This window comes from Tauraco erythrolophus, chromosome 15 (assembly GCF_009769465.1).
Source record: "Tauraco erythrolophus isolate bTauEry1 chromosome 15, bTauEry1.pri, whole genome shotgun sequence".
NCBI lineage: Eukaryota > Metazoa > Chordata > Aves > Musophagiformes > Musophagidae > Tauraco > Tauraco erythrolophus.
In genome coordinates this window covers 8265458-8409636 of record NC_141479.1, presented here as the reverse complement: position 1 = coordinate 8409636, position 144179 = coordinate 8265458, and the positions used below count along the sequence as shown (strand labels likewise).

The window sequence follows — 144179 nt, the reverse complement described above, 5'->3', positions numbered from 1 at the left end:
CTTTTGTTTTTTCTCCTAAACAATTCCTTTGGTTGTAAGAAGGAAAGGGAAGAAGAGGCAGGTACTCTGGTTGATTTGCTTGCCTGATGACCTAATTTAAAGTGTTCTCAGTGCATTTTGAGGTGAAAATGTGACGTCTGAATGGATCAAGTACACTGGTAGAAGGATAAAGGAGAGTTTGAGATCGCTGGGCAGAATAGCAGTAGGCTTTTTTTGTTAAATTAAAAAAAAAAAAAAAAAGTTAGTTATTGACCTACTCGTCAGTTTTGAAATTTACCTATCTCAAAGTGAAAATGCAGCTCTACTATTGGCAAAGTGAAAAAGAACAGAATAGGAAAGTAGCTCTTTTCCCTTCTATAAATAACTGCTCTACTCCCGATGCTAGCTTTAGTTTTTTTCTAGCTGTGGTGTACTCCTAGTGGATTTTTCCTGATAAATTGTAGGTGTGATTTCTTATGTCAGAATAAAGGATGTATGTTCATCTGTTAGACTACCTTTCCTTCTCTCTTACTCTTTTAAAGGTTATTGATATAAACCTAATTTTTCAGTCCCATGATAACGAATCAGGCATGTCCTATTCCAGCCTAAAGCGAACTGTTAAGAAGTCAGTGTGTGTGAGAGGGGGTACTAATTAAAAGAGCAAACACTGTGTAGGTAACCTTATTTTGAACTGAATTATTTTATCCAATGTAGTCTGCTTCTGCAAAAGCTCTTTTCTGATGAAGACAATCCCTAAAATAGAAAACATTCCATATTAACGGGTCTGCTTGTTATTAAGAATCTAGGGGAGTTTTGTTGTAGGTTGAAGTAGAATTAAGGCTAGATAGACTTCGGAGAATATAAACCTATTCTGGTTTAACTGCAGACCTAACCATGATGTATTATGTTAATTGAAATGTATGTGTACATGATATTTGAAAGCAGATGCTGGTTGCTCTGTCTGCCTTTCAAGCTATCCAGGTGCAAATTGAAAGTATGCAGCCATGCTTAAGCTGGTCCTGAGTATTACAGGAAGCCTTGCCGAGCTGGGACTTAGGACTTGGCTAAACTGGAAACGCCATTTCTAGCTGGTGCGGCACCTGGGTGAAAGTGCTGCATTCTGTTCTCTTACTCTAATCTACTGTCACTGTAGTGTAGGCTTGAGTATTAATCGAATGAGGTCCGCCTCCTGTGTTTCGACTCATTAGTTTTCTTGTGAATTATAAACAGTTACCAGTTTTGTTCTCAGTGCATACATGTTGGACCTATTCATGCTCATTTGAGAGTCATTCTTCTCCTATTTATGTGCCTTGTATCTGAAGCAGTTCATTGTCACAAAGACAAAACATATTTTTAAGTGCCATATAAAATTTTCTTGTTTGCTTTCAATTTTGTTCTGATTCAAATGTGATTGACTTGGCTTTCATGGAGCTCTTGTTCTCTGAACATGAACAGAAGCATATGGATTGAGTGGGGTTTTTTTGTTTGGATTTTTTTTTTTAATTGTGACTTGTTCATTGCATTTAAAATTATTGTGACTGAAAAACTGGCAGAATATTGTCCTGTAATTCCAGTGTTTTATTCAAATAGGTGTTATTTCTGGTTGGGTCTTAAAATGACACAACTCATTGTGAAAAATCTTAGCCCCAAAACTTACCTGCAATCTAAATTGAGGGATATTATTGTGTATTTTATAAGGTAAAATCAAATGCAGTTGGTGTTGCATAAATTTCCATTATTGGCTACATTTAAAAATATTGCTGATAGCTGAAAAAGCATTTGCTAGTTTTTAATCTTTTTGTTGCTTGTGAAATGTGTGGTTTCCTCTCAGACTACTCTGCTTTATTGCGAAGTAATTTATGCATACTCTGAGTTTTTATTGGATCTCAGCTACTCTGATGGGAAAATCACAGCTTTTGAGACTTCAGCATTTTGTGTGTTCATTGGTTATTCTGTAGCACTCTCTCCAGCTTGAGAATGGCTTCAAAAGCTGCAAAAAGATGTTGCTAGGTAGCAGGATTTCACTAGGTAATAAATTTTCACTTAGTATCTTACTATTTCACTTATCTTTATCAGTATCTTACCTCAATATCTTGTTTAGAATCTCTGATTTCACACTAAATATTAGTCTTGCACTTAGAAAAATATTAGATATGTCCTGCCATGCAAAATCATATCAAATCAAGTATTCTTGTTTGATTTACTTAATCAAAGAATGGAATCATAGAATGGTTTGGATGGGTTGGAAGGGGTCTTTAAAGATGATCTATTTCCTACACCTCTGTAGGGGTGGACAAGGACATATTCAGTCCCATCATGAAGGAAAGAAAAAGATCAAAGCTTCTAGTAAAAGCCATTGTTAAGAATATATAAAAATGAGAAATGTACATGTGAGGCTGTTTATTGCAAGGGGTTCCAAATTTGCAAATTTTTCTGATGTATCCTCTTTCATTTCTATAAAGGTAAGTAAAAGTGAAGCTTTTAAAATGAGAAATCTTAAGAAATAGTAGAGATCTTTAAGAAATAAGTCTCATTCACAAAATTCTTGTTTTAAACATGTCTACTAGTCAAACGCAAAAGTTTTATGGTAAAATCCTCCTCTTCAAAAGATGTGTGAGTATACTTTGCACTTTTAGAAATCAGAGTTTTTAAGCTCTAAAAGGGATTAAATTATCCTCAACGTTGCTTAGAATGTTATCCTTTCTACTGTAAAAGAATCATATAGATTCTTTTTTTATTATTATTTGTTTTGTCTGTCTATATTAAGACATATGCACAGTATTTTTTTCCTTTTTCTGTTACAAGAGATAGGCCAAAATATAATTAATCTTGTAGACAGCGATAGTGTTAACACACTGGACTACCACATAGGAGTTGTGGATATTATGAGAAGGGGTTGATAAACTGAAATGAGATGAAGGAAAATAACGGGACTAAACGAAGAGATGAGGAGTAGATGGAGAGGAAAGAGTATAAATGGTACATGCTGAAAAACACTACGAGATGCAAAAAAAGGGAAATAAAAATTGAAATAAAGAGCAGTATGGGCAAAAATACAAGTAATGATACGAATTTTGAGTTGAGATCTTTCTATAACCATTGAGTTGATGTTTGATGTCAGACATTTCAATTAAAGAGTAAGAAACCGTATGCAATTTCTTTGCTGCTATTAAATTGGAAGCTTTAGGAAAAAGAACTCTGTAATGGTACTTCTGAATTTTAGATCACACTCACTCTTAAAGCTGAATCTTACTTCTGTAACGTGTTTTCCAGTTCCAACCTTGGTACCTTAATTCCTACAAGACACTTAGAAATGTCAGTTTTGCACGATTGGAAGTTGGGAATGACTGGTTCTGTTGATGCAGTCAGTAAAGCTTGTGTCATGTATTTTCCAGAAGCGTTTGCTTCAGTGACTGTTTCAATTGAGCGAATATATTTTTCTTAATTTAAGAAGGACAACTGATTTCATTTAACAGAAGAATAGCTACACTAAGTATTTCAGACTTTCCTTGAAAAGAAAGACTTAGTTCATTCTTTCAGCTGATTATGTGGTAGCTGATATCTGAACTGATACTACTGTCCTAGTAAAAGTTTTTATTAAATTATTGCATCAGTTAAGAAAATAATTTAGCTACAAGTTTGTCAATAATACTATAATGTTTTGCATCCTTTGGATAGATTTTTTTTGTTGTAAGAATAAATGAAAATGAAGGGACTCTAGTAATATTCTGTAGAATTCCACTGCTGTTTTTCACATGCCAGCAAAATGAGGACAATCACTTTCTGCTTTGATATTGTGGGGCTGAGTTTGTCAAGAGAATGATTCTGTTTACCTGTTTTTAATTTACTTTTCATAATTTATTTGTGTTTAAATTAAAAAAAAAAAAAAAGTTAAAAATGCCAAGTAGCATATATAGAGAATAAGCATCTCATCCTTTTAGGAAAGATACCATCCCATCTAACATGTTTATATTCCCAAATCCTGGTTTTGTTTCAAGTTTAGCTTTTGGATGTGTTCAGTGAAGGACTCCTGCATTACTTGCACATAACTTTCTTGCAGCAAAAGTCAGTATGATTTGAGAATGTAGGAGGAGTGCCAAGGTAAGTTTGTCCCTCTGCTGCTGGTGGGTGTTAAATGTAAGTTGTGGGATATTGCAATTACTTTTTAAGAGCTAGGTGGTGAACTCCAGTCCTCCTCATGTGCAGCAGACTGTTGACATTTCCATTTAATTGCCGCTCGTTCTCCAGCAACAGAGGCAGTTTTGAAATAGAAGAATTGGGAATGATACTAAAGAAGTTAACCTCTTTATCAATGACTTTTTAGTAATTCTAATGAAAAATGAAAGAATCCAGATCATAAATAAATTCTTCACTCTCATCCATTGTTAGTGAACTACTTTGAGAACTTATCTGAAAATTATTTTTTTCTTCTTTATGCTTTTGAAAGGGCTTTGTTTAAGCTAACTTTTTTTTTTATAATTCATCCTTAAGCTTTTCAGAAATACGATCGAACACAATATTATGACTCCATCTACTTTTCCCTTCATCTTCTTCAATATTTCTAAAAAGTTGTTGCTTTTAAAAGTCCATTTCCTGGAACTGCATTTTTAAATCAAATTGTATTGGCCCTCCCTGTTAACTTTTAGTTTATACTGTCTTTGCAGTGGGTATGTAGAGATAATCGTTAATGGTTTCATTGCTTTCGTGTCTCTCCTTTTCAAGAACACAGGAAAAAACTGTTTCTGGATCTGTGGCTGTCACTGTAGGTTCCTGTTTCATGATTGTGATTCATTCTTTCCCTTCTCCTTTTTTTTCTTGTGGCAAATACATCTTATTTTCAGAGAATGTCTGTCATTCTTCTTTTTGAACACAGAATTGAAGAAATAATTATATATTAGGCAATGTGGTAAAATACATATATGCAGACATAGCAAGAATTTACTGCAGATGAAGACAAAATCCAGTCTGGCGTTTGATTTGCAAACCAACTTGAATTCAATTTTATCCTTTACAGCTTTCAGCTTCACACAAGTAACATTTTGTGTGTCATCCCCCATCCCTCTCTGCCCCACCAGAATTATATTTAAAAGTTAAGATTAATGGGAAAGGGCCATGTTTTCTTTGTAAACTGTGTATATGCCTAGAATCCTTTCGGAACCAAATTGCTGTGTTTGTCCTTTATCTGACCAGCTCTTTGCATTTTTTAAATTGTCCAGCCTTTTTCTATGGCTTGAACAGACTGTACAGTTTTCAGAGCAATGGACCATTTAGTTTCCTGTGCCTTGTATGTTTGTGTTGCTACGAAAGGGATATATACTGTTACGACTAGCTATCTTGCTGGAGAACAAGATGGGGATAGAAATTTCTGGTACAGCATCTAACATTTAAGGTGGTGAAGATGAAAGATGCACAGTTTACTCCAGGCTCTCTATTTTCAGAGCTATAGAAGGCTCCTCCTTATACTATGATGTGTCTAAATGCAAAGATCTCTGTCTCAGATTTTTTTCCTTCACTCTCTAGAATCTCTGTGTGCAGGTACAAGGATGGTTGACGTAGTGCTGTTGGTGTGGGATTTTTGTTTGCTCTATCCTATGTAGTGACTCTGGATTAGAAAGGGCACACCATCAATGGTAGTGATCAGTGCTGTCCTCTGACTGATATCTCTGTGATTCTACCGATTACTCAAGACGATACTTCAGTGATGTAAAAGGGAATATGAGTTCTTAATTATTGTTTCTCTTGCTGACGCTATTTTTAGTGCAGTGACTGGGTTATTCACGAAGAAAGTTGAATCCCAGTATACAATGGATTTTCTTCAGGGTGTGCTGTTTATGAACAGAAGACAATAATGTTTGTGTATGTTTTGAAGGTGCCTAGATATTTTACAGAAATATATATAAAAGGCTGTTAAATTCTCAAGATTATTAATTATTGCCTGATATCTTTGTTAGATGTGGGTTGTTTCTGCCTGCTTGCATTGAACACTTAATGACTTTATGGGAATTATGTGCATGCACTTGAAGGTAAAATCTGGACCTGTTACGTTTTTCTCATTTCTTCAGTACATTTCATGAATCTTGCCAATGAATGTTCTGGGAGTATGCTTGTATTTTTACCTCATGCATTTGTGTTCCCAAAAGACTAAAGAAAGCTGTTAAAGTAGTGTATGAATTATGTAAACGACAGCCTGTTGCAAATTAAAGCCAATAAGTATTTATAATGTATTCTAGGAGACTGTTTCTGCTAGATAGTTGCTTTTATGATTACGTCTAATTTGGGATCTGTATTGGAGAGAGCTAAGCCACTTTTTTTGTTCTACAGATTCTGGATTCTGGTACTACACACCAGTCTAGCTACTGAAGGATGCAGATTTTTAGTGGTGGATAGTGAATTCAGCTGGCTGTTGCACATGTCAGAAATTTCTGTAGCTACAGGTTAGTACAGCTACACTTGCAGGCAGCTTGTAGGGGTATCATTAGTTGTACTTTTATACTTCATGTGAATCTCTGTGCTAGGCTGGGACAATCTGCATAAATAATCCTGGGAAAAAATACTTTTTTCCTTTATTGTTTTGCTTTGCCTGTTGTAGTTGTAAATCCAGCAGGAAGCCAATTCAATACGGTAAGATTATTGCTCAGTAAAGTGTTTTGAATATTTTTTTAGTGATGCTATATTTTAAGCTATAAAGTAACATCAGGAAAAATAGAAATACAAATATTTTTCCCTTTAGTTCTGTGAAAGGATCATTCACTGTGTCTCAAAGAGCAGCAGAAAATAACATTCAGCAATGTTGATACAGTCTTTCAGCATGTCCGTTTCTGGTGGTCAAAAGGTTAATGTGTGGAGGACTCAGTTGTTTTAAAACAGTGCTCTTTATAGGCAAAACTCTATGCCCTTGACAGAATTTTACAGAGTGGAGAAATTAATTTGATGGCATGTGTTCTAGCTGAAGCTTACAACATTTCAGAAGTTAATAATTTCTGTTTTAAAAGGTGGATTTTTCTTCATTCTTTTCACACACTAAACTCTTGGCTGATCTAGTCAGGTTTCTATATACTGTTTACACATATGTAAATGTTTTTTGCCTACAAATTTCCATTTACAAATGGGAATTTTATTCCTGCTTTACCCATCTCAGCCTCTTAAAATGCATGAGAACTTGAACATATATACAAGCAACTGTTGTACCTAGCATAGACTGAGAATCTTATTGCAGTCATCGTGCTTTGAAAAAAAAAAAAAAACCAAAAACAAAGAAACAAACAAACCAAAACTCTTGAGGAAGGAAATGCCTCTTATTTGTTATAGTTTACCATCCTAGAAATGTAATGTTGGAGGAGATCTTACATGATCATTTGCTTTGAGACAGTTTGTGTATGTCCATACTATTCCTTGACAGATGTTTGATCAAGGTAATCTTTAACAATCCAACAGTGAAGAGGACAGAGGAAGCTTTGAACAAATCGGTGCTTTAATTTCTCCATCTGCAGTCATCTGCCTGTCTATGTATTTAATAAATTATTAAAGTGAATGTAGTAATGCTTGAAAAGATGAGTTGTTGTACAGGATCCCAGACAGTGGTCTCACATTCTACTTCATGGAGGAAAGTCTTTTATAACAACTAGATCATATTGCTGCATTTTTCTTTCAAATCATAGGGAGCCACAGTGAATTGTGCTGTTTCTAACCAAAATGTGTCTTTGGAACCTTTTGCTCTTTCTGTCATCTTTCATTCTGCTACCACTCCACACAGTTGTAATGGATTTATGGCTTCTTCCAACTCAACAGGTGTACTACAGCCGATCTCCAGCATTGACACTGTTGGCCCTAATCATTTGTGGATACAGTTCAAAAATTATACTACTTGTGATTGGAACTGTGTTGTTTATTCCAGTCCAATTACAGATTCCTTCGCTTACTCTTTCTGTAATTCTCTCTGAGCTTTCTCTCCTAGTCTGTCACTACATCCTCCTCATGTGTGCCTATCATTTCCCAACTGTATTGTAAAAAGGAAGGAATGCAAGCTTTTATATGCCTCTATCACAATATCCTCACCTTCTCGAATGTCTAATCTGAAAACTTATGCTGTAGGATCATGACTCGTTGCAAGGAAATTCTTAAAATTCAGTCTTATTTGTTTATTTTGGAGTATGCTTCTGTCTGATACTTTGGACATATCACATAGCCGTACTCTCTACTTGTTTGTAAAATGTTTACTATTTACCTAGCTCAGAAGGATATAGAATGGCTCGTTATGTCTCATTACTTTGCGATAGCTTCTTTAAAACTGAAGTGCTATGTAGTTTGAGTTATCACAAACTAGATTCTGCTAAACATCCTACCGCTAAGCAGAACTTTACCTTCCAAATAATCACATAAATAGACTTCTTGTAATATGGCTTGGCATATAGACTAAGGACAAGAGATTCAGGAACAGATTGTAAAGCTCAAGATCTAGCTTGACTATTCCTAATATCCAAGCACCTGACTTTTAAATTGAATTCTCCAGTAGTATTTTAATATGATGTTTTCAACATTACATAGAATTTAAAAAATGGATTGTTTAGTTACATCCAAAAATGTAATGAGCTCTGTGTTAGGTAAAAGATTTTTCTTCGGGTAGGGCTGACTGTTGAGGAAAGTCTAGGAGGTCTTGAATTTTCTTGGTGTGGTTAAAAACAGTAACCAAGGAATTCCGTTGGCAATAGTGATGTGGGACACATCACTTGAAACTAACCTCAGGCTGTTACTTATTGGATCTTTTCAACAGAAAATGGGAAATTAGGGGAAACAGCTCCTTTTAAATTGCTTACCTTTTTTTACAGTTTCTACCTTTTCCAAACAATCCTCTTGCTACTGCCTCCAGCTCGGCAGCTTCCTGAGATGTGCACTGACTTTATGGAGGTCAAAATAATTTAAAAGGGAGAAATAGTTTTAACAAGAGAGCTGGCTCCAAGTATGTAATTTAACTTGAAGTAAAAACGGCGTTCTGGAGCGCAGAAGAATTGGCCCTTCCTATCTGAAGTGAACAGCATTGGGGTTGACAGGATGTTTTGAGTTATCTCCTTACATCATTAATGCAATTGGAATGTGCTGTGGTTCGTTGACGTAACAGTGATCATAATAAATTCATCTAGTAATAATGTGCAGGGCACCGAGATTCTCATATCCACAGATACCCCCGTCTCACCGCCCCAAACGTGAGGTACTAGCTGCTTAAACAAAGTTCAACTGCTGACAATCTGCATTTTATATATATTCTTTTACCTAAGGGTAATAAACATGAGTTCGTATTCCGTTGATGTGCTTGTCATCTGTGAGGAAGAAATGTAAAAACAGCTTTCTGCCTCTGTGCCTGACCTTTTCTTTTGCCAGTGGAGTGCAAGAAAACCACCTTTTTATGTTTCTCGGAGTGTTACAGACACAATGTTACTGAAGGACTTAATACTACATTTAATGGATATAAAATGAATGCCCGAAGCCCTAATTGTTTCCTAGTTCTTGTAATTTGCGCAATTTTGATTATCTGATCAAAAAGCAGAGAGTAAAACTTTTCTGAAATTGTAGGATTTGTGGATCTTAGGTGTACAAATGTTAATTTGTTAGATTATCAATTAGGAAGTCTTTATATTAGTAAATAACTTTTAATTTGAAAATCTGAGCCATCTAGAGTAGGATGAAATTACTTGCCTCGTGTCTTATGAATGGTGTCACTGTTTAAAAAAAAAAAAAGAAATAAGGTCTTCACCTATGTCTCTTCCATGCTCTCTTCCATGCTTTTTTGGTGTGCTCATCACAGGCTTGAAAGTAAATGTTGGAAATGTGGATAGATGAGGTGAAAATCTTGAGTTACAAGTTGCAATCAGGAGTTGCAAATGACTTCCAGTGATGATTCTAGGCTTTCCTATTTGTTAATGAGCCTTTGAAGAGTCTCCAGTTAGTTTCTGAATCAGCTCATTGTTGCTTCATTTTCTTCATCGTGTTCTTGCACTCAAAAGCAAACAAAAACCCCCTTTAAAATCAAAACAAACCTTATTTTTTAAAAAAGCTCATGAACCTCGGGTGATAGTACATGGTGACTGGGAAATACAATCCATTTTGATTGTGAGCACCAGTGAAGTCAGTAAAATGGATGAGGCCGGTCATGAGAAAAGCTCCATTTTGTAGGTGTAATTTTTATTATTTTATATAAGGGGATCCTGGAAGCAGCAAATGATTCTTTCAAAGATTCAGAATGGAATGAACTGCTTCAAACAAGACAGGTACAGGGACTTGAGGGTAGAGTACAGGAGATAAGTAAGGAGGCCATCCTTCTTTTGATAGAATATAGCTCCTAGGTGTAGCATTACTATTTGCCCTCCTTTATAAAAATGAAATGTCGGTCTCCATTTTGGAAGATACTGTGCATTTCAAGTCATTAAATGAAATACCTTTGGTTGGTTTCTGCACTGTGTTCTCCTTACTTCTGTGAAGTAGCAAGGATGGTACTGAATTACACCATGTCCTCCTTTAATACTGGTCCTGTTGCTGTTACTTCTACTTACTCCTGATGCTTGGCTGTTATATTCTGACATTTTCTTCTTCTGAGCCCAAAATGCAGTCTTAAAATAAACTGGTGACATGCGTAAGCTCTTGTGGAGCCAACAAACCATAACATCATTTTAGACTGAGTAACAGTGGACAAAGTTACTGTATGTACAACTCTATTGCCCTGGAATATTACAATGGGGTTATATTTAGGTAATATACAAAATATCTGGATTTTAACTCCCGTGAAAATGCAAGGTGAGGCAATAGCAGATGAAAAAGTACTGAAATAATACATGACAAATAGTTTGGTTGCTAATCTGTAAGGTGATTTTTTGACCAGTTACTTCACCTCTATATTTTCTTTGATCTCTTGCCTTTTATCTGTGTTGGTTTTAGAGTGTAGTTCTTTGGGCAAGAAAAAGTCCCTTTTTTAATGCCAAGTCCTGCCGTGTTGCATCACCTCAGTCAAGAACTAGATTCTTCCATTTTGTACGAATTAGAGTAGATTTAGAGGAGCTAGCACAGACTAGAGATGATTCTGGGTTCAGAGTACTATTAACCAAATATTAATAGGAATTTTATCATTTTTATGGTGTATTTTGTTTTGGTTTTCCTCACAGTGAAGGCATACATAGGAAGATACAGTCTGAGCCCCAAGGAATATTTATTCTAAATGCAGAGACTGTGCAATTCTAATTCGTTATTTTATTTCGTATACCTGATATTTCTATTCTGATACATATGATCTAGCTATATATACATGCACACATTATTGTATGCATCTATGTATATAGAGAGACAGACAGACATGTACATACTGGTGCATCCCCATTTGGGTCTCAGATTTAAGTTATAGCGAGTAATTTAAAACTGTAATGATAGAACTTACTTTTGTATGTAAACAGAAGTCTCTCAAATCCGGGGAAACAGAGAGCTATGGTATTATGAGTGTTCATAAACAAAGCAGAAATAATGTATTTTGGTTCCAGGACAGAGTCCCAAGTTTATTTTACATGTTTTACTTTACTAAAATATTTTATTTTTTTCTTTATGGAGAGGTAAATACTTTCTCTGAGGTGATTATTGGGACAAGTGATTTTGTTCTCAGTGCTAAACATGGAGCTTGAGTTTTGAGATACAGATGCTGATTACTGCATATGGGGGAAAAAAAAATCACTTTTCTAGCTTTTTACTGTACAATTTGGATGGGACAAGTGTGTGAAGGCTCTCCTTCCAAAGAGAGAATTCATTCCTGTTTGACCATATTGGGAAGACAGTAGGAGACATTTGTCTGCTCCTTTTTTTAACCGTGTGGTGGCTTTATCCCAGAAGAAAATGTTGCATTACCTACACTCTTTGTCAGCTATTAAATCTTTCATATTTCTGTAGATTCCTTAAGCCTTCTGATTAAGCAATGAAATGATTTTTTTTTTAAATGTACGCTGAATTCTAAGAGGCAAGATTTTGTGATAAAATGAAAGCTGGAATGACATTACAGGACTTCTGGTGAATTTACATGAAAATTGAAACTGGCAAGAGATAAGAAACTGCTTTATGCTACTTTTTAAAATAAAGTTATATAGCCTCTGAAAATGTTGATCAGGTAAATTTTTTTTTGCTTAAAAACTCAGAGGATGCAAAGTTGCTAGGTCCTTTAAAACGTGGGAATTCAATATAAAAATAAAGATTTTTCGGCATAGTTTTACACGTTGTAATGCAAGCAAGCAAGAAAGTGTTAGAGCACAATCAGGTTTCATGTCGTCCTTCTGAGCATCTTATGAAAGAGCTGTCACAGCCCAGACTAAACGAAACCATTGGAAACAATCTTTGTGCTAAACCTGGGGTAAAGTTTGAAAAGAAGCTGTTTTACAAAGGAAATAGCAGGGCAGATAGTAAATACTGGAACTCCACGTCAGGTCGTGACATGGTCACGGAGTTTTCTTTGTGATGGTTTTGGCTGTTCGTTTCCCTGTCGAGAGCGGCACCTAGTGGCTGGAGGTTACTGCCTCTGGAAACAGCAGGGTCCTGGTGTTTGGCAAGAGAGAGAGAGACTTTCTGATCACGCATGGAATAATTCCATAGCAATGACTGTACGATTGCTAGGGTTCAGTTAGATGCTACAGTAATTTACATAATATTTTCTGCTGAAGTATCTTAAATGTTTTTGATTGCAAATACCAAATTAAGTCTCATAGAATCTTCAGCTCAAAATCTCAAAACATGTTTGGACAAACCCCGTGCAGCTGATAATCACTATGAAGTCAGTGATATTTTTTTTTTAAATATTAATTGCAGATGCTCAACATGTTTTAGGATTTATATCTATTCTGTGGTGGTTTGTTTTGTTTAAAAAAAGGTATTATTTCACATTTGTATGCTTCCTTTGACCTTGGTGAAAAATATGCAACTATATTTGTAGTTTAAAACTAGTATTCACTTTGATCCTGGAATACCCTCCTTCTCTCATTCAGTTAAGATGACATTAAAATCCAGTTGCTTATCTGTTTATCTAGATATCGTATGTGTTTACATTAAAGAGAAACATTTTGTAAATTGTTATGCACGTTCGTTACGTTGTTTTGTTCTGGGATGCAGTTGCACAAACTCAGGTGGTTATACTGGGGGGAGAGTCAGAAAACATCATTCATATCCTGTTATTTTGTGTCTTTTGTCTCCTACTGGCTTCATCTGCTTGAGGTTGTAGACAGTCCTGCAGACTTCAGCATTGACAACTTACAAGAGAAAAGCAAGACCATTTCAGTCTGTTTTTATCTTGGAAGCTGCTAGCACTTTAGCAAGATAGAGGGCTAAGAATGGATCATTTTCAAAAGAACTCAGAAGAATCGTATTCTGAACTCTTGAAAACATGGCATTGACTGTCATAATGGAAGCTACTGAGTTAGTTAGGAAAGTTTTAACTTCATTTAAATATTGAAGTTGGAACTGAGGGTTTTTCCTCTCTTAATTGATTCCAGTTATGTGTATATATGTGTCTGATTTTGAAAATCTGGCCACATGTGAAAAAAAAAAAACTAGAATCAAGACAGGATTCAGGGGCTGCATTAGATTGCTTTTTGAAATTAATTTGCTAATGAAGTGTAGTCTACCATATTGACTATTAATAAGGAAAAAATGAGCGTATCCATATTTATTTCCTTCTTCAGCCAACTGTGTTTTGTTAAAGGCTCTTTGACATTGCCTCTTTGATTCTGAAGGTTTGCCCAATTACAGTTCTTTGCAGTGTAAAGCAGTAACCACTTATTTACAATTCTTTTTGAGAGGAAATTTACATTTTGAGTAGTGGAATGATAGCTCTTGATCTACACTTAATTAACACTGACATAGTTCACATTTATTCAAATAGACCTAAACACAGAGATATGTAATTTTAATGCCAATTAGTCTGGTCAAGTGAGGTTAGCTAATGAAAGACTATTTAACTCCTAAAGGAATTGAGTATTTGTTTATTTGGGGCGGGGGGGGGGGAAGTTTCATACTATTCCAGCCCTGTGCGTCATTGGAGAGTATATGATTACAAATATAAGAAGGCGCTAAACAGTCGTGAAGTTTTACCTATCTGGAATCTTAAGGGAAATAGGGATAAAGCAACAAACCTGCTTTATAAATTAATGGGAGCAGGTCTTTTTAATGGCTAGAGGCTAGCCAGCTCTGTGTTACTTTTGGCGAGGAGAGGCGTGGTAATCTCTTCAAAAGCCTGAGAATATGGAGTAGGTGTAGTTGTCAATTTTGGTTGTAAGCAGAGGGAAACTAAAGAACAGTGTCCGCTTGCTGTAACAGTGGGAGAGGCTTGAATTGTCAGAGTGGCTGAACACATGTTCAGAGTGTTTTGTCATGGGATGTTGCCTCAAATTTGGCTTTTGAGAATCTCTGCCCACAGGAATTGTGTAGAAAAACTGAAGTGTGGAGAATGATTCTCCATGGGAAAGTAAAGGACTCAGTATTCTGGATATTTGAGGTTGAAGTTAACTAAATTTGGTCTGTGCTATTTGTCAAATTCTAGACATGCAAAAACTAAGGTGGAGAACTGATGTGATACATGCAACAAGTTTCTGGCGTTTATGCTCACCTTTTTGAGGGGTTGGTTTGTAATTGAGGAATGCTCATTTTGTTGGATTTTTCCTTTCATAGCCCCAAATGGATTGACGAAGTAAATTATTGTTACATGCAGCTTATCTTTCAGATGATTAATATGAATAGAAAACCAAAAATAGAACTAGTGTTAAAACAATACTGCTGACTTCTGAGATTTAAAAGATACATTGTATATCTAAAAAGGCTGCCTTCATGGTCTTATTACACTTCACAGACAAAATTAGAAAAGGATATATCTTAAAAAAAAAAAATAATGAAATTCTTATGCCTTGGACACCACCTCCTGCGTAGCATCCAGCAACAGAAATTTGCTTCAACGGTATCTGTACCAGACTCGAAATGGTGCTGCTTTAATGAACATATGAGTCATCTGTTGTTTCCTGGAGATGGTTGTGCTGTACACTGTTCGCCAGCCAACCCCACAGGGAAAAGCCATGCTCTGTTTCAGACTGAAGTACTACATGTCAGGGGAGGATTTCAGATTTTCAGTGGATAGGGCCTCCCTGTTCTGAAGCAGACTGTTCCAGCTATGTCTGCTGAGGCTCAACACTTGAAAAGGGCCTGAGTAGCCCTGAGGGAGGATAAGAAAAAATCAGAAGAAGAAAGGTAATAATGGTTCTGTTTGCGTGGAGTTTACAGACTGCGCAACTGCATGAAGGGAATACAGTTGGAGGCTTTGCTGGTCTGTGTGTGTCAGTTTGGTTGAACAAATGTCCTGTAAATAAACGAGAAACCCTAGAGAGCCTTTGCTAAATCTGGTCCTCCTGTGAGCTCTCTTGCTAGCTGCTCAGAGCGTGACTATTACTGTCTGTGCAGCTGACGGAGGCTTGGCTGGTAATCCATGTATCCCTACCATAAAGGAAATGGGGCAAATATTGGCATCTGGAAGCATTAAGTGGATTTGGAGCAATCAGCAGTTAATTTCAGTTTGATTAAACAATTTCACATCACTTTTTTTTTTCCTTGCCCCTTAAGCTAACTTGTTTAGAATTGTCTTAGGATGTCATTTTGTAGCCCTGCAATGTGTGCGGATCTTTATAGTATAAAAATAATAATTTACAGATTCTTCTACTTAGAAATGTACATTTTTGAGAAATATACCATTAGGTGGCACAAGAAAAAGCATATCCAACAGAAAATAAGGCATCTTATCAACATGTGTTCTTTAAATTCAATTTTTAGGTCTGTGAGAACCATAGAACTGTTTTCTCTGTGTTTCATTTGATAATCTTCAAATATTAATCTTTAAATATAATTTCTCCTTGACTCAGCCAGCCTTTAGGAGATTTCAGTGACTCAGTGTTTTGAGGTCTCAGGAATACACCTCAGAAATGGGAGGGAGTATAGTATTTAATGCATATACAGTGTCTTTCATAACGCTAGTGGTTTCTTAGTGGAATTTAAAATATATGTATAAACTGTAGTCTTGCTGCCATGTTTACAGGTAGGTCTTACCAAGGCATACTCCGTTACCTCTTAAACTGAAATCAGTTTTGAGTCTGTCTCGGTTCCTGTTCTCACACACATCTTGAAGTCCATGTAGCTATAATTTAACCACAACAAAAACTCTGATATAATTATTATAAAATCACCTTTTGTTCATTTTTGTCTGTAATAGCTCTGTTGAGGAAAGAATAGTGACTAATCAAAGTAAAAGGCTGCTTAAGAATGAAGCAATATAAAAGCTCATCAACAACAGAAATAAGTGATAGGCCCCGAGGCAATTTCGAAGCTATTAAAACTGCCTGTGGAGACTGCCAAGCTGCAGTAGCTAGAAAAATATCTTTCACAGTTTGATGTGAAGTCCTGTGTTTTTCTAGCCTCTCTTCTTACTTTTAGGCGATATTGCGTAGTTAATAAAATGCAATAAACAGTATATTTAGTATGTAATTTTAACTAAATGTATATATTACAACAATCAAGTAGTAATGCTACTATGATGTGTTTATTTCTCTATGCTAATTTTTAGTAGATGTTTGAATTTTAAATATAAAAGTAAGACTGAAGTGAAAAAAAGCTGAGATGGAAAAAATACTTATTGCATATCAGGATTTTATTATGATTTGAACTATTTACAGACTGAAAAGTTATTTTTTAAAAAAAAGCGCCCAACTGAAGCATTAACCTGAGATTGTACAATGATGATGTTTAAAACAAAAATAACACACTTCTGTTTATTATGAAGGAAGCAATTCTAATTCCTTTTATGCAATGAAGCAAACTGAGATTTGATTTTTCTTATGTATTCAGAAAAACCTGAGTTATGTTTACATATTCTAAACATCCATGTTTGGAACAGTTACTTCTGTTTTTTATTTAACGGTACACAAAGTAAGTAATCAGATTTGAGGCATACTGTACTGCATGTGACAGAGATACTAAAAGAAAATACAGCCTCTGCTTTGCCCTCCAGTCTCATTTTGAAAAGATGTTACAGGTGAGTTTAACGAGCTATAGAAGGGCATCAATGTGAAACGAAATACATATTCAGTAACAATGGCATACAGATTATCTACATGTGTAACTTGGTGTCGTACAAGAGCTCTTTCCAAAGTACGGACATTTTACTACTCTTTTTTTTTTTTTGCTGTTTCTTCACATGCCTGCAAAATGCTGTCTGAGTGCAAGTAGGATAGAATGTGGCCCAAGAGAATTTAAGTCTTCAACTGTGTGGTATAAACAGTGACTAGAATAAGAAAATTACATGTAACAACATAATTTAACAACAAAGTAAACCTGTGAATAATTTCTTTTATCTGGATGATGTAAGCTAATGTCAAATATTTTGATGCTGCACTTAGGAAAGGAGAGCTGAAAACAAATAATGCCACATTCAAAGTCACAATGCTCACGAGGATTTGTGTTCTAACTGAAAACCACAATAATGCACAGCTGAGTAACAGTATACGTTTGACATTTTCATTAGGTAACTTTTAAAACTTGAAAGTAAAAATGAACATTCTGTTTTATATAAAACAGTTTTTAACGTAAGTGGAAGTTTAATATCAAATGTTGAAGTGCTGATTTTTAAACATAAACTTTATGAATGTCTTCACTTAAAATACTGTACAAGTGCCATTTACTGAAGAATCAGTTTAGATTGCCACATTTTTTTTAATGGAAGTACTAAATTCTGAAGAGAATCCGGCAGGTCAGACGTTCTTACTGCTACGCTCCTGTAAGATGACGATACTTGGATTGATATCTGCCGCTTGGGGAATATATTTTCTAAAAGATGCTCTGTGTTTCCAGCTAAGCCCTCTCAGTTTGAGAAGCATTCTTCTTGGGCATACTTGATCTTTTCTGTTCTTGCTGAATGTAAATGCACATGTGAAAGGACTAATATTTAATATGGTAATAAATCTGTTGTATACTAAGTCTGACAGATTGATGGTTAAACTTTACTTCAGTACACATTGAACGATGAGTTCTGTGCAAGTGTGGAAATTGGAGCTAAAGTCTGTTCAAATGCAGGAAGGAGAATTATGTAACTTATTTCTGTCTCTATATACAGATTAGACAAGAGGTTAGCAGAGTAACTCAGGAGACTGTAAGTTTGAAAAGATCCTGATAGGTATCTATAAATTTCACTTATTGACAAAAGCACATGGGATATCTTCACAGCATTTGTGTAGAATCCACAGTCCTCAAAGGGGTGAAATATGTACAGATTTGAGACTTTACAAGTATAAAGGGACTACAACTAATGTAATCATGCAGTTTAGGGCCCTTTTATTGTTCCTGAGAATCAGGATGCATGGATGTGAACTATCCTATTTCACATTTCTGTCGAGCAATGAGAGTGTCTCTGGTCTGCACAGCATACCTTGACTTTATTGATATCTCACTGTTTAGAATCCTGTTAGATCAGTAGGTTTTGATTAGCCTAATGGATCACTGGTTACCAGTTTAAACAAATGCCATGCAATGCACTCTCTGCTCTCTTATATGCTGGGTTCTGGACAAACTTTCTTACTCTTTTGGAGACAGCTTCCCTGAGGCTACATATAGCAATATCTGTTGCTTTAAGAGCCCACTACTGAGAGTCATTAAATGTTATCCTCCCTTAAAAGGGTTCTAGAAATGGTGTAAAACTCAAACTGGATATGGACTGTGTTTAAAAATTCAGAATTAAAATTAAAAACTCGATATGGACTGTGTTTAAAAATTCAGAATTAAAATTAAAAACTCGATATGGACTGTGTTTAAAAATTCAGAATTAAAATTAAAAACTCAATATGGACTGTGTTTAAAAATTGGCAGAGTGAGATTGGATGTAATGGTGTTTGTTAAATTCTTTTGAGGGTCTGTAGCAGAAACTTGTAACATTCCTGTGGCTGCTCATTTTTTAAATATAAAAAACTATGGGATATTTGCTGCTTGTCTAGCATGGTAACTTCAATGGAAACATTCTTTTATCATTCTGTCAAGGTTTCATCGAAGTCAGTGGGGATATCAGCCTGCAGAATCCACAATCAAATGAATTTAAAGGCATGTTACCTATCTAAATTAGAGCAAAAATGAAACAAGGAATGTCCAACTGCATTTGCCTTAACTGGGTTGATAGAGTAATCTTTTCTATTATAAGTGTGAATTACACTGAGACCTTGCACAGAGGAGGCTGTATGAGACAACAGTGGTGATCTGCTGATGTTGTTCATTCTTTTTAGTTCTTGAATAGTTCTCAGAAAAAATCCGTGACACAATAGAAACACAATGTACTAATTCCGTGTGCTAGTAAAATCAGCTGTGGTTAACACCCAGGAATAATTTTGTAATGATACTGCCCCATGCCAGTGATTCGAATTGAAACTTTGCAATGTGTGTACAGTGACAGCCCTTAGATGATTTATGCTGTATAATTTTGCCTGTATGTCCCAAGAATGCAGAACACTCTACGTTCTTCCAGCCTCTGCTTTACTTATCAGCTGAATTCTGCTTTCAATTTAGATAAAATTGAGACTATGGCCTTATCTGTTACTTTCAACTTCTAAAATATTTTGCACCCTCAGAAACCTACAAGAAAGTAATCTCTGTATTTCCTGAGCAGAGTGGCAGCAATTTTATCTAGGTTTGGCATAGTACTAGAAAGTTAGGACAGCCTTCTGGCCTGCAGTTGCAACAAATACTCATTTTAGAAGTCTAGCTTAAAACGCCTTTAAAAGCCTATTGGAGGGAGTAGCTACCAGTATTTGAATTGGTTATCTCAGGTCACTAGTAAGTTAAAAGCCCTGGCCACACTTGCTATTTCTGTACTTACTCCTCAGGTCCTCCCTGAAGGTTTTGGTGTAGAAAAATGTTACTAATACATTTTTCGTGTTCAGAGTCTCCTGTCATGTTGCAGTACGCATAATGCATTAGTAAGAAAATAACGCAAGATGTCTGATGTCATTTTGTGTCCTTGCATTAGTGATGTATTATGAATATTGAAGCGTGACGAAACAAACAAGAAAAACCATGAAAATGCTTTAATTTATATTGTCAGAAGGGGAGAGAAGATTGAAGAATAGCAACATATCTAATCAAGCATATGCCTTTCATAAAAAAGGCATGGGGTCTCTGGAGTGGTGGTTGAATGTGAGAAAGCGTCTTTGCATTTTCTAAATTCTTGCGTTGCTGGATACTCTCTATCAAGTGCTACAGTAGTGAATTTCCAGCCACTTCAGTTTGCCATTCCTGTTAACCTGGCCTATTTCTGGATCTTTGTTGCTCGCTATAGGACTCTGGGTGAGCAGCCACTAGTGGTTGTCATGTACCTCTGTAATCGCACACTGCGCACGTGAGGACACTTAGCTACATTCGGAAAAAAATGTTTTAACCAAAGCCTGAATGCAGCCCTTTATACAGAAAGCAGGGAATAATTGACAGCTTGCCGTGCTGGATGTGCTTGTTATTTAAGATACTTGGTTCTACAGTTCTCAGTTCATGATAAGCCTTTACAAAACAATCTGCAGAATCGAAGTTTAAGAACAAAATACAAAAGTATACACTGTAGATTTCTGTAGGTCAAACAAGAAGGATAATTCAAATCACTTAAAATATCTTGAAGGCATAGTACATCAACTTACTTAAAAAGAAAAAAAAATTAAAAATAGCTATGATAGCAACTGCAATTAGCCAAAAAGGAAAAACAAGAACTATTTTGACTAGAATAAAGAAGACTTGAAACTGCTGCAAAAAATTCTCAGCATGAAATGGAAGGCTCACATCAAATTCATCCATATTATTAGAAAAAAGGTTCATTAGCCTGCCAGTGGGAGTTGTATCAAAGAAACTCATTGGACTCTAAGATCTGTGGATAAAGGGAAAGAGCAGAATCAGATGGCAGTCTTGGTCTCTTACTGTAGTTAGAGTTTATGTAGTGATGCATACAATAGCTTTAATCTTGGCTAAGATTAAAATTATAGGAGTAGCAAACAATTTTATTACAGCTTTTACAACATCAGCATTTATAAAGCAGCTTTTGGAAGTAATGCTTTTGTAAGTAAAATAAATTTCTTCAAGTCTTTAAGTATTTCTGTTGTTTTCATAAGTAAAGCAAAAAAAACAATACGTACATGAAGGTCAGGATATAAAGGATTTGATGATTTCATAGCAAAACCTACTACCTCTACTTAGCTCTGTGACTCATATACGAATAATAGCGACTTAAAGCAGATTAAAGGTGCTGTTTATAGATTTAGGTTACACAGAATGATAGTTTTTTACGTAGAGATCTTATCAGAGATAAGATTTTATTAGAGATTTTACAAAGATTAACTGATAAAAGGTTTTTATAGATAATGCGTTTTGTAATATAATACAAAACCTGATGCCAAAGACTAAGATGCAGGTTATCTGCTTCAGGTAGCTATAATGTAGGCGTCTGCATTCAAGCCTGTTATCTAAGCTCTCTTTGCAGTCAGTGGAAATAAGTACACACTTGTGGACACTGTTTATCTGATGTGTTTCAGGCATTTTATCTCGGGACAGGATGAATCTCACTGAAGTTGCTGGTTTTCTCTTTCAATTGTTAAGGGAGTATAGATGAATATTAAATAAATGTTCTTTACTAACTGTAAAGAACTAGGTAGTTGCTTTACCTTATAAATTAAATTATCAGGTAACATAGAAGGAGCCTTTAATTTGCTTTTGTAAAAAATAAACCCTTTAATGATACTTAGTGTGATCATGGTCACCATGCTGATTCCGTAGACTAATAGGTGAAAGTGTATTCTAGGGTTGTCAGAGATACTTTCCAGCACAGCAGTCTTTGTGTTGTTATCCAAAATGTACTAGTTCTCCTTTAAAAAATACAGAGAGAGAACCATGTTCTTCACTGATACAGTGATAGCCAGGAGTGGACAAAGACAGGGCAGCTGAAATAGAAGGCACCTTTTCTGTGCTGCTTTATGTTGGGGGTTTTTTCCTCCCTTTCTGTTCTTTTTTTTAAATTGAAAAATGGGTCTGAGGAAGACTGATGTTGTATAAAGCAGTTTTAAGACAGACAGGGATATTTAGCTGAAACAAAGAAAAACTCAGTTTGATACTCTGCACCTTTGTTTTGAATGAAAGGAGAACTCCTTTTTCTTCTTGAACAAGTTGTTTTATAGGATCTGCAATACAAATTTCTTTGTAGGGCTAGATGTGGCCATTCTTGCACTAGCGTCAGCCAATATTAAGCATGTTTTAGCACAATAACCAGACAAAAGAACTTTTGTGTTATTTATTTCATACAAAAATTTTGTCAAATATGCTTATTCATATGTAGAATCCTTGGTTTTGCTAAATGCTGCTGTATGGCAAGTACTCATTCCAGTTCTGTGGCAGTTATTGAATGACTAACAAATTGTGATAAATTGCATGCACTTACTAAGAATCATGAGTAGCTTTTAGGTCTGCATACAAAACTGCATTGATTTTCCATTTTTCCTTTCTCATCCTTGACAAAACAAAATGTCAATAGAAAGAAATGCAAACCCCAAATTTTGTTCCATGAAAAAGTAGTTATAAGTCCATTTTCCCCCTCACTTTTTTCTTCTGAATTGAACTAGGAGGGTAGAATTTTTATAGATTAAAAAATGATTTGTCATCTGTGAAATGAACCTTCAAGCTATAACGAAAATGACTATGGGATGATGTAACAGAGATCTGCAAATATGAGAGTAAAATAGAGAGGATGCGTAGGAATTAAGTGGTCAGTGTCTAATAGGATAACTGGGATGCCCAGGGTGAAGGAAACTGAGCCAAGTGTGATAATTCTTCATACCGTATGCAGTAAATCTGCATAATCTACTGTGGATGCTTTACAGGGTTTCAAAGGCAGACTGGACAAGTTCTTGAGAAGAAAATCTGTTGAGAATTACTAAATATTCAGAAACTACAGTTAGTTCAGGAATTGGGTAACATGGCATTTAAAGAGTTAAACTCCATCTCACTATCTGTGTCATTAATGGAAATATTAAAATAATATTGGTCCCAGATAAATACATGTAGGGTTTTTTTGCCATGGGAGAAATAGATGAAGTAGAGAAGTAGATGAAATAGAAGTGTGGTTCTGCCTGTCCATTGAGGCTGTAGGAATTTCAGAGTCCAGGATTGTGTTGGGAGCAAAGGAGGAATCGGGTCAAGCTAGTATACAAGTTCAAAAGGAAACAGCTATCAGTGGAAACAACTTGCTTAAGCCTTTGCTTAAATTTGTTCTGGAATGATCAGTGGGCAAAACTCACATAGGTGATGCAACTAGTAAATATTTGCTCTCATTTAGAGTCCTTATTTTACCTGTTGATACAACATAATTAGTTAGCTTGCCAAAAAAAAAGGTTCTTTCTATTCAATAATTTACTTTTCAGAACAGTTGTGCACTTAGACATTTATACATCAGCTAATTGTTTATCACCACTCTTTTTATTTCCTAAAAAAACAAACAAACAAAAACCCACCAAAGCCAAAAAAAATCCAAACAAACGAAAAAAAACACCAAAACAAAAAAAAAAAAAACTAACGAAAAAAATACAACATACTTCCAGTCCTTTAGACCATGAAGAAAACTCAAAATCAAAAGAAACGTATGTGAAGCCATGCAGGTTGGTTTTTCGTTTGGTGTTTTTTTTTGGAGATGAGACTGGCAGAACCCATAAGCTCTGTCATCTCAATAGATAATGTGTGACGTTAAAAATAACTTTTTCGTGTCAACATTATCTTGTTACTCATCTTCACAGTGCATTTGCCACAAAAATATCTCTCTCCCCTTGAAAATGTAATTACTTTGCATTTACCTATTATTCCCTCTTTTCTACCTCCAACACCTACAGTAATCTCAGATGTATTGCTCGTTTTCTGTTCAATTTCTAGAAACAGCGGTATCCCTCTGATACTTATTTGCATATATTTGAAGAATTATTACCATTTTGTAAAAACACATATACACGTTTTATACCACAATATTCATAAGCGAAAGAAAAAACCCCTTCCATTTACCTCATGTAGCTGATGCATTTCCAACAGTATTGGTTTTATCCTTTAAGGGCCTCTTATGCATTGTTCAAAAATACCCCTTCCATCATATGCATTAACTGCTGGTCGGGGATCATCTAGCAAATAAATATCTCTGTTGGCATAAACAACATATACAAAGATGAGCCTTTGTTTCTGATCACCAGAAAGGTTTCAGCCTCTTTCATCTAAGAGGAAGAGAACTACATAAATTAGAGGACAGGCACCTAAACAAAACAGTGTTATAGAAGCTAGCTCTGCATTCATAATTGGTTGATCCATGATTTACATTGATTATAAGGCTGTGTTCTTAAGCAGATGAGGATTTGTTTACCTAATACAGTTTTAGCCTTCTGTGGGGCAAATACATCAAATCACACACAAATTCTGTGAGGCTTGATTCTGTGACTTGGTGTTTTTGCATTAGTGTTGCAGTTGCTGACTTTCACACATTCAGAAAAGAACACTGTTACCTGTCCCCTGATCTTTGATAATTTTGGTAATATGGTTAGGAGAAAGTATTCCTTACAGAGATAGGTGTAACCTGATAGACATATCCCTGAACCTTAAGAGAATTTGTAGCAAATTTAGACCTCAATTTCATGTCTTTAATTACTTCAGCTATCACATCTTTTAAGTCCAAGAGTCACTGAAATGAAAACTTTTAACAGAACAACATATATCTCTTCACTGCAGTGAATTCTGAAAAAAGGAGTGTGACTGTCTAAAGCTACTAAAGGACTATCTGAACAGGAGTAAGAAAAAAAAAAGGATAGTATGGAATCTTGTGTACAGTAGTAACTTTCAATTAAAATTACTTCAAAGCATTCTACAAAATGGCTATTGCTCAAGCAAACAGCTATGTCTTTACTAAAATTCTGCGTATTGTTCTTAATCTGTTTCAGCTGAATCACGAGTTTTATTTTAGTTTTCAAAATGTGTAAGTCAATCAGTACTTCTCAGAGGTGATCGGGTGATAAGAGGCAGAAACAAATTGGGTACAAAGATTCTTCATTATTTGATCTGTCTCCCAAAAATAAATTTTTCTGGCTACAGTACAACATTTGATGCTAAATCTTTCTCAATATTTTAATCCTGTCTTTCCCAAATCTGAAATTACAGCTATCAACTGTTTAATCGCAGTGTACACCTGAAGAAATTAGTGTATGAGCTTCCATGGGGAGTCAAGAGGGATGTAAGTTTATAAAGCTTCTATTTAAATGTAGCATTCTGGCAGCTGCTTCTCTAGCCAAGAGAGAGAAAAAGACCTTTCTCAGAACAGGTCAGGTCAGTGAATAACTGGTCTATTATAAGCTAGCACAGAGATGTCTCCACTTTTGATGTTTGGAAGTGGGTCATTCTCATTCCAAGATTTCTGAAAAAGGAGGATGAAATCTTAAAGGGCAACAAAGTGACTGTGTAACAGGGTGCTCTGCTTGCATCACTGCACCACTTTTGTGACTGATCACATTAGCATTTGCTCTGATTATTAGGAACAACTATGTAATTTCAAATGCATACCTCTGGAGTAGTTGAATTAGCTTAATCAGTTATAGTATAATTTTCTACTGTAAAATTTTTCACCTGCAGTTTGAATCCCTAAACGCAGATCAGAGATTAGACACTTAAAAAAAAAAAAAGGTATTACTAACTTCAAAACATTTGAGAATGTTCTTACATGCATGATGAGAGAGAGGAAAAAAAAAAAAAATTAAATTCAGTAGTGAAGTCACCCTTGGGCAATAACTGACTTAAACATTCAGTAAGAGATACTTAGCAGTTATAATATAGTATAGCTTCATTCACTTCCGTTTACCCCTGCTGAGACACTGGCCATTGTTAATGGACTGTAAATGGCTCACAGACAGTAGCCACACTGAAATGGCAGAAGAGGATACCATCGTCCTTCTGAGACTGCTCAGGAGAGTTTCTTGTTAAAGACACTCGGTGAACCTTTCCTTATTTCATTGTTTTACCATCTTGATTTCTTACTCTGATGGGATGTGATATAACTTTACTGACAACAGTATAAGAAAAATATTAAAAGATGGCAAAACTTGTAGCTCTTTTTATACAATATTACCTCCAACAGGCAAAAGTACCAAATAGTTTATTTGAGGTTCTTAGCGGCAAACCCACCGATGTAAGGAAAACACGTCACAAAGATGATATGCACTTATGAGAATATATGCATACACACAAAAGGCCTGTTGAATCCCAAGGCCTACTTACATGGCAAGATGGCTGACAAGATAGAGTCAGTTATGTCTGAAATAGACTTTGGTGAAATTGAACATGAGCTGCTGTGGAGAATTTTTGAGAAACTTAAGTGTGTAAAAGAAATCCTGGGATACAAAGTGAGTGACTGTATTTAAAGCCTTTTCTTCTGGGTAACTGTTCTTAGGTTTAATTGTATTAATAAACTTACTATAGTAAGATTGCTCCTACAACACAGTGTTGGATTTTCTTCACTTAAAAAATTATAAGCATTTTAAAATCTAGTCTTTCTCCTTTATTCTTTCTCGCTTTTTCTTAAATGGCAGTATAATTGCTTACATTTTAGTATGAATGGCAATACTTACTTTAGTCATATCTTCATGAGGAAGAATTTCCATACCTGACTCCAGGCTGCATACATTGACTACATAATTGTATCTGAAAGTAAGGGTTCAACATTTCCTATTATTCATAATCTGAATAAAATCTCATGCATTTTTATTAATTGTGGCATCTGTGCTCTGAAACAGTGCTTTGAACCGTAGAGATATATGGCTAAAATTCAGTCGTTTATCTAGCAGTTATGTTTTCTCTCTGTAAAATTGCAGCTGTTTCATGCTATGAGACCTGTGGTATTCTCCTGAATTCTGAAATTATTTTTTATGAGAAGAAATAAGTTGTTGCACTTTCCAGCTTACATTTTAGATGAAGCACTGGATCTATTTGAAATTTTGAGCACTTATAAACCAACAAATTATGGACTTGACATAAGATTTTATTGAGGATATACGATACACAGGATATTGCCCTGTAATAGGCCAGTTTTACTTAACAGGGTACAAATTTACTAGGCTGATTATTTGCCTGTTCCACGGCAGTTTCACAGACACTGTTACCTTTGCTAGTTATCTTAAGCCAACATGGGTACGGTAGTCCGTTCTACAAATTCCCCTTAGTTTTGTTGCGTATGGCATGCTCAATTTTTATTCCAAGGTGAATCTCTCTCCACTACTTTGTCGTATTTTTAACTTTCTAAGTACATGTATATGAATGGTCTGTTCTCTCTGTGTATATACTAGTTTTGCTTTATGAATTAATAACTTAAGTGAGAAAACTGCAAATACTATCCTTTCCTGCATGTTTCCCATTATATATCGTTATGATTCCACTGAATATTTGACATTCCGTCCCATTTCAATGTAAGTGTTCACATTCACAAGTGAATACAAATTAATACAGACCAAAATTTTGAGACATTGTGTTTACTCCTTAAGAAACATACAGTCAGTATTTGCTCTTTCTATAATTTACGAGAAGTCAGTTCCAACAAGTCTGAGTTACTCCTTATCTATCCACATTTCAAGATTACTGTTCATTAGAGAAATTAGGGTGAGTTTAGAAAACTGCATTAAAAAGTTATTTGGAGAGTAAGGGAATAATTTATGAGAAAAGATTGAGTTAAATGTGCATGCCTTACTTAAAGAAATACCTATGTCGTTCGTAAAGGTGTACAAATATTTAACAGATATAAACAGCAAGGAGAGTGTGAGTGGAATTATTAAGGGACTGTCAGTCATCTGACTAGAATAAAGAAATAAAGTAGGTTTTTTCCAAATATCATCTGATAATCAGGAGAAAATTAATGATACAAAAAATTAAATCTTTGGGCCAGCACATGTAACCTTTAGCATGCTCTGAGATCAGGGTCACAAAATGAAAATAACTCTCTGAAGAATCATGGTTTTTAAGACAGAGCTTTGATTTTAAAATGGTTGGAATTATGAGTATAATTAGCTTAAGTGCTTGGAACGTTTGAATTGGATGTGAATCAAGTACTATATAACGTACGTTAGGAAAAAGCATTCATTGGGAAAGCATAAATGAGTTTGGTGGGTTTTGGGTTTTGTTTTGTTTGTTTGTTTTTTACTCTAGGAGTAGAATTTTAAAAAGGTCCCAGTGATTTAGAAAACTAAATTCAGAAGAATAGAACTGTGAAGAGAAGTCTGTAGTACCTGAATCTCCAGATCTGTTACTATTGCAGAGGACTTGAATTTCTCTGGGATAGAGCAAAAAAATTTCTGGTACTTTCTTCTCTCTGCCTCTTATTAGAAAGGAGAACTCGGAAGAGGAACGTATAAATATCCTTCCAGATAAAATGTTTTAGAAACTACAATAATTCAATTGTTTCTGTGAACTCCTGGTATTGGAAGGAAAACCACCGTTATAATTGTGTTTTGTACTTTGAAATCACAATTTTCTATACTTTAGGGGTTGTTGCAAAAGGTATTTCCCAATGGTATATTGTAGTCAAATTACTGCATGTTAAAATATCATTCTTTATTCACATACACTTACCCGTTTCTGAAATCGCTGCTTGTTGAAATTCAGTTGTGAATTTAGCCATATTCATCTGTAATCAAGCTGTAAAAATCTTGTTAAAACATTTCCTTAATACTAACGTATCTGACAAAAAAATTTAACATAAGTGGAGATAATTGAACAGGGGTGTTATAAAGTAGAAATGTTACAAAAAATGTGCCATGCTTTTTGAAGTGATATTTGTAATCTCTCTTTATGTTTATCTTTTTCAAGCATATTTGCTTCCATGTTCACTACTGAATATTCTTCTGTGACTTCTATTACATTTTACTTTTTGTTACAATATTATGTTGCTCACTAAGAACATTAGTAAAGATTCCCTTTACATACTTATTGCCGAATGCTGGCAAATGAACATGGAAAAAAAACTTTAAAAAAAAACAAAACCTTCTTTAACAGCGAGCTCTTCCGTTAATAACTGCTTCATTAGGAAAATATATGAGATATATTAGATCTATATAGATATATATGATATATTAGATTGATAAATACGCTTTACAAACGTACAGAAAAAGTAGAACTTCTGAAATACGAAGTGATTTTTTGTGTGGTGTTTTTACTTGGTTGTAAGCTAGTGTTCAGCACAATCATGCTTCTAAAACCTATTATGTCCAGTCATTAGGAGCAAATTCGCTATTCTTACTTGGTGAAATAGATGTAGACCAAAGCATGAATTTTCAAGTAGAAATACTGGAGTAAAGCTTAGAGAAGGATTTCTGTAGCACTATAAACAAATAATTGCATAGGAATTATTCCTGACTTAATTATTACTATGCATGCAGGATGTTTGAGAGTAACTTGAATAAAAATACTAAATGTCTTTTATAAAAAGAATCACATGAAAACTTTTACAATAAATATTGAATAAGTATTATTTTTAATAAATTCAGAAAAAGGTTCTTAGAAGTTATATGTAGTAGAATGTTTCACTAATCTTATTTTTTAGCTTTTTCGAGTTTTATTTTCTGGAACTTGAGCACTTTTGAAATCAGTATTAACTCATCAAAGAAATGGAATGTAAACCCTATACTTAGTTGCCTGCTGCTACTGATTTGTGTAGCATATAGCGCTTGAGTGCCTTTGAAGAGCTGGACATCAGCTACTGTAGCAATATGAGAAGGATTGAGACCCTTTTTAAAATGAAGACAGAGTACTGCTAGAGTCTTTATGAAAGCTGTGCTTTAACTTTAAAAATTACTTTTAATTCCCACTGTTTGGTCACACATAGAATACAGAGATTCTGAATGACTGAAGCTCTCACTGGTCTTCAATCAGACTAATAAAAATTCATACTCTGTGTTAGAAATCTTACTTAGATTGGGTCTAAAACACCAGCTTCCATTCATGACTTCCATATCACAAGATAAAAAATTACTTCTGTAATTTGCAATGAGATGTCACTTTATGGAAATGTAGAGAAATAGATTTGTTGTGCTCAGCGCAAACACAGGCTCCTCTCTTTACATACAATAAAAGTGAGGAGAATAGTCTTTAAGCCTTTCTAAATTTTTGAAAAGTTCTTCAATGAGTATGGACCAAAAGTCATCTGGGGTTTTTGTTTTAGTTTTTTTATTTGAAAGATATTAGTTAATTTCATCATACTGAAATTATTCCATTATAGCAGCAAAACTTCCTCTTCTCTCATCATGGCAGCATTCAATAGAACCTACTGTGGGCGAAGAAGAGTGAATGCAGGAAGAGCATATCCCTTCTGTTGAAGATCAGATCTGCGTACTAACATACAGGCAAACTGTAAGATGCGAATGGGGAATGACGCTTTTGAATGAATAAAGCTTTTGAAAAGGAAAGATGATTAAGAAAGGTCTACTGCCATTATTCTTTGCCATCTTCTTCCCCCTTACAGAAGCAGAGTGTCAAAACAGAGATGGTGCAGAGACAAAAGTACTCTCAGCATCTGCTTTCCACCATTCGATGTAGACTTAAGGAAAAGCTGAGATTGAGTGAGCTGGAAATTGAACAGTAGGGCCTTTACGTCAATTTAAATACATTGGAGTTTTTTTATATCTGTTTAGTTTTGATGACACGATGTGGTGTAAAGCAGGCAGGCTGAGATGTTTCTTTGTGGAGCACAAGTATTTTGTGTTCATCTAGTCAAGGAAATAGCAGTATAGGCAATCTTCTGTAGTCTGTATTGTGGTCTCTGGTCATGCGTGAGAGGAGATGGGCATATGGATAAGATAAACTTCTGTAGAGCAGATGGGTTTGTGTTTAGTGATTTGAGGTTATGTTAATTGGTCAGATTCTAAGCATGAAAATACAGAAAATTATCTCAATTTTCATGTGAGGTTCGCAGTTTCCTCTAACAATTCTGCGAATACGTCTGTAGAAAAATTAAGGCAAATTATTATAAAATGAACAGATACTGGAGGACGTTTTGGGACAGCATTTCCCATTCTGCTGTTACTTATTCATCACAGATGTGATATACTAATCTCCTGTGTTGTTTGTGTCTCTATAAGCAAATCCTGAATTGTAGCTGAGGATAGCTTTCATCTACACTTAAAAAAGCATTGATATTATATTAATATTAATTCCTAGACCATATAGTTTACCTAGTTTTAACTAGACTGTACTTTAAATGTTTAACCTATTTCTATTTTAAGTATTTATGTTGTAATAAAGTATAATAAGAATATTAGTAAAATCATTCAGAAATATGAAGTAGAACTTAAAGGTATTTAAGCAGCAAATATAATACTAACTGTGCTATGATATCCACCAAAAGTCTTGTTCTTTGGAATTTCTGTACTGCTTTGGCCAAGGAAGCCTTTTTGAGGCCCAACACTTGCCAGCGGTACTTTCCAAAGGTGTTGAAATCTGTAAATAAATGAGTAAATTTCCCTGATTTAAAAAGTGAAATATCTGATGGAATTTTTTCCAGTCCCAAAAATCTGTAAGACACTTACTTGTTTAGGAAATTCTTAAGTAATAAAATTCATCTTCTTGCTCTGCAAATCAGTTTATTTAAAGATATCTTTAGAAGTAACATACAGAGCGACATCTCATGAAGCAAATTTATTATGCCAAATGACACCGCTAGGAAATTACTAAAATGAAGCATTAATTGAGTGTTTCATGAGGACAGACGGTCTTTATTTTTGAGCTGAATGTAGACCACAGGGGAATAGGATGAAATCATTAGATTTTTTCAACCCCTGGAGTGAAGTCAGAGTGCTAATGTTAAGTGAAAATGAATGTCAGCTTCTAGCACTAGAAGCTGAAGTTTCATGGGGTTGTTAATACCAAACATAAAACTCACTCATTTCTTTTCAGAAAGCTTTGGACTTGATACTATAAAACTCTTAAGTGTTCTGACTTACTCCATGGTGCTGTGAACATGAATTTAAGGTTATAAATGAATTTTACAGTATTCTTAAGTGTTCATGCCAATCCTCATCAGGGCATTTGGATCAGATTCAACTTATACAAAAACTATTTGCAGCTTCTGGTTTTGGTTAGGACCACACGCTAATTTGGCTAGAGAGACGTATAGATTGATGAATTTTGAGAAGAATTCTTCACAGCCTTTTTTATTTTATAGGTATAAACTAGATAATCTTGCGTAATGTTTAAGGAGGGATGCAGCAAACATTTTTAATTTTTGCTTTTATATTTAGTTCTCTTTGTTTTTCTATATATTATACACAACTCTTACTTGTCTTTTTCTTTTATATACATTAAATACATTATATTCCTCCCACTCTTTTTATGTATTATTTTCTGAGAATCATGTATGAAGTTGAACAATGGGAACAGCACAAAACCTTTTGCAGCTAAGAGCTATGTCTAAATCCTTTCATCATTAAGGATAAAAGCCAACAACATGTAGTAGATGGGAACAGCCTTGCATCATCCATTTGATTAACAGCCAACCCAAGGGAAAACAGAAGATAATAATATGTATTCACCAAGTTCATTTTATGGTTGTTGGGCTGACTTTACAAATGTTACCTGTAGAAGATTGTGTTCTGAAGTGTATAAAGATCTTTTGTCGCTTCTAGACAGAGTTTACCATATATTTTTCAGGAGCTTGAAAGACAACCTGAATACACCACTTACTGATTAATGATAAAGTGAAATCACATTCATGGACTGAGAACAGAGCCCTTCTTTCCAGTGCATGCTGTCTGCTCTGTTTCTGAGCCAAAGCAGACTCCCCTTCTTGAGAAAAAACTGGCATTTGCTACACGTAACCAGTATCCTCCTCATGCTGCTGCAGGGCATGTACAGAGCATTAGGGCATATGTTCCCATTACCTTTCAACAATGCTGAAATGTCATATTCTGTGAGTTCAACTCAGCTCAGGTTGGGGCTCAACATTATCTTGACAACACATTGACCTAGTTAAAAAAACAAACTGAAGTAAGACACTATTTCATAATAATGCAGCTAATGAAATTTAAACTGTCCTGTATATTTCTGCATTTCATTTTTCAGTTACAAACAGATGTGACTGACTTTGCTTTGATGTGGAAAAGAATCATTGTTTTTAAACTGGGTTCATATTTTTGAAGAACAGAGCTTTTATTTACTTGTCCATCTGCCTCGTGTGGTGCTGAATTAGTCATTGTGCCCATATTACATTTCCAGAGTTTCTTGTCCCTGTTTAGATTTTTCTTTGGAGCAGAAATTTGAAAAGCTTATAATTAGCTTTAACAATTTTTTAAGTAACTATTTAAACCTGGTGGCAATCTCCCTGAGATTTTTCCAGTCGTGACAGAATGTTATCATTGGAGATAAACATGGAAAGTGTTCCAACTGAGTATATGCATGTGTGTGTATATGTGTTATACGTGTATCTCTTTGCATGTATAGGGTAATTAGAAATCACAGCGATGGGAATGTTTTACAGGGCCAATAAATAAGGCCGACTTCAAAGCAACATTTTATTAGATTGATATTTGGTAACAATATACATTGCTGATGGATAGTTCCTAATCAATGTCAATCAGTATCAACACCTGTTCAAAGTATTACTTCTTAACAATCTTATAAACTAGCTGAGTGTAAAAAAAAAACCAAACAAACAAACCAACAAACCTGCATATGCACCTGATACTATACAGTTAGCACTTACGGCTATAGCCTTTGATGGTCTTAGTCGCAGAAGCTGAGGTGATCAGAGTTGAGAGCCCTTCAACAAGGAACGCTGGAACTGAAGGAGGCTTTCTTTTCCCCACAGACTGTCCTTAGTGGTTTATGCTTCTCACAATATCCTGTCATAGTTTTTTTTCTTTTGAGGTGCTAGAATTTTGGCTTTTGCCAGTCATGTTTCTTGCTTGTTCTGCAGGATTACTTTGGTTTTATTGAGACATTTTCTGCTTTTTCTGCAGGATAATTTTGGGCATGTTTCCTGCCTGCTCTACATGCCTTGTCTTTCATGCAAATTTTACTGCTTGCAGATGTTTTTCTCTACCCCATTTGTGTAGCTGTACCACGAATCTCTGTATGCCCCCTTGCAGTATGTATATACATACATATAAATGTATGTATGCTTAGCTGTGTTACAAAAATGCTTTTTGCTTGTTTTTGTTACTCATTTTTTTTAAATGTTAAAAAATCCTTACGTACACTCAGTGGTTAGGCTATTTTAGCGTTCTTAGGTCTAGGTTTAAGACAAACAAATGTTATTGTGCTTCTGCTCTAACAATGTGTTGGCTACAAAAGTCTCTCCATTATCACTTTTGTTTTCTCCCTTCTATTATGCTGCTATTACACTATCACAGTGATAAAAATTAGAAAACCATGTAAAGGAGTATAAAGGGTGAGCTTTTGCTTTGCGTTTTGATCCTCAGTACAATTACTTTCTTTTCTAACTGAGCTATAATATACTTCTCATTACCATCACAGTTTTTCTTGAAAACTTGCCACTTATGATGTCCAACTGAGGACAAAGGAGCTTAAATTTAGGAACTTGTGATTTGAGATAATTTAGTCTGTTTGTGTGATTAACGTTTCCAGTGATGTTGTTGATCTTAGTCCAGTGTCTCATTGGTCTGATAAAAATGAAAAAAAAAACTTCTGAAAAGTTTGCCTTTTGTTTCTTCTGTGTTTTGTTAATATTTACTTTGTTATTAGATGTTTACTAGACATAAAAAAATGCTTCACCCTTTTTTTTCATCTTACTGCTTAGTTAGAATGTTCTTATTTCTTGTCTCTGTTGTCTTTCTGTGTTTTGCTACACCCACATCATGCCCAAAAAACACTCAGTGTCTGAATTGTGTAGACTTTAATTGGAATCCATGGGATTTTTTCCCAGTAGTGCTTTAGAATGAAGCCCCCAGTCTTTTTATTTGGGTTACATTATCTCATCTATTTATGCGGATTTATTCCTGTGATTTTTCTGCTCAAGAGTCTTCAAACTGTAACTAGAGTCTGCTTGTGCCACAGCTGTATTTTGATGGATAAAGTCTGTATGCATATAGGTATGTGGGTATGTACATTTGTGTGTGTATATATATATATGCATACAGAAAGTTTCTGTTTTTATAATATGTAACTACATGTACACACACGTATATTTACAAACAGAATTTACATGCAGAAATCCTACTGTTTCCTACTTGGTTCCTGGTGTTTCTCTGTCACTATAATTCTCCTGTATCAAGTGCCATGTCTTTTTCCTCTACAGAGTTTTAGATCACCTGCATATTTGATCAAGGCACAGCACAGCTTATTCCAATCATCGTAAATATTAATTATGATAATTAAATATTAACTAAAATATTAAATCATAATTAAAATTAAAATATTAAATATTTATTGAAGGAGATCTAGTCTTGGTAACTCTGAGAGCAGACATCCAGAAATTATCTCCTAGTTAATGTTGTGCACTTTATAATTGTTATGGTAATGATCCAGCAGCCAATTATGTATTTCAAACTGCTATTTTCATGTTCAAGTCACATCATTCTTTTGCCTTAAAATAGATTTGTTGAGCTCTACTGAAACCACTGATAAAATTCTAGCAGTAAATTTCCAGTTTGGGGAAGATTATAATAATACAAGACCTGAGAAGTATGCTGATCAAAGCTGACACTTGCTCCACAATTCAAAGGCTACTGGCCTTGTAACTTGATCTTTAAGTACTTTAGAATATAGTGAAGGAATGCTATACTTCAAACCTAGTCATCACTGGGAGGGGGCAGGGAAGTATTATGTCTCTACAATTTTTCCAGATTATGCTTTCTATTCTTGGAATTCTCAGAATGGAAAAGCCAATTTCTGCTGTACATGTCATTTTATTTGACTAGTGAATATTATGGTTTTAGCATATCTGAGCTACTTTAGCCTGTATTCAGTGTTGTGAAAAGGTCTGCTGATCTTCCTCTGTTTACTACTGAAAAAAATCATGAAGGTGTATCACCTTCTTGTATGTTCAGTTAAATTGCCAGTATCTTGACAGTTCTGTTACCTTACTAAATCATTGTTAAAGCTAAACTTGTAGCATGTTTTAACAAAATATAAGTTTTGCAGGTTTTAAAAAAAAAAAAGTTATATGCTACAGCTAGGTTCTTTACATTTGCTGCATGTTTGCTGAAACAGTATTTTCTGTATCTTTCCTGTGAAAGGTTGATTACTGGGGGAATTTGAGCTGTAAACCAACTGGGGCAAAAGAAATTCCTGTTTCCAATTTGTTTCCAGGTTCCAGCCTCTCACCCTGTCATAACTGTCAATCTGTTTTTTCTGTGGGGATCTCTCATTCACCATTTCAGTAAGGAAAAATAGCTGCTAATTGGGAGAAGGGAGAGCATTCAATACTCCAAAGATTTTAATGTTCCTCCCCTTGATTTCATACTATAGTACGGTTGCAATAGGAAGACTGGGCTCCAGTAGGAAGAGAGTTGCTATCAGATCAAGAGGTGTGATCCTTCCCCTCTACTCAGCACTGGTGAGAGCACATCTGGAGTGTTGTGTCCTTGTTCTGGGCTCACCAGTATAAGACAGACATGGGCGTACTGGATTGAGTCTAGCAAATGGACACAAACGTTATTAAGGGTTTGGAACATCTGACACATGAGGAGAGGTGCTGACATTGCTCAGCCTGGAGAAGAGAAGGTTTGGGGAGGATGTTAGCAATATGTATAAATACTTTATAGAGGATGGAAAGATGGAACCATACTCTTCATGGTGATATCATGTGAAAGGAGAGACAGTGGGCAAAACTGAAATAACGGAGATTCTATTTAAGCAGAAGGTAAAAAAAAAAGAAAAAAAATACTGTGAGGTCAACTAAACACAGGAACAGGTTGCATAGAGAGATTGCAATGTCTCCATCCTTGGAGGTACTCAAAACCCAACTGGACATTGCAACCTGCTCTAGTTGACCCTGATTTGAGCTGGAGGTTTGGACTAGATCCAGAGATCCCTTCCAACCTCAACTATTCTGTGATTAGATGTTTCATAGCATGTATGTCACAGGAGTTGGTATTTTTAGTGCAGAACGGATACTAATTTACTAGAACATGCAAATGATAGCATGGGAAAAGTCAGGTTATTAATGCCTATACTGTTTACTTTTTCTTGTCTTTATGCTGCCTAATTTGATTTGAACTGTTTATAATTTTCACATATTTAGCCAATTTTCAAATATTGAAGAAACCTGCCTTAGATTATTTTCACTAAACCAGCATTCAGAAGAAAAGTACAAAGAACTGGCATAGCTCCTGGAAGCATTAGAAGCATAGTGTCTGATACAAAATTCTGCTTCTTATCTTTTTCTTCCACATTTAAAGTCATGAAGTGTACCTGAAACCTAGAAATCCAGTGTGTCTGAAACCATTTATTTTTCATGGAGCAGACTAGATGTCACAGGCAAATTTGAACAAAGCACATGATTGAACAGGCTGAATATTGAATATACAATAAATAAATGTGAGCGCTTTTTTGTTGAACCAAAGTCAGAGACTTTCAAATATCAAAAGATATTTAAATATCCCATCCTGAGTCCTCAATGTTTAAGCATATCTTAAAAGAAATGGGGAAAGCCTGTTTTTTTTTTCCTGTATTAGTGTTCATAGGACCTGGTTTTATTAGCTTTTATTTCTGGCCATGTTTTTGTTCCCATATGAAAATTCTATTCCACTTGACATTGTGGAGGCTGAGATAATAATCATCAGCCAAGCACAGCTACCTATTTGAAACACCTGATCTAAAAAACAATGAGGCTAAAAAGAATCAAAACATGTCAGTTTCTGTTGATTTGTAAATGATGCTTTTGTATTTATCTGCTGTCACCATGTTTTGGCAGTTAATTTCCTATAGCCTAGTATTTCCTGAAAAGCTTGCTTGCTGATTCTTCTCTTCTTTTTTTTTTTGTATGTAGCAATTAAGAATTAAAAATAATTATCCCTTTAAATTATGTCAAGATATTTGCGTTTCAATAATTGTGTTATAAATTACTTTAAAACTAGTATGGAATTAAATCAGAAAGATGGTGAAATACTCATACTGCAAATAATACATACACCACCTACTGTTGGATATTTTGATTGATATGAAACTATATTAAATTACAGTGTATAGGCTCAACCTTTATTAATCTAGTATGGGTATTATTTATAAATACTTATGTTAAAACAGATGAAGCTAAAGGAGAATACTCTGCATTTGGAGTAAAGCAGTCAGGCTTTTCATCAGTTTTACGTGGAAACTAATTTTAAAAAAATAAGATATAAATTGTACGTATTTTGTGGAAAAAAAACAGTTAGTGAAAAAGGATCTTAATTAGTGTCTGAATTGAAGGAAAGATAAGCAGAAGTCCGTTATTATACATTTTGTTTAGCAACAGACTAATATGGAATTTAATATTCCCTAGATTTAATTAATGGATAAGGACAGAAACATTCCTGTCATTAATACTTGCATGCCAGAATAGAACCTAATGGTCTTTCTCTAATGCAATTGACAGGAAAATATGGTCCTTCCTTCCTAAATAGAATATAAATAAACATTGAAAAAACCCAGCTTCTTTCTTCTCCTGTTCTACATTTCCATAATTAAGGAGAAAATAGCTTATGTGAAAAGGAACATACGTTACATGTTTTTACTATATCAACATTAAAGTTTTCCAGAGATGACTAGATACATCAATAGAAATTGTTTGCCTCGCTGGTAAGAGTAAAGGAATGTGAAGAGAGTGAAGTGCAGTAAAATTTATGCAGAGTATAGGAAATCAAGCTTGCTTTTGCTTCTATTAATTTGTAGTCCATTTCGGCACTGGTTCAGGATTGTGTTTTTTTTCTCCCTAGCCTGAAGAATTAATCTGAAAATGGGTGATTGAATTATAGATAGAAGTAATTTTGGTAGCGTGACCTGCTGTCTTGGATGTTATCAGAGAAGCTGCTTACTAAATGGAAGACTGTTTACTCAGCACAGTTCTGGTGAGCATACTGCCTTCATGTTTAATCACGAAGCTGAATAATGTCATGTATGTCCAACTTAGGAAATTGGTGCATATCACAGTGACTTGGTTAATCTCATATTTGTAAATCACAGAAAATTCTCAGCTAGCTAATGTATGCTTTATAATGTTTAATGGTACTCACTCTCTTTTCTACGTGTCCTTATTTACAGCAGGTTTTTGCAAGACTCACGGGAGTTTTTGAACACTGATAAGCATTTTTAATTTTTGTAATAGATACTGAAAAAGTTTGTACACACAGAAGTTTTACAAAGAGGCAATAGGTAAAAATGAATGTACCTATATCTGCCATGTTTTGTATGTTCTCTATCATAATATTCTACCAGAGGGCCAACTGGATAAAAACGTAGATGCTGTTGTGCTTAGCTAATACAATGATTTCTATGTAAAACAGGGTAGTTTTACCTTTATCTATGTTAGAGAAATCAGCAATGAAGTAGCAGTGTTGTTGCCATGTACCCATGATACGTTTCTGCTGTGAAGATTTCAGAATTTCAAACAATGAGGTCAGTGGTTACAACCATATTAGAGAGGAAATTGGTTCTAGTGTATAATTTCCTGAAACATCCTCAGGAAATACACAGTTATGGATACTTAGTGGCTTTAAATCAATGCAGCTGGAACAATATTTGTAATATTTGCCTGCTTAAAAATATTTTTAAACATGATATTATGGATAACATTTTGGGTAATGATTCCATTCAGTTTGTATCATGATCAAAACCAGTAACGAAGAGGTGCATGTTGATGTAGCACAGATTCTGCCAAGTGGGCGGTGTGCAGATACAACAACAAAGAATGACCTGTGTGAAAAGGATTATTTCACTAATTCAGAGATAGGTAGCTGCTTGTATTCAACTTTAGTTTTGAAAGTTTTTACCTCTGAAAATTGAATAATGCAGGTAAAATTTAGTTGAATAACTGAAAGCAGAGTAGGTCATTTTTCATTTAAGGAATCATTATCCTGCAGATTTGAAAAGGATCAGGTAGGGAAACTTTCATTTTTGAGTTGATTGACCTACAGTGCGCAGTTAATACACTATCAAACTGTTGAAAACAGAAGAGTGACTAAATCCAGACCAGGCAGTCTATTCAGAGTTCTTGTCTGAACAGATATGATAGAAAGTACATTATGTTGCAAAATGAAGAGAAGCAAATACAGAAGTGAGAAAGAGCAAGAATACAATGTGAGCTGAAGAGAAAAGGGAAATAAATGATCAAGGCAAAATACAAGGAAAGATTGAACAGGTCTTAAATAAGGATTGCTAAACTTCTTCCTTGGAAGTTGTAGGTGTTTAGCAGTACCTCTGCATCCAAATGATTAGGGTAAAAGAAAATCTAGGCAATAAATGTGAGTGGAGTAATATTTGAATAAAAATATTGCAAAAGAGGCTTAAGGAGTAATCGTAACTAAAGTTGAAGGAGATTTTGTTAGAAAATAAGTCTGCGAAACAAGAAACTACTATACTAGTAGTTTATCACAGTGAATTTCTTGTAAACACCAAGTTAACATTGCTGTAGTATTGATGCAATGCCCTGATGCTGCACTGAATTAATTAAGTTAATAACAGGGACTATCCACAGATAATAGCAATCAAAAATGTTTTTGTGACTTGAATTTGAAAATGTGATTAGGCTGTGAACTTGGAAGCATTGGTAAAACACGGACAGGCTAGCAGAACAGCTAAAGTCAAGGCTGCTACCTCTGTGCTGCTACCATGAAGAGCCAAACCAAGTTGTCCATCAGTAGCATAGAGGTTCTGCTTTGCTTCCCTGCTTCGTATGAAAAATGAGATGTCCCCTAGTGCATAGATAATCTCAGATTGTTAGAACGGTGCTTTGTGAGTATAACTATTAGATAATAGTAATGTTACAATTAGGAGAGCTGTAATTTCTTTTTTTTCCCTATGTTCTTTGAAAGGAACATGATTCCAAGGTTTACAGGATCTCTAGGAGCCTACCCCACAACCAATGGGGCCTGCTTTAGATTTATCATTAAATGAGACTAGAGAAACAGAGCATTAGTGGTTTCTTTTATTCTGGCATTTAGCTTTAATCACAGTCTTTTTACTCGCTTTTTAGTATCAACAAATAGAGAAGTTGCACATCTCTTTTTTTGTTGTATGGAAAAAAATAATTAAAATTTAAAATGTTTTTAGATTACTGTTAAATCAGTTAAAAGAGAAACATTTCTGTTCTCATTATGGACATGTGAAAATATAATATTCAGGCTTCAGAATTGCTGAATACCCCCGGTCTGAGCCAGTGGAATGGGCAGGTGTTCAGAAAACAGCAGCAGAACTGGCAGTCTGTAAGACGTGCAACACAAGGCACTTCTGCTTCCTGTCAGCCCTTTCTCCTTTAATATTATCTTTTCATCCTTGACTTACTATTCACTTGGCTTTTTTCTCCTGATTATCGTTTCCTTTATCACCTGCCACTTTCCATTGTTTCTGCTTTTTTGCTGTGGAGTATACAGTCCTCTTGCTTTCCAGCAGCCTACTCAACTGCCACTTTGAACTGGCAAGAAATTTGCAACAGTGTTCCCTTCTATCCTGTTAAAGAAGCACTATCCCAATTACTGGAAGCAAAACCAGAGAGAACTTTATTTTTATGCTGAAAAAGCAAATTATCTACATGACAGAGCCAAACATCCTCTTTTGTGGTAGGAAGGAATTTGGGAAGATACAGTTCCTCAATCTATGCTGAACTCCTCCAGAGACAACACATGCAAAAGTATGGAAAGATAAATTTTTTAGTAACATCCTATATCTATAGCATGAGATTGATTCCTATATCTTATAAGAGAAGACAGAAAACCTAGCCTGAGAGCACGTGTTTTAGCTGCTCTTCTGGCAGCCAGGGAGATGTTCAGGTCTTCTTCCATAGTAGAGTATTAAGTAGTTGCTAAGAGGCAAAGGCAAAACTCACACTTATCTCAAAATTTAACTGCAATTTTGTCTACGTAATGATTTTGAAAACAAGCTTGAGGACTCTGTCCTACAGACTGTATGGACTTTCTTTAAGGTCAAACGCCAGAATTCCTCCAGGACATTAGCATACCATTTTTAGGTTGCAGTCAGCAAATTTCATTTGAACTATAGAAAAGAAAATGCTCTCTCTGGTAAGAGGAACATAAAATTGTGATTCTGCAGCTCCTTAAAACTATTGCCTCATTAAAACATGGACTACAAATATTCAGTTTGACTCAGGAGGGTGTTTACTTCAATAAGCAGTAGCAGTAACTCCATTGTTTTCCATGTTTCTCTTCTTTGGTGGCTATGTTCTTGGTTTCAGGAGAAAATTTACATGTCTTAGTTACAAGCCAAATTTTTTCCCCTTTGTGAGGTTAAAAAAAAATGGGCAAAGCTTACAAGACCATACCAAAGATATATGAGCCTCCAACCTGGCCCATTTGGCTCTTTCATTCAGTTGCATTATACTAAGGAAACATATTTTAATCTCTTACTAGCAGTTCTCATTAAAAAGCTGATTTGGCAATGTGCAGATTAAAGAGAGAAAAAATACCATGTTCCAGGTAGTAGGACACTGTGTGCAGCAAAACTAAGTTTGAGTGAGATTCTTTTTCAGTTTCTTACAGCAATATCCTCATCTGAGTGTTAATCAGCACAGCTCCACTGGTGGCATTTCTCTCATTTCCCATGGGTGTTTCCTGTCCTTCAGAAGGTCCCCTGAATCTGTGTTATTTTCGTCATATGCATCTGCTGTGAAAATCCTGTCTGGCTAGGCAAGACGGGCAAGAACTCTCTCTGCCCCATGCTATTCTAATTCAAGTTTCAAATTTGAACAGGAAATTTGGATTTCTTTTTCTAGTTCAGTTCTTCTTGTGAGTTCTCTTAGCACTTACTGCTAAAATGCATTTTACAATTGCCGTGAAAGAATCCTACATGCAGCTTTAGAAGTTTCTGAAAGGTCTCGCACTCTTTTAGTCAGTAATGTGCTGCCAGCAATTCTTGACATGTGTTCCATGTGCTGTGCTTACATAACCAACTGGTAGCTTTTTAATCAAGCTGGATATGAAAAACCAGATTCTTTTGTGTGAAGTAAGAATGATTTGGGATATGAAACACAAAGCCTACAGTAAAAAAAAAAAAAAAATAATAAAATTTCCACTGCAACCTTACAGAGAGTAGAAAAATTAGACATTAAAACAAATGAACTTTAAAATGCAGTTCAGTTATATCATGACATCCTTTGAACAGATTTACACAAAGTTTCTTCCTCGTTACGATATTTTAAAGATTTTTGAGGCATTTGTGCTGCATGTCAAGATGGTAGGAAGCAGCAGAGCTCATTCAGCACTTAGGGCAGAGGAAATATTATCGAGGAAAATAGTCTAATGTACAGATAACTTCTGCAGTCCATCTTGTACACAGGGGGTTGACCATGCCTCCATATAATCTCCCACCTGGGAAGACTGCAAAACATACATTGTATCATCACACGTATTGCAAAATCCTGACAGTAAGTCCTTTATACTATACCAGTCTTGCATGTTCTTTGTTGGATGTCTCATATTAGCTAATATATGGAAATACAGCTTGAATCAATTCAAAGCATCTTTTCGTAGCATATTTAATCATAAGGCCTTTGTTGATTGTGGAACCAGCTGATGCGTTTGAGAGGCTCTTAAATTTTCACTCAGTAATTTGAAAAGAAAATGGGCAAACTTCTTTTTCTCTTTCATTTACAGACATAGCAGTTGAGACTGGAGAGAAATAGTTTCTGAAGAATGCCATTGCATCAAACAATCTGTAAGTATAAAATAGAACTAGTATGAGAAAGGGAAAGTCTAATGACTGATTGAGTGTCTTGTCTTAAAAAATAGCTACAGAAGGTGGAGTGAGGGCTTGAGAACTCTAGGGAGTGCCAATGAGCAGACAGAAAAGAAGTGTATGCCTATCTTTCTTTGGAGAAGAGAATTGAATTTAGAGAGGCGGATTAAACTTTCATATGCTAGGAGTTTATATTAAATGGAAACTTAACAGAATGTTCTAGGTTTAGAGCAGTGATTTTAATATTCAAATATCCCACTCTGTAGACACTATGAAGCTGTACCATGTTACAACTCAGTTTTGTGAACAAGTTCAAACAAGTGCAGGGATTAACCTCTACAGAGTAACTTTTTACAGGTTTGAAACTTCTACCACAACCCTCCAAGAAAGAAATATATCTTCAGTTTATGTAGATTGGCACTTGCAAAAATTAATTGAACCTCTTTTACAAACTTTAAAAATGGCAGGATCTCTTCAGTCTGCCCTCAGATCATGAGCTTCTGGAAAATGCTAATTCCATGTAAATAAAGCCTTCATATTTTTATGCAGCCAGAGTCAAAGCATTTGTATTAGGGGGAACTTCAAGGTCATAAAACTATGATCTGGAATACAAAGACTAAAAATAAAATAGTAGTAATAATTGATGTCTTGTGGATAAAAAACAAATCTATCACATTGGGATTAATGAGAGCTAGTTAAGGATCTAGCAACTCTAAAACCTGTAGCACATCAAAGATGCACAGTCTTAGTTAAACCAATCAAAATGCAAAACAGTTTAAAATTCCTGTGCATCTGTAAGAATAATATCTGCTATAATTGCATTTTCTGTCTTGGTATTAAATTACTTCACTTTAAAGTAGTTCACAAACACTTTCCATATTTCTGTGTTATGTGCCCTTTGTATTAATGTTTTCTAAATGGCATGTTGAATAGTGTATTAAATTGCAGCTTCTTTCTAAGGTACCTGAGGTGGCTGGTTTAGAAGATATTTTTCTCAGCTTTAATAACTTCTTCCATTTAAATATATTGTTAGTGTTTCCATATATCTTGTTACCACTACATTTTCCAGGAGGCCAACCAGATTAAAGTGTTAATAAACTGCATGATTAAGCAAGTTTTTTACTGTAGCCATACTCGTGCATTTCAAGCGGTCAGTTTGTTGCTGCTGAGATTTCCCCTCTGTACAGGATTACCTTTGTCCGAAACACGTCGTGCAAGTCAGTGATTAACAAGGGATTGGCTAAGGCAGTTCGTTACATTATGCAATTTTGACGTTGCACCTCTTTCACCGGGGGGGGGGGAGGGGGAGGGGAAGAGAAAGTTTCTAAAACCTGCTTGTTCATCTGAACTCTGCATAGGGCCCGAGTGCCCGGAGCCCTTCACGTGGGCAGAAAATAACCACCCCGCAGTAAAACACCCGTGGCACGTGGGAGGTGCCGGGGTCCATCTCCGCAGGCAGCCTGCTGGGAACGGGGAGCACCGGGGGTGCTCTGCTCCTCACGGCTCCCCCGCCCCCGGGGAGGCTCAGCCTCTGGGCACCCTCTGCGGAAGAGATGTTGGATCCTGCGTTTCCTCCCTTCGGTTAGGGCTGCCCGGGGCACTGTGAAGAGCACCTGCACCGGCCTGTGCTTGAAGAAACAGGGTCCTGAACCCTTTGGCCGTGACCGCAGAGGGAGGAGAGCACGTTTTTGTGAAAACAAACAAAAAAAATGGATTTCCCTTAGTAACCATCCCATTTAACAAATGATGAGTTTGTTACACGCGCTCTCTCCTATACCACCTTTTCTTTTTTAGTCATAAATTAACGCCTGCACAAATTGTAAGTGCCGGCCTGACATCTAGTGGCAGAGGCAGCCATAGCGGCAGGCAAGGGAACCGGGGCCCGCGACCCGCAGCGCGCTTTGTCTTTTGAAAGGGGGAGGGAAACACACACACACAAAAACAAACAAACAAACAAAAAAACCCACTACTGCGAGAGAAGGGTGAGAAGGAAGCTGGGAGTTACTTTACTGCCCGAGGCTGGTGAGCAGGGGGAGCTCCCCCCGGCGCTGTGCGGACGCAGGTGCGGTCCCTCAGCCCGGCCCGGCGGCAGGCAGGTGCGGAGGCGGCGCGGCGCGGACTGTCCCTGCCGGGCGCCCGTAGCGGGGCGGAGCCGCGCGCCGGGGCCGCCCCGTGGCGCCGGTGTGTGGGCGGCGCGCCGGGAGCGGAGCGGGTCGCCATGGCGGCGGGCAGCGCCATCCAGATCCCCAGCCGCCTGCCGCTGCTGCTCACCCATGAGGGCGTCCTGCTGCCCGGCTCGACCATGCGGACGAGCGTGGACTCGCCGCGCAACATGCAGCTGGTGCGCAGCCGGCTGCTGAAGGGCACCTCGCTGCGGAGCACCATCATCGGCGTCATCCCCAACACCAGCGACCCCACCTCCGACTGCGACGAGCTGCCCTCCCTGCACAGGTGCCTCTCCGGCCGGGACGGTGCTGCCTCGGCTGGGGCGTTGGGCTGGCGGGGGCGGGCCTGGCTGCGGGGCGAGTCTGTTCTGCTCCGCCGCCCTGTTGGGAAACGCTTCTCCCTTCAGAGAAATTTCTCACGGCACCGGACCAGCGTATGATGACAGGGACCGTCTGTCTTACGTCTGGAAAAAAAGTTTCAAAAAGGAGACCGAGGTGGGAGAGCAAAGCATGGCCAAAGAATGCAGGCCAGGAGCGTTAAGGCTGTCCCAGCTGCTAAAGATAACATTTTTCACCTAATAAGTGGCATGGATATTGACCTGGTTTACATAAAATGAAAACGCGTTGTGTTTCTGTGGGGTAAAGCATGAGTGAAGCTAACATGCTGTAACCCTTACTCTCCAAACTTTGTTACCTCAGTGGACTTAACAAGGTTTTGCAAGAAAATAACTTCTCTTTTAAATCTACTTAAACAGGTACACGTGATCTAAAATGTTTGCTCAGAACGAAGCCAACAATCTCGCTGAAGAACTGCAAATTACAAGCACTCAATCTTCCAGTGCATATAGTTGAAGCAGGAATGTCAGTGTTGCTGTCCACAGCATTAAATTATTTATGAAAAAATTACATGCCAGTGACTGTATTCTATTATCCTGGGTAGTTTTTCAGTTAGTTCATTCATTTTCACGTTTTAGGGTTTGGTTTTGTAATCTGTATTACAAAGGAAATTGTATAATTTAGGTGCCTTTCGTGATAAGGAACTATGACCCAGGAGGTTTTTACAACCTATAGCTCGGTTGCCTCTTGATAAGAGGTACGCAAAGTGTTCTGTGGAAGGTCACAAATGATACAAAGATGTCATCTGTTTTTAGGATTGGCACTGCTGCCTTGGCAGTTCAGGTGGTTGGTAGCAACTGGCCAAAGCCACATTATACGTTGCTGGTTACGGGCCTCTGCCGGTTCCAGATCCTGCAGTTGGTGAAAGAGAAACCGTATCCTGTTGCTGAAGTTGAACAGTTAGATCGACTTGAGCAGTTTACTAATCAGCATAAATCTGAGGAGGAGCTTGGAGAGTTGTCAGAACAGTTCTACAAGTATGCAGTGCAGGTAAATTGTTTTAATCCTATGTGCAATATATCAATGTATTTATATGTATATTTGGAGGAGTTGTTTGTTTCTTATTTACCCTTCTCTGCAGTGGTTATATTTTTCAGTTACCAGTAGAGTTTCAGTACTTCTGCTGCAAAACAAATATTTTTGTATAGCTTAAGGTTTTTCTGTGATGTTCCAGGGTGCCTATAGAGCTCATTGCAAGGTGAGTTTAACTCTGTATGTTAGTGCTATGATAAGTTGGTATTGTTTCATATACAACAATACTATAAATACACTCTAGTAAAAGGAATACTTTTGGATATTTTTTTCAAGAATTGATGGTAAACAATGAACTGATTTTTTGTGAGAGTTGGGTTTGGTTTTCTTTTTAATTATTCAAAAGAAAAAAAAACACTCTAAAGCCTTAACTGTAAACAGATGTATCCAGGTGTAAGGAATTTAAGTTTAAAGGATATATAGAAGAAGAGTTATCATAGTGTTAACATAACTGAGAAAGTGTTTCATCAGGGTGTGTGGGGAATAAGAGATGTAGGCATTGAAAAAAGTGCTTCAAGTGATGATGTTTTTGAACTTCTCAAATAAGCAGAAAGCCCGAGTCTTGATTGCCCTATGCTGATTTGATGCCTCTTCTGTGAACTCTTTTTTTTATTGGTTTCAGTAGCTTTTTGGCAAAATACCCAGGCACGTTTCATACTGAAAGATGCAATCTTTTTTGGGTCAGATACTCACTTAAATAATTTAAAAATAAACATAGCAACCGCGAATATTGTTCATTTTGTGTTCCTTACAGTTGGTTGAGATGCTGGATATGTCCGTTCCTGCAGTTGCAAAGCTGAGACGTCTTTTGGACAATCTGCCTAGAGAAGCTTTGCCAGATATACTGACTTCTATCATCCGTACATCCAATCAAGAGAAGCTTCAGGTATTATGTTCTTAAACTTTTTTAAGAGGAGTTAGGCATTTGCTATTTTTTTTATGGTTAATCACTTTTAGATAATTTTGAAGTTGCTTACGTTTGAGACTATTCAGTGATAGTGATGTGCGAGAAGGTGCTTGTGTTACAACTGAGCATGAATACTTGTAAAAAGTTTTTATGCTGTTGTTTGAAGGGTTTATATATCTGTATGTCAGAACTTTCCATAGGTAAATTAATCTAGTTAGCATTGGGAGCTGTTCGTTTTGTTAAACAGTAAGAAATACAATGTGGACTTCCCTTTCCCATGGTCAGGATAATAAATATTTCTTCAAATTTTTTTGGAATCTTGCTTATCACAGTTGACAGATCATTGTACATTTCTTAATGCCAACAGCTTCAGAATCAGGTTTTATTTTATCTTTTTAAAGTTAAACACTGAGACTGGTTAAATTTGCATCGTATATCAAAATAATTTTATGCAAAAATGATGGCTTGATGCTTACTAGTCTGATTTCTGTATTTGCTTGCTGTATTCAGAAGTTTTGTTGTTCCTTTTTTGTCACTGCCAGTGCTGCACGTTCAAGCTTGAGTTGAAAGCGTAAGTTGAGTTCTTTCAGACAAATAGAAATTAATGCTCTTTTATGAGGCTCAGTAATTGAAAACCAGAATGCTGATGTTTGCCACAGGAAATGTAACCGAAATAATAAGGTGCTTTAAAAACTGACAGGATAAAATACTTTTTTTCTATTTTGGATTGCTTTGTAATTTTGGCATCCTTGAGGCTAGATTTTGTGTGCTGTATTCTTATTGCTTTTCTTGCTACCTTTTTTCCTAAACCATCTATTCTATAGCTCAGGTCAAAAGACAGTAACAGTACCCTCCTTGTTCCCTTCCCCAAAACTGGTTATCCATCAGCATGAACTTGTTCACTACTTACAACTCCTTGCTCTTAGATTTTAGATGCCGTTAGGCTGGAAGAACGGTTCAAGATGACTATACCATTGCTTGTTAGACAGATTGAAGGCCTGAAGCTGCTTCAGAAAACAAGAAAACCCAAACAGGATGATGATAAAAGGGTATGGATCTTTAAATGTGGGATACTTAAACATCCTAAATAAGTATAAAGATGCACTTTTAAACAGGCTCATGAACGAACACGATTTTAATCTGTGCAAAGTTGTAGTCTATAGCCATAATGTTTTATGGTCAGTCTGGGGCTGCAGAAGAACACTCAGCTGGCAACTTTTGCTATTTAAACACCTGAAAAAGAAAATATTTTTTTAAAATTGCCTAAAGTTGCTTTTTTTTTTTTTTTTTTTAATCTGGGCACTTTCTGACATTGCATAAATGACCAGGTCCCTTTAAAGATCCATTTGATGCCCAGTACACACACACTGAGTTTTGGCCTGTGTACCTTTTACCAGTGGCACTGCAGGTGAATGACAGCTTTTGAGATACTCCTTGTGTGTTGTAAAATGAAGTTTGCTAAACTAGGACAGTTTAGACTCTTGCTGCGTCTAACTATACTTATGTAGTTTGGTAAACAGGAAGTGATTGAGAAATGAAAAAAAGGGAAGAGGGAAGACTTATCTATTTTGTAAATATTAGGCTTATTCTGCTTAATACAGCAGGCTGCAATGCCCCAAAAATCACAAATAACTGTTTTCAGTTTTGTTCTGTCCTCTGTTGTCTGCTGGTTAAGGGTAGGTGATACATGCGCTTAGGAAATACAGTAAAATGAGAACTGTAACTTTTTGAAGTAGTACCAATAACACTTTGTGAAGTTATTGGATTAAAATCTTCTGAATTTTTCTATGAAGGACGCTCTCCCAGCACCTCGCATGTTTTCCTCATGTTTTCCATTCAAAGCCCAAGTATACACCATATTTAAAAAACAAAACCTGGTACTATTCTTTGACTGTTTTTTGTTTTGTAGATTGTAGCTATTCGTCCTAATAGAAGAATCAATCATATTCCAAGCACTACAGAAGATGAGGAGGAAGAAGAAGATCATGATGATGTTGTCATGCTGGAAAAAAAAATTAGAACATCCAGTATGTCAGAACAAGCTCTTAAAGTTTGTCTTAAGGAAATAAAGAGGTAGGAGACTTTCAAACAGTGGTTTCTTCTCTCATTTTTTAAAACAAATCTTGCGTTAAGCTTTTCTTATTTGATGATATGCTTGTGTTAGTTGTGTTTTGAAAATGATTTTTAAAATTTAGTAGAGTGCTATTTTTTGCTTATAAATTTCAGCATTTCATCTTTTAGAACATCAGAGGTGAAGACAAAGAAATAAGTCTTCTAGATACAGTTTATATGTTAATATAGCATTAAACTGTAAGCTCTAAGCCTCTACATTATGAAGTGAAGATCTCAAAAAAAAGATACACTAACACTGCGGTTGTGTATAATTAATGAATAAACTGACCCAGTTTTAGTCATTTTTTTCTCTGATGAGGGGATGACTGTGCTGTCTATTGTGATGTGATGGTTAACAACCTCTTCCTCAGTGAGAATGCATAGATAGTGGTGCATGCAATGTATGCATAGGGAACTGACTTTTTTTCATTTCTCTCGATATCCTATAAATAACCTATTATTATGTAAAGATAATCCCCTAATTGATGGAATAGTGACTTGGTTTTTACTATTACAATTGTCAGAAAGTAAGAGGGTATGCTGATGACCTCAAGTTTGCTAAATATCTGTCTTGTGATGCAGGAGAGTCTTACTTCACAGTTAATTCCTCATTCACCTTATGAATTCTGTGCATGTATTTCCAGGTTAAAGAAGATGCCTCAGTCAATGCCGGAATACGCTTTGACAAGAAATTACTTGGAACTGATGGTAGAATTGCCATGGAACAAGAGTACAAAAGGTAAACCCTTCTGTTATTGTTGTCACTTGCACAGACATTTTAGGACAAGTAGCCTTCACGTAAACATGACATACTTATTTCTGTCTTGCAGATGTTTGTCTCATTCTCTGATCATAAAAATGTCATTAATATGTTACTGAAGTCTAACAGCCTGCCTTGCTTAAAGTCGTATCTGTGTACTGAATAGCTTGTATAATTCAGTTGGGCATCTAAGAATGTGAATTTACAAAGTATTAGGAATATCTACATAGAGAAATGAAGGTGTTATCACTTACAATCTGTGCTAGCATGTATCTAAAATAATGAAGAAAAGAGCAGATAATTACTATTTGTATGTCAGACAAAAAGCTTTTGTACGTTTCTGTAGCATTAATCTTCCTGAAGAAGGTTATGTTATGTCTTAAGTTAATCAAGTTTAATAAGGAACAAAAAGATGAAAAAGCACAATTGTAGTTAATAATTACGACTTCAGGTACAATAGAAGAACTGAGTGTCATGTCAGCTTTGTACCACAGTTTTCAAAAGTTGTGAGCAGAGCGATAGTATTAATATGGAAACAGTATGCAAGAACACAGGGCGAGGAAAGAGTAGAAAATCAAATACGACTTTTCCAGCTGACGAACACGAGTAGATTAAGTGGGTAAAATGACTTTCCAGAAGGTTTACTGCTGGAGAAAAGGATTTTAATTCCTTCTAGAAGCTACTGAAGAATAAGGCTTTTGAATAGCATGTAAAACAATCTGATTTTTAAAAGAAATTTCACATACCACACCAGCAGGAACGTTTGTCTGTCTTTTGCCTTCTCAGTACGCATGGTGATGAATTTTGGCCGTTTTGGACTAGAGCCTTGGCTGTATACAAATCTTCTTGTAAATGTTTTCTTTAATCATTAAATTATAAAAAGATCTGCCTACAGATCTGTGCAGATCTCTACAGTATTATTAAATACTAGTAGGCCTTTGAAGGTCCCTTCCAGCCCTAACGATTCTATGATTCTATGATAAAAGAATCCCAAAATGAGTAAAGTATTTGATGATACTCATGTCCTAGCAGAATGATTCTTTGGTGAACGTTGCTCTTTAATCTTGCAAAATTATGCCATGTCACATGTAGTTTGAAGCTTTTACTTTAAGCAAAGTTTGTATTCACATTCCTGTGAGTAATGCTTTGGACTCTGTAGCTACAGCGAATAAAATATACATGAATATAAAATAGAAAATTCAATGGAACATTATGATCATTAGTGAATTTTTTGTTCAATGGTTCATTACAAAAATTTACACAGTTGATGAGAATTTAATCACAGTTGTCTGTGTGTGAAATATGCAGTTACTGCTATAAGGGCTGTGCATCTGCAATGCTTAAAAATTGAAGGGTGGGTGTGTGCAGAGTTGATAGACTTCACTGCTTCCTGCCTACTCTCTGTGTTGTAGAGCAAAGAGCAGACGGCTGCTTTGTGCCAGAAATTTCTCCTCTGTGAAAAGTTTTAGTTAATGTCTATTGATGAGGCCTGACCATTTATGTAAAATTATGGCAACCACAAAAACCAGATTTTTCCAGGCCTGGTATCACATGGGTGTTTTTTACAGTGCCAAATCACTTCAGGTGTTGCCTAGCAAGCAAAGCCTGCCCTTCAAGCCAATAGGGTCCTGCTCTGTTTGCGAGATAGTGAGAAACCCTTGTTATAAGTAGATGACAAAGACATAGGGATAAATTTGTCTTTTGAGAATACCTTACATGATCAGACTTATTTGAGAAAGCAAATGCTGAAAAATTTTGATGTAATTGAATTGCTATTCTAGAATAGACACTAATTTCATTTGAACCAGATTTCAATCTGTGACACAGTGAAAAGGTGGGTTTTTTAAATTTCATTATCAGTGCTATGATCTGTCTATCTTATGTTTAATTTCCTTATTAAATGAGAGTTATAATACCTTTGTTTTAGGAAAACATTGTCTAAAATCTGTGTGTCAAGTGGATTGCATTGATGGATGTGTTTGCTTCTCTTGTATTGTAGAATTAATGGTTTCCATTTTTAAAGGTAAATGTGCTGATATCTTTTCTGTTGTCAATGATTGATAGATCGCCTTGAAATTCGTGCAGCTCGAATTCTTTTGGATAATGATCATTATGCTATGGAGAAGCTGAAGAAGAGAGTTTTGGAGTACTTAGCTGTCCGTCAGCTTAAAAACAACCTCAAGGGACCCATTCTTTGTTTTGTGGGGCCCCCAGGAGTTGGTAAAACTAGCGTTGGAAGATCAATTGCAAAGACTTTGGGTCGAGAATTCCACAGAATTGCTTTGGGAGGTGTTTGTGATCAGTCTGATATTCGAGGCCACAGGTAATTACTTCTTCCTTTCCTAATTACACTTTTTTCTTTTGTTTGTTACAGAATGTATTGATTATTTTCATTGTTTAGATAATACAGAGCAATTTTGCTTATTTCAAACAATGGTAGTTATTCATTGGTATTCAATGGTATTATTCAGGAGAGAATTTTAGTAATGGGAATGAATTTTTAGCATTGAGAATACAGGCTTTATTCTCTCCTTCTGCTGCTGCCCTTTATTGTCACAGTGGAGAATGGAATTTCATCTTCAATCACTTTGGCACTTTGAAGTAAAATTCAGTAGAAAGTCTAATGCAATCTCCTTAATGCTCGGTCTGATTTTTCTACTTTTTGAGAGAGATGTAGTGATTATATAAAATAGCCTATGAATAGCAACGCATTACTTTATAACCAGGCTTGTTGCTAAGACAGGAGGAACAATTGAGAGTCATACTTAAAAGTTGCTACAGGATAGCAACTGAGTTACTTAATATCTCAAATTTGTTAGTCTACTATTTTCTGATTTCAAAAGGAAGTTTATGCAAGGACACTTAAGCTGGAAGATTTCAAAGGAGATTTTTTGGGTGACTTTCCCTAGGACTTTTTTTTTGATCTTGTGTCTCTTTATGTATCCACTTCTTAATCTTCAAAACTAGTTGTTTATATTAGTCCATTCCTTGCAAGTGGAAGCATAATGAATGGGTAATGTAGGCAAGTAACTGATAAACATCAGTGCAGTATTTTTGCTTCTATTAAACATATTTTATGCTTACTGCATGCAGTGTAGGAAATTTGGAATAATGAATTTCTTAGTGTTCTGAAGATTTATAAAACCATGTGGGTTGTTTTTTTTTAAAGTCACATTATTGAATATGAAATTTATCCTTACAACAGTAGATAAATTATTGTGAATTAAAGTTATCTGTTATTTCTTTGATGCAGTGTAGCAGTTAATTTTGCCTAATAGCTATGCTGGTACTTTCGATCGTCAGAATACACCATCATTCTTACTTCAGTTCCAGGTTATTCTGTAATTTCTTTTTGTTTTCAAGGCGTGAAAAGGGCCTTGGTATTCTTACCGGTTCCCTATGTAATTTTAATGAAAACTTACAAGAAATGCCCCAAAAAAAGTTCATTTTGCGGTGTCAGACTTCTGACTGTAAGCTGGTTGCATGTGTGAATAGTTTAGAGTGGTAGAAGCTCACAGTCCCAACCCGAAGGAATGAGGGAGACTCACTGGGAAATCTTGTGCTGAACATGTGCATTAACTTCTACGAATCTACAAGATAGTGTATTTCCAGGAATCTAGAGTATAATGTACTGTTGATCACTTCTTAGACCAGAATGTAAGAGATGAAAAAGTGAGAAAAAAGTGATTTTGTACTTGACCACAACTTGAATTTTCAGAGTTGTTTCCTAAACCTTTAGTTCAGCACCCTTGATAAAATGATACATTTATTCCTGTGTGCATTCTTCTGTGGCAGATTTGCAGGAGTTTTGTTTTCCAGAGTGTTTGACACTTTCCTGGAGTTTGAGCTTGAAAGAATTGTTTGAAAGATTTTTCTTAGTGTAGATTTGGTCAACATACCCAGCAGCCAGTGGTGATTTGTAGATACATTTGCTTTAACGCATCGGTTTTTACTGCAGAGCAGCACTCAGTGCGTTTGTGTGACTGTTTTGCAAACCTCTGTAACAGCTGGCCTTTTAACCAATTTACTTACACACCAATGGAAAAAGAAGTGAAACTCTGTCCTCCTTCTCTATGTATTATTCCTGTAATTCATAAACTGTGTCGTTAATCACTGTTTAATAACTGAGAATTCAGATGTTTCAGATTACTTATGGTATGGGTCCTAAAAACAATTTAAAATGTGATTCAACAGCATGTTGCTATTCGAACTGAAACCACTAGAGGCTGTTGAATACTAAGCATTATAAAAACAGTAACTCTTCCAGGGCAGAGCACGACGCCAGCCTTCTTAACAGGGAAACTACTTTATGAGTAAAACTGTCATCAACTCGTACTCAATTGCCACTAATTCCCTACTGTTTTCCGGGTGTTTTTTTGTTTGTTTGTTTGGATTTTGTTTTTTGTCGGTTTTGTAGTTCTTTTCACTGTTTGGCTTTCTATCTTGTGCCTAGATCTAATACAGACAGCTAGAGTCATGTGATAATGAGGCTTTTGAAAACTTAAATTTAGGTGTTTGTGGCTGTCATTGTAGGATTTTTGAGGGCATTATTAAACTATTAATGCATGTTAGAAGCTAATTATTATAAATGTCATACTAAAAATTTACTTGAAATGAGCTAATGGGAAGTATTTGATAAGAGTTTATTTTTCATCAGCAAAGGAAAATGCTATCTGGAATTAGCAAGAATATCATGTGGTAATTCTTTAACAAATGTGTATATTTTAAAAACAAACTTTGGAGCCGTTAGTATGAGGAGTCCCTTGTAACTGACTGCTTTTGCAAGTTTCTTGTAGGTAAAATCAAAACCAGCTGTTGCATACTGTTTTTTTAATTCTGCCTCATTTTTTTTTCTGCTTTTAAGAATAAGATTTAATCAAATTAAAACTACAGCTTTTCTGTAGACCTCTCTATATAACGTCCTTTTGCATGAATAAATTCTTCAAGTTATTCCCAGTCAAGTGAATCTATATCGTGCATCTGGTGGCAGTCAGAGAAAGGAATTACAGAAGCTGTCTAGAAGTGGAGGAGACATAGGCTGCTGTTCCCTCAGTTTTACTTTTAAGCAAGCTGATTTTTAGTGTTAGGTGTTAGGAGCCATTCTTTTTCTCCTAAAAGCTCCTTTTTAGGCTTAAAGGCTTAAGTTAAGGATTCCATTAACATTGCAAAAGAGTGATAGTCTATGTACCGTTTTTAAAAATGTACTGAATGTACTAGAAGATTTAAAAAGCCTTGTGGTTCAGTTTCACTCGCAAGTAAATATTGCCCGAAATAGCATTCCCTGTGGCGGCTGATTACGTGTTGTAAGTGAAAGATGCAGACTGATAGATTCAGTAAGCAAAATAAAGTACATTAGGTGGCAGCAGGGTGGGGAGTGGTGTTTCGTAAGTGTGCTGTTCCATGTGATGTGCAGCTAGGGCAATTGGAAACGCCCAAGTTTTGCCATTTCAGTGTGCATCATGTGCCTGCAGCTGGAGTTTGTGGACCTTCTTTTGATTGGGTGAAGAGTAGCTACTACTGTTCTGCATTCCCAAAATGAAATCATCATCTTGGTACAAAACCAGAACTTCTTTATCAGACATCCTCCAGCTGTTGTTCACATTCACCGCTCATCTATACCATATGTATAAGTCTGCTGGTTTACATTTATTGTGAACTTGCATTTTTAAAAAAATGTTAAAAACCCCAAACCACCCTGAAGGACAACTTAGAACTTTTTTCCAAGAAGCTCACTATGTTTAAGGTCTCTTTGATATTTTGATTTCTACAAGAACTGTATGATCTTCTCTGTTACGTGTGTGTGGTTTTCTGTTTTAAAAAGGGAAGATGTAAATGTGCCATTTATTCACAGTGGTGCTGGTGAGATCACTATGAAGCTTTTTCTCTCTCACCTCCATGTGAAGCGCTCTTCCGTATATTACCATTGCTTTTCAGTTTCTGAAAGCTCGGATAGTTTACTTCTGGCTTAGGACTGTGCCTGAAAACTTCAGGTGCATCTGCGTGAGAAAAGGTGTGATTCCTCACGGGTACAGCTGTGCTAGCAGGAGTTAACAAGCACAGGCCTTGTTGCACTAGAAAAAACCAAACCTCAAACAGTTTCACCTGGGAGAGGAATAGCTTTGTTATAAAAGTGTAAAGCATAGATCCATTTGTAAAGCACTTTGAGTAGACGCAGCCTCTGTCCTTGCAAAAAAATAAGCTGTGACCTTGTGCAAGCAAGTTCAGGAATAGTTTCTTTGGTGGCATTACCTTTGTTATCTTTTCCTACTCTGCAATTTAAAAACCACTGTAGTTAAATGCAATTTAAAACTTTTTTACTTTAGAAAAGTATGCAGAAAGTGGGTCACGTTTTTATCAATAATACTAGTACTGCTTTAAGGGTTCCAATTCATACACATTCCCACTTTATATTGGGAGAGCTGACAAGGTTACATTTCCCAGCTGTCTGTCTTGCATTTTCTAGGATACATAACTCGTAATGACATGCTGTGCAACTCAGATACTCAAATCTACTCAAATCTAAAATGACTGTGACCTGAAGTCTATTTTCAGGGTTGGGGGGGAGGAAGTATTTCAATCTATTAATAACAGCAGCTTTTTAATGTTTCAAGAAAGAAAAATCTCTTCCGGTTTTGTTGTGGGTTTTTTTTAAGTGCTTCTAATTGGAAAAACTCCAAAAAGTTTTTAAAAGTGATGTGTGTGTGTTGCATGGATATAAACAAACATTTGTTATTCAGAAAACCTTTTGGTACCTAACACTTACTATACTTTGACCTGTGTTATTGCAATTGGATGTGAAGGAAGAGAAAGAGTGATTATTCACAGTGCTTTTCCATGACTAGAGAAACTCAGTTTACCTTCATTTAGTTTGTAAACCAAAGCTGCTTTTTAAAACCAGATGGAACACAGATATCTCAAAACTTCTTAGAATTTAAAAGGATCAGATAAAACTTTGTGCATGTAAGAACACAAACATGCATTAAAAAACTGTAATGTCTTTAGGCATGTGCTTGAGAAAAACGTACCAAGCAAGAAAGAAGAGTGTTTAATGTTTACCTAATTATGTTATCCTATTACTGGCATAAATAGAATATTGAAAACAGTCAGGCTGCCTTGTCTCTGAAGCATATAAAATTATTTACTAGTACAGTAGACACCTTTTGTTAAAAAGCAACAACAACTAAACAAAACCCGAAACCACAACCAAAGAAGATAACAAAAAAACCCAACACACCACACCACCCGCTCCCCCCCAAATTGCTACAGTAATTAATTTGGTTGCACTGGTAAATGATTCACTTCTATGAACTTCAGTTCTGCTTCTGCCTTGTAACTTTCTGATTGCATTTTATAGGGTGCTTCCACGCATTTGGCAAGGTTGGCTGTGTGCAGATGGAGAATGAAGTGGCATGTAGTATAATAGCTCCCCCGTGCAGGTTTTTGGTCTGTAATAAACGTTGCATAGGCCAGTGCTCAGTGGAGAGGAATCCAGTCACTCACTGCAGAGTGAGGCTACACAGAAGTGGTGAGGTGATAAACTCTTGCATGCTGGCTGCGTCAGCAACTATCTCATGGAAGGTTCTAATAGGTAAACTTAAATTCTGATCCATTTCTGGCTGTTTAAGAGACCCTAAAAACTTCTGGTTTTCCTCAGTAAATAGAATAACTGCAATTTGTTCCCTCACTGGTTAAATATTACATGGAAATAATACCATTTCTTTGTGGTTTGAGTTGGGATTTTTTTTTTTACATTTAAAGTCTTCTCTAGTATCTTTTGAAATTACTCCCACGGTATTTTTGGTTTCATCTTTCTAAATGTCATCCTGTTTATTTTGGACTGTATTGAAACAGATCACATGGCAAAGCATGTGATCACAGTTCTGCATCTCTGCTCTGTGAGGGTCATGAGATAGGTACTGCAATTCAGCGCTTCATGTATCTCTCTCTTCTTGAGTGACCAGCATTTCATACTCGTAATTTTTTTGTTCAGTTATGGCACAAGCAGAAAAGGCTATGATGAATGCAGCAAACAAGGGATATACATGCATGTAAAATGTAGTTGCTCTGTGCTTTGGGAAAAAAGTTTTTACTGCTTTTGCTGAATAAATTCAGTCATAACTTTTTTGTTCTGTTGCGCTGTTATAGTTTTTTTATTTCATGTTGAAATGACATAGTAAATACAATTTTTTTTTGTGAGTATTAATTAAAGCGTGCTGTACGTACAAGAGACATTGATAGTTAAGCGTATTTGAAAGTTTGGCCTGATTTGTAACATGCTGTGTGAACTCTATTGTGATGACAAAACCCCAGTATCGTCAATATTAAAATTTTAGTATTAATGAAGTTCCCAAATCTACTTCTGCTTGTTCATACAGTACAAGGATGCTTGTACTGAATCATGTAAAATGCCTGCAAGCCATAAAGTTTGGATGTACTTTAATGCATATGTTTAGCTTTCCAGACCAACTAGTATACCATGGAACTGGAATTTTCATCTGCTGATGTCGTTGCTTATATTAGTACAAATGCATATTCCGTGTTTTTATCAACTAGTTCCAAAATATTTTGCAAAAAATCAAGAATTGTTATAATGCTGCTTATTCTTATATTTTCCTTTGAGTTTTATTTTTGATGTTTCTACACCTGTTACACGCATCTGTCCTCTCCCCATATATATTTATTTCTCACAGGCGCACCTATGTTGGCAGTATGCCTGGCAGAATAATCAATGGACTGAAGACCGTTGGGGTTAACAATCCCGTATTCCTGTTAGATGAGGTTGATAAACTGGGGAAGAGCTTGCAGGGAGATCCTGCAGCAGCCTTGCTTGAGGTAAGAGATGTTAAATTACAAGCATTGTTTAATTTGTAATTAAAAAGAATTAAAATACTGGACTGGAAAGGAAGATTCACTGGATGAAAGATAGCATGAGTGTCTTGGCTTTTTTTATTCAAATACTAGCTGCTATGTTTTGATGTTGTTAGATTTCGGTCAATTACACGTGCACAATGCAAATGCTGTTACACTAAGTCAGATGTCTTTAGTCTCAGTGATCTGTGTTTGAACACAAGGATGTGTTTTGTGCAAAGTGTTTTGTATGTTTAAAGACTGTTCACGCCTTAAACACGACTTGGGGGACTTCGACATTGATTTTTAATGACCAAATGCTGTTGGGAATAAGAAAGAACTGTAGACCAGCCAGACAGTAGCTGGACTTTTTGGAGTTTCCCCTTTCTTGGAACAGTTTTAATATTAAATTTTTGAAGCTTTTGATGGTACAAGCTTATATCGGAACTAAGCATTTTACGTAGTATATAATATGGACTAGTTGCGTGTTCCTTTAGCAGCATTTCTTTAGTTAGTGTTGTAATTAACTTTCTGAACTTACATTTTTCATTTAAGTCACAGATCCGCACTCCTTGACCGATTATTATGTGTTTTTTGCTTTTCACGAGAGTCAGCTATTAAGTGTGTTTTTTCTGAAATTCTGGGACTCGGATCAAGATATAAATTAACCTAATTTTGAAGTACATGGTATAGTTGTTTTTGTTAGTGAAAGACATTTATCCAAATTTTTTGAACTAGCCTGCCTCACTTTCACTGAAATGATTTAGGGCGGCATAATCCTAGAAGCATCTTAGTTGTCAGACTTAAGGTGTGGTAACTTCTGTAGCTGGGCATTCAGGTGGGGATGAAAGTGGCTCTGGTAATATTTGCCTACAGTCATTCTAATGACTCTTTTTAACTGACAGTGCTTAATACAGCGGTTTGAATATGATAAATGCAATTTAAATTAAGTTGCTTGACTTATCTGCATGCTGTATGACTTTCTGCAAATGAAATTGACTTGTCAATTTACATTCTACAAATGTCATTATTTTCTTCCTGCTAGATAGTGTAAAATCACTGTTTTGACAAGGTCAATGAGTTCATTGAAAATCAGCATATGAACAGGTTATGGTTTGAGAGGTCTCTTTTGATCTTTGCATGTTAATGTGAAATAGTAATTTAAATGTGCTAGAAAATACCATGAATTCACTTTTTTACCTTTTGAAAATGGCAGCTATGATCCTTTACTGTGTATTTCTCAAATTTGTGGTACAAGTTTCTAGTGAAAAGCCTCTAAGCGCTGGGAAAACAAGCAAAAGAGTGTAACAAACATGTAAATGCTTTTTCTTTGTACTTTTGACTTGCAGGATTTTATTTGCTCTTTGCTGTTAATGGTGATGAGCTCTGTTTCTGAGTGTGCTGGCATTTTTTCTATCGTTTCTCCTTTAGATACTGAACTAAGCTAGACTAAAGCTAGTCAATATATGGATAAAAAAGATCTGAAAATCAAATTTTGTTAGCTAGCTGACTGTTGTTTGCTAGGCAGTCAAAATCAGTAATGAAGCAATGATTTGGCATTTCTTGGGAAGATAATAACTTTTTTTGGAAGTGTTCCAATCATTAATCCAGATCCATACATTAATATTGTTAATTTTATTCAACCTTTGCTGTTTCTTTTAATTTATTTTTCATTCCATGTCTTGCAGTAGCAAATTAGCATTTCTGTTTTTCTTCTATCATGTCAAGTGTGTGAGGGCAAATGACAATTTATTTTTTAATCATTTGTGTTTGAATTTTTGATAATTTGTTACTGCTTTGAGATCTTTCTGTTTTCTATATTTTAAAACCACATTCTCAGTGATTTTCAGCACAGCTACTTCCATGAATTATTCCAGCTGAGGCTCCTCAGGTTAGCTTCCAACTGTCTCTTTGGGCAGCAGTCTTTATGTAAGTCGTTGCTAATTGACCATTAGTTGCATCTGGAGAAGTAATTGCTCTATTAACCGTGTCTGGGCTGCTCCCATGTGAGATCTGTATATCCCTCTACTGCTGTCTAAACATCCTGAAGCAGGTGCTTTACCTCTTCTAATGGAGAACTCATGCCTGGACATAACAGCTTAATTTTCATCTGCTTTTTGTGGTTTACATTGTTGGAAAGTCCATCTGGAATGAGCAGAGGTGGCTATTATGTAGAACAAACAACAGTAAGTGGTCACCTAACTGGCACATTTGTTTTTCAGACTGCTGCTTCTTGTTTGGTAAGTGCCATCATTAAGTATAAAGGGCAGGTTCTTCTTTCCTTAATGTGTAAGTCTGTTAAATTCTCACTGACTGTCTACAGTGGGATATATTCAAGAAAAGAATTGCCATACCGTGTAAGCTTGGAAACAAAGTTTGATGTTTTATAATTGCCAGATATGTGTTTAGTTCTAGTGCTTCTGCAGAGTTGTTGCTTGAGCAAAACAGAATGTCTTCCTATTTCCAGTTACTGTTCATCAACAAGGGAATGTTTTAGTCTAAATTTAGATGACCTCTGTTTAAAACAGAAGAAAACAGAAATGGATCCAAGTGCCTGATAGTGAGTATTTGTATGCAGGGAAATTAGACCAGGAGCATAGCCAGGCAATTAAATGTTCATGGAACTTATTCTGGATTTTGTGGTAATAAAAAGCTGGTACAGAGAAGCCTTTGTATGCATGTGAGCTGTCAGCCATAAATTAACCAAGATGTTTTGTTCACTGAATGTTCTTTTTGTGCTTAGTATTTTTGTATTAGTTGAATATCTTTGAAGAGTTTTGAACTTTAACTTTAGCACAGATACCCAACTGAAGAACAGCTCTATTTGCTTTGGAAAATCTGTTTTAAATGCATAGGCGTGATATTGTTTTATGTCTTATTCTAAGAACTAGTTACCGTGACAGACAATTATTAGTCCAGAGAAATTCTAGCCCTTGTAGAAAATCTCAAATAATTCACGTTTTTAGATATAATCTGAGTTGATTTTGATTACAGTTTCCTTTACCTTTATTGGATAGTATTGTTTCCGCATGAGTACAACATTGATATTTTGTATAGCTTTGTAAATAAGAATATAATCACCATCTTAACACTTAGTAGGGTTCATAAGAATTTCCAGTTTCAAACTAGGAGGAGAAAGAGATAAACACGTGTAGATAAATGTTATAAAAAATCAACTTGGTCTATTAGAATACATTGTTTTTCAACATCTTTGGAAGTAGTTGTGAATGCTTCAGCTAATAGACTGGAATTTTCTGGAAATACTGTGTTATCAGTGTAAAAAAAAAAAAGGTTACGTCAAATTAGGATTTGCTGTTTAAATCAGTTTTGAAAAATTTGCAAGAGTAGACTTTGAATGAGAGACTAATATTTGGTATAGCTCTACTTTCTTTGAAGACAGTTTGTAGATGCTGTGCATCTATATTTGAGATATCCGTAAGTCTGACTGAATTATATATTGATGTACTTGGCTAGTCAGGATACTTCAATGCCTTTGCCTTCATCAGTGAAGAAGGGAGTAAATGATAGCAGCTGCCTGCTGAAGAGGGTAAGAAAAGCAGCTTTTGAATAGCTTATAGGCAATGAATAATAACGTTCACTGAGTTCCAACCTTGGTTTTAGAATTTAGGCATATGCTTCAGTATGTTTTAAGGTTTCGAAGGGGAACATAAAACTTGTATTTTATTACAGTCACAATACATTTCCAAATATTAGTCTTAAATCTGTGCAATACTTCAAAATAAAATCAGAAATTGTTCTGCTTCAAAAAAAAGTTCTGCTGTGTTTCGGCATTCTTTAAAAAAAGTAGTTTGCTAGTTTGTCGTGATCATAAAATGTTTCTGTTCTAAAGATTTTTAACTTTTCAAAGACTGAACAGAATTTGAGAGTAATAAAAATTTAGAATTATTTCTCTCATAACTGTCTAAGAAGTACTCAAATTCAGTTTTTTAGAATTATCAACACCATTCTTGGCTATAATTCAAGTTGCTAAGACAAGGGGTGCATTCATTTGGGTATAGGCAGATAAATTATGTTGACAGCAGTGTGCTATTTCTCAAGAGATGCATAGGTCCCATTATTTGTAACATGAGAATTATTCATGTCGGTGTAGCATTGATAATTCATCATTTGGGAAAGGAAAGTGTGGCAGTACTTTAAGGACGAGTGTGTGGAATGAAGGTGGTTCATAGCTGGTGATATAGAAGCCAAGTGCAGATTGCTATATACAATGAACTAATTTTCAGCACTGTTAAAAAACCCTACAAGACAGAACCTTAGTACACTCGTGATCCACATATGTAGAATATTTATCCCCTAATGCAGAAAAACAGCGTATTCAGGTAATAGCTTTAATACATACAAGTGTTGTGTTAGCACATATAAGTAGTACTAAAAGCAATAGGAAGACAATGCTGTTACTTAGGCCATAGTTCTACTTGTGCAGTAAGTTTTTGAGGTTGGTCAGACTGTGTGTTGTTATTCTTCAGTGCTTGTTTAATTTTGTCTTCATTTTTTTATCGCAAGATTTGGGGAAAAAATAAAAAAAAAAGCAAAGATTGTGTTAGGAAAGCCAGAGCTGAGCTAGAGTCAAGATTTGCTTGGGATGTCATGGGGAACAAGGAGAGTTTCTACTACTACATTAGCAGTGAAAGGCTGGGCAAAGCTGAATGAGTGGGGCAGGTGATTTAGTGACAGCAGATAAGGCCGAGATAATCTGTGTTCTTCCCCTTGGTCTTCACAGTGAGATGTCTCAGGTTGGTTGGTGTGCTCAGAGAAAGAAGAGCTACCAGCAGCAGATGAGGATTGAAGTCAGGGATTACTTGGGAGACTTCTACTCGTACAAGTCCATAGGACCACATGGGCTGCTTTTCCAAGGGTGCTGAGAGTCCCTGAGAGGGTCCCTGTGAAAGGTCATGGAGATAGGTTACAGGAGGTTCTTGATGATTGCAGAAATGCTGCAGCCGTCTTTAGAAAAGGGTAACCAAGAACTAACAGGGAAATGACTTTTCTTTTAGCATGCGGTGTGGAATGTAGTTACAGAGTAATCAGAGAGAGGCAGGATATTAAGGCTCAGGCTTTAGAAATATTCATAATATATTTTATGAACGTAAAGTCAGATTTGACAGAGCCAAATGGAATGTAATAAAAATGTGTATATTTTATTTACTTCTAATTGAGCAACTGCATCAATTTTGTGTTCACTCTTGTTAAGGTCTTGGATCCAGAACAAAATCACAGTTTCACCGATCACTACTTAAATGTAGCCTTTGATCTGTCCCAAGTCCTTTTTATAGCTACAGCCAACACTATAGCTACTATCCCACCTGCTCTGCTGGACAGAATGGAAATCATTCAAGTTCCAGGTAACACTACACTGTTTTCATTAAAGTGGCTATTCCAAGTCCTTCAACAATGTTGGGGTTTTTTTCCTGAAATGAAACGCGGTTGGTTAAGGTAAGCCTGCCAGGAATCTAGACTGAATGGCCGGAATCATTGAAAGAGATTAGTTGAGATGCCTCCATTATGGCCTCTGTCATGAGAATGAAATTTAGCATTACACTTACGAAAATTCAGTTCCAGGTATATGGAGATACATCCTGTAACAATATTTTCACTATTTAATGTGTTTATATTCGAAGTGACTGTTGGCTAATGCATCTTTTTAAGATTCCAGTGAAGAAAGGGCTCTTGTAAACACAAAATTCTGTTGTTCACATCAAGTTACGAATAACCTCACAAAGTATCATACCAACAGCCTTTTACATTACAGATGGGTTTTTTTTTGTTAAATTCAATCAAATACAATTATAAATAGTAAGAAATTTTATTATGTTGTAGTGTATAAGCAAGAAGATTAGTAAACATGCTTTATCTTTTAAAGGATACACACAAGAAGAAAAAATTGAAATTGCACATAGACACTTGATTCCTAAACAGCTTGAACAACACGGCCTGACTCCACAGCAAATACAGATCCCACAAGTAACCACTTTGGACATAATTACCAGGTAAATCCGTTATTACTTGCTTTGAGTTTAAATAACTTGGTTTTTTTGTAAATTGTTTGTAAACTGAGAACACAAAACATTCTTAAATCTATTGACCTTATTAGCTTCAGAAGTTCAACAATTGGCAATTTATGGAATTACTCTTTCCTGAGCTCTGGCTGGCTCTGCTGTCTAAACTGAATCATCCTTCCTTCTCTAGAGAATGCCTTGGTCTGGTTCTCAGAGCTGGCTCACAATCAGTTGTGTTGACACAATTGGCAGGGCACTATGGATAAACAGAAACACTTGAAGCCAGTATTGCTGCACTGTTCAGTGTGCGAAGCCATGATATTGACAGCAGACAACCTTTACTTTAAAGAACGAAGTTTTATTTTTGTCATTTTCATAGGAAAAATGGAAATTACCATTTTGTTTCCTGTGACTTAATGGGCTATATGTGTCTAAAAATTGAAATTAGGTTATTTTTTTTTCAATAGTTTATGCTAATTAGAACTACTTTTTTGTTGGATGTGAGAGCACAGATGCTGATCAGAACATCTTTTGGACTTGAAACTAGCTCATTTCCAATGGAAAAAGTGTATCAGTGTTCAATGAATTGAAATATTCTATCACCAGGAACTGCATTTTGGCATTTAGTGAGTGTTATTGTTTAATTCATAAACTAAAAGAAAATACTCTTTTGCAGTCAGTTCCTGAACTTTCAGTGAACTATATTTTGAGTTTTAAAATAGTTCTTGCTTTTAATTTTTGTACATCTGAGAAGAGCTCAGCGCTATTGGAGCGTTGTTTAGCATTTCACTAAGGTTGGACACCAGGCATTAGTCATGTCTTCTTCCCACTTAGTAGTTTGTCTTTCTTTGCAATTTTATCAGCAAACCACAATTATTTTGATAAAAGCACATGACATTTTTCTTGTTTATTAGAGTAGCCCAAGGTCTCTCTGCCTTTCACATCTCGTTTTATTTGCATTTATTTTTAAAAAGAAAGTGTGTTTACATTCAAAAGAAATCTCTCTTACAAAGAATATCCACCAGTAAAACAATTGTCTCTACATTAGGTACACCAGAGAGGCAGGAGTCCGCTCTCTGGATCGGAAGCTGGGAGCTATTTGCAGAGCAGTGGCAGTGAAAGTGGCAGAAGGACAGCACAAAGAAACAAAGCCAGATCGTGCTGAAGTGGGTGAAGGAGAAGGTGTGTATCTTTTGCATGTTTTATTAAAAAGGCAACTTCTAACAGAGTCACTAGGAATCTGATTTATCAATCTTTTCTCTTTTTTTATGATTCTTTAAGGGCTCTGTTTTTAAAAGCTTTGTAAATAGAGTGCATTCTTACTATGCATGGTTCGAGTAATGCTGATTTATGGCTTGGAATATAAGTAGAGTAATTTCAGCCTGCCAGGTTGGTAACTGAGAAGTACAATGGATCTGTTTCATATCTTAGGTGTGCAATTATGATTTGTGTGGTTTTTGTCTTTCTAGGCTTTATTATGCAAATCTTTTCACTTTTTTCCTTTAGTAAAAGACTAAGCATGGCTTTAGTTATTGGATTTAAAGAAGTTCTTTAACTATGCTGTCCATGCTTTACCAGCTCAGAACTCAATCTGGTTATTTTGTTGTACTCTAAACGTCTACTTGAAGAGCTTTGAAATTAGAAAGGTTTAGGGGCTTTTTTTATGTGCCTTTAAGACTGCACTAATTTTAAGTCTCTTGGAGCTTTGGTAACTTGTCAACTTCAGTAAGTCTGTTCTCGTTTCCCATGTATACAGTGATTTATCATTCCCAGTCATCCAACAGACTGGATGAAAACTAAACGTAAAATTCTCAGACAGCAAAAGTAGTCAGGTAACTGCTTCACCAGTAGAGGTAGACCTCTTTCTAGTCTTGAAATAGAGAAAGAGAAGTCTTGAAAGAGAGAAAGGAAGAAGTCAGGCCCATAATCCAGTTCATGTGCAGCATGCAATGGGTGACTGCTCCCTTTCTCATCCCCAAGTCAATGTTCTCTTTAACAAAAATGAACATCCATACTGTGCTTGGTGAAATGTACCATGCAGAGCACAAATATTTGTGCTGCTGTTCCAGTCAGTTGCTGATGGAGGATCGCACTGAACAGCAGTTTTCTGTTCAAGGTTTCAGAGTGCTCATTGCAGCACTAGATGTCTGCAGTAGCCCACAGTTCAAGGTAGATGAGAAATGTTAAAGGACAGAGTCCAGACATGAAGTTGAACTTGTAAAATGTGGATAGTCCTCAGTCTTAATATAATCTAGCAAGCAGGATGTTGGGTGGTTTGTTTGTTTCTTTTTTGAAGACTGCAGTAAGTCCTGTTGATGTTTTCTGACAAGAAATACTGCCGGTCTGTCAGAGAACAACTGTGTGCCAGAGGACACCGGAAAACAAAAGCCATGGTATGGCTGCTTACTTTTGCTCCAGAATCCTCACAAACTTAAAATGCTAAAGAGACTCCTGTTGGTTTGATGTTGTGAAAGATTCCACAACTAAGCCAGTGTGGAGAAAACCTCTGTGTTTTAACATCTCTACAGCTAGAATAGTTCTGGACGGGTTTAGAGGACGAATAAGGAGACTCATTATCTGTTCCTTTAAAATAAGGCAGCTTACAAGTCTGAATGACACCCCCCTCACCCCCTTCCAGGGAGAAAAACCTGGGGGAGGGAATACCACTGTTTGTACAAATATCAGTTACGTTAATTAGAAGAGTATATGAAGAAGAGTTTTACCCATAGTAAAAACTTCTGTAATTTGTCTCTGTAAATCTGTTTGTTGAGGGCTTTCAGCATTAACTTGTCTTTTTTCCCCGACTCAGTATTTCCCTTTTGAAAATTGTATCTTCCTCCAGCTTGTTGAGTTTTCTAAGATCGTCATAACGTCTGTGGAAACGGTAGTAACAGAAGACTGAATTTGGCCTACAAGTCAGCATTTGCTGGAGTGGATTCAGCTTGGTTTGCTCTGGATGTTTAGCTTAAAGAAGGTGAACGCTCGCAGTAGCAGTGGCTGTGCATGCGTGAATGACGCTGTAGTTTGTCTCATCTACATTAAATGGAAGAGCTTTTAAGACACATTTATTAATGCTTTCCATTTGTATTCCGTGCATCCATTTATATTTGTGCTGGACTTTTCTGAAGTCAAACACTGAGTTTTGTTGATGTTTCTGTGGTACCTGAACTTCCTCTTGAACCAGAATACTGAGCCTTTGGGCCATGGTGGCCAGGCTTACTAACAGCAAGCAATATCGGATGTCTTTGCTACTGTCACTTTTTTGATAGTAATTTTGGTGAGTCATATTTTTTAAATATTTCTTTGCACTGAAGGGTAGCTGTGTCTAAAATGTGCTTAAAAGGTCTAATGCGATTGCTGAATTAAAAAAAAGTGTTCTGCTCTTCAAGCCTTCTGATAAACAAAAAGTAGGTTCACAGCACAACTCCTGATATTATAAGAAGAAACGTTTTTATTATTAAAGCAAAGAACAAACAGGAACTGTATTAGACATCTCAATCCAGGAGAGATATTTACAATGTTAAAATTAGCACTGTACTTGCAACCTAGGTATTTATACTGTTAAAATTATACACTGTTAAAATTAGTACTGGAGTTGCAACTTACCAAAGCTAAGTGAAAACAGCAAACTAAGTGCTTCAAAAGAGGGCAAAATGCTAGCGCTTCCAGTTGAAACACAATTTGAAGTAAGGCCAGAAGAAATAAGCTGTCAAGAGTTGTCTTTGTGCTTCTGGAATTGAAACTGTCTGTAAGAAGAAGCGGTATTAATAAAACAGAGTCCAAGGGGCAGGTGGCTCTATAGTTAAACTTTGGTATTGTGAAGACAGACATGGTCTGAAGAATGGTGCACTATGCAAAATGTGTTTTATTATGTACTAATAATGTGCTTACGCCCTGCTGTATTTTTACCAGAATATGTCACTTGTTGGGAGTGTATGAGAGAAGGACACTTTTAAAAAATATTTTGTGTTTAGTTTTCATTCAGTCTGTTGGAAACAACCGAGTATTTAAAACAAAACTCGGAAATATCCCCAAATACTTACAAGTTGATGCAAATAATGGGATTTGTAGCCTAAATTTATTTCTTTGGATTTATTTTTTTCCAGTTCAGCAGTGGACATTTGTGCAGTTGTTCATAGTGATGATGATTTTTTTTTTTTGTATAATGAATGACTCTGGAAGAATAGTTAATCAAGTTGTTGTATCTTAATAGCTTCATTTAGAATTATTTCTAGCTTATTTTTTTTCTTTATCTGTATAAAAAGACATACTTCATTTTTGTTGTAAACATTTGTCAGTTACTGATGTGGGATTAAGACTCTACAGTTAGTGCATTCATATGTCATGAGCTGTGAACATGAGAGAGCAAGCTACAGGCTTGCCTTGTAGATTCTGACTGACTAAAGCATAATTTGTGTATCATTCGTACCGTATCAGAATAGAAACATGGTGCCTGTTGTGTTTATTCAGCTGAGAGCCTTCTGGCTTGTGGGTTTGTAATAAAAGTTGGAAAACATTGGGTGGTAGAACCACAAAATTTCTGTCATTATATTGATTAAATCAGATTATTAACTCAAAGTGGAACATCTGTTTGCAGGGCTTTGCAAACATCAGGCTTTTGACATTGCTTGATAGTAGGCTCTAAAAACGGAGGATACCAGCCATAGCAGAACTGATGCTAGGAGATATGCTGTCAAGCCATGTTTAGCACTTTCCAAAAATGCATGATTGAAATACACTGGCAGCTTTGTGTTGCCTTCCGTGCTCCTTTGAGTCCTGAGCTTTATGATGAAGTTGGCAAGTGGAGAAGTGTTAGTTTGCGTCAGTCGTTGAATTTGTACAGTGAACTTCAGCAAAAGCAAATGGAGTCGTTTTTCAGACCTCTCCAGGGAGTCATCCTTGTGTACAGTAACAGTATCTGATATTTTACTGAAACGCTATCTGAGATTTATGAGACACTCATCTAGTCTTTGACACTATAAGAAATTCTAGAAGTCACAAAAATACTTGAAACACTCCTTCCTATTTTAGTGCAACTGCCTGGAGAATACAATACAGCAACTGTGCACTGAGCCATCATAACATGATACAGCAGTTGAAACCCAGAGTGAAAAATTGTCTAATTCAGACTTGAAAGGAGGTTTCAGAAAGGTAATATTTAATAACTGAAAGTGATTAAATGAGGATTCTATCTCTGTTGAAACCAAAGCTTTGAAAATACTTAAATATTTCCATAACCCAGTAATACAGTAGGGTAGGGTTTGTTCTACTCCTTGTGAGTTAAACAACACTTGGTTTTGAGTTTAAATGCAAGTTTGAAGTGGTCAACATGAACTGAAACACGTAGTCTTTACTCTCCCTCCCTCAACTTGGGCATAATACGTTTTATTCACAAGATGTTATTGTGCGTGACTGGCAGGAGGGGTTGCTTGGTTTTGGTGTGTACAAAGGCCTCAATACTGCTGTGCCAACATCACTGCTCTTGCAAAAAGTGACCTGTTCTACGTTCTAGCCAAAACTTGGCACTTCCAGCAGCATGGAATCTCCCATAGCACTGGGAAATGAGTTTGTGAAATCTGATCAGCATAAATCTCACAGTGGTATGACTGTAGGCACTCAAGTTGGAGCTCAGCTGTGCTGGCATTAGTATACTTGTCAGCTCTGCAGACCGTAATATGTCGTTATTTCTAAAAATTGCTTGGAATGTCTTTTATTATTTGTCTTCTTTATATTATGAAGCGTGGGATTTATATAGAAACTTTTTTTTTTGCTGTGTTAATTTATCTAAATATTCTTGCATGAAAACCTCAAATGCAAGTGCTTCAAGTACACATTGCAGTTCTAGATCAGAATTGATGGAATGTGATTATTTTGTGAAATGTTCTGATCCTGTGGGGGAAAATGCACATAGCATTAAATTTAAGCAAACTAGTAAGTGTTAGTAGAATTGGGGTCCCAGGAAGGGAGTTCCTTTCCAAAAGAAAATCTTTTGGAAGTAACGCTCCCCGGGTATGTAGTGCGTAAGATTTTAAGTTGGACAATGGAAAGTTCTGTTTCTGGAAACTTGAATTTAACTGTCTTGTTTTAGATAAATATGTCATCTATCTTGTGCTACGGTTTATGACTGTTCCTCTGGGATAGGTAGGGAACAAGTATTTGTCATCATTAATGGAAATCTTAATTACTTGCGTCTTTACAGATTCTTCATAGTCAGCACTTCTGTAAAGGTGAGGAAAGAAGATGTTTTTGTCCTTCAAAGAAAAAGTTAGTGTTAGTAATTGTTTTGGAACATCACTATATGCTTTTATAGAAAATTAGATAACATCAGAATTTACATTCATATTTCTAGAAAAAAGTCTAGAGTTTGTTATTGTTACAGATTGTAAAATGGGGTCTACTAATTAGATTGTATAAACTCAATGAAAGAGTTTCTGATTCTTTTAATATGGCAGGTGGCCTCAAAAATGAACTACTGATTTGTTTACGGGAAGTCTGTCTCCTTCAGCTGCATACGTAGAACTAGGTGAAATAAGAGCAAGCAGAAATGAAAAATTGTGCTTATTAGGCAGTGAAATCTTGGTATAGAACAAAAGCATTTGTTTTTAAACTCAGTTTTATTTTAAAAGATGAATTGTCGTATCAAATTACTCAGGTTTCGAAGATCCATAGTGTTGAAATTGCAGTCTGAGTTGCAAGAATAGCATGCAGGGTTATGTTTCCTAGACTTGATAGCATTTACGTATTTGGATTTATTATGTACAAAAATAGTAGTTCAACAAAAATATAGAGACAAGCTGGAACAACAGCAGGGCCACCTGACTGCGGCAGCGTTTACAGTAAAGGAAGGGGATTTATGCGTGGAGCAATGAGTTGTACAATGGAAAGATTAGTGGCTGTTGGATAGTAGCTATTAGACAGGAGTCCTGAATGAAAGCTGAGTTGGTGTGAGTACGGTAATGGTGATGTAAAATGTTTTCCTTGATACCGTATGAAGGCATCAGTGAGAACTGCACTGCAACAAAATTAACTGTAAAAAGGCCTTTGCATATCAGGATTAGTAAAAGGATAGTTGGTGTCCTGTGAAAGGCGACATTCTGTCTTCATCCATTCTGAGAATTACTTTTGCAGGACCGAACACCTCTTAATGTTATTTTCTATAATTATTTAAATTTCTGGATCTTCCATTATTGAGCATGCGTTAATATGCAAGAGAAGACAATTTCTTTGTTGAAAGTAAAAAAGAATTCAAGGAAAGGAAGCAACAGTGGGTAATTTCCCAGAACATGGTGCAGAAGTCGTGAAGCGCAGCGTACATTCCTGCGTAATATAGACTATTGCTTTCAGTGTATCTTAGGCTTGTGGTTTGGGGGTGAGAACTACCTTCACGATTCGTACGTGCACAATGCTTTTCTTAATGGCAGCCTCAGGGCAATGAGGCAGTGCCGTAAAACTGCCACAGAACCTTGGAAACATCTGGATTGTTCAAGTGTTTATCATTTCTCTGGTACGTGTTTCACTAAAATATTGCTTGGGGCTTTTGAGAAAATGGTAATGAGCCTTTTGCATCTGGGTCAGATTCTGTGGGGAAATGACTCCCTGCTTACATTCTCCTTCTGTGCACAGCCGCTTAAGTAAATGCGCAGCGTAGCCTCGTGCAAATGATGTTTAAGTTCTCGAGCTTATTTGTGCAAACAACTGGCTGTGTAGTCTGGTTTAAAACAATTTTGAGGCTTTGATGTTTATATTACAGTTCACTTTTGTGTAGAAAACACATTTATAGAGAAAACAGAAATTTTAAGGAAATGCTGCAAAGGAAACAATTGTATAGGTAAGAAATAGAATCATACTACAAATGGAGGAAGGAAAGAGCACGCTTTTGAATCCATAACTATTGCTTTAATTATGTGGTCCCTTCTTGATGACACTTGAGTATATTGTGTTCAGAAGTGTTAGACTAATTGGTTTTAGTAGCTCTTCCTGAAGAGTATATCACACCTGTAGGTATTTCTGAAAATGCCTAATAATCTGATCGTTGAGGAATTTTTTTGCTGCTAGTGGTTATTGGTCAAGATACCTTAGAAATATCTCATCCAACAAAGAAAAGAGCAGAGCCCTGTGTAAGTGTACTATTTGAAAACAAAAGCCATGGAGGAAGTTGTTATACTGAAATTGTTTGAGGTTTTTCCCCTGAGCAAGGACTGCGTATGCTGTGTGCCAAACTGGCAGTTGAACAAATGAGGGATGTCAATTTTGTGAATTAAGCAGCCTGATCTAGTGACATGTGTCCCCACCGATGGCGGGGGCTTGTATGAGATGGTCTTTAAATGTCCTTTTCCAGTAAAGCCATAATAGTCATCAGAGGCAAAAATCAAAGTAAAAAGTGTGATATCAGAATATGTGCTGCAATAACCGTGGGCTGTGTTATGTCGGGGAAGTGGTTCTGTCGGACAGCCTGGAAGGAGGCGGCACACCAGTGCTGGATGTTAGGCTTCCAGTGGGGCTGGCTTCTGTGTCATCTACGTGGAGCAGCTTCTCCTGCACCAGGTCAGCTGGCGATGAGGGTATGTGTCTGAGGGACTGGGGTGTGGAGAGAGGAAGGCAGAGTGACAGGCAGCAAGTTAAGCCGTCCTTGATGGATACTGTGAAATGAGATGCTGTTGAGTGTAATGCAGGCTAGCTGCTGGTAATGCAGCCACGTGGCAAAGCAATGTATGAAAATCTGGCCAAAATGCTCCTACTTTATTTGACAGAACTTAATTAACTAGAGTCGGAAGTTAAGCATTTAAATCCTTGCAGAAAGAGACCACAGAGAGCATAGCTGTAAATGTACATAAAAAGAACAGTAGTTACTGAGCTTCCAATGTTTCCACATGCAGCTCCATTTTCTATATTACACTACATTAAACATGATCACCTCCTACAAATACTGGGTTTATGCACAAATCTGATGAAAAGCATGAAGTCCTAAATGAACTGAATGTGATTTGCTCTTTGACCTAGTTTAAAATGCATTTAAGCAAGTGAGTTTCATCTCAGTGCTCTAGATTTAATATTATCCTTGCTGAACAGTGAGAACATGTTTAGGCTTAATACTGAAATTCAAAACCATATTATCTTTAATTTGACAAGATTTTTGTGAAAGATGGTTTAAGCACACTTTCATGACCTTTCTGAACGTTTCTTTGAATATTTTATTTTTCTCTGTCATGATTTTTTAAATTCCTGTGTCAAGAAAGATCGCTACAAATCCTAAATGAGGTTTTCTTCTCTTAGATTGCAGAGAGCATGTCACAGAAGATGCAAAAACAGAATCCATCAGTGACACAGCTGACCTGGCTCTGCCACCTGAAATGCCGATTTTAATTGATTTCCATGCCTTAAAAGATATCCTGGGGCCACCCATGTATGAAATGGAGGTAACATCCTCATTTGTTTCTGCTTGACCGCTGTTTCTATCTGCTTTGACTAGTTGTCTGCTTTATTGCTATTGACTGAGTTTATACAATATTAACTTTTTTTAAAATGTATTAGTAACAGGACTGTGTTTCTTTGTGTTCCGCCAAGTGTTTTTCACCTAAAGAACTTTTTGTTGTGTTTTAATTCTGGGTACCTAAATAACATAATGGCATGACTTTCTGTTAGCAAAGATGCCTGCAGCAGCGCTTAAGAATGTGGTGGTGTTTTTTCAGTTTATAACAACTTTGCTTTTGTTTGGGAGATGTTTGGTGGTCTTGGGAAAGAAGCCAAAAGTAGAACCCAGGAATCCTGTCTCTGAGGCAGCTGTGTTAAGGATTGTCCCACATACCTCCTTAAAGCCAGTCAGCATTTTTGGGTATTAAAACCACTTCAGTTTGCACCAGAGGTTCTCAGACATTCTTTAGATTAATGCGACTCTTAACTATTAAAAATGTTTTATGATAAGTCAGTCACTTCCAGCTTCCTAGTACCAGCTCTGTTCCTCTGTAGGCATATTCCAGCATTTTTTCTTTTCCCTCATCTGTATTTTGCTGCGTTCTATGAAAATGCCATCAATTAAAGTAGTTTGTTAGTTTGGGATTCTCTTTTCATCATTGCAGTTATTCTCTGCTTTACTTCAGGTCCAGGTGGACTGACCGAATGTAAGTAGTCTATGTAACACTAGGACAGGAGACCAGTTGCTAATGGAATGCTAAATTTGTGTTCAGCCTGGAGAAAAGATCGGTAAACCATTAAGTTACAGAGAAAATAGAAATGAAGGGAAAACTTCCGGAAGAGACAAAAGTCAAACTTTTAAGAACTTTCCTGTGATAATTTTTCTCTCCTAGATGAGAGAACCAGACTCCAGTGGGATTTGGAGGATAAAAAGGAGACAAGGTACACAGGGGAAGCAGGAGAAAATGAATGATCGTTAAAGAACAGTTTTTAGACCTGAACTGAGGTTTTTGGATATGAGGATTTTATCATGGAAGAGATTCTTAATGAAAAGACAGAAATGAAGAAACAAGTTGAAAGAAGACAGCACTATTGATTGTGTTAGAGGAGGAGGATGATGGTGACAGTGGAAGTGGGGGAGAATGGGAGGCAAGGAAGATCAGGTGGTCAAGAGACCAGTACCTTATGACTCTCTTGGCTGAGTTTTTTCACATTGGTCATTTGTGTTCTGATTTTCTTCTTTTTACTTTCAGAAAATTAGAAGAGATTACTCTTTAGGCAAATTACTGTGAGCAACTTATGTTCTTTCTTTTCATCCCTCAGAAGCTGCTATGCCCAATAACAAAATCACACAAGACAGTTTAAGGCCATTTTAATTAAGAAAGTAGTGTGGATATGCTTTAGCTTGATTTGGAATGACTGTAGCCATCAGACCATTTTTAATACTCCTGTGGAAATTTTTACTACTCTGTCTATCTTTTTGTCACTACTTGACTTTTAGAAACAATTATTGAAAAATAGCGTGTGGGTTTTTTTCAGAGAAATAACATTCTGTCTGAATTTTCATTTTGAAGTATGTTATATACTTCAGACATCTGGTCTTTGGAACTAAAGCACTGCACAGTCATTTGGCTTTTTAATGCTTGAATTGCAGATGCACATAGAGCCATTGCTGTAAATGGAACTTAATATTCAAGCCAATACTCCGATCTCTACAAACGGTGTTTATTAGTTTCATAAAGGTGCTAAAAAATAAATTGAATTTTGTGAATTTGTACAAAAATTCTGGTCACTTGCAACTGTATTCCTATCTCCCAGTCAAGAGTAGAATTAATTCAAATAAATATGAATTTACCACACTTTATAAAAATTAGATTGTAGGCCAAGAAATACATTAGTATGTGACTTTCCTTAGATGTTCTGCATAGTTTTGAACTTTTTCTGGAGTTGATTATTCATTTACATTTGGTAGCGTGGCTGTGTTGGTAAATAATTTCTGCTATTTTGTCCTTTTTCTACAGGAGTAACTAGCGCAAGTAAAATTTTTAGTGTGGTTCTTAATTCCAAATATGCAAATACATGAGTGCTGGGCTGTTTTTTTTGAGTGAACAGTTGCCATGTATATGCACGTAAGCATTTCGTGGGTCTGCTGGCCTGTATAAGCTGAAATAAGACTGGTTGAAGCTTTTGACTTGTGTAGCAAAGGTTTTTTGAAAGTTTCTGTATTTAGCAGGCAAATTAACTGGTGCATAAATAGAACTAGAGATGAATCCACACAGCATCGATTCCTAGAGCAGGTCAGGATTTATTTGCATGTACTATTAGCTGTGTTTATTAACAAATAAATATTTTTCAGTACACGTGATTTTTTTCAATGTAAATTGCTCAGATAGCCACAGAACTCCTGTTTTAATGAATTTTCCCAACTAACCTTTTATTCTTATGAATTTTCTTGAGTGCCCCCAAGATTCTTTCAAATGAAGAGTATGGCTCCTGTCCCAATGACAGGCGTTTCAGATGGGCTACGGTGTTTTTTCTGGTTCTGTAGTCTGCAGCGTGTCTCTCTTCTTTTTGTATCTAGCCTTTAAAGCTTCACCTTTGACCTGCATTTTGCCATGTATAATTAGTTGAAATAAAGATACAATGGAGGCAGCCGCCACATCAGTACTCAGATGAGACTGAGCAAATAGAACTGAAAACATGACACAATTTAATTGATCCGTTGTCCTTCAGGGAATAACTTGAAATGAGTGAGTCATCTTTCACCTTTTCAATGCATGGCTTTCATATTTTTTGCAGAGGTCTCCCAGCACAAAGGCATGACAGAATACTCAGCTCATAGCTGTAGGATTAATTCATTTATCACAAACAAATAATCTTACGTGTCACCCTACAGAACAAATGTTGGCATAAATCGCACAGTAAGGCTTTGGAATTATGCTGACTGACTTTGTAAGTCCAGAACTCCAGACTTGCAGTGATGTCTCTTTTCCTTTATCTTCGAATAACCTTAAATATTTTAAAATAAATGGCTGAGCTACATGTTAAGGCTTTAATTTTGCAGTGTCCAGGCAGCTAAAATGTATCTGGCAATATGTCCATCTACTCATATTACAGCTAAATTGTAGCTGGGTTGGTCTCATCTACAAAAATTTCAGAAAAACAAGACTGTTTCCACAGGTCCGTGACCTATTCTTCCATCATCTGACAGGCATGACCAGCCATCAGCTCATTCTAATGGTCATTTTTAACTGAAGTTGTTTAAAGAGTATAAGTAAGGATTTTTTCTAATTTAAATTCCTCTGACTTTTTGTGAGAAGAAATTATTCAGAGGTGCCAGCAGCGATTGAGTCTTGTGGAGCTCACTGTAACACTTGATAGCTGTGTTTAATGGAATGTAATGTGCTTTCCTCTGAGTATCGAATGGTTGTTTGGGGTTTTGTGTGGGGGTGTTTCTGGGGATTTTCAAGTGTCTTTTCTGAAGAAAGTTATCAAAGCTGCCAGGGCGTTTTCTGTGCATATGCCTGTCAACACACGTCAGTTAACGTTCAGGTGAAGAGGCTGCAGCAGAGGTAGTACAGTCTGTAGTAGTACAGCAAGAGAAGCTGCTGGCCTCTGAGTCTACCTGTTAGTGTGAAGAGTGATGGTTGAAAGGTGATTAGCACTTACTGCACACCTAGTTTCTCTTACCATATCTCAACTTACTTGTGAAAGTAGGAGGAGGTACCTACCTGTCAGTCTGAGGATAGAGGAGGGAGTTTGTACCGAGGTGAGATAAACGATGATTTGGGTTTCGATCTTTAGTCATGTTCACCATTTTCTGCCTCTGAGCGTTCCAGCAGTGGCATGAGCCTGTGAACTGTTTTGGATTGATAGACATTTGGAGCCAGTGCTAACATCCAGTCCAAAAAACGGAGAAGAAAACAAAAGACCCCAAACCAACAAACCCTGTTGATGGCTGCTTTGGGCTGGGAAATGGTATGGACAGTTACTAGTGTTCATTATACCTGAAACGTTTCAAACCATGACCAGTTGCCAAAACACATAGTTGAGATCTCAAGTGTAAAGGAGAATGCTTCGGTGGTGTTGGATTTCAGTCTAACCAGGATTAATTGATTTTGTTAACCTGAGTTACTAAGCAGTTACTAAGCTAATCAGGGTAAGACAGTGTAGCTAATAAAATACAGGGAACGGATACAGAAACTTATGTTAACAAAAATGAAAATGCTTGCTGTAAGACGAGGTGTTTTGATACCATAAAAGTGAAACACGCTATTATGTACAATTTTCTTAAATGCTAGAAAAAAAAAAAACAACCATTCCGGCTAAATTATGCTAATAAAAGGAAATGGTATTATGTCATTCAAAATATGTAGATAACTGAGGGCTACAAGAGAACCAAGCAGAGGGGCTGTGTTGGCTTCTTTTTGCCAATGTTACTGTGACATTATAGTCACGGACTTACCTGGTTGTCAGTCCAGGCATGTAACACCAGTCCCCCTGGCCTCTGCTGCTTGTCTCTGCTGACAGCTGGAGCCTTGTTTGCGCCAGGAGCTCCTGTGTCAGCTTTGCTGTAGTCAGAGTTGGCACTGTGCCTCCGCGGAGCGCCGATTCCCCTCAAACCAAGAAACAGTGATCCTGGGCAAGCATCACATTTCAAATCTCAGTCGTCAAACTTAGAAGACGGCAGCGCTCAACAGTTCAGTATAGCATTTCGCAAAACGTGATACAAAATCAGAAATTGAAACAAGCAGTATGTGTGTTTAATTTAATTTGATAGGACTTTGAATGCTTTTTCTTGCTTCACTGATTCTCTTGCATGAGCAAGTTGTTCCTGTCATAGATCTGAGTTGCCTACAGCTACCAGTAGCACAGCTTCTGTGTTCGTAAACGGGATTACTTTTTTCAAACATGCATCTCTGGCCAGTAACCAGAGGTACCAGCTGTAGAGTGAATAGTTGTTCGCTCTTATTGCATAAAGGAAGCTGTTTTCTATTTGTGAAACAGAAAGAAACCGCTAAAAATTGTTATGGTCTTGATTTGGATTCTATTTTTACGATGGGGATGGATTTCTAATTCTGAAATGTTCGTGTTTGGCTCCAATTTAGAAAGAGAGTTGTTCTGATAAGCCCGTGGGAGGCTGTGTTGTTCTGCGTAGGTAATCCACTGCGGCTCTTTCACTTGCAAAACGTCAGGCCCGTGTACTACCTGGGGACTTGCAGCAGCATTTCTAGTGGGATTACAGAGAGGCATTTTAGTAAGGGACTGGAACATTTAATGACTTGCTATCTTTGGGGCTCACAAATTGAAGCATTTCTAATAGAGCCAGCCCTCAGCAGGGCTGCACGAGTATTTCTGCCTCCCGACCTAAGGCACATGGCTGCTCAGGCTTTCTCCAGTCTTGCAGCTGGGCTGATGGGTAAAAGCACATCGGCTTTGTGTTTACAGGGCTTTGCCTTTTCAGTGTCTCTACAAAAGTCTGATTAGTTTGCTTCTCTGCTGACTCTTGGGAGGAAGCAAAATGAAAGCACTAAGATCATGGTAAGTTGTGCAATGCAGAATGAGTTGATACTAGAGGAAAAAAATGGTCTGTTGCTCTGGATTTGTGAGTAGTATAAAAAGGAATGTTAAATGTGCTTAGAAGGGACAAATTGATTGAGAAATTTTAATGTAACTAGAAATGCAGATTTCAGAATTGGAATTCTTTTACTATGGGTCTGTTGTGAGGCTCCACTGACTCATTTTTTTATCGAAGAAATGAAACATTTCTTCAAATTCTCTAATCAGTTTAATGAAGAATTCATCCCTTTCAGGAATGAATCAAATTAACTTTCAGTTCTGCATTTCAGTAAGAGAGAAAATTATTTTTAAATGGGCCTATCGATTTATTTTACAAAGGAGTATTTGTCTTTTGCTCTAGTCACTGCCTAACGGTCAAAATTCATCCAGTTTCTTTTCTGCCTTGTAGTAACTATGTAACTTAGTGGTTCAGAACATGCTGAATAACTGTGTCATCTTTCATCAGGGTTTCTTCATCTCCTTGAAGCTCAGAAAAACAAAAGAACTTTCTGTACGCTCTAAGAGAATCTCTTAAACAAAAACAAAATAAAATCGAAGTCTGGAACTTTCACGGAAAACATCCTGCTTCTCTTTCCTTAACACAGGAGACTGGGATTCAGAGACCTCCATTCCTCTTACCAGTAACGGGGCACAGGCAGACTTTTAGATAAGCAGCTGACAGTCTTGCGTAGGGCAGAGCTTGCCCCACTACGTGCAGTTGCTAATGGAGTCAGTCAATCAGTGTTGTCTGATAGTAGTTTGGGCAATGAAACCACCTTTAAAAAGGCTTTTAGGTAACACTTGGGAGCAAAACTGGCTTTTTTCATGTAAGTAACAAACAGTCAGGGCAATTATACCTCTAGCAAATGGATTAAGTCATATAAGCGTTCGGTCAAGATTGACTTGATACTTGAAGTCCTTTGAAGAGAAGAGTTTCTTATTGAACTTCGGGGGTGGGGGAGGTTTCAAGAATGATATACCCAGACGTCTGCCATTGCCTTGAGCTAAGCAGCCACATACAGCTCCTACTCTGTAATTAACGTTTACATATAAGGCAGAAATTAAGCTGCATTAAAAAAAATAATCAGACACCTGGACTTTTGTGTTTTAGTCGATATAGTTGCTTTGAAGGCAACTTATCAAATTGCTTTTTGCAATAGTTTTGTTACAACTGTCTCCTAAACTGCAACCTGTGTTGTTTTTCCTCAGGTGTCTGAACGCTTAAGTCAGCCAGGAGTAGCCATAGGCTTGGCTTGGACTCCCTTAGGGGGAGAGATCATGTTTGTAGAAGCCAGTCGTATGGATGGAGAAGGTCAGCTCACCTTGACTGGTCAGCTCGGAGATGTCATGAAGGAGTCGGCGCATCTTGCAATCAGCTGGTTGCGCAGTAACGCCAAGAGATACCAGCTGACCAACGGTAGGCTGGGAAACTGGCAAACAGCACAGAGCTGCGTGTATCATAGAGCTCATATGCATCCACTGGCCTCTCACTGCCTAGTAAAGGAACAGTATTATTGGATGGAAATTAAATGGCCTTAATCTTGGTACTTTTTCAGTAATTCAGTAGATTGCAGCATTGCTGAGTAACAGTGGAAGTTACTTGTACTCATGGTGGAAATGTATTAAGCATTGCCTGAACAGAGAAAGGGTTCTCCGGCAATCCGTGCTATGCTCAAGCTGAAGTCAGCTCTGGAGTTCCTTTTTGTAGCTCTTTTCCTGATGTCTGCCAAGCCGAGGTGCCAGTGGCCTGGCAGATGGGTCGGTCTGGGCAGAACATGAGTTGTCACTACAGATTCTCCCACCCTGGCCAGTCTCTCCCTGCAATAACGTGGATGGCTGCGGACAGCCTCTGTGCCGAGATGCTTCTCCCCAGTTGTGGCAGCCACTGCCTCTTACCCATTTTCACATTCAAGCTTTCCAGCAGTGCTTTTCTGATGTGGACACAGCTACTCAAGTCTGCAGTTTTCCTCTGAAATTAAGGCACAGTTTCTGTTAAAAGTAGGTTTTAAAGTCTTAAGTTTTAATATTTTGAGAGTTAGTTGGGTTTGTATGGCAGCTGTTGAACTGCCATGCAATAGCATTTCAGCCAAGAAACATGTTACTGTCTTGTTTGAACCTCCCAAGCGTTCTGGAAGTGCGCTTTCTAGTTTGATTGTCTGCTGAACAGTCAAATAATCGTCCAGTTTCTGTCATTGTGTGTGGAAGTTTAGACAGTTGTAAATTTACATTGAATCCATGTATGAAATGCTGCTGGTGTTAAAGGTGAACACGTTTCCCTCTCTGGTTTACACTGTTACGTCGTACGGGTTAAGTAAGGTGAAAAGATTTCAGTGAGAGATTTACTTTTATATCGGTTAATGGTGAGTTTCTGTGGAGTGCCAGTTTTGTGGTATGTTCTCTGAAAATTGACATTTATGGTTTGAGACATAAAAAAAACCTAAAAATTCGGTGTAGGAATTCCTTGGTTTCTACATTAATCCCTACTCTGAATTTCCCAACATAGGCAAATGCTGAACTTCTTGGTTAACTTGTTACGGTTTTGCCTAGGAATCTGCCCTTAGGAAACCTTGTTGGGTTTTCTGGTTTTTTTCTAGGGCCTCTGCAATATCGTGCTGTTTTTTCAGCTTCCTGTTAAAAACCAGCACTAAGACTTTCAGTTCTCTGGTGGGCTTTTAGAGTAAAGACCAGGAACAAAACGTGTTTAGATTTTTCACATTGGAACCATTCTTTTTTTCCTTAAGCTTCTGGAAGTTTTGATCTCCTTGACAACACTGACATCCATCTGCACTTCCCAGCTGGAGCTGTCACAAAAGATGGGCCATCTGCTGGTGTTACCATAGTAACCTGTCTTGCTTCACTCTTCAGTGGGCGGCTGGTGTGTTCGGATGTAGCCATGACGGGAGAAATTACACTAAGAGGCCTTGTTCTTCCGGTAAGCATCGTCTGAGAGAAGAGCTAAGTTGTATTAATTCTCCATATTCTGGATATAAAATCTGTTCACAGCCATTTACAAAAGGAGAGTTCGGCTGGCTCGTTCCTTAGCAGCAATCCAGTCTCTTCTGGTGCGGTTGCAGGAGGCTGATGGAAGCCAGTCTGCTGCCGTACTGTGGTAACTCCTCGGTCTGCTTTGCATGTCATGTTCAAGCTACCCTTGATGCCGTTTTCACGGACAGAACATTGAAGTGTCTTGCTAGAAAGGAAACCTCGAAATCTTAAAATTCAAGATGGTTCCAAAACATGTATTGCTATTTCTAAACATGCCTCCTCAAACTACTACTTCAGAAGTATCTCCGCTTTCTTTGAAAAGTTGTTTCGTAAAGCTCTTACAGTAATTGCATGTAGGTTACTCTTGAAGCTATCTCTGAACGTGTATTTTTAGATTCTTCTTAGATTTTGTTCCTTGTATGTAAGCTGAATAGTGTTCCCACAAAGCCTTCTCAAAGCACAAGGGCAGAGGAGAGTTCTCGAACAAACAGCTTTAGTTTCAGGCATCAAATGGAGCCTGGCCTAAGTGATTAAGCAGATGCAGGAGTTATGATCTCATACCAAATGATGGACAAAGGAAGGATAAAGTTGGAATGTAGTATTTTTTTCATGCAGGAGAGAGTAAACCAGAGGTAACACAGTAAGGTAGGAGCCGAGAAGGATCTCTGAAGTAGCGTTCTGGTGGCAGTTAGACTGACAAGATTGCCCATTGTTCAAGGCTGTAGTGAAAAATAAACACTGGGTTTCCAACCTGGTGCGAGGTTGCTTAGCTTTCCAGTTGCACTGGTGACCAAATCTTGCCTGCTGTTCAAGGTGGGTGCAGAATTAGGTATCTGTAAGTACTAAACCAGGTTCACCTTCCTTCTGATGTTGTCTAGAATCTTACTGTTGTCAGTAACTTAATCCACGTGGGCGTACCATTAACTGCATCTGCAGCCTGAAAGCAAGCACTGGGGTACGTGTGCGGCACTGTCCAGACTGGACTGATCACCGTAAGCACTTACAGTTCACCACTACCTTGTTTTATACAACTCTAAATTCTGCCCTTTGTGCCATAGAACACAACGCTTCCCTCTCCTCTAAAGCATCATAAAATTACAAGTTTCTTCTGTAAGAAAGATGGTCTTTAAATAGCATTAGAAAAAAGTTCAAGAGGAGGAAGCTACAGCTGTGGCTAAAAGAAAAACTTAAAACCCCTCTTTACATCTCACTACAAACTCACACAGGTGGCTTATTATTCTTCTAGAACAAAACCACCTTTGCCATTTTGGAGCTCAGGTTTGCTTTTCTGTGTTACAACTTACAGTTACTTACCACGTGGCACTGCATCTTTAAGGCTATTTTGCCCCTAAACCCAATACTGCTTTTACCTTGAAAATCTTCTGTCCTCCTGTAGGTGCAGGATTTCAGCATGCCGTATGAAAAGAATGAGTTAAGGCCATCTTTGTTAAGAAAAAAATTCGAGAAAATTAATGATTTTTCTACTATTGATACTCTTGTACCTGCATTCCTTGATTAAATTTTTTTTTCCCCTCTTTTAACTGTTACAGACAGGCTACTGTAGCATATTAACATAGTTCCCTCATTAAGCATATAATGAGCTAAAACTACTGCTGCATTTTTAATTACTTTCCTAAATGACTGGGGGAGGAAGAACCTTTCATTAAAATTTAACTCCTGAGGTGATTCGTTACAATCATTACTTTAGATTAGAGTCATGGATTTTATATATATATTTCTTCTCCTTCCTAGGTTGGGGGAATTAAAGACAAAGTCCTGGCAGCACACCGAGCTGGACTGAAGAGAATTATCATTCCTCAAAGAAATGAAAAAGATCTTGAAGAAATTGCAGAGAACGTACGGCGAGACTTGACCTTTGTTATGGCGAGCTGTCTAGATGAAGTTCTTAACGCAGCTTTTGACGGAGGATTCGCAGTGAAGCCCAGAGCTGAGCGCCTGAATAGTAAACTTTAATCGTACAGACCATGATGACTTCTGTGTGAAATTCAATAGAGATCAATACCTGTCAGCTACATACGTATCGCGTGTAACCATGAGCTAAACTTGATTGCTTAAATAGGGCTGTAAAAGCTATCGAAATAAAAACACTACCTTCAGCAGCTAACAACCTGAAACCAACTTTTATGGGCATTTACTGCTTTTTACTATCATCAGCAAAGAATCTCAAAAAAAAATACTCATTTCCTGACAGATTCAAGCACGAGAAGGCTGAAGCTGTTGAGAAACAATTGCTGAGCTTATCTGGCATGTACATAATATAAATATCAGCAGCTGACTACATCTTTAAAGCGGACAGGCCCACAACAGGAACTGACATGCAATTGCGTGAGCTATTCCGAGAACACAAACTGCAGCAAACGCAGCACAGCAAGTCGCCAACAGAGATGGGGGTGCTACCGAGAAGCAAACTGATTTAGCACCAAGAGGTTTACTTGGTTAAGAAATACATTCAGTATGCTAAGGAGAAGTAGCATCACAAGAAAAATAGCGGTTTTTAAATCTAAAAAATACCTTTAAGGGATTCAAACAGAAGCAATACGGTCTAAATTAAGTCCCTTCAGCACTCTGTTCCAGTTTGTAGCAAGGTCAATGCAGGCGTCATTTTTCAAACCTGACTCCAGGAAGCAACACCAGAACTGAAACGTACTGACTCTTGTGCAGGAAGGGGGGCAGTGCCTTGAAGGGCAGGTATGTACAGTTCTCACAGCACCAGAAGCAGGCAGAGCATACTCAAAAAGACTTTATGAAAAAGCCTGGTAACATTTTGGAGGGACAAATTACCTGCCCTTTGTTCTTACCTGACACAAATCACCTTGGTTCTGAGATGCCTACGTTTGGCCTTTAGCCTATAAAAATTAAATCCATTTGAACAATGCCAAGAAAATACTGATTTGTTAAATTGCATTAGGTACTGTGAACATTTAAGGTTTACGAAAGTCTGTCAGTATCCCCTCTCAGTTGATGGCTTTGTCTCTTACCTTGAACGTTGGTGAAGAGAGAAATTTAACCTTGAGTAGTGTAAGATCCTTGAATTTTTCTTTGTTTTATACTGGGGGCCAGCTGCAAGAGAACACCCAGTGTGTTAAAGCTTCTTTTTGCTCAAGAATTCAAAAGAAACTTGAGCGTGTGCATGAAACACAAACTGTATCAGTGACAAAAGCCTGTAAATCCAAAGTAATTGTTTTGCTTTCATTTCCATAGACAGGAAGCTGATTTACCTGGAACATCATAGCACTGAATTCAGTGGGTGTTTCTGCACCTGATTTACAAAAGATATTACAACTTTCAGAGAAGACCTCACTTAATGATAAAAATAAAACCCCCTTTGTTTTGCTATTTTAAGTATTCCACTCTTAGCCAGTGAATGAGTAAGTTCCAAGGGTAAGAGACAACAAACACAGGATCTCAGCATGCTTTCAGCTGGACAAAACACTTGAACACAAAAGTGCAAAGAAACTAGACAGTCAGTAAAACACCAGAAAGGTACAATAACTCATGTGCTGCTTTGCCTTTAATCAAACCAGCAGGGGAAAAAAAAATTATTTACCAAACTTAATGCTGATCAAATAACAACTTTGCACTAGTGAGAAAACAGACATGCATGGAATTCCAATGCTGTCTGTTTTATACATGCAGGGAAAAACTTTTTTTTTGAAAGATACTAAGTACTGTAAAAAAAAGTCTCCACAGCGATTTCACTACAGTAGAACAGGAAGTTGCTCCCAAGAAAAGTTACGCAATGACTTTTGTCTGCCACACCACTCTCATTCCTAAGTCTTATCCACACGGACTTTATCTGAAAGGTGAGGAGTTTAATGCCACTCTGAAGATATTAATAGGCATTTACTTACAGCTTTTCATGTTCCTGCTTGCACCTGACTTGGTTATGTTGCTTTGTTGACATTTTTTAAAATAAAACTTAAGCATTTCCCATTATATCAGATACTAGAGACACTTAAGAGCCTTTTCATTGGCTTTCACTGAACACTGTGAAGAACAACAATCTGTGCAGCAAGCTGGAACAGTAAAGACCTTCTGAAGTCATTTCAATGCACTGGGGCTTATTCTGCTTTGCAACTGACAGTGAGGTGGGCCTGGTGTTAAACCTGTGTCCCTCGGAACACACCACAGAAGGCTGAGCTTATCGAAGGTAAAAGCAAGCAGTGGTCGCTCCTTTCCCCTATCCCCACTATCAGCTGCTGCAGATACTCTGTGTCCCACCAGCGCAATTCACGCTTTAATCACAGCAGCTTTGAAGAGATGCTGGATAATACAACAGTATAGGCAGCAATACAGACCAGTTCACCTGCTTTCAGCTTAAAGCACTACTGCCAACGAGGACTAGCAAGAAATGTCACAACAGAACCCAAATATTAACATCCACATTTGTCAAATATTTGCCTTTTAAGGCTTGTTTTCTCAGAAAGAAAAACAATGGAGGTAGCACTACTGGGCAAATGCAAGGTGTACTGCGATTCATCTATTAAAGACAACTTGGATACTCTTTCCCAATACAGCCAATTAAAATAGTGCTTTCTAAAATAACTAGCTAATGTTAAGACAATGCCAGGCTTTAATACACCATTTATTTTAGGTAAGGTAGTAAACCATACAGCTTTCTACCACGTTTTCTTTTTTTTTCTTAGATAACAGTGTAGTTGGCTTACCAGATCCTCAGACTCTTTTTAAAAGAGGAGATCACTGAATTGGTTTTCTAACACTTTTGAGTATCTGGGCCCAAGTACAATGTGTTTAATCATTCCCCCTGATGATGGACATCAAATGTTTTATACAGATTTTTTTTTTAACTCCAGATGGAGTAACACTAGTTTACATTGCAGTAAGTCAGCATACATTACTTATGCTATAGCATTTGGCACCTGTAAAACATGAAAAAGACCTGTCTGAGCATACCAGTTAGCTTCTGAAGCTCATTACAAATGCCATTTTTGAAGTCCCCTTCCAAAGTATAGTCTTCAGCTCATTCTAGCCTCAAAGAAAGCACTGTGGATCAGTGACAAGGTTCTTCTGGGATACAACACAAGCTGAACCGTGTCAAGTACAAGCACGGGCAGCCAACAGTCTCGTGCAACGTGAGTGCTTTCCCAGCCCTGTTACTCTCTCATCTCTGGGACTGCTGAGGGTTCTTGCAGGTTCTTAGCTACATTCTCGTCACACAGCTGGTGAGCTGACAGTCAGGTAACCCTGGCAAGCAAACGTCAGCCCAAGCCACCCAGTCACAAGTGAGCAAGTCTATGGTGAGCCACTGTGTTCCGCTAAACATATCTGAAGTACTCAGCCAAGTTTCTGTCAACAAACCAAAGACAAACCTGAGGTAAACGTAGACAAGCTTAATTAGGTGACGATAATTACTGAATGTAGAAGACTGCAAACAATTAGTTGTATATTCATAAGGAAAGAACACTAGATTGCAGGATTTTTGAAGTGTTTTCTACCGTCACAAGGTACCAGTACGCCTTTTAAATGGAATCTGTGCGGTTCCAACAGTCTACATACCGAATTTTAAGAATTTTTTACATTCACTACACAAAGCAACTATTTCTGTAGTATTCTATTAATCCAACCTGATGGATTTTATGTTCCTTACCTGTAAAACTACTTACCTCATCGTGCATCAGAACAGTAAGAACAAGAGTTGCCTTAATAGACCAACCTCTAGTAAGAAAGTTAAGACAGCGCCCAGTAAATAAGCTGCACTTTAATGCATTACAAAAGCAGTTAATAGCCAGGCCACCTCCCCAAACAGCCGTCCGCTACTCCAAGGTTTGACAAAGATTTCTTCAAACAGCTGGAGATGAAACAGCTTTTCACCTTACTCTTTTCTCCGTCTCTCTGTTTTGTAACACAAGTACCGTTCACATTCATGGTTAAAGTTTTCAGATGTGGGCAGCCTGCATAAAGCCCGGTATCCTCCAGAAGCCTTTATGGCTGGTGAACCACAACTGCAAGAGATGGTTTGCATTGTAAGGTGTATCGTGTCACTAACATGAAATACAAAAACCAGTCCCAGACAGTTACTTCAGTAACAACCAAAAGAAGTGAAGACAAGAAACTGAGCATCAATGTGTCAAACTTTGAGCTAAAGCAAAAAGCAAAAGTTGTGTTTTTTTAATTTGCCAGATATTCTTTTAATGACAAATATAAAAAGACTGAAAACATCTCATTCTGACTGCCTTTTTTTTTTTTTAAACAAATGGTCTGTTTTTATAATTACAAATACTGTGTAAGACAATACCTTCTTTGTACTGCAAAACCAACAAGTACAAGGATGCAATCAACTTTCTAAGCGTCTCTAACTTTGAAACGTGAATTATTACTTTTTTAAATTCGGAAAATTCTTAGTAACTGTTCATTTTTGTTAGAAGATAACTCAAAGTACAACAACATCTAGACCTGTTTTTAAAGGAGCTTTCTTTCCTGATACATCTCTGAACATATGTACTCCTTTCGAGTTCAGTACATTCACAAAATAGCTCAATTAAGAACAGCATCACCAATGAATCGACTACTGGAAAGAGACAAAATTTACCAAACATACAGAAATATAAGTTTTACCATAGCAATTATGCATATCAAAAGATGACACCTGTAATTAATTTTTAGAAGATACAAAAAAGAGAAAAACCTGAATTACAGAAAAGAAAGTCATATTTATTTAATGAAAAACTAGAAGTTAATAAAAATTAGCAAATACACAAAAAATATACACAAACAGCAGCAATACTATGTAGTGACTTACAAGGGGGGGGGGGGGGGGGGGGCAGGAAGGGGAAGCAGCGGCCAGAGACCAGACCGCTCAACATGGCTTGTCAGTCAAAGGGGGAGGAAAAGAACACAAACGAAAAACACCAAACAGTATCCTTTTCAACAGTACAATCAATCTACAAACAAGTTTTTATGATTATTTTACAACATTTCCTGTAGAATCAATTCTTAATACAAAAGATGCCCATTTTGGGTGTATATATATTTTCAGTGGTTTACTGTTGACTTATTTTAAATATATTAGTGTTACTACATGCAACTGCTTCCTGTAACTTAACAGCCTTTCCTTTTATTTACCTTCATATGTGTCTACCCTCCATCTACCAAATAATTTGTCTGACAGTCAAAGATGGTTACCCTACTTTCCGCTAAATTAAATGCAACGGTTTTAAACACTGGCCTGAAGAGGTTCGATTGCCGTTTCAACACATGGATATAGTTACATTGATGCCTAAATTGCCATTTTCTGCAAAGAGCTGTGCAATGCTGGTGTCAAAGACTAGACAGTCACTATTCATAATGGCTGTTGCAATTCCCTCATGGATAGATCGAGGAGTTGCTTCCCAAGTCAATCGCCGCCTATGACCGTTTAACTCAAGTCGATAAGCAAAGTTTTCTGCTTGCTTGCGGGTTCCTATCAGCTGTACAATTGCAAAGAACTGCTGGTGACCATCATATTTTTCCTGTTTCTCCAATACTAACATGAAATGAAAGCCAAAACAAGACTGCATCATAACCCAGTCAACAGCACCAGGAAGATTAATGTCTGTAGCAAGGAACACTATATCTTCTCCCTGAAGTGTTGTAATTGACTTATGTTGATGCATCAGATGTGGCATGACAGCATCCAGAGAACCTTGCCATTTACAAGAAGCACCAGGACATGGACAGGAATAAGGCCTAAACTCACACAGCTCCTCATGGTCTGCTTTTTCTGTGTGTGGCAAAGTTATCTCGCATCCAGAAGAGGCGTATTTACATGGGAATAGTACAGAATTGGCAACTTTCTCCATAGCCAGGTTACGAATGGAGCCCAGCGGGCCTCGGCAAGTTGGACAGCATGTGAGCTTGGGGCGACAGTTGCTACAAACGAGATGGCCACTCTGACACTGAAGAATTGGTGGCAGCACATAGTCAAAACACACCGGGCACTCAAAGAGACTAGCCAGGTCATTATTGGAAGCTGTAGTGCCCGTCAGCGCAGGCACCCGCTGGGATGGCGTGCACTTTGAGGTACCTGTAGGTAGTGCTGTAGCAGTCTGACGGCTCATTTCTGTAACAGAAGAGAGAAACGGGAATGAGGATCTAAACACATTTTATTTTCCTCTGCATGCAGTTATTGCTGAGTTCAGTAAGAAGCTTCAAATGAAAACGGATATAAATGAAAGCAAAAAACACATACTGCAAACTGTGGTTATGTTACGTGTAGAATATCCATTGTGCTGTATACAATACAGAGACTTTTATGACATGCAAGTTTAACAAGAAGTTCTGCTAATTATTCTGAAGTGCAATTTACCTATTGGAAGCTGCAAGGGAGGTAAATAAAGATACACTAAAAACGTAACTGAAATCCTCAAAGAAGTTTGGTGGTGGTGGTTTGGGTTTGTTTTTTTTAACATTGCAGTTATGAAATACTCCATCCAGACCTTATGTCTAACAACTAGGAGCACAACAGAACAATTCTAAGGCTGAATTTTAAGTTGCGGTGTACTTAGTGAGATGAGAAACTCGCCATTTTTAATGAAAAAAATGAACTTCCAGATATGAACTTCTTGGTGATCATGTTTACGGTATAATTTTTTTAAAGAACTGAAAAACAGTAGCAAGGAAAATCACAGCTAAGAAGATTACTACACTGCTTTTTTCCCAGGATAGGACAGTGATTCTTCACTTTCATTACTGTTACTAAAGCCCATAGCTTATAAAGCACATCCACTGCTTCAGCTTCCTGAACTAAATCATTTGTGAAGATACCAGAAAAGCAAAGCAATTATTTTATTGAATTTCTGAAATAAGACAAGAAATTCAAAAGGTTAAGTTTGAGAATTAATTTCAGCATACACGTATTCAAACACTTCCAGTGACATGAAAAGGCACTGTTGATGAAATTTTACATTCAGTGGAGTTTACACTGAAGTTCTCTTCTTTCAAATGTCCCCAGACAAAAGTTCCCAGCTCTCTGACCAAACAGCTTGCTCAAGCGTTCCACAGTTGCGGTAAAAGCGCCGTATTTATTAACATGTTACAGATGCTGTGCTTTTTCCAGCACCCCCCAACTCTCCTTCTTGTGCAAAAGGAATTGCTATTACTACCAGAAAAAATAAACACTCCGTTTTGCAAAGATAAACCTTACCTTTGTAGGTTAAGGAAAGCTAAGTAAAACGCTACACAAAACTGGCTTCCGTTACACAGTAAAATTCTCAGCCACCTTCAGTGCTTCTCTGCAAGTACACCAGCTCTGTATCTGTCACATATGCATGAAGCTCTCAAAATAAACCTCATCTTTAATCTCCTTGCTAGTGGACATGGGAATATTAGGCAATAGGCAAGCTTCCCATATTTAGCATCATTTCACCCCCAAACTTACTCATACTTGGGCAAGATACCTCAAAGCAGCACATGGCGTGCATGCTTCTGCAAGACATGCACCGCTCAGGGCACGGAGCAGAGGAACTAAGAGATTCCAACACACGATATAACTTATCCCTTGACGTTCAAAAAGTAATCATAGGCAATTTCAGGTTCTTCTACAGAAGCACCTCTCCACAGTCCAGAGCTAGAAAAACATGAGTGTCTAACATTTGGTATTCAGTCATTGAGTCTCACGTGCCCGATAACAGCATCATCTCATCCCTCCAAAGCCTCTTCCTTCATCTCAGGCTTGTTGGACTAGAAATATCCAGCTCCCATCTTTGGAAAACAAAAAACCAACATACAGTGATTTTCAGTGCCGGGCCTTAACTGATACTGTGAAGGTATGACAGGAATGTTTGTATCTTTTGGCCTTATTTTCCTACTGTAAGGCATTCCAGCCAAGATGAAAGTTTAAGATATCTGTGACAAATCAAACATATGTTCCGGGGAAGCGATGCCACACCAGCCTGTTGTGAGGAGGACTCAAATGATAAGGCCTCTGTGATAACTGAGCACTGCTGCTGTTTTTCCCCCACACCTGTGGGCAGGAGGCTCATGATGGCACACTGCAGTTCTATGCTCTGGAACTAATTATACACGGAGAATAACTGTACAGGGGAGAACAAATTCTGAGCACACTGTTCGCTTGGAAAGACCTTAGGAATCACATGCACACGAATATGTAAAATTCAAAAACTGTTTCCCTTCAAATATTGTAAACACACACATTTCGGAATTCTAAGTTTGTGTGCTGCATCTTACGTGAGCCTACATGTCCTGATCCAGGGATCCCTGAGTAACCCACAGATACCACCAGTGAAAACCACTGTGTTAGACCAGTTCCCCAGGCAGTCTGACAGGCTGGGTGAGCTCCGATTTCTTTAATTACACCTCTCAGAGCCCGTTCAACAGTTAAATTAAGCAACCTACGCACTTTGCAAAAGACCTTATGCACTCATGTACTTCCCACTTAAGCCTTCTAAGCTACACAAGCACAAGAGAAAAGAACCGTACAGCCCTGTTTTATCACCGTTTCTGTACGTGACCAGCCTTCACACACACCTTCCACAACCGAGGACCATCCAAATGAGCGGGGAATGAAAACGAGCAGGAATCTGTGAACCAGACCATTAAGATTAGCATGCAGGGAAGAAACTGGATAAAGCTATAAACTGTAATTTACCAAGCCTAAACCTGCCCAAAGCCCACGTTTTCATGACTCTTAGTAACACAAAGATGAATAATACATCATGACGGAAAAGTCAGAGAAGTTCATTTTTTATAGCTATCTTTAAAACTACAAGTTAGTCGCAAATAAAGATGTTAGCTGTAATACATTTAACCGACCAAATTATCAAAAACATACAATTACAAACCAAGTAAAAACAACTAGAGAACTGGAAATAAAGTTTAAAGATGGTTTTAGTTACAAATCATACACTACAGGTGAAAAACCCTACACGCAATATTGGTTAATAGGTTATCTTTGTTTGCACACACTGCGAATAAGTCTCTAAGCAACAGTGACAAAGTAAGGTACACAAAGTGCCATCTTCAAAAGTATTAGTTCCCACAACAGAATTTATTCAAAAGATTGTACAAATTTGAAAAAGCTTAACTAACAGAAAGAATGAAAAGGAAAAAAATTGTTTTAGATTTCCTAGTTCTAGATCAAGAAAACTCTGTCCTTGATGACATCAGAACGCTCCGACCTGTTGATGAAATTATTCTTAACACCGTTCTGGGGCAGGGTGAAAAACCTATGCTACCGAGATCTCCCAAGGGACACGATTTCAGAGCTCCTACAAAACCAGCTTGAAATAGTGCACGTAACGCAGTTTAAAAACCACTACCTTTGCCCTTGCTGGTTTTACTTCCCGGCAAGCACGCACACAAGACGCCCTTCCACGAACAGAGAAAGCTGGAGGCAGATTTCCCCGTCATAGAGAGCGAAGGAGCTCATTGCGTTTCCGCGCGGAAGAGACGGGCGGGGGGCGCGGGCCGGGCACTGCCGCCGCCGAACGCCCCTGCGATGCCCAGCGCGATCTCGCGCCGCTCCGCGCGTTCTTGTTACCGCTTCGGGCCCGACCTCCCCCATTTACGGCCGCGCACCCTCCGCCTCCACCGGCTACATCCGCGCTCCGGCCCGGCGCCCCAAAATGGTTCCCCAACTTCCCCCGCCGCGCCGCGCCGGGCCGGCTCCTCCCCGCCGGCGCTGCCCCGCGCCCGGCCGCCGGCGGAGCAGCGCGGCCCGGCCCGGCCCGGCCGCGCCATTGGCTGCCCCGCGCGGGGCCCCGCTCCCGGCCGGCGCACGCCCCGCCCCGGCCCCCGGGGCACGCAGCGCAGGGCGCGGCGCGGGCGGCCCCCGGCGGCCATCCGCGCTCGGCAGGCGGGCAGGGCCCGGCCCGGCCGCAGAGCCGGGGACGTGACAGCGCTCGGCCCCAGACCGGCCGCCAGCACCGCGTCGCCTCCTCGCCCGCACGGCCGCGGCGTGTGCGAGCACACAGCTCCCTTACAGGTCACCGCGGCGTCACGCGGCACAAGAGTACGGGCTCTGCCCGTGTCGTCACGGCTACCTCTGCGGGTACGTACAGACCGACGGATCTGATGATCATCTTCCCTAAATAATTGTTTTTAAAAGCTATAGATTCCATTCAAAACTCTCCCAATACCTGATTTTCACTTCCCGTTCCTGCTATTTCAAGGACATTGCTCAAGTTAGCATCTTCTACTGTAGATCTATAAAGTACCCAATCAACAAGCATTTTCCTCATTTGTATAAAGATGATTGAATTAAGCAAAAGAATAATAATCTCAAGGAAAAGACCAACATTTGCAACAAAGTGGCATATTTGAATACCCACATGGACCATTAAAAAAAAAATTAGAACAGTTTAAGGATAAAGGAGTTGGAAATCAAGTCAACACGCTTGCACGATGTACATGCTGGGCTCAGAAAAGCTCAGGCATTATGGAATACAGACACAATGATGGTAAGACCATGGAAATACAAGTTTCAGTGGAGGCAACAGAAGAGCATACTGCAATAAATTGTTTTGGTCACCTAAAAAGTAAGGCTACAGTACCCGAGTAAAGAAAATTATCTTTAAAAATGCTTTCCTACTACTTGAAATTCAAGACCTGTCCGAGGAAGACTGTGGAAGCTTTTATCAGCACTAAAACACATGTAAGTAACACCCAACTACTATTAATGAAAACTACTAACTCGATACAAGGCACGCTTCAGCCTCACCCTTAAGCGTGCAATAATCAACATCCCCACCAGTTAAGAGTCAAGTTTCCAAACGAAACTGAAAAGCTGAGAACCAGCAGAGAAATGGCTTTCGAGAAACTAAGAGCGTGTTCTGAAGTGTCTGAAACACGCCCTAGGCTTTCTCTCCTGCAGTAAAGCAGCTGTCCCCAAACCAAACCCCCAGGCCCTTCGACAGGCTGGCTAATGCCATGTGCCCTTTGCCATGCTGTGATATAATGGATGACACCTGAAGAGAGAGAGAAAGCCTTTGAAATCCCAGATGGGTAAAAGAAATTACAGTGAGAATGGCACGACTCACTCAATTTGCTGTTTAAAAACGCAGCTGAAGCGCAGACATAAGGAAAGCAGTTTCAAGAGAAATCCAAGAAGATGATGCATCTCCCATGCCACAGAATTAACAGCAGCACGCGGGAACGGACTGATACCCTTCCAGCTTCTCATCTTCCAAAGGCGTTAGCTCCAGACAGCATTCTACAAATCACATCTCCTGCATTTCACTGAAATACGGGGCACTTCCGACAAACTCAAGTTAACATCATCCACTTCTGCAAAATCATCTCTCATATCAAATCGATTAGACTTGGGTTTAACATTTTAATTCACTTTTGAGAGGGTAACTGAATACTAGTTTTGGGAAAAAACACAAAACTTCTGTATAGTTAATCTTAATGGCTGGAAGGGGAAAAAGTCTCATTATATAACGCTGAAGAGTGATGCAAAGATGGCAAACAATGCCTTATCACAAATATCTGTACGTGATGCAATAAAATCTTTTTTCAGTCACATTTCAGAACTCATCGATTTCAGACTTCCATTCAAAATGCATTCTTAATGCATTACAGCCATCAACAAAGGAATACAAAATCTTTCAACTTTTTCAACTGTACAATCATATTTGAAAGTGAGACTTTAAAAAACAATACCCTGTTGCAGAGCACTGCAAATAGGAATACTTCACAACAGTGTTCAAAGCTGTGAAAAACACTGACGGGTTACTTTTTTCAAGATGTGATATAAGCCAAAGCATGACAAAACCCAAAAGCTAAATGAACTGCTGAAAATACTTGTTAAATAGGTGTAAATAAAAATTAAGATACAGAAATATTAGCCAATATCTTCAGCTATTTGTACAATTCAATATTGATAAATTCTGTAAAGTATTATAAGCAATCTTTTGTAAAATATTATAAACAATAAACTGAAAAGATTAAAGAGTCACCGATATTTCTCTGGTGGCAGAAGGAAGGTTTCATGAATGCAACAGAAAAAAGAAGTGTATGTATATTTAGACACAAGAATGGGGGATGTGTGTACACATATACAAGTATACACAAAGTGCATAATATCATGCCCAAAAAACTGCAAGTGTTATCGATACACAAGTCCCAAGTGAATATTATCTTGAGAATGAAGGTAATTAAAAAGCACACTTTATTCTGATTAAAACGGAGCACAGTGTATTTTAAGTAGGGAATTTTCTTGCAATTTTTAAAGTAACATTAGGTTAATTTTATATCAAAAATTCTTAGGATACCATATTTTTGTACCATAGCTGCTTTATTATGAAAAGTCTCAAACTGTCAAGGATATCATCTACGGCACTTCAGAAAAGCCAGCTTTTCAACTACCTGGACTTACTATTTCTGAAAATAATTTTCCAAGGAATCTACCTTCCCCGTCTCCCTTCTTACACTCAGAATCGTCAATGTATGGCAAAAAAGAAGGGAAAAAGACTTTAGCAGGCTCTAGTGAAAAGATTATCTATTGCCCTCACCACCACCAAAACCACACTTCAGCAACCAAACACATGCAACATTAAATGTCTTACGCACAAGTGTCTCAGAGAATAGCTTGTGATTGTTTTTTTTAAATTAATACTTCAAATTTCTATTTAAGTTTCAAAAGGCATTTTAGGCCCCAAGGTCTTTCCATTTTGAAGTCTATCAATTTACCTCTCACAGCTCTTGGGAGATGTTGGATCGCAAAGGCCTGGCACAGTTAACACCAAACGCATGCTTGTTCCTGCAAATCTGACAACACTGGACACGGAAACACACATCCCTGCATATACACAGCCTCTGTGCCTACTGGCCTACCACAAAACTTTTAGGGACAGTTCATGATGTAAATTATTAATCAACTACATAACACAATTTAGACTCTTTACACTCTGGTTTTGATCCATGAATTATGAATTTTTTCAATCCTTCCAGACACTGTTTTCTTTAGTGCCCTTAACTATACGCTATTTGTCATTTCAGACACCTCAGGGCTTCTCTTTTCCTGCAGAATAACCAAAAGTCAGAGCAATCCAAAGTAACAGAATATTATAAAAAAAGACCAAAAAGTTTTACAAAATCGAAGCAAGTCTCATGAACTTTTTTTTTTTTTCAAAACATCATCTATTCAGTTCATCTCGTTTTCATACAAAACTACAATAACTTCCACTACCTCGTAGTGACCCAGCCTGCCTGAAAGTGCAGGTAGTTTTTCTTGCACCTCAAGACACTCCCTACCAAGCCCTCTTTCCTATCATCAGGAAAGGAAATCCCAGTGGATTTATATAATCACGGAATCAGTCATTCTTTTTGTGGCCACCTCTGCAGTGAACCAGCAGACTTTAATGCTCAATACTTCTGATGCTATCATATATGTTCTCTTGTACACACACTATGATCACCAACCGGGTAGTGGGCAATCCAGATCTCCAAATCCAATCCATACTATGTGGCACATGTAGATACAAACAGCACTACGTAAACACAAACAGTATTATTATGCCCATCAAATTACAGTGATCTGTTTCTACACCAATACAAAAACTTGAGCCATGGCTCGTACTGTTTGACTTCTGCTTCATCACTATCATTAACTATTTCTCCTGCCTATCCATGCCAGAACATTAAACGTCAACCCAGGAGGTGTTTTTTTCCAGCTATCAAAAATTTTCTTTCCAACAACTTTATAATGCCAAAGTAAGAAAGAACAGTGTCCTATAGAAGATATACAACAACCACATAAAAATCATATTAGCAAGCAACTACTACCATGACTATAGCATTCATTTTTAAATGCAACAAAAAACTTCGTCAATTTTAAAAAGTAAATAACTCATACTCTAACCAACCAGAATTTTCTATATTCTAGAGAATCAAGATCCAAGTTAGCATGGAATATCGGAGACTATACCACTATGATGCTCCAGTCTTGCAAAGACAGACAAGCTCAGAAACAAAGTTCAGAGAAAAAACAACTAACCGATAAACCCCCAAATTTCATTCTAGAATGAAAATCAGAAATGTCTGATCAGTAGCAAAAATCTGAGTTTGGACCATTCACTCTGTACTACATAATCAGAGAACATCCCAGCTTTCACATGTCTTATAATTACACAGCATTAAATAAAAAAATAGGTTTATCATAGATTCAGACTATCAACAAGCTCTACAGCAAATCAGGATGTCATCTTTTGAGCTTGGAAGGAGAGGAAGCAGGACAGAAAGCAAAAGCTAAGGGAACTGTAAAGGAAACGCCTGAAAATTCAAGCTATACTAAAAACAATTTATCGAATGCCACCGCTAGAAAAAGAAAATGCAGCAAAACATTAAATAAACTGGTATAAGCAACAATAGCAAAAATTACTGATATTTGGTAATCTATTATAATAAAAGAATGTTAAGTCACAAACTAGATATTGAAACAATCTTTTCCTTTACACATACTTAAACAAAAATACAGAGAAAAAGAATTGTTTAAATACAAATCAAAACCAAACATTTGCATTAAAAAGATCATAGACCATTTCCAAACTGGACTTCACCTATTTTTCCTTTTTAAAAAAAGGCAAATAACTTATCTTGCTGACACTGCCAAATCCCACCTATTACGTGACACAGAAACACTGCTCCCAGCTGTACACGGCGCATTCTTGCACTGCACCTGAAGTGGTGCTCCGGGACAAAAGCCTTCTCTTGTCTCCGTTCACCAGCTCTGTACCCTCAGTGCCAATATCGGTGGTCAGTCAATGGCCAGAGCCTTCCTTGACACAGGACACCTGACCCTCTGGCATGATAAACCACGGTATGAACTCAAAACAGCAGCTGTCCCACATTAAGCCTTCTCAGATCCCAAACTGAACGTGTCCTTCTGCAGCCTGCACATAGTTTGTGCTTTTTAAAGGATTCAAAATAAAGATGGCAGAAACCACAGAATCTAACAAAATAAAGAAAAACTTCATATGAAAATATAGACAACTCTATGCAAACAGTAACAGGAAAAATAGGGGGTTTTTATTTTTTAGCAATATCTAATTTCCTTCCACTGTGTACAGCGCATACTGAACTGAGCTGCATCAGGATCCTCTTCCAACAACAATTCACCCCAGTAATTTCTATAAACACAGGTAGGCAGTTACCTCTTAAAAAGTTCCAGACATAGCACGTTGCAATAAAAAGTCAGGCAGGCATACAGGAGGATCAGCTACAAAGTGAACTAGCAACAGCTAGTTGCAAAAATTAGAAAATTATTTTTCATCCTGTAACATCACTACCATTCAGAAGTAGGTAAAGCAGGAAGCACTTAATTCTGTTCTACAAGATATCATAGATGGGCTTTGTATACCAATTACACTCTAGTTAAAAAAAAAAAGGGGGGGGGGAAAACCAAACCAAACCAAACCCAACAAACCCTCTATAAATGTTAACAGCAAATCCTACCAAGTGTGACAAATTGGGGGCTGTGTTTCTTTCCTCAGTCTGATTTTGCAAAAAACTGTATTCTCCACTGCATACTGTAATTGCAATGCAATATTGCATCACCATTCCTGTGTCTGTGGCAGACACAGGGCAGAGGGTGTGGCACGGAAGGGCCTACCTTAATTCAATAAGGCTAAACTGAAACGAGCACCTGTACTTCGATGCATCTTCACATACGCAGTCTTTCTGCAATAACTATTCCCACTCAAATTCAAGACCTATTTTATGCTGAATATTTTTTCTGTATAACTAAAAAGTACTAGGGAGCAGACCATCAAAATACCCAGATCTGATCAAGCAGCAGGACCTGGCCTACAAAAGAGACTGATCATGACACAGAAAGCTGCTCTGTAGGAGGAGTCAGGACAGGATTACGTACATTGACTATTTTTATAAAGATCTCTCCATCTCGTGCATTGCTTACTTTCATACATCTTTCCATCTTGAATAATAATTTATTCTTGTGACCTTAGCTTGTTCTGTATTCCTGTATGCAGTTCTGATGACAGTAGGGCCCTGTGAAGAACGGCAACCTGACCTGCAGAGGGTGAACACCTAGGGGAGGGCTTGGAGAACTGAGATACTGATTCCAGAGTACAGATCTTGGTGCCTCAAGTTACATGGAACATGAAATCTACAGGTAAGTACATCCAGCATCACAGAGCACAGAGTAGTGACACTGAAAGCCTAACTTTTAACTCATCAGAACTTTGCATTTTTTCAGAGCTTCTAGTACTAACCTACACATAACCTCTAGTTGTTTTGAGGGAGAGTTTTTATAAATTGTGGCTTTCTAAAAATCCAAATATCTAATTTTCAGAAGCTAGAACATTTAGAAGCACGTCAAATAAAGACAATGTCTTTAATTTTATCACACCCACAACACAAAGAGAATAAAATGCACGTTTTAAATGTAAAGGATCAAGTTCATATTTTTAAAATAGACATTTCTACATTTTGGAAGTAAGATTTCCCTACTATGGATACCTAATTCAAAAAGAAAGCTATGGAAATGTAAGATGGGACACAGGCTTTTGTATTTTGTTGCTACACTGCAGGTAGAAAATAAAGACTACTGAAATTATTTACGTTGTAACAAATATAAGACCTCAGTAAAAGAAGTTGAACACCACAGTGGCATTTTCACATCTGTGATGGTTCCAAACTTTTCAGTACTTCATTTCTTTAAACATCCATCTTCTACATGTCTTGTGTTTCTAGCATTCATTCTTTGAAGTACATATGCCTCCATTAAAACCAAGATGGTTTACTTAAGTGACCTAAGTTCTCCCCACTCATCAGCTCTGAATCAACTGTTTCTGTACTATTGCTGCACAAAGATTCAATTGCCATCATTAAAAACATTTTTTTAAATAGTTAATACAGTGTTCTCAAAGTCTCAAACTTGGCTACTGACAAGTCTACCATGGTCACACTCCTGCACAGCGCAACAGCTGTACTGCTTTTCATGAAAACATCTAGATATTTCAGAATGTGGCTTTATCTCACAAATAAGAGCACTGTTCCAACAAGTATTATCAACCTGAGGCACAGCAAACAGAAATGGGTTGAACTGCTGACTCCACAGACCATTACGGTATATGAAAAGACCGAGCATTCCTCGAAACCTTTATTTAAAAAAAAAAAAAAAAATAAAAATTAGTGGTACTAGAGCATCAGTCTGTGGCATGGGAGACGTGGGTTTAGTTCCTGTTTAGTTCTGTCACAAGTTTCTGAGTCACCACAGGCAAATACTTCCTGGCTTTTTGAAATACCGTAAGTAGCTGCAAGTCTCGGACATTAATGCAAAAGGTAATGAATTAACTTGATAAGGATACTAAATTAACACTGTAGACCTATTCAAATTTACTTCAGGTTAGTAATAACTCAGTATCATTATACACTAATGAACACTATGTTAAATTATTTAACATCTCAGTTTTTACAGTCAGCAACAGTCAAACTTCAATTGCTGTTTACTTTCCAACTCCTGCTCACATCTGGGTAACTGCCCTCTATTCATTCCAATATTTTGTACATCAAAGAGACAAATTAGAGAGACATCGGCAACACCCTTCTTGCTAATTCTATTGTATCTCATCTGAAGGCCTCCTTCTGAGACATCAACTCCATATTAACGTTTTAAGGAAAGCAAATAAAGTCATCTTTATTTAGAGGGATCCTTGTATTACCAAAAATATTCCCTAAGCTTTCTTTGTGAAGATCCAACTACCCCGCTTTTGAATTAAGTGATTCAAATTCAGCAGAAAAAGAGCTCTGATGCAAGAGAACTATATGTTCTTTTATTATCATTAAATTCTGATCAGGTATATCTCAAATGCAAGCAAAATGCACTATTTCACTTATTTGTATTGCTTGGAAAATACTTCATGGTATACAAAATTAAAACTCAACCATAATCACTCTGAAGTCAGGCCTGAGTCTGCATCACAAAATAAAACACAAGATATTATAAATGGTTTGGAAAGGATAGTAGATTTATCTTTCTGCTACTTCATGCCCTCTTTATCAGCACTTTCTAAATTCAACACCTATTACCACATCATGCTCTACAAAATATTCTCCTCTCTTCTGTTACAGTTAAATCAAAACCTGAGCCTGTGTTGCAGTGCTGAATTGTCAAACACCAGATTCTAACAATGACTCACTAGAGCACAACTGTAAACTTCAGTATTTTTTAGCCTTTTTCTTTTGCAGGAGTGTTACAAAAATGGATTAGGTTGGAAAATCAAGCATTCAAAAATTAGGAAATAATAAATGTAAAGGTAACCCTACATCTACTCCCTCATATGCAGATTAAAGAATAGCCTTCATGAAATAATCTTTTTCCCCACACTCAACTCCTTTAGTAGATAAGCACTTGTACATCCATGGAAGAATTATGACTGTACAAGGAACAACAACTTTTCCTTAAATGGAACACCAGATTTTAAAATAAAGCTGTTTAGGGCAGCAACTGGTTCTAATATGCATAAAAGTGCTCTTAAAATTACTGCTTGACAGGTGCTGTTTTAGAAGCATGTCCATCTCAACTTCTATTACGGAATGCATACTTTTTATTTGCAAAATTTCCTTTCTAATGATTATACTTGACCTAGCACAAAAGCCAGACTAAAATTTTATAGTACACCATCAACATCTGCCAGACAAATTATTCCCTAGTCACACCTGTGCAACCAGTCTTCAAATTACATCCTTAAGGTACTTGCATAATCACACAGATAATGGCCATGTAGAGATGAACCCTCCACAAATTAACTCTAAACTGCATTGACACCTTCATGCACAAAAAAGGGGAAAAACTTCCTGTGAATTAAAGTAATTTTGTGATTCTAGTTATTGTATATATGTGCATATACATTTCAAAATAAACAGTTATTCGGAAATCAAAATATTAGTTGAGCAGGACATTGTCACAGCTTTTACAAGACAACAACTGCACATGCACATAAGAAGGAGGAAAGGAACAAGACTTAAGGCTCGTATATAGGCAAAAGCGAACAAGTTTACACGAATTTAAAAACTTTAGTTAAACATGAGAAGTTTATCTTGTACACCTTAAAGTGGGGTTATGTATGTGTCAACATACAAAGTATATTGAGGATTAAAGAAGATTAAAACATCTGATCATAACACTGCAGCAAAATCTGAGTCCTATGTTCAAAAAAATGGCAGGAGCTAGTGAGGTTTCTAAGAAGGAAAAAGAAAGAAAGAAACAAACAATAAAATCAGGATCCATTTTCAGTGACTTGAGGACAGGATTAAGGTCTTGGTTCTAAGCTGATACAGTGAGTTATAGTCATTATCTTTTTAAGAACTGCACAGTTACAATACTTAAGAGCTTTTACATACTGAAGAAAATAACTGAAGAAATAAACTGAAGAAGCAAACAACTGAAGAAAATGGTCATCTATAGCACAAAGAACAATCCAGATACAGGCTCCACGACCCCAGGCATGCACACACGGTATGTCAGAATGCAACTCCACCATTTCTACAACAAACTAAAGCAAGCTGCTACCAAAAGGAATGGTTGTGCTGCCTGCCTTTGACCCATTAGTTTTCTTTCTCTTTAAGGTATCGTATTCAGCAAGATCAGTTTTGCGCAGTTACTGACACTGGCACACCAGGAAGACACCAGAAGCAAGCTGGCACCGGAGGGTGACACCGTTCTTTATAGCTGTAAGCCCGCACTTATTCTGATCCCGAGTGCACGCACAGTGACAGGGTGGCACCTCTTGCAGCAGCACTGGCTCTTATGTTACGATGCAGCAAACTACTCTGGGAAGTGACCCAACCTTCACAGGCAATTGGTTTTCAACTAAACTTGGGACTAAAACTGGCCCATTTCACATTCACATTGGTGACAGCAACACTGCAAGTTATCACTGGCAGCCTGAACAGAAACTGTCTGTAGCTACTGCAGAACTGTACCCTGGATGTGTCACAGCTTGTTCAGCGCTACGTCTTCTATTATTTCTCCTTTCCTAACACTGATGCGTTAACAGCAACTAACCGCATGTTTTAGAAATAGCGCTGACTTTTAGAAAAATCATAAGAAAAACTAACTTTTAAAACCCACTTCAAACTAGTACCTACATCACATTTCAGCATAAAGCAATATGTACTAAGATTTACAAAAGAGAACTTAGAAATCTAGTATTTCAGGTGTCATTCCCTTGCAAAACAAAAGACATAGAACTTCCCCTCATGAAAGATCTGTAACATAGAGTAAACAGAAACAACAAAGATAAGCCTTCTAATACACCTACATTTCTAAGCTAGACACCAGCTCCAGCAATTTTTATGCAAAGGAATTTATTTTCAAGCTTTTCCTCCTCTAATTTAACACCAAATTGTTTTAAAATACTTCTACTCCAGTTACAACATTTTCAACCTTTTGACAATCTGTACATTAGCAAAATTTAACATTCAAATTTCCTTTGTATATAGATTTCCTTTGACATATTTCATCTGAACTCTTATTTGAAAATAACTCTTAAAAAGTGTGTCGTTCTAAATGCTCCTCCTTGACAGAGTTCAAAAAACCAAACACAAACACTGAAAAGCCACTGTGGTCTTTCATCAAAGACCAAATGAATTTTTGCTCCGTTTAGTACTATATGCAAGAACCGTATGAAAGAACTTCAAAATATTAACTTAAAGACTTCATGCCACACCAACCAAAGCTCAAAGAATTGTGGTTTCACTCTAAAAGAACTGATGAGTAATTCTTTAAGCAGAAGTTATCACTACAGTCTCCTTGTTTTTCTTCATGTCTCAGCAAGGTCATCATTTGCTACAAGAAAAGATACCAACCTGTTTCTAGATAAGGCAAGCAAAAGAGGAAATGGTCAACAACAACTGTCTGTAGATGAGTTTGTTGCACTTTTAAAATCAGTTTCCCCCTAGGATTATATTCACAGTATTTTTTAAAAATGCATTTCCAGATGCAAAAGGACTTCACCACTCAAATAACATTTCACTTCTCCACTGAAAAGACAGCCAATCTCAGCTACCGTATTCAGCTTCTACAGAGAGAAACAAGTCAAAATCAGGAGTGCACCATTTGGTTAACTGCAATTATCTAGCACTTTATCTGATTAAAGTACTGTGGAATTAGTAACCAAATCTCTCATTATTCCTGTGATAACACAAAGAATCACCATTTTATAGATTAACCCAAACAGGCATATATTTAAAATAGTTATCCTGGGCATTACATAGTATGTAGTCTGGATTAGAACTAGAAATATATACATATATGAAGTGTGGCATAAAACCTAAGAGCATTAATGGGGCATTAATGCTAGGGTTAGTCTTCTTTCTCTACCTAGTAGAGCTAACAGCTAAACACACTATGTTGCAGCATAAAGCAACTCCAAGTCTCCAAGTCACTAATTTAAGAAGTTTTTTTTTTATATGCAATTAAGTACTAATAGTAACAGCTCAGGTAAACCTGCAGTAACATCTCACAGTAACACAGTTTTCACATGTATCTCTCCATTTCTAGTCCACGATGTGATACCGTACACAGAAAATACATATCAAAATTGCATTTTTATCATGATGCTGTACATTTAAGACATGAACAGTCCATACACTTTGAAAAAGAGTAAATTGCTTACAACAAATTTTCTATTAATGAAACAAAACATTTTATTAAAACAACAGTATGTCTCTACCTGTCGTGTATTTGTTAGAATCACAAGGCATATCCCTTACTATTCTGTTTTAAATCACAACTAGTTTTCAATTTCATTAATGCTGATTTTCCTTCAAAAACCACAACAACAAAACTGAGAAAAAAAATCCAGTAAAAACGATCTCCTGCATCTACAATGTTCATGATGCTTAAGACTGTAAGCTTCCGAGAAGAGATCTGAAGCTTTAGGCCCTAAATGATGGATGAGATGAACTAGAGCTTGCCAGCGTCCTTACTTCACTGCTACTGTTCTTTGTAGCAGGTAGTACTTAACAGCACCAACCAGGGACTCAGGTAACTACAATCAGCAGCTGGAAACGCAATTTTCACTTTGGCTTTCTGCAGACTGGGTATGTGCACTGCAACTGCAGAAGTGAGTTCCTTATGTGTGTCCAGAATTTCAGATACCATTGATTTACCTTGACTATTCTGGTTCAGCTTAGCTCCTGAAAATGGGACAACCATTACAGCAAACACACACTGATAATCTATTTGGCAAAACTCAGTTCAGCTTTTAAAGCTGACAGTTACAAGACTACAAACACTACTACAAGCAGAAAAACAAACCAAAGTGATTCCAACTTAAAATTAAGAACATCATGTTTCCCATAGGAGCTGCAAGTATAGTCTTCCAGAATGTTTTATGTGAAGACCAGATTTCATAAAACTGTCCACTTCTTTGAATTTTTGGACCAAAGTAAGTTGCTTCTTATGTAAACATGCTCATGCTCCCCTCTCTTCTGCATTAGAGGCAGGTGTCTGACATCTGAGCAGTACCTCTTCCTCAATTCACGCTAAGCAGACAGCAGCAATTATACTCAAATCTACGTATTGAAAGTACTTGTTTTATTTAAAATATTTATTTTCCTTAGTTCATACCCACTTAGTTGGAGACACTGAATTTCTGAGCTAATTCCTCTAGTATAGTCAGATTAATGGACAAAGTACTTTGCTCATCATTTCATCAGCTTCAGAATTCTTGAGTCACAACAGATTCCTAAAACTACACCACTGATAGATTACTTTTGTCCTTGTGCTTCCCTGTATAAATTTTCACTGCTGTGAAAAGCACTAAAACTATTTAAGCACATTAGTTTCCACCGAAGTTAACACAATTATAATTTCCAGCACTCGATTTTTACATCGACGTGACAGTGTAGAAGAAATCATAAAAGCAGAACTAATTGATTTATTCTTTAGGTATACTTTCCAAAGTTATCTTCTGCAACAGATGACTAGCCCATAGATCAAAGTTTTATCCTAAAAGCCTTTGTATTCCAATGCCTCAAGTCTTCTTGAAGATCAGCTTGAATAACTCAGGGTTGAGAAGAGTCCCTTCCATTTTTCCTTCCCCCTCCTGGAATGCACCATGCTAGCCTCAGAGTTTAGAAAGGACATAAACAGACAACTGAAACTACATCCCCTGAGTGGAATACTCACGTCCTTCATGACCTAGTCCAATTAGCTATGAGCTTCCTAACATCCAATCATCTGCCACGTTAAACAAATTAAGTCACTTTATCTAGTTATTTAGCATGAAAATAAACTGCTCATTACAGAGGAAAGGTGGTGTTCATCCAGGCTGGCTGAAATGGAGACTGAAGAGAAAATATTCGAGAAATATTGTACATTTACAGTTACAAACGAAAGGTGAGCTTATAATAAAAGTGCCACCAGTTCACCACTGGAAAAGAAACTTGGTTCTTCTGAAGAAACACTTAGGATGCTTTGCCTTTCACTACAAACGCTATTGTTTTCTGTCCTTTTAAAATCGCGGAGAAGAGGAAAGAACACAAGGTCTCCAAGCCTTTTAATTTCACAGGGGAAGCCGTGGGATGAGCAAGAATCTCCCCCACTCTTTGCTCTCACCGGATTAGAGAACAGGGAGACAGCCCAGGAAATGTCACTGAGGGGCAGCCAGCAGCCCATTTACTCCGGCAACCTGTTTCCCGCGGCGGCTGATTCCGCCGGGACGCCCGCAGCAGCAGGCCGCCCCCGTCTCCCCCCCCCGCCACGGCGGCCCAGCTGACCTTCGCCGGGCGCCGCTCCGATCCCGCGAGCACAAAGCGCACCGCGCGGCGAGGCCGAGCCCGAGCCCACAAAGGGGCAGCCCCGCGGCCGAGGCGGCACAGGCCCACGCGCGGCGGGCCCTCCGCTGCGGCCGGGCCGGGCCGGGCCGCCGCCTCAGCCTGGCGCACAATAGCCGGTAGAACGGCTCGGAGCCGCCCGCCACCGCGGGGCCGCTGCCCTCCGCCCCTCAGGACCTGCAGGCCCGGCCGGGGAAGAGAGGGGCCCGCTGCGCCTCTCTGCCTCGGGCCGGGCTGCCTCAGCCTCCGTCGCGGACGGCGGCGCGCGCCTCGGCCGCCAACAGGAAACCGGCCGCCCGGGCTGCGCTTAGGCCGCGCCGGGGCCTTGTCCCGACCCTCCTCTGCGGCCACCGCGCCGGCCCCGCCAGGGCCTTCCGCGGGCGGCAGCCCCGCGCAGGGGCCGGGCGGGGAGAGGGCCCCGCCGGGCGAGCCGCTCTCGCCGCTCCCAGGCCGCTCGGCCTCCCTCCGCGGCGCGCTCACCTGTGGGCGCTGGGCTGGGCGGGACCCCGCTGAGGCGGCCTGGCTCCCCCGATCGTGCGGGCTGCGGGGCGACTGGCTGCGCCGCTCTCGCCGAGACGCTCGGTGCCCGGCCCGACCGCCCGAACCGACCGCGCGCTCCCTCCTCCCTCTCGCTGCCGGCTGAGGAGACACCGCCACGGGGGCGCGCCAGCTGCGGCGGAGCGTTCCTGCCTGCCAGGCGCGCTCCCGAGGCGGGCGGGCGGCAGCGCGCGGCCGGCAGCACGCACGCGCACCCGGCAGCGGCGCGCGGGCCGCGCTGCCCAGCTCCCGGCGCGGCGTGGGCCGGCGGCGCTGGGAACAAAGGCGGCTCCGCTCCGCGCCCGGCCGCTCCGTGCTCTCACCCGCTTCCCGAGCCCGGGGAGAGGCCGCCTCTTACCTGCGCCGCCGCTGAGCCCCGCCGGGATCACGCGGCTCCCCCGCGCCCCCGAGAGCGAGCGAGCCCGTCGCGGCGCCGCGTCCTGGGGCGGGGAAGAGGCCGCAGGCCCGGCCCTCGCCCTGCTGCGCCCGGGGCGTCGTGGCGGCGGCCTGTTCCCGGTCAGCGGGAGCGCTGCCGCGCTGAAAGCCAGGGGTTTTGGGACGCCCGCATCGGCGAGGCCGCGGCGTCAGAGGCCCCGCTGGGCTCTGTCTCAAGGGCTGGTAATTCTGTTCCGAAAAATGGAAGCGCCCTCGAGAGCGGCCTGTCTTAGAGGCCGGTGACGCCCCGCACAGGAGCGTTCTGCCGATTTATGGGACTACGAACAACAAACTCCTCCTCCGGGCTCGTCAAGGACTTTGCATAACTCGGGCTAGGCCCCTGTCCAGCAATGCCCTAAATACGCAACTTTCCGCACATAAACTGGATGAAGTTGATGGAATTACAAGTGTGCTTACATACACTTTGTTGGATTAGGACCCTGTCCACCTACTGAAGCTATTGAGAGGTTTGCCAGAGGAGAGCCACTTATTTTTAAATATTTTACTGGAAATAAAGTATTTACTGTCATTTCAATTTTTGAATGACTGAAGCTTTTTTTTTGCTAGTTGAATTGGTTATCCAGATGGTTCTCAATATCCTCCTCATTTCTTTTGATGACCAGAAAGCACTTCTTTTTTGTATAACATTTTTTTCTTGAATATGCCAAATCTGCTCTTACTCAGAGATTTCGGCGATTAGTTTTAAGACAGCTTCTCAAAAATACATGATGCAGTACAATATGCACCAAACTCACTATTTAAGAATCCTCCTAAGTATAGATAATATAAATTATTTATTGTCAAAGGATGACATCTGTAAGAGTGTAACTTCTTTGCACATAATTTTTCCTGGCACATCTTGTAGCTATGCAGTGGTTATTAAGCCTTTTCCTTTAAGTATTCATGACAAGCGATACACATGGCAATGATTGCCAACCCATAGTTGACTTTACTTATTGAATACTTAAGGAAATACATTATGATTAAGTAAAATATTATTTTTGTTCTGGATGAGAAGGACACATTCCTGAAACAACATGTTATCAATATTAGAGGTTTTCCTTTCCGCCTTTGATTTTAGTACAGAATAGGACCAATCATTTGATGTATTTTTAAACATGTGGAAGTCTATTCAGTAGTGGAAGTTTCAAAAAAGGTAGTCTTCTATAGGCAACAAGGAAAAAAGCTTCTCTAATAGTAGCAGGTAGTATTTTTAGATAGGGGAACCAGAATGCTTATCAGTTCCAGTAGTCTGTGGTTTCTTACAAAGTATCTCTGTGGTTAAGGCTTTGATCCTGCAAACACACACTAACTTTTTGCTAAAAAAGGCAAGTTAACTAGAATCTCACAGTTCTGTATCAGATCAATGCATTGCTAGTTGGTCAATGTTACTAAGCATTTGCTTTTCACTGAAAGGAAACTAGTTCCTTGAGCAGTGAAAGTAATTAAACCTAGTTTCTAATGGATTTTTCTCCTTACTGCTGGAACCTCCCACTTCATGTTCCTGCTAACCTCACCTCTGAAATACCTCCAGCTTGTCCATAGACCTTAACCCTTTGTAGCACCGCAGCACACTCATGCCTGTAACTGACAGCTGCCCCAGAGAGAGCACCCAAGGCAGCTGCTTCCCAGCTGTGTGCATACACCCACAGCTCCATCACCCAGTTCACCTCTCCGAGCTCTCCAGCTGGCAGACCAAAGAGTTCATGTTTCCCTCCTTCCCTCTATAGCACCACTTCTCTCAGTCTTCCTCCACTATTCATCATTACACTTCAAGAAAGTTACAGGAACTTCACTGTCCTTGAGACTCATTCCTCCCTCAAACTGGGGTGCAATTAGCCCAGTTTCAAAAGTTAGTAGAAAGGGCTGACTGGAATAGACCCCGTAGCAAGATCACGCAAGCTCCATTACTGTAGGAAATGAGGGTTAAAAGGTCTCAAAGACACATTAAGAGGTCATCTAATGCATCTTCCTGCTCCAAGGTAGAATCAGTTATGCCTTCATTAGTCCTGACAGATGTTTGTCTAAACAGCCCATAGCAATCCTCCCACAGTAGAAATTTTTGAACCACCCTCTGAAACCTATTCCAGCATTTGTCGGCCCTTACCATTACACTGTTTCTCCTCATGATATATAACCTAAATCTCCAATTGTAATTTTAGCTTATTCTTGAAAAACTTCAGTGAACACAGCGTTTTTTCCCTTCCCTGTCTCTGAAGACTTTAATCTTCAGCAAATTACATCAGTTCCTTTCCATCTATAGGTCACCACTGCAAGGCCTCTGATCATTCTTGTCTTTTCTGTCTGCATATTCTGCAACTACTCCTTTTATTCTTTTCTGACTATAGTTCTGGGAACTGGACACAGCACTCCAACAGAGGCCCTTTCAAATGCTGAGTAATAAAGGCTGACTCTATGGGGATACCATTAAATTAGCAGTTATCAGTCAATATAATAGTTGCAAAATGAAGTTAGTCTTTTTAATAATTATTAAAACTTGATGTTAATTTATTGAGATCACTTTTGTATGCATTGTTTAGTAGGAAAAGTACCTACTGTCACTATGGAAGTGTATAATATCCCTGTGGTTGGTAAAGCTATGTACGTACATAGTACGTATGCCTGTAGTTCCGCGAGGTTACTGCGTTCCCTTACGAGACAATAATGTCTGTAAGTCTTCAGTTTCATATTAAGATGTAATAAAATACTTTTTTCTCCTCTAAACTTTAGACAGTATTCTCGTTCTTAAAAGTATTGTTATTTCATATTCATTTAGTAAAAAGGGATAAACTAGTTCACACTATTTCTGTGAGTTGCTATAATATTTTACAAAGCTCATATATATTATTATGGTATACATGAGATTTTAAGCAAAAAGTCATTAGTAGTATTTTATGTTTCTATAAAACTCATTCTTTGTATCAAGAATGAAGAGAACATGGCAGCATTCTCTTGAGACATAGAAATACAATTACCAACGGATAAACTGGATACTCAAATTTTGTGGCTGGATCCAGTTTCTTGGGCAGCAAAACCAGCTTCTGATCATTCAGTGTAACACTCAATCCTGGCAGCTAAGTGCCTACATCCTAAGCAAAGCACCCAAACATCAACTCGTTTCTAAGCTTGTCTGAGACTATACTATAGTCTGATAGTACTGTTACCTGAAGGTAACATAGTACACTAATTACAAATTAGTGATTACACAAATTACAATAGGACATCTAAGATAATCATTCCTCAAAGTTCTAAATGCAGCACGACTTTACAAGAAAAAGCCTATTCTTCATATGCAAAATGATACATTGTATTTACAAAAATACTTCTAACCTTCTTTTTTTTCTAGACAGTTAATATCTTTCCCATACATATTAGCACTTTGGATGCATTACTAATGATTTTTGCCATCCACAATTTCCCAGTATCACAGAAAGGAAGATGACAAACTTTCAAAGTTTGTCTCAAACATCCAGGAGGGCTCTTAAAGACAATAACATTGATGAAGATGGAAGATCAGTTGCTGATCTCTATTGATCTCTTCATCCTGCAGTAGGATGAGTTTGGTTTTTGTAATTTATATTCTTCACTGCCTAGGCTGCTAAACATCTCTATTCGCAAACAGTGTATTTAGGGACTTTCTGACAGTGAGAAAGTGAAAGAATAGCACAACTACTTAAAAAAGATCATTAAAAAATAATCTTACTTTTTCAGGTAAACATCAATAGCCATTTCATATGTTTAGACCACACAGTTTGTATAGTAACAAAATTCTGAGCTAACAACAACTCCACAAGAAAGCAATTTTGGGATACACTGAAGAACTCCTTGTATAAAATTGTGAACTAAACCTAGTTTGTCAGAAAGTAATGAGATTCTCTGAAATATGTGTGATATCCCACTCTTAACCTGCAAAGCATCATACGTATATGGGGTTGCTGGCTCCAGTAATTTTGTTGATCAATACTTAACGTGAAAAAAGGCTTGGAGATTTTTTCCTGCAGTGCTACCTCTAACATCTGCAACATTCAAGCAGTTCCTTCAAATTTGTTCTCCACTAAAAAATGTGAACAAACAAAAACTTCAAAAGTAAAAGCTAAAGTTTCAAAAGGCAATTAAATACAATCCAAAACTTAGTATTTAAAATAATAAATATTTCATTCTGAAGCTAATGTTATGTCAGACTGGTTGGATTTGATGGTCCTGATGTACCAGTTGACTTCATTGGATATACTCACAGAAACTATGTTATAGTCTATTTCTAATTATAGTGCAGCTATGTACTAAGTCTTCAAACACTTAAAAGACAGACAGCCTAAAGAAATATCAGGCTGATATTCTCTATTGCATAATTATCATAATTGACTGATTTAACTGATCTCAGTTATTTTATAAAGAGATCAGTTAAATTAACAATGGACACAGTGTTGGAGAGACAAAAAGAATCTTTTTAAAGTGAAAAAGATACTAATTTTTTTTTTTTAAGTTATTCTGGGCAGGAAAAGGTGCCTTGTTATCCTTTAAATCATATAAACATTTTAGGATATATTACAGAAGCATTTTCAGAAGTGGAGATTTTAGGCTTTATCAAATCTACTAACTCTTCAGAAGCACATGAAACTCCATATAAGACTTGCCTTCTTCATCAGCTTCATCCCACCTGGTAACAGCCAGCATCTTGACATTCTGTAGATATCCTAGCGTACAGGAATCATAGGATTAGGTTGCACATATTTTTTTTCTTTATGTACCAGTTATTTAGAAAATAAATTTTAATAATCGGTCAACCAATTGTAGACCATGTAGCAAATCTGATAGGTCATGGAGCTCCACAGAAATATGTGATCAGCATATTTCTAGGCAATTATTACCTTGCAGTTTTAGGAGAGAAGCAAGTGGCTGTCTGCCAGCATGGGTGAAGTAATTAATCTAGGTTCTGTTTTAGAACAAGCTCCGATTTTCAAGACAGAAGTAGTACACTATTAGTACAAACACTGTGCTCCTGAGGATCAGTATGAGTACAAGGAGAGGCTTAAGACATTGAGTTATTTTGCAAAAATCCGTAACTATTCATTAGACAAAATACAATTCCAGTCAGCCTTGACCGGTTTTAGATTCCAACTAATTAAATTAAAAAACACTTCAAAACCAACTATATCTCCTGAATCATTCAGTTCTTACTATGTAAATTCATTTAACTCCTCCTGAGTAAAAAATGATATATGTGTCATTCTATAACATTTAAAAATGGTGTAACATTGGAAAAATTCTGTGGACATGTAGCACACGATACTACACAGAAATAAATTCAGAACTATTTGGCAATTCAGTAAGTCAATAACAAGATTAAAAGTTGATTTAAAAATAGTGTGAAACACACATAATCTCTTTTCCAGTTTTGAAATTTGCATATCTGTGAGGCTGAACAAGATAAGAAGGTGTTTTTGAAGGTTTCCTTTTGGCAAGGTTTTTGAGAGGTTATGCTTGGGTGAAAGAAACTAGTCTTACACCATGCCCTGAAGAATAATATAACTGGACAGTGATAGTGATTTTTTTTTTAAGTTAGAGACTATTACCAGATCTGAACTAGTTTGACAGATAATCTGTATACACAAATAACCAGGTGCCAGCTAAAGCCTAAATATTGCATAAAAAGTTCTGAACCAAACTCAGCACATCTTTAGTTTAATACAGAAACAAACAGCAAATAGTGTATGCAAACACATGTCGCTGGCACAAATAAGTTAATTTTCCAAGACGTATACAAATATAGTCCCATACCAAGCACATTATAGGTTGTTCTTACCTAAATTCTTACAGTTTGTTTCATGATATTGTTACTCATGGTTCAGGCAAACAGCCAACATTTTGAGCCTTCGTAAAATGTTTCAACCAGAAGGAGACCCATATAGGATATAGGTATGTCTTTTGCATAAGCCTGTTTATTTAGGAAAGTTACCTTGAACATATTACAGGGAAAAAGAGAGTGGCATCACTTTCCTTGCTTAAAAACCCCTTTTTTGCTTTTGTGAAATACCTCTGACAGACAGTCATGGCTGCTCTTCCAAGTTTTCTGATGAGAGAGCACACACTAATCCCCATTTCTATACTTGCAGCCAATCTCCTGAGGCACATGATAAACACCTTGCTCAGATCCTGCCATGTCTACCAGTTCCCACTGTTCCAGCTCTCTCAGCAGGCATGAATGTTTCATTGTTCCCGTTCAGCCTTTACTTATTGACTGTACTCAGGCCCATGACTGAGCACAGTCACATACATTGGCCAGAAAGAGTATTTTGAGAACACCTCCAAAGAAAATAGTCATGCTTACACCCTTTTTTCCTCTCTTCTTCCTCTATCCATACAAACAGGGACAAAAAGTCTCCTGGTTTTCATTTTCTGCATGAATCAGTAAGAATGAGAGCACTACTGTGGGGAAACTTGGACAAAGAAGCAAGGTTTGCATTCATCTTTAAATGAGAGGTGACTGAGGAGTTTTGATTTTTCCTCTTGTTAGTAATTTTTCAGCAGAGTTCTGGTGGTCACCAAGACATAAATGCAGCAAGATCATACAGTACAGTAAAGGTCCACTTTATTCACATTCCTATTTATGTTTGCAATGCATTTAAAAATCATTATAATTATCAACAAAGTCCTGTCACCAGAAATACAGCAGCAAATCACATACTGGCTAAATATAAACACCTTACGTGAGGTGTTCTGGAAACAGTACAGAGTAAGGATATTTATTATCAGGTATCCTTTGTCATGCAACATTCTTGTTAATTTTACTGGAAGTTAGTCTGAACAGACACCACAGAGTGTAATGAGGATTATAAAATCGGAGGGGGCGCCTCACTGAAGGAGCTGCTGGCCACAAAGAAATCTGATTACGTGCATTATCCCTGACACTTATGATTAACCAGAGAAGAGGAAAAATTACAAAAGACAACGTTCTGTTTTTCACACCCAAGTACAGAGAAAGCTTGAGGCATTATAACGTTGATACGAATGCCTAATTCGTACTGCACACGTCTTTTCTCCTTCCTACTGTAATATCATTTACCATTGTAGCACCTCTTGTTTCCAGTCCTCCCCTAGATTGCTGGTGCTGCACAGGAAAGCTTTTGAGTCTCAAGCTTCCTTTGATTCAGTGAGGTCATTATAACAGTGTTATCCCTGGTCTCAAGATTAAAAACAAAAATTAAAACACAGCCTGGTTTGCAACAGGATAATTGAAAGGATGTAACATGACAAGAATAGGTTCACCATCTCAATTAGCGTAGTGACAGTGACCATCGATAATGTCACCATAATTTTCCCTACTAAAGATGTTGAGTTTTTAATTCCTCTTATTGTTTGGGTTTTGGAGTTGGGTTTTTTATTTTAATTTCTCAGTTGTGTGGAGAGGACAGCTCCCTGGCTAAGGTGAAAGACTCTTTTTAAAAATTATTAGACTTGATTCATTAAAGATTAAGCACATATGCCAAAGTAAGCCCAAAACTAAATGTAAAATCTCTTAGGTAGTTACAAATAAATCCATGCTTCTTTTGATTATTTTGCACATTTGCTTAAGATGAAAAGCTCTTGGGAAGATCACACATTTACAGAGCTGCCTGAGAGAAAATTTATAGCTTGTCAGCTGCATAAAGATATCATCTTCCAAATTATTTTTGGGTGACATGGTAACAACATTCAATAAGATGTTAAACAGAAATCCTTTGCAAGCTGTGCCTGTGTTCACTGTGTTACTGCTAAAAAGTTTATTTCTGTCTAAATGAAAGAAAGCAAGTACATCATTCTAACACCTGCACAGTGAAATATACATCCTTTTTAATAATTATGGAGCAAATCCTGCCCTGGCTGGCCCAGTGGGGACAAAGAGAAGCATTGCATAGTGCATCCATTACCACAGGGATCCTGCAGACAGGACTGGATTCCAACAGGCACACCCCAGGGAGGCACTTCTAGATATTATAACCCTGCCTCCCTGCATGGCCTCATAGACAGTATTATGGAAACCTACAGTATCACCATCTTTTTATTTTAAATAATACGCAATTGAAGGTATATTGTATCAAGCAGAGGCCTGCCACAGTCTCAATCTTGCTATTTCTCAGTATATTATTGTAACACATGCTTCCTTAAAAATTTGTGAAGAGACTGCTAATGGAAAAAATCCCTAGTTTGTTCAGAAGAACACGAGAACATGAGAATTTCTTGCCGCAGGACTATTCTTGCTGTTGAGCATCGTACACATTTAGAAAGTTTGGACAGGTGATAGGGAAAAACTGCCATAGCAATAAAATCAATCATAAAATCGTATGTATCCTAAACGACACTATTTGGTGACCAATTTTAAAATACACTGGCTCCAACAGTTTCAACAAACGTCTGCTCCTTTAGTCATTTTACAGACAATAATTTTCACAATCAATAAGTTTCATCCATGAGCTTCCAATAAATGGTCCTTAGAAGTTTATTACAATGGGAAGCCCTGAAACATGACCTATCCTGGTAACTAACCAAAGCAGAGTCTTCCCCAGCTGCACATCGAAGCAGCTGTAAACCTGCTTTTAGCAAGGAATTACAGTTCATTCAAAAAACTCCAACTAACTTACCCTATCAAAATTCTCCTCATCGTTGACTGTAGAGTTCCTATAGTGCTGCATCCAAAGTTTCAGGTTTTGTTGTGGAGGTTTTTTTAAGGCAGAGATAAATTTCAGTGTATTCCTGGAAAGTAGGAAAGAACTTCTTGATTCCAACTACTAAATCTGCCACCCTCCTCCTTTCCAATTTCATTTTGACAATTTAGCTTCTTTTTACAATGACTGCTCTCTCTTGAAAAGTTTTATTCCACTATTCAGGTTCAACTTTTCAAATTGTGCGTTATGTTTTTCAGGTTTGCATAGCTTCATTTTTCTCCTTAGTTAGGAAGTCCATTAAGAAACTACTTTAAGCCATGGCCACTTTAACTTGTTTCCTCTTTTTTTAACTGGTGTTTACCATAAGCTCCCCATTTTATTGCCACCTTCCTGATTGCTGTCTAACAATTAGACACCGAAAAGCAAAAGGGTATCTGGAGTTTCTATCAAGGACAAAGTACTCCTTGGAAATGAAAAGCAATCCATGGCTGCTGCATCTGCTGAATTCTAATGGAAATAAATTTAATCTAGTTAGAGGATAGACACTGGAGTTTATTAGTGCCAGAGGCCTTCTGAATTGTGTACATGCTTATCATAAACCTCATGAACTATTTTAAATTTCATTTATCTCTGTAGCTTTCTAGTTTTGCAGCTTTGTTATAACATGACACTTAATGAAACCATAACAAAATCCTTTTACTATGCAAAGCTTTTTTCAACATGATTTTGTACGGTACAAACTGACAATCAACACAAACAAGAACTGGACGGCGGCAGGATACCCATTTATGTCAGCACTGCTAAATACACGGTCTCAGCATTCTAAGCTTGCGTGTCAAACCTGTAACAATGTTTAAAGTACTATCCCCAAAACTTGCTCACCCCAAAGAGGATAGCAAAAAGAACGTATCCTAGAAAGGAGATAAATCTCTAAAGATTACCAATACAAATTAAGCAGAGAGGTTATAAATTGCAATCTCTTGAATGGATGGATTTCCTCCTTGATGGAGGAAAAAGCAAGCAAAAAGTGAATCTTGTCCCTAAAATTCTTGATCTCAGTGAGGTATTTTTCTAAACCATTCCCAGTTTATCATGTTTTCACCCTTGAGTTTTGAACTGCAGTTGCAGTGAGAACAAAATGTAAATATATTGTGATCTGACTTAAGACTGTTAGAACACTATACAACTAACTAATTTCAGCCAGTGGGCTAAGAAATGCTGGTTTCTGCTTTTCAGATCAGTTGCTGTATGCGTTATTTTATTTCTTTTTTTGTTCATAGCAGAGATTAGTTTAGACCAAGTGCTATAACTACGTACTATTACCCATACAGACAAGTTACAAGGCTAATGGAAAGCTGTCATCTACTGTTTTGGAGAAATTATAGATGTTATTTCCTACATCAAAAGGATTATAGTATCTGCAACATAAACTGTGAGTAATGTACGCGTTATACTGTTTTAGTAATCTACCAAGATTCATCTAGGCAAGCATAATCTGGCAATATCCTAATACACCTCCTTTTGTACACATTTAATACAAACAGTACTAATCTTCCATATTACAGGAAAACCTGAATTTAGACAATCAACAAGAAAAGTAAAATGGGACCTGAAATCCTGTTTCTCTATTCCCAAGAGCAGATCCTGTGTGTCCTGGGGGAAGATGGAAAAGTCACTGCACTTCCCCGATTGCAATTTTCCCTTGTCTTCATGTATGAATAAAAAGACGACTGATATGTTTGATTCGTTACCCTTGTAGTACCTACAAAAGGACTAGGAAAAATCCATCTCTTCATGGCTGTAATTCATGGAGTAACTTTTCTGAACAACCAGGACATTAGAATGCTGACGGACAACTTCCCATCCTTTTGATGTCACATCTGAAAAAACTTAGAGGGAAAGGCAGTGAAGTTACCTACGAGCAAGCCCCCTGGCTAAGGCATACATACACTACCCACACGCACTTGTGTCAGTTTCTGTGATGGAAGACTGAATTTAGTTCTTTCTTCTATACAAACTGCAGCTGATCACCTCTTCAAATTACAAGACGCTAAAGGGTATTAGGTAAAAACATGTCGAATGGATTTTCAGAGATCTTTGTTTGATTATAGGTCCTTTTACATAGCCTTGATAGTATCAAGTCCAGTTTCAAACCAGGCTAAGTTACACAGGTAATGCTTCTTTTATTCTTCTATTAAATGCACCCGCACCTATAAATCCTAATCAGCCAGGGCTTCAGTATGCCAGTTGTTGATGAACATAAAATTAGAACACTTCCTTTCCCACAGAGACTTTTGTATAAGATGCAAGAGAGAAAAGAGAATACGGACAAAAGAAAGTGGCAAGACAATAAAAGCTAGCAATATAGGAAGTAGTTACAGCATATCGACATCCTGATATTTATCCTCTGTTTTGTAGGTATGACCAAAAAAAAAAAAAAAAAAAGAAGTGAGAGGGAACAAAAAGTTTACTAGAATTTTCATGAAAATAACAGAGAATTTTGCAGGTATGCACAACCCTCTTCAGAAGCATGAGTAGTGGCATAGAAAAATGTAAATATTTTAATGGAGTAATTAACTAAAAAGACACCGATCCCACTGTGTTGAGGTTACTGGAGGAAGAATTTAACCATTCAGTACCATTCAGAGGTGACAGACAGTAACAGAGAGGCTGTGAATGGATTTAAGGAGGACAATGGTTTGTTCACCTGATGCAATACACAAACCAGAAGCCCTAGAAAGGGATCATATTCTCAAAATTGCTGTCTAGAAAAACAAATGTTTTAGCAAGATAGACAGCAGAAAGAAGTACCAGAATACATTCATTTACTATGAAGCACAGATATAAAACCTTAGAAACACAGCTTTTATTTTTTTTCCTGGCTGACATACCGTATTTTTTGAGGAGTAGTGAATTATGGTACTGAGAATCAATCCTCGCAACATGGTTTTGGAAAGCAGTTCACATTCGCCAGCTACATGTTTAAACAGAAGAATCCCCTGACATCACCACTGGGCTTACACACAGATTCACTTACACACACTCCATTTTTCAAGGTGCCCACATCAGCCGTATAACATTACTTACAGAGAAGCCTTACTGCTCTTTCTCCACTGTTTTTCAGTAAGACAAGGCTTCTGTTTCCTCTGTGTTCTACCATTTCCTCTTCGCTACTTTATATCTCAAGGCACAGAACAGCATCTGCTGCCTTTCACTGTATTCCTCTGCTTGCTTTAAGGAGTAATTTTCATGCTTGGTGTGTATAAGACCTTCATTAGGAGAGATCCATTTTAACCAGAAGACTTCTCTCTGGTTTGGAAAAGATTAGGTTATTTCTTCTGTTATCTCTCTGGCCTCATGAAGGCCTTCCCTGTTTGCTCAAAGTCTAGCCTGAGTTTCACCTTCCAAAGCAGCAGATCTTCATATGCTTACGCTTCTGTATAAACAGTTACATACATGAACTTACACAGGACTGATTCCAGCTTATAAAAGCTTCGAATTCGCATGATATTAGAATCATATGAATGGCAAGAAATATTTGTGCCCCATTCATGTTGTAGGAGCACAGCTCTTTACTGTCTATGCAGCAGACACAGAAATATTTGGGGCCCAGAATGACTAGCTGAGCTATAGCCAAATGGATCTCCCAGGCTAACTCACACATTGCATTTAAAATTAACATTTCTGTCCCTCTGGTGGCGGTGCAGTGGTAAAGAAAATGGAAGAAAGCGTATGAATGCTCTGCATCCTACTTCCATTTCCGTGGAGAGAATTGAAACTGCTTTCATAATCCTTCTGTACATATCTGCCAACATTCTGAGCTATAATTAATGGAAAACATCCCACAGATTTAAATAGTTGGTATAGAAGGGCTGAAAGTGTTAAGCTATTTTACAATTTTCATCAGCAGTTTTGGGCATTAATCCTGTTTGATCTCCATCAACACAGATGCAATTTGTTGGGCATCAGATCTTCAGGGATAATCCTCAGGAAAAGTTGTAGTTCATTATATTCCTTTACTGAAACAAGGGCAAGAGAACTGCTTTACACCTTTTCTATTTAGGAGAATTTCTAACAAAGCCTGTGTTAGAATCTCCATGGCTTTAGTGATTTGAATCTAACAGGCAGACTAATTGCTCAAGTCTTCGAATCTCTCAACTGGAAAGAGATTGCTACCTGTAATTTAATTTATTAACCATGCACATACCCTTAATTCTCTACAGGAATTAAGTAATGGATAAGAAGGGAAATAATATATCTGAAGTGGCTATGAATTAACTCCCTCACAGTCACTGCATAATCCATCATATTTTTCTTCTCTTATCCTCTACATATTACTGAAAAACCTGTCTAGATAAAAGGGAAAAAAGGAGAACTTGTGAAGAAATAGAAGGGACCACTGACGTGTATATCTAGATATGTACAGCAGGGAATTAAAATATTTGTCAACATCCAGGTTTTCACTTTACCCTGCTAACCTTTATACGGGGATTTTGCAGGCAAGTTCCAATATGGAGAATAGCATCTAAGAATCTACACAGTGAGAAAGGACTTTCTAAGCTAGAGCAAGACATTGTACAGGATAGACCATACATGCTCTTTCTATATTCTAAGACCTCTGTTCAAGGCGGTGCAAATCTGCATTAGGTTCATCACTTGAGAATTCAGAACAGAGATAGCATCTGCACCTCTTGCCTAAAGCATAATTTAAATAGGAAAGTAATGCTCTTTTTGAAAACAGAATTGAAGAACTTACAAATGATTAAATAATAAGGTTTTGGACTTCATATAACCTGAACGTGGTCTCCTTTCCAGTGACCACAATCTAATTTCATTCACAGTAAGATCTGAAATAATTTCATTACTAGAGAGCTAAAATAGACTGCACATCTGTAAATTAATCATGAGGGATGAAGAGAATGTTTTCATATAGCTCTCACAGGAAGATTAGAATATGATAAATGTAATTGCTTCCCACTCTATTGAATAGTGTTCTCCAGCTTAACAGCTCCAGAGTTTTCTAGCTACATTACACTTACAGCCCTTACAAATAGAGCAGCTCACAATACAATTTAGTAACTTCTTGGGTAACAACTCAGTAACATTTCAAAGAATATGCTTGTGATACTAACAAATTCCTCTCACAAATGATGGCTGTAACATAAATCTTAAAATGTAAGTCAGAGTTTGAACATATAGGAACAAAAAGCATATCCTCTTAAGCTTTCAGGGGAACATAGAGCCAGCATCCATCAAGACAAAGACTTTGCGAGCGTTATACTACTTGATATCATCTTATTTTAACGCTCTGTATTGATTTGTTATAAACATCATCCTTCTCTTTCTCTCTGTCAAGTTACAAGCGAACACACAAACATGCTCACATCCTGCAATTAATTTAGTGCTCTACAGTGGAAATTTATAAGATTAAGTTATAATACAAACATTGGCATAGTGCAAGAAAATGCCTACAAGTGAACTTTATCTGCTCATCTGCCATCAAAATCTCTGAATCACATCTCATAATTCTGATCTCTCCCAAAAATATTACTTGTATTTTTTTCTGTATTTTTCCAGCATTCTTTTTACAAGGGCAGGGTCAGTGTCAAGCGTTCAAAACGTAAGCCAGGATAGATTCAAATATGCCGTGCAAGAACACCTAATCTCTCAGCATCATACAAAGCAGAAATATTCAGCTGTGTTATGATACAGATAACCTTTCCCATTATTTCCCACAGAAAGTATGAGTGTTTGTTTGAACTAAATATAACCATATTGAATGCATATTTCTTCATTTTACATATGTCAGACTGAAGAATATTTAAAGTATTTTAATTGTTGTTATTAAGTTAAAAGGTATTTTCCTTTTAATGTGCATTTCATGTACTTTGACATAATCTGGGAAAGTAACCAGAATAAAAGAACTGAATAGATTTATTTACACAGCAATATGCTGCCAACAAGTGTTGAATACAAAGGCCAAAAGTCAAGTTCCAATCTTCTGAGTCAAATCCACAATAGAAAACAATGTCACCACTTCACATTTTCTGGAAATGTTGACTGTCTTTTTTGCTGCCCATTTGTCAGCACTCCATCAAGCTTCTGCCACACCATAATGAACTGTTAGCTACCTCAGATTATTCACTATTATTGATGTAAGATCTTGCACTATTTGGCAAGATATTTTTGAAGCCTCATTAGTAAAGGTTACGTCATTAGTGAGATTTAGTCCTGGCAAGTCTTGGTCCACTAGAAACAAAGGCTGAGCTGTTACACTATACAGTAATGTTGCAAGTTATATCAGCTATACTTCCACACTTAGTATAACTGTGTTTGTGTTAGGTATTTTGTTGGTATGAGAAGAAAACATAATTACTAACAAACATTCGCTCTGCAAGCAGTGAAGCCGATCAAATCCAGCCTCCTGTCTGGAATTTGAGCACTTGTGGCATCAGATCACTTTCTGTCACAAATACAGTAAGAAAAACACCTACGTTGATCACTTTGGTAGAAACTGGACAGTGGTGTGAAAGCTGATAACTTGAAAAGCAGCTGAAAGAGGGCAGACTCTCATAAAATTCATTTAACTGGAAAGCCAAGTAGAATAAATATTAGATTTAGATATCTAGATTATTAAACCATCAAGATACTGTATTGTGACTCAGGATTTAAGAGCAATGATATATCAAAATCTGCATATTAAATTAGTATTAAACACTTTCTATCAAGCATGAAAACAATATAATTTAAGAGGTAGTGATGAGATAGAATACGTCAACATAAAATTATTCTTAAGAAAATAAATTCAATATATTCTGCTCATATCACCAACTGCAGACAGCTGTATAATGTGATACACACAGGATAAAAATAAGGGAACTATCAAAACGCCTGCTATCTTTAACACACTACAGTCCACTGCAGAGAAACCTTAAAGCCTGGAGTTTACTTAGATTTATTTTTCAGAGATTCTAAGAGTGCCTAAGAGGACCTCCAGATGCTGTCAGAACACCTTTAATTTATCTCAGAATGCGTAAGCCAATTGTGCTTCAACTGCTGCTAAATGTTTTCCACCGTTCTTCCCCTGCTGGCATTACGCTCCCTTCGCAGAATCTGAGCTTAGCGTGCTGCAGACATTAAACTTGTCTTGACCCATGCAAGGGGCCAGAAGAACTGAATACACAGGCTATTTTAATTTCTTTATAGTCAGCTTGTGAAAAAGGTCAGTATGCAGAGTATGGATGGGTCAAAGCTCATTGACACAGACGGCAACGTTACGTAGGTGCACAGGGATGAATGTTTGCAGAGGAAGTTGCAATTCCAGTTAATGCATCAGAGAAAGGTCACACACAGCAGAAGTCCCTGCCTATGGTTTGGCTGATCCTGAGAAACTGATTAAAAGGGTGCAACCATATCTAGTTTCTTCCTCCACTTCACTTTCAAGAGCAACATAGCATATAGTAACAGAGATAATCTGGGCATTGGAATCACTCTTACATGAGCATGGCCACATGCCCCAAGCTGCATCCTGCTTCAAGCTCAATTCTATCCCAAGTGACAGCAAAAGCTCAGTCCATCGCACTGACTGTATTGTCTGAAAAGATCCTACTCTATACGTTTTACCTTCAGAACCTTAAAATTTTTATTTCAACTGCATGCTTTCTCCTTGGCATGTATTCCAAGAAATATCAGTGAAGTTTGCTTAAAAGAAGGGTTATTTACATGATGCCCAATAAGTGGAATACAACATTGCATAGAGTTATGTACTGTGATTAGCCTCTGTAGTAGCACATGCTTTCTAAAGCACATATATGTAATTTTGACAAGGTATCTAGAATTAATCTTTGTGTCCTAGTATATGCAGAAATGAAAACATCAAAAGTGAAGGCTCCCAAAACGTGCTATTTCAGCAACTAATAGATCTCATTTTGCAGAACAGCAGAGTGTGCCCTGCCCTTTCTGGTACATGCATTTACTAGTATTTCCTCGTGAACTCCTATACTCAGGAGGGAGTTTCCCAAAGGATGGCCTTCCAAATAGTGTTCCGTGTCAACTTGTGACCCTGAAGCAAACTAGCTGACATACCAGTATCTTTCAAGGGTGACATATCTATTCCTCTGATATATGAGCACCTTGAACTCAATGTTATGTAGTTCAAATTGCAGGGATGACTAGATCATGATGCAATTCTGCTGATTTAGTAGGATTGCATAGAGGTGTATTTGGTTTGCAGAACTCAGCGGTGTTTTCATCCTTGTTTTGAAAGTATACTGGAGAAAGACTGAACCCCCCAGACTGCCTAGTTAGCTCCATTTCTTTTTTCCCCACTGCTAGTACTCCGACAGATGTTAGTTTTAAAAAACAAAAAACTGCAGCATGCCACATAGATACTATTCCTTCTGAGGCAGGCATTCCGCTGTTTCTTGCGCTCTCATTTTTAATACTTTGCCATCTTCTAAACACCTGCTATACGCTAAAATGATGACCCTTTTCTCCTCCTCTTTCTGTTTCTACCCTTGTATTGATTTCCTAACTTACATAGGTAAGGACAAGAGTATAATTACAGTACAGAGGTTAGAATCTAACCTTTTATATATACAGCATTTATGGATAATATAACAATAAAATAATCTCCTGAGGAATTCAGTAGCACTCTTGCAGTCTCGTCAAGGTCAGTGAACACGTAGAAAACCAGCATTTGTCCCATAATGAAAATATCCCCACTATGCATAAACAAGCTTTCTTCCAAGAGCCACTTAGTTTTGTCAAAAATTTTCTTTTTTTTTTTTAACCAGTGAAATTTAGGCTCCCAGTTACTTAGTTCCTATTTCAAGATTTAATATCCTGTGTTAGGGGAACAGTTTTCAAAATGTTACCCCAACCTAATAAAGAAATAAATAAAAAGATTTTTTTGAGTTGAAAATTCACTCTTCAGATGTAGCACTAATACTTACTACAACATGATTTATTTTTTTTTTTTCTTTTGTGGATGATCCTTAGAAGTTCATTGAACATTCTATGCTTTCAGTTTATGGTAAAAACATTTTTGTAGGATTTGCTGATTCTCCAGAAGACTTGCAGATACTGTCCAAAACTTTCTGTACTGCTGAGTGGTAGAAAAAGTGAAGAAAACAATTATACAGGAAAAGAGTTAAAAGGAGTGATTTATAAGAAGAAAGTAAGAGCCACTAATCTTTCATTTCAGAAAGCAATAGCTATAATGGTATAGACTTGCGAAACTTTTTCCCTCTACCATGAGTTGTATACATACTAAGAGCTGCAGTCACTGGGGAAGGACTACCATTATCCCAGCTTTGCTCCTCACAGCAGTAGTGGGAGTAACTGGTTTTGCCTAGACAGTGAATAAATCTAGGAGCACAAAGATCAGAATGTAGAAATTTATTTCCTTTGTATTCACTTTCATTTTTTGAATTAAGTCTCTGCTGCAGCAGCTAAAAACATGATGAGATTAAATTTAGGAGAAAAGTGCGTATGTGCATGTTTATATTTGCATAAGATTTTCATTGGGTAATATGAAACAGCTGAAAGTAGGAATTTACGTGCGAGGCACACATTCCTATCATCAGTGGTTAAAAACTCAAATCTCATTGGGGCTTTCCTCTGCTGAATTCAAAACACTGCCATTGATGACCTCGCTGTTCCTCACCACGGACCAAAAGTCACACACAAATAGGGTTTAACATGCTCTGCTGGCCAGGTCAAACCCTTTGCAAAAGCATGATGGTATCAGTCTGTCATTTGTTCCTGTATTATTTGTCCATTATTTGCCTGTTCTTGCGGCAAAACCAGCATCAGATGTAGTAGCTTTGCTCAGTCACAGAAATACAGAACAACTAGGTCTAACCCCCTGGCTCAAAGCAAGTGCAAGTAGATCTGGTGGAACAGGGCTTTATCCTGTCCAGTTCTCCAAGGACAAAGATCCCATGACTTCTCTGGTCATCTGTTCCAGTGTTTGATCATCATGATGGTGAAAACATTTCTCTTCATATGGAATTGTAATTGCCTGTGTTAAAATTTGAATTCATTGTCTCTCATCCTATAGCTGTACATCCCCTGGGAAGAGTCAGGCTCTGTCTTTTCTATACCTTTCCATTACATAGATGTAGAAAGCAATAAGGTTTCCCTTTTATCTTCTCTCCTTCAGGTTCAAATAACAGTTCTCCCAGCCTCTCCTTGTGTATCTGGTACCTCAACTCCCTGGTTATCTTAGTGGCCTTTTGCTGAATTAACTCAAATAGGTCAATGGCTTTCTGGTACTGGAGAGCCATTAAAAGGTTTCTAGCACTCATGTACCACAGTGATGCGTCCCAGTAAAATGACTGTGAAAGGTTTGAAATTCTTTCAAAAGTAGCAGTAGAATAGTTTACAAGTGGATCATAAACTGTCATACTTGCACGTTTTAGCTCCTCCATCTTGCACAAAGCATTTTACACAATATACATGATTTAATATATATCAATACAAAAAGCTATGAAACTTCTGGTTTTTAAAGTTTTTCTGCTGGAATCAGGAACTGGAAACTAGGACACTTCCTGCGTAAGCTTTACCTTCCCTTACAGTAAAAAGGAATATTAACAAGGACATCAGGACTTTGAAAAGTGTCATAGCTTTGCTGTCCTAGATTTAAAAAGGAGATAGAGATGCAGTGTCTGCTACATTAAGACTGACTCCTGGGAGCCAGAGGGAAATCAGATGAAAAGCAACTTTTTTTTTTTTTAGATGACAGCACAGGTTTCTAAATTTAAACCTCCAAATAAAGAGATCTTCCAAAGATCTTAAAGTGATACCTTATTCCACTTTTAGATTTTTTTTTTAAATGCTATTCATATATAGAAAAATAACAGCACAGGGATTACATCACCTCAAAAATACATAAAAGGATAATCAAGGATTCTGTGCTTCAAAAAGAAAGGTGGTGCAAACACCAGTCTTCTCTTGGTTAACGTTGACAAAAGTCAAATTAAACAAACTTTCTCTTGCTCCCACTATTCCTCCCAAAGCAAGGTTCCAATGGGGTGCGTGGACAAACAGAAAGAGAGATAAGGCTACAGCCTCATGTGGGCTGTGCTGGATCAAACACTGCTTCCTTCTAAGAAAATGCTGCGAAGATCCCTGCATAATGCTGCACCCGCACCTAGGTAATACTAGCAGAATGCCTCCCATTTTCTCCAGTTGGTTTCCTGAAGCACTCAGAGGATCTCCATAGCTCCAATAGACAGCCAGGTCACATACAATAAATAAATAAATCAGAAGGCTGCTAAAATGTGCGCTCAGCTGATAATATAGCTTTCAGTTTGTTTGTTTTGTTTGTTGTTTTTTTTTTTTTTAAACCAATGGACACCTGGAGGCAAAATGGGGATTCAAGACCTGTATTAAATTGCTGACTAGATTACTCAGACACATTGGCCTGCATTGTAGGCACAAAATCTTTGACCTCATTTAAGCTACTGCAAAAACAGACACACAAAGATGATAGCGAAAAACATATTTAAAATTAGACACTGAGATATTCAGCCAGCATGTCCTAAATGCTGTTTTATTCACTGTCAGGGAGAGAGTGCTGGAATCAGGAAGCTCCCTAAAACTGAAAATGACAGTGGCTTGTACAGTGAGAAGGAAGTGAGAACTAATCAGCAGGCTCCTCAGTCTGTCTGTAGGCAACAAAGTTATTTATGTTTGTTTTGTAAGATTCTCCAAAGAGTTTAACCCCAAATGGGTAAGCATTCAGCCCCTGGCAGATAGCAGTGACAAGAGTCAGAGACTTCCTACAAACTCTTTGCATAAAAAGCTACAGCTTGCATGGAAGCATTTGAGTTTTGTTTAAAGTCATACCAGTGTAAACAGTAGTGTTGTCTTTCCGTAACAAGTACTTGCATAATCCGCTGAACAGATGAATTCAAGTACCTTTACAAAATACAAGGAAGCAAGATTATAGCTGGAAATGATCTGGCTTGCAAAGAATCTGCCTATTTATGCTGCTTTCATTTATACTTAAGGAAATAATCAGAAGTACACTTCCACTGTAGTGGTTCAAGAACATCAACCAGCCCTCTTGATTTTCTTTCTCACCAAAAGATTTTCTTTTTTTCCCCCTATGCTATTGCCAGCCTTAGCCTGTCACATTCAAGTTTCACTTATTGTTGGCATTGTTTTCTTCAGCTCATATTTGGTGCTTGTTTGCAGTCTCATTTTCTATCCTTAACTTTTGAGAAATAAGGTGTTAGTGGCACATCTAGAATTTTAGACTTTTGCAATGGATGCTGATCGATACAATTGGTGGAGCTCACATATAATATAATCATGGAAAAATTATTGAAAAAAGGGCTTTAATCTGAAACTCTTTAAAATACCTTGCAGGGGAAGAATCTCTGCAATTCAATAAGACAAAAAAAATTACAGTCTATGCATAAAACTTGAATGTCTGAAACACTGCCGGTGCCAATATTATTAATAGTTTGCTGAAGGACAATGTAAAACCTGAAACTCCACAATGACCCAACTAGTAAAACCAACAAAATGAGACCGTAGAAGGGGTGGGGTTTTTTTAGTTGGTTTGGTTTTGTGGGTAGTTTTGTTGTTGTTGTATTTTTTAAAGAGCTACTAATAGAGAAATAATACACTGTTTTGAACTGTCCTGTTGTTATTTTTTGACTAAATATCTGAGGAGTGCACAGGTATCAGCCTTCTTCACACAATACTATTAAAATGGATCTCTGGTCTTGCCCAGCTCGCCACATCCCTTTGGAACCTTATTTCATTATATCTCTGAATAACCTGAAAAAGGCTTAGAAATAAAAATACTGACATGAATTCAAAGGAGTCATAGGTGGAAATGGGCAGGGAAGAATCTGTTCCTTTTCAATATGACATTTAGGAAGAGATAAAGTAAATGCAGCATGATCTCAACCATTTAGATGCCAAGAAAAAAGATCAAACTATGTTTGAAACAAGTGATTTATTATGGTTTATATAGTCCATGTATGCACTCACATGCCCCTACAGGGATCTGAATACCAATGTCATGGACCTTCACCTACTACAAACTGGGAAGGAGGCCAAGAACAACCTTTCCACTGGCCTTTGATGGCAATGTTTTCTATCAAGATGAGGGACGCTCAAAAAGTGAATGTATTTCTATGCTTCAAAAATCTAGACTGATTATTTTTGTAAACAAAATCTCAAAGAAAAACTCTTATAAGATCCATGACAAGCGATATTCACATAGTTGATGCACACAGAATGGATCCCGTATCCATGTTCTGCACACCCATGTTGCTATACCATACAACTTGTAAAGACATCGTAAAAAACCTAATATGGAGCCCTTTGCATTGATATTTACTGTTTGATTTCTAAACATTGTTATTTTTATATTTTCTCTTTCCTGCCAGTTAGTAAATATTTCTACAGTTTCCCCTAACATTGGAACTTTTAAAGTGAAAGTGAGACAGCACATCTGAGCAATTACATTGGAGATTGGCCTGATTCACCAGCTGGCTCTGAAGAATCCCTTTAGCCTTCTGGGATAGTTAGGGTGTAGGGTCTTAGGATCACGCGTACAGTGTTCAATATTTAGGATGATTTTGAAATGTATATTGCTTCAAACATTTAGAAAATGTATTTAGGTATAACAGAACATAAAGGATATCTGTTTCCTTATGAATGGGCAGCCCAAGTAGAAGTGAAATATCTTAGATCATCACTGTAGCAATAGACATTTATGTTTTGGCAACTGATTCATGCCCCAGTAATGAAGTCCCAAACACTAGGAGAAGTAGGATAGAGCATGCAGGATTTGTGCCCAGTCTGCTGTGTCTGAATCTAAGCAGCTGCATAATATTAATTGCACACCTTATGAGGATGTAACAGTGCTTAATTAAACCTTAGGTAACACTTTCCACAATCAGAAAACTTAAAAAAATCTATATAACCTGTAAGATATTGGCATATCATAATTTTACAAATTGAAAACCCATTTTATTTCCTTCACGCAAAGGACTACAAAACTGCAAAGAACCGGGATAGAAAACTGATAACAGTGTTTTACGCTCAAAGCCAGAGAAGCTTACTAAGGGCTGGAGTACGTATGTTCAACTAGACCTCTCCCCATCTCCTTACTCGTTAAAGGCTTTTATTACGTATGGCAACAGCTTCCTATGTCCCTTATAAATTGCAAAACGAACACTACTTGACCATGCAACAAATTCAATCAAGGCGGCCCATCACTTTGAAATTACAACCACATTATAGTGGTAAGGAATTAAATTTGTTCACTAACTAATCAACAATATCAACGTCCTTCATGGTTACTAATGCTCATAGACAAAACCATAAATATTACAATCATCAAGGGATATTTTCTTCATGGATTCATGACGGCGTTGCCATTTCATGTAGTATTCAGTATCTCAAAGGGAGATGCTTGGTACTTCTCTGTTTTGGTCATAAAGGTCCAAATTCATTTACTATTGGAGGAAATAAATTGGAAGTTTGCCAAAGGCTAGAAAAGCAGCCTGTCATATTTATGTTATGACATCAAATGGCAAACAACAAAAATCAACTCAGAGTCAAAAATCAATTCAGAGTCACAACTTCTACTACTCAGGATTAGAAGTTATTTTACTGCTATATCTTTCCAAAGTGATTCCTGAAATGTTTTTGTACGCCTCTTACAAACCCTACGATCATTACATTCTGCACTTCAACTTGAATTTAATTTTCTAATTTTTTTAAGATGCTTTATATTAAAGGGCACTTACTAGATCTCAGTCAGTTGGATTGATGGCAAATTTTATCTCGGAGGAGTAATGCAAACAAAGTATTCAAACCTCCAGACACCTATTGCAGTGCATTGGAGAGAGGCCAGTTTTCACTCACAATGTTCTTTGACTAAATTGAATCCAGATGTTTACAAGAAATAAAATATTAACAAATATCTCCCAAGGGCAGCCAATCATTATTGAGTGCTTTAATAACCTAAACCAAAAATTCTTTAAGATGACAACTAACCTTTAAAGCCAGAAAGACACTTTTGTTTATTCAACTTTATATTTTTTAATAATGCAGGGTGTATTATCCTAATTTAATTCCAGCTTGTCATCAACAAAATATTTGTCTGGGATAATTCTGAAAAAGCTGTACGACAAACCATTTGTGAAAGCAGTAATAACTTAGCTCTAAACATATGGTTCCAATTTTGTTTTTCTTTTTTTCTAGAAACATAAGTAACTTGTAAGTTTTATTTTTCTAACACAAATCGGATATCTTTGAGAGAGAGATCTAGACATAAAAAACCCAAGTGTATTTACATTTTAAAACAGCTTCAATAGCCCACCATTTTGTTCCTATAACAAAATAATACTATTCAACACTGTTCCAGTTCTTGAAGATTAAATTCATAGAGAGGCTAGTATTTAACAGGAATTTCCTGGAAAGACATTTTGTCTTTACATTTCTTGTGGCAATTACTTCACACTGTCTAAACAAACATATAGTTTATCTATGTCTGCAGCTTGTACACATACAAATCTAAATTTTAGGTTTCATAGAAGTCAGTGTGAAGTTGATCTGTGAGGACTCAACAGTATGTCAAGAAATTAATATGCATTTTCAATATGTTCAAGCATACAGCAAAGTAGTGTGAGATTCTCATTTACCTTTCAACTTCCTCCTTGAGTAGTTTGGCCTAAAGTAATTTATTAAGAACTTGCAATATGCAAGAAGTAAAGTTATGGTTCATTTTAGCACTAAAAAGTATTTTGATAATTAAAAACGTATACTAAATTTTCTTATCTTCTTTAAATTTTTCTTTCACTTTCTTAAATGCGCTTACCAACTTGTATCCCACCCTGGTCCAAATACAAGCCACTGAAGCGCGACTGAGCATTTAGTCAGGAAAACACTTTCATTACTAAGACTATCCAGGCACAAATTTCTTTCTTCCTCAAAACTGCTCTCTGATAAAGCTTGATCCCCTTCCCTGTCCCAGCTGTTGCAACCATTTTGCATGTAGGGAATCTCTATCCTCCTGATTTACCAGACATATTTACCAGATCAGAGTGGTAAAATGCAGCTATATCATTAATAAAAACACATCCCAGAGACTTTAAGAGAAAGTATTTTTGTGACCAGGAAAAGTGTTTACATTATGTGTCTGTTAAAATGCAATATACTGATAGAAAAACTGAAATTCTACATGAGGCATAGAGATTTCTAGAGCACCTTAATACACAAATGCTGTCAGGAGTTATTACTAAGTTCAAAAAATTCTCAACAATATCAGATACGCTGGAGAGTTTAAGTATCCTATTTTATACTTCTCTAAAACAAGAGATGGAAATATCTGGGACATGTTAAAAGCTTTCAGTGCATTTGTCATGCAAAGAGACAATGGAATATGCAAAAATGCATCAGCTAAGACTCTTAAGTACTATTCACAGAGAAACACTTGTGGAAATTACCCACTAGACAGGCAAAGTTCAAGCCAACCCAAACACAGATGGCAAGCCCTTTTCAGACCCTATCTGGTGTCAAAGGCAGGAGAAGGTATCAAATGAATTCTGCAATACAGAAGCACGAGAAGAATCCAGATTCCTCAATCTGCTTTGCAACAAGAGTTAAGCACACTAAAACAGACAACAATGCAAGAAGTAGACTTTCTGGTCTTGCTTTTTGGTTTGCTACCGAGGACATCTTTCAGAACTGTGCCAGAATAACAGGCTGACAAGCCCACCTGCCCATAGATATAGGCATGGCTACTACCTTCTCTTCCACTTCACTTGAATTTCATATCAGTTACTGAAATGAGATATCATGTTACTAAAAAACAACAACCCTCCCTCCCAAAAAAATAAAACAAATGTTCAGTGTTATGCTGACATATGGAAGAGATGTCACAGAGTGGATTCTTCCCTCCTCTACATAGCCTGGGCAGTGTCACTGAAAATATTCCGTATTTCTATCATTTGGAGAAAAAGATTTAGGCCTACATTTTATTTTGAAGGCAGACTCTTGATATACTTACTAGTTGACAGAAAAGCAGTAGCTTGCAGGAATTTACTCAGACACTACGAAGATAAATGTAGTACACAAATCTATAAAAATGGGATTACAGTTTGCTCCTTCCAGGCCCCTCTCCTCCCTTAAGAATCTTAGCCTATTAGCTTGAGGGTTCCAAATCTATTTCCGTAAGAACTTCTAGTTCTTTTAGACTTGTTGCAAAACTGTAGTCAGAAACATATAGTACCACTCCTTTTAAATGGCAGTTATTCCCCCTTTCCCAATTATCAAATCTTGTTTCAAATTCCATGTCTTTTTATTAAAGTATCAGAATCTGTCCTATCATTTTTTTCTTGATAGTTTCACATTGTAATGCAATCAAAACAAGGGTGCTTAGATAGCAAGGTGTCCATGCCAAGCCTTGGTGTTTAAGTAATCTTCATTCATATTTAGTTCCAGAAAGTTATTTATAGCGTCTTTGAAACATTTCACTTTGGAACTTCGATAATGGGCTGCGAGTTACAAAGGAGTAGGATACTGACTATATTTATATTTATGGTCTGCAAGCGCTACAGAATGAAAATAACAGGATTGTAGCATAAACATACATGCACTATGTAGAAAAATTTCTACAGCTACTCAGAACTGAGCTGAAAACATAATAAATAATAAGAAAGGAGAAGCAGGCAATTTCTGACTTCCCCATGAATGGCACTCATATCTGTATGAAAGACAAAAAGTAGTTGAAATTAAAATATGCACCATTGATCTGACGTATGTGCTTTTTCTGACTCACATTATATAACATTTATATCTTCTGCTGATTCTGGATTTGTCTATATTTATGCAGGTGCTTTGGTAGAAAAATGAGCTTAGTCTTTATAGGCTGAAATATCTTATCCTGACCATTAATTCACGATACCTTTAATTTTGAGGAAGTCAAGTAAAGAGACCTCGTGATTTAGCTTTTCAGTATAGGCAAGCACTTGCAGTCCGTAAACAAAGCAAGCGCAACAAATGGTCAAGTAATTTTAAATTAATCTATAAGGAACAGACAGTAAACAGAATTGTTAACCAATTCAGAAGTTCTTTGTCCCTCTAAATAAAAATTTAAAAAAAGGAATCTAAAACATTTTATTTGTTTGAACCTTTCTTCTCTCTCTAACTTCTTTTTATTTCTCTTTTAGGGTATTCCTAATCCTTTTTTCCTCTCTTGGGCTCTGTGGCTACATGTGTACAAGTCAATAAGATTAGCCAGAACCTAGTCTCTGACCATGAGGACAAGTGGTACACAGGCCAGCCTGCACCTGGGAGGGCTGAACCCCCACCTTTTGCACACACGCACCCCTCCCCAGGCCCAGCCCTGCCTTACACTGCCAGAGCTGCCTCCGGCAGCAGCTAACAGTCAAACAGCAGGGATGACAGGGCCAGCACATGGATCTGTGCCCTAGTCCGGCTTAGTTTGCTAGTACAGACTAGAAACTAACTCTCTCTCTTTCCCTCTCTAGCCTATCTTTTCCTTTCCATATTTTAGGAAATTTGCGGTCAGACCAGACATCCTTCTCCTGCGATGGAATTTTACTTCTGTGAAGTGCCTGGGAAAAGTCATAGCACCACTCAAAAAGAAACAGTTGGTAGTCTCCTACTTCGATTGTATTCAAAAACATGCTTGTAGCTGAAAAAGTCTACATTCCTTCTAGCTGCAGCTCTTTTGGAGTTATTGTTTTGCCTCCTGTTTCTTGAAAAGCATATTTTCCAGCTGTCACTACAGAAAAAAACCTGGAAGTTAGGCCATCTAGCAGTGTTTACTACACAGAAACCAGGAAAGGAAATAAGTTATCAAAAAAAGAGATGGCAGGTATTTGGGCATACGCTTATACACAAATTAAATACAAAATGCTGATACCACCAGAAAAATCAGCATTAACACTGAGATGGACCCTTAGCCTGAGACAAAAATGAAGAATATCAGATTGATTCAGCTGTAAAACTCAAAGTTTTGATTTCCACAATGGTTTGCAATCTTTGCTGGGCCAGATTCTGAAACAACTGAACATCTGTGATTTGCCTAGGACCTACCAGCATATCTGCTTATGCTTTTCACTTGCTATTATAGTGTCTGAATACTTTCTGAATACAAATTAGTAAAGTCCAAAGCATTTTTTTTTTGGACTTTTTCTTAAAATCTTTGTCATATCTCTTTCTTGTGAAATCAAATGTTTGAGACGCCTTTACTTAAAAAAAGATTTTTTTTTTTTTGTCAAAACAATTATTTGGTGCTGCCTCGGTTTTCTTGGGCTGAGGCTGATACCCAGATTATACATGTAATTCCAACAGTAAAAAGACTTTTTCTATGATGATTTTGCAGAAGTTCCCAAAGATGTTCAGTGTCTGGGTTTAATCTGCCCTGGAAGCAGGTTTCTAAGCCAGAACCAGTTAAATGAAAAAACTTTATCCAGCACTTTGTGATCGACATTATTCCACAAAATTGCAGCTGTTGTCTTAGCATTTCAGAGACAAAAAGCTCTGCTTTGATCTATTAACTTCTGTGCCTTGTCACCAAATTAATGAAAAAAACTTGAAAGACAATATATTATGTAAATTTAATCCATGTAACAGCAGCATTATTTAGCCAAACATTACTACTGGAGAAATCTCTATTTCACCAAGTGCAACTGCCACAATATATGACATTCTGAACTTTGTTTAGAAACAATCCGAACAGCCCCATCAGTTATACAGGACAAGAGTTAGAGACACGATAATGAACAATTTGAGCACAGGGCTGATGACAGGAGACACATCTGGAGAATATATTTAGTGCGTACAGTCGAGACGGAAATTACGCTGGTAAATAGGAACCACACAAGAGGCAAACTTCCTGTTTGTAATAGTAGAGCTGTCAGAAAAGAGGAATCAGTGTCACAAGCAGTTTGAACTTAAAATAATGAAGTACGTTAAACAGAAGAGGAAACAACAAGTTCAGATGCAAATACCTCTACACAGTGCTTCACAGTCTAAACAAAGAATGTTGCTTTAAGGTTGGTACAAGTCTCTACGCAAAGCACTGGAACTTATCCGCAAAGTTATCCCAGATGGTCCTTCTTGGCTTGACACCACAGTAGCTGCCTCAATGACAGGAGCGATAAAACTCCACCATTGTATTAAGATAACTGGGCTTCTAAGGGAGCATATCACCATTTGGAAACTCCCTGGAGAATTTCAGTGAGCCAGTTAAATGTCAGATACTATCAGTGTCTAAAAAAGATCAGCACGCCCTCTTGCAAATGTGCTGGGATGAGTGTAGGGGCTTTCTGGGAAACATAGGAAACGGAACTCCTCCCAGAACCCCAAACAAATGAGTACAAGGTAGTTATAGAAAAAGCCTTATTTTCAGAATATGCATCTTTATTAGCGGTTCTTTTCAACAAAGCCTCATAACCAGAAACAAAGACTCATTCAGCATGAGAATAGCTCAGGAAACGCACTCTAGAACTACTACATTCAGAGTGGAAGGAAAAATCTTCCTAAACTTTGACCAATAAATAACATCCTATTTGCCTAAACAAAGCACTTGAAAAGGGTATAAAAAACCCCAGCTTCTTAGCATTAATTTTTAATTTCTGTGACCTCTGACTTTCCTCAGATCCTCCTCTTCTGCCTGTTACCATTTCTCATTGCATTAATTTCGTATTAACTCATAAGATCCTCTAAGGCATGTTCTGTTCCTATCACACACTATTTAGGCTCCTAGTAGGGTGCCTACTTATACAGATAAATTCTGTCGTACTCGAGAAACACACCAGAATCTTCAACCGTAGTGATCACATGAGTTTTCCCTAGTTGTGAACAGACTGGTAATCAACTTTATCCAATGATTTGGTAAGAATTTTAGAGTCAAATTCAAATGAATATTGGCCCTTACAAAATTTCATAGAGACAGAATTATGCAATTCTTACATATCATTCAAGTAAGCTAGTGATTACTCAAATGAGTACTGCTTAAAGAAAACAGTGTAAATGCATATTGAGAGACAACCCATAGCTAATATCGAGATTCTGTGGTAGAAGGAAAAACTCCAAAACTTTCATCTTTCAAAATCAAAATGTTTAGAAATAGCAGAATTATCATCTATTTGCTATCACCTCATCATTTGATCCGTTGTGTTTTGAATTTCAAAACTTAAAAAGCTAAACTGAAGATGCTTCATCATTAAAACCAAAACAGAATTCAACCAAGTGAAAGTTTTAAGTTTTAATCCATGAAGAACTATCTTTGTGTATGAAAAATGTTCTGTGAAGAACAGCTTATTTGGTAGCATAAGGGAAAAACATTTCCCAGTAAATGAAATACATCTTGGGAAAATTCTTCCAAAGGCTCCCTAACTGAACTTGCTTAGGCTCACATGTATTTTTTAAATAGCATATAAGTATTTGAAAGCCAACAGGAACAAGATGTCTAAGTTTTACTTCCTAAGAATTAGCAACAAATACCTATTGAAAAGACAGTTTGTTTCTGATTTAGAAGTAGGGTTTTTTTTAAAAAAGTGGTACTCTTACAAAAGCAAACCAAAACAAAACTTGGTTTCTTGTTCAACCACTTTCAAAAAGTCCACAGAGCCAACATAGAAAAGATTCTAAGTATTAGAGAAGGTGTTTTTAATCCCTTTAATGAGGTAGCAGTAATTGCTTTTAGGATTCTCTTCAAATCAGCAATGTGTCAACATGCTTGCTGCTCTGCCAGGTAGCTGTGAAGTGTACCCTTCCTTCCCCCAGGGCCTTAATTATTGCTTCCTCCAGCGGCCACAACAGTCCGTTCTGATTTTCATTAGAGACTATTGTGGAGTAGGATCCTCTTCTAGAGACAGTGCCACATGAAACTGAAATGCTAACACTGAGTTCTTTGAAGCCTTCAATGGGCACTTTAAAACGTGTAAGACAGTAAGTACTGCTACCTACAAAAGCTTAAACAATCACCTGTAAATTCAGCAGCATTTTCAAATACGCAAAACTAAATAATTTATTATTCAGAAAACAAATATATTCAGAGCCTGTAAGTCCATGCTAGAAGCATAAATTCCCTGATGTCTTCTATGCCCTGGCTCCAAAAGCACAGAATTAGAAAAACAGCAAGACAATTTTGGGTGAGTCAACTCTTGCTGCAGCTTTCTCTCACTCAAAACTAGGCCATCTACTTGCTCTGGATGAAAATATTTTAAATTAGCCCATTCCTGTGAAATTTATCCTAGATACTTCTGTTAATTTCTAAACAGCAAGAAGTGCATACCAAATCCTATTTCAAAATAAAGCAAATTAGTTTAAATACCTACACCATCAATGCTGTGGATAATGCTAACTAGACCTGAACTTTCTTAGAACACAGAGATCTTTGAAATAAATTTTGGCATTTGCCTCAGAAACAAGAATATTTGTATGAACAATAGTTTTGGAGCTGCCACTGCAATGTATTAAATGGAGAAACTACTTTTACTGGGTCCATCTCTGCAACTCTACACACTGACATTTCCAGTGAAGAAATAATACAAAAATTATAAAACCATACTGAACAAGTCAAGAATTTTGCAGAAACGCATTCAGAAACTCACAATTTTTTTCATCTCTGACAACCAAGTACTGTGCAAGTTATTGACCAGATTCAAAACCTGATATACTTAAGCAGTCTAGCCCTCTCAGGGAATTTTGTCCTTCTTCATGCTAGGAATGTGACTTTAAACAAAACTACATAGCTGAGTTATGCTCCCACACCATCATTTAAAAATAAGTTTACAACTAACTTTTTGTAAATTCATTTTCAAGACTTTTCTGTTGATTTGTATGTATTCTTAATCCCTCAGATAAGTACAATGCTCAGATTACAACAATTTACATAATTATTCATAATTAGAAGGGCTATCTGTGTACTACTTGCCATCTAGGACTTTCTGTTGATTACATGTACGCTACAAAGCAGATCTCAAAAATAGAAGCTTCCATTTAATCTCCTCTGCATTACATTGAAATATTTGGCACTTGTTCATAATACATTAGCTTCTAAGTAACATAATAACAGAGCTAGCTGTCTGACTCAGGGCTATTTCTGAAGCTGCTAATTTGATTTTTTTCCAATAAACAGAAAACTTTCTCCATTATATATACCATTATGTGGCTTTTCTGCTTGCAATGAATTATCCCAGATTTCTACATAACTAGATAACCTGATAAAACAAATTTTGTTTGTTTCAAATAACCTTCATTCAAAGCATCCACTACATACAATGATGAATGTGAAGTGAGGATATCATGATTTTTTAATAAACATATCTTATATTTTCGACTGATTTATACGACAGTAATATATATTAAGTAGCAAAAGAGGAGGTGCGTATGCTCAGGGGCTACACTAACACAAATCTATGGCACATTGATAGCTGGGCAGCTGAATGCTCAGGGACATATTGATGCAAGCTCATTGTGCGGGTGTAGTTGTTTTAGATCTACATCACTCTTATAGATACATTTACTTGGTCTACATGAAGACTTTCCCCCCATATCTAAGGGGAAAAAAAAAATCCAAACTTTGCAGTCATCAATATTACAGTGTCCACAAAAATGATTGCATGCTAGTACAGCATATACATATTCTTATTCCAATAATGTGCTTCTAGTTTAAGTCACAACTTTAAGATAACCCTAGAGCTGTACACATTTTGTCCCATCCTGGACTTGCTCCTGAGCTCGATGGAACAGTTTCAAGGAGAGACATGGGATTTTTTTTTCATTTTATGCTTAAAGAGCCAGTCAAACAGAGATGACAACTTTTAAAGGGGTAAAAATCAAAGTTTTCTTGTCCAGTGAGTACATGGAAACTTATTTGGGAATTCAAAATTTGAGATTTAGGTTTTGGTTTCATTATTAGTCACTGCAGACACTTTCAGAACGTGAAAGACTGAATTTAAAGTTGAATTCCCATTACTTACAATTGTTTTTACTGTAAGGCTGGACTAGCAATCAAACACAATTTAGTGAATGTGTTGCTACACAACAGACTTGATCCTACACCTTTTTCGGTTTAAAGTTCTGAAATTAATGTGGATTTTGCCAGCGAGGATTCCATTTTACCTGCTATCCCTGCCCTCAAACTGTCAAAGATCAAATATAGAGTTAGTAGTTCATTAAATAACATAGACTGCATAAACAGAATGTTTGATTGGGTTCCAGATTCTCACAGATGAAACACTAGGGCTGCACAGTGTTGATTAGACAGATCGTATGTTATCTTTTAGGTAGCCACAAATCAAAGGTGTGCAGTTTCTCATAAAAGATTTAACTGTTAATAACCTCTAAGCATACATTCTGATTTATATTCAGCTTGTATCAAGAATGCATTTGCATTTCAATAACAAAATCCAGAGTAATCTGAGAATTTACTTCAATTTGCTGATCTCCCATCTCAGATTTTGTTTGCTACAATCAAACTATCAACTTTTCAAAATACGAATCTGAGCAATTCCTGCCAGAGGTTTAATGTTATTTTTGTCAGCCCCTTAGAGAGTTGAAAGAAGTTTATGAATAAAGACAGTCATTTTCTGATCCTTCAAATTGAACATCTCTTAATGAATCTGAGACAAATTAAATTAT

General features: G+C 37.4%; 2 protein-coding genes across 6 annotated transcripts; one reads left to right on the top strand and one right to left on the bottom strand.

Annotated features, from left to right (window-relative positions):
- Window positions 1–46150: 46150 nt before the first annotated feature.
- Window positions 46151–87462, top strand: LONP2 (lon peptidase 2, peroxisomal). 2 transcript variants are annotated; one of them, XM_086621085.1, is made up of 15 exons: window positions 46151–46383; window positions 47249–47483; window positions 48280–48411; window positions 49359–49481; window positions 50342–50505; window positions 51189–51283; window positions 53369–53627; window positions 59995–60136; window positions 65364–65514; window positions 66033–66159; window positions 67217–67350; window positions 75442–75584; window positions 82348–82555; window positions 83880–84070; window positions 85876–87462. In XM_086621085.1, exons 1-15 carry the CDS (start codon window positions 46151–46153, stop codon window positions 86095–86097), a joined length of 2559 nt encoding a protein of 852 aa, XP_086477211.1. In that variant the 3' UTR covers window positions 86098–87462. The 2 variants fall into 2 exon arrangements, with proteins under 2 accessions (XP_086477211.1, XP_086477212.1); XM_086621086.1 differs by lacking the exon at window positions 48280–48411.
- Window positions 87463–90934: 3472 nt separating this feature from the next.
- Window positions 90935–110823, bottom strand: SIAH1 (siah E3 ubiquitin protein ligase 1). 4 transcript variants are annotated; one of them, XM_086621089.1, is made up of 3 exons: window positions 95421–95441; window positions 94630–94682; window positions 90935–92203 (listed from the first exon to the last, which is right to left on the bottom strand). In XM_086621089.1, exon 3 carries the CDS (start codon window positions 92199–92201, stop codon window positions 91353–91355), a length of 849 nt encoding a protein of 282 aa, XP_086477215.1. In that variant the 5' UTR covers window positions 92202–92203; window positions 94630–94682; window positions 95421–95441; the 3' UTR covers window positions 90935–91352. The 4 variants fall into 4 exon arrangements, with proteins under 4 accessions (XP_086477215.1, XP_086477216.1, XP_086477214.1 ...); XM_086621090.1 differs by lacking the exons at window positions 94630–94682; window positions 95421–95441 and adding an exon at window positions 110804–110823; XM_086621088.1 differs by lacking the exons at window positions 94630–94682; window positions 95421–95441 and adding an exon at window positions 110389–110440.
- Window positions 110824–144179: the final 33356 nt, after the last annotated feature.

Excerpts from the sequence above, each read along its gene's own strand:
- LONP2 (XM_086621085.1), top strand. The coding sequence starts at position 46,151 with ATGGCGGCGGGCAGCGCCATCCAGATCCCCAGCCGCCTGCCGCTGCTG. Across the intron at positions 75,585-82,347 it reads CACCCATGTATGAAATGGAG|GTGTCTGAACGCTTAAGTCA; the intron begins GTAACATCCTCA and ends GTTTTTCCTCAG. Across the intron at positions 84,071-85,875 it reads TAAGAGGCCTTGTTCTTCCG|GTTGGGGGAATTAAAGACAA; the intron begins GTAAGCATCGTC and ends TCTCCTTCCTAG.
- SIAH1 (XM_009983612.2), bottom strand. The coding sequence starts at position 95,511 with ATGACGGGGAAATCTGCCTCCAGCTTTCTCTGTTCGTGGAAGGGCGTC. Across the intron at positions 92,204-95,420 it reads TAAAACCAGCAAGGGCAAAG|AAATGAGCCGTCAGACTGCT; the intron begins GTAGTGGTTTTT and ends CTTCTGTTACAG.